Source organism: Phascolarctos cinereus, unplaced genomic scaffold, assembly GCF_003287225.1.
Source record: "Phascolarctos cinereus isolate Bilbo 61053 unplaced genomic scaffold, phaCin_HiC Scaffold_4;HRSCAF=312, whole genome shotgun sequence".
Lineage (NCBI taxonomy): Eukaryota > Metazoa > Chordata > Mammalia > Diprotodontia > Phascolarctidae > Phascolarctos > Phascolarctos cinereus.
In genome coordinates, this window is record NW_027555847.1 from 677,240,739 (window position 1) to 677,368,625 (window position 127,887).

At 48.3% G+C, this 127,887-nt stretch overlaps 4 protein-coding genes across 12 annotated transcripts; 2 read left to right on the plus strand and 2 right to left on the minus strand.

Moving 5' to 3' along the window:
• Positions 1-2,393: 2,393 nt before the first annotated feature.
• LOC110223447 (uncharacterized) lies at positions 2,394-4,429 on the minus strand. 2 transcript variants are annotated; one of them, XM_078154132.1, is made up of 2 exons: positions 3,170-4,120; positions 2,394-2,618 (listed from the first exon to the last, which is right to left on the minus strand). In XM_078154132.1, exons 1-2 carry the CDS (start codon positions 4,118-4,120, stop codon positions 2,490-2,492), a joined length of 1,080 nt encoding a protein of 359 aa, XP_078010258.1. In that variant the 3' UTR covers positions 2,394-2,489. The 2 variants fall into 2 exon arrangements, 1 of the variants encoding a protein (XP_078010258.1); XR_002328702.2 differs by lacking the exon at positions 3,170-4,120 and adding an exon at positions 4,339-4,429 and having other exon boundaries at positions 2,530-2,618.
• MEX3D (mex-3 RNA binding family member D) lies at positions 4,107-25,645 on the plus strand. Its single transcript, XM_021008989.2, has 2 exons — positions 4,107-4,839; positions 24,124-25,645. Exons 1-2 carry the CDS (start codon positions 4,107-4,109, stop codon positions 25,428-25,430), a joined length of 2,040 nt encoding a protein of 679 aa, XP_020864648.2. The 3' UTR covers positions 25,431-25,645.
• Positions 25,646-36,491: 10,846 nt separating this feature from the next.
• Positions 36,492-57,153, minus strand: TMEM221 (transmembrane protein 221). The gene is made up of 3 exons (XM_021009118.2): positions 56,861-57,153; positions 43,547-43,632; positions 36,492-39,179 (listed from the first exon to the last, which is right to left on the minus strand). Exons 1-3 carry the CDS (start codon positions 57,151-57,153, stop codon positions 38,692-38,694), a joined length of 867 nt encoding a protein of 288 aa, XP_020864777.1. The 3' UTR covers positions 36,492-38,691.
• An 18,883-nt stretch (positions 57,154-76,036) lies between these two features.
• Positions 76,037-101,061, plus strand: MEF2B (myocyte enhancer factor 2B). 8 transcript variants are annotated; one of them, XM_078154133.1, is made up of 11 exons: positions 76,040-76,226; positions 93,135-93,338; positions 93,777-93,886; positions 95,899-95,971; positions 97,312-97,515; positions 98,229-98,363; positions 98,664-98,847; positions 98,999-99,147; positions 99,242-99,353; positions 99,744-99,855; positions 100,343-101,061. In XM_078154133.1, the coding sequence occupies exons 4-11, from the start codon at positions 95,918-95,920 to the stop codon at positions 100,581-100,583; spliced, it is 1,191 nt and encodes a 396-aa protein (XP_078010259.1). In that variant the 5' UTR covers positions 76,040-76,226; positions 93,135-93,338; positions 93,777-93,886; positions 95,899-95,917; the 3' UTR covers positions 100,584-101,061. The 8 variants fall into 8 exon arrangements, with proteins under 8 accessions (XP_078010263.1, XP_020864787.1, XP_020864786.1 ...); XM_078154135.1 differs by having other exon boundaries at positions 93,777-93,877; XM_021009123.2 differs by lacking the exons at positions 93,135-93,338; positions 93,777-93,886 and adding an exon at positions 78,149-78,271.
• Positions 101,062-127,887: the final 26,826 nt, after the last annotated feature.

Sequence of the window (127,887 nt, forward strand, 5' to 3'; positions counted from 1 at the left end):
AGTCTCTGAAGAAGAGTGGAAGGACTCCGAGTCCTTCACCTCATCCCTTCCATGCCCTCCAGCATCTTGTTCCTTTTGTAATGTCCCATGTCTCTCTCTAATCTTCAATCTCCCCCTTCCTCTCTTCCCGGAGACATGCCCAGGTACAGCCCCTTAATAAGCCCTCCAGTAACCCTAGCATCCTCTGGAGCCATGATAACCTTTTCTTAGTTCTCTACCTTTGACCTTTCTACAATTTTTGACACAGCTGACAACTCTGGTAACTTCAGCTAGGCTTTCTCTGATTGGCTGACCACAGGTGCTTTATCTTAGCTTAAAAAGCCTTTTAAAAGAACTTCAGGGACGTCAATTTCCATTTACCCAACCCAGAGATGGTCCTTAAATTGATGGTCATTGACTCTCAAAACTGCAAGAGACATAATTTCGGAATGTCATAACTGGAAGGCGCCCTCATGGTCCTCATTTTACACAAGAGGAAACTGAGGAAGCTCCCAGAATGCAGGATGGAGCAATAGAAAGAGTAACAGATTTGGCACCAGAGGACCAAGGATTGAAATCTGCCTCGGACACTTACTTTTTACTGTGATCTTGGGCAAATCAGCTAATCTCCCGGAGCCTTATTTTTAATTGTAAATTAAGGTATTGGGCTAAATGACCTCCGAGTTTCCTTCTACCTTAAGATCTGGGATCCTCAGATCCAAGGAGATAAGAAGCCATTTGCATTATCACGTGCTCAACAGGAGTCTCTAGGTAAACCTAGGTTAAAGTGTGAACTTGGACAAATTACATCTTTGGGGAGCCAGGTCGCATCTTTTATCAAATGAAGAGGCTGGACTAAGTTCAATGATCCTAAAATCCTAAATAAACCTCCCAGGCATCCTAGAAAGAAATTAGAAAGGTGGGGGGGGGGGTGGCAGTGGGAAGTAAGGGCTTTGTGGGCAGGGCCCTACAATGAAGGTTGGGTGAATTTGTATTTTATCTTGAGTCTTTGGTGAGGGGGTGCTTTCTAGCCTCCTGAAGCCTGGGGGTGGGGTGCCAACTGGCACTCTGGGCTAACATTCTTGGTTATCTTCTTAATCAAGGTACTCAACACCAATTCTGCACTGTGAACTGCATTCCCAGGACCTCTGGGGCAGTTGCAGCTATAATCTGTTGGGACAAAGGTCATCTGTGACTTCTCCAGGCTAAAGGAAGGATGGAAAGTTGTGGCTCCAGGAATCCAGTTTGCATTGTCTTGTTCCATCAGTGTTCTTCCTCACTGACCAAGACTCAACTTCCCCCTACCCCACCCCCCAGCACTTTCTCCCCTTTTTCCAGGGTGTAGCTCTGTGGTATATCTATGCTTAATAATGTTTGGTAACAATGGCAGATATATACAAGATGAAGAGATAAAGCAAATCAGCAGATAAAAAAGTAGGGTGTCAGCTAGGAGGGACCTTAGATCATAGAACTTGGAATATCAGATAGGAGAAACCCAAGAATAGGTCAGAACCTGCATGGTTCTCAGAACACAGGAGACAGAATATCAGAGTGGGAGGGAGTTTTCTAGAGCCTTCTGTTACAGATATTGGAGCTCCTCTTATCTCCCCTACCAAGCCGTATACTTTTGTACAACTTCTTGACTCCTACAGTAGGGAACTCAAGACTTATCTTTTGAAAGAGATCTGGGCTCTGAAACCTTTTTGCCATGACTTTGCCCTGTGACACCTGCCTAGTCTTTTCCCCACCCTGGGCCTCAACTCACAGTTATATTAAGCACTCTTACTTAATTAAGGAACACTGCTAGCAGTTGGTGATATAAAGACAAATATGAAAGTCCCTGCCATTTTGGAGCTTACTTTCTACTGGGATGCTTACATGTAGAAGTAAATAGGTGGGGATTTGAGGAGGGACAGAGCAGCACAAACAAATGGGAAGCCTGGGGGACCTAGAAAGGCTTCACTTAGGAAGCGCCAAAGCTGAGGTTTAGAGCTAAGGATTCTAAGGGGTGGAAGTCAGAAAGGACTCTATTCTAGTCCTTGTGAGGCAGACCCAGCAAAGGAAACAGCTAACAGCAGAGCTTGGGGACATAGCCGGAAGGGAGGGGAGTAAGGTGACATAAAACCGGGAAAAGGAGGTAAAAACCAAAATTTGGACGAGCTTTAAATACCTCAAGTTTCCTTATCAGTTAAAAGAAGTAGATTCCTTCAGACTCTAACAGTAAGTCTGTTTTTTAGGTACCATTTATTCTCTAAGTAGAGGGAGACAGACAAAGGAGATCTGAGGAAGACAGTGCTGGATTTAAAGTATACTGAGCCTAGTTTTCCAACAGGATATTAGAACTCCCCTACCTTGGGGAGGCAAGCACGGTACAGTGGAAAAATACCATCTTGCTAGTGAAAAGACACAGGCTCAAAACCCACCTCTGTCGTTTACTACTTCTTTGATCTTGGCAAGTTGTGTAATCTCCCTGGGCTTCAATTTCCTCAAGTGAAAAAAAGAGAGTTGGATCAGACAGCCCCTGAGGTCCGGGCCAGCTCTAGAGGCCCCAGGGTCTTGGTGAGGTGGCAGCGGTGCGGGCACTTTTTCTCCTTTTGGACAACGAATCTGCATGCCCTGAGTATCCACTCCACCATCAACTGCAGCAGAAGGGAGAAAAGGGGACATGAGGGAACTGGCCTAGGATTAACAGTTAAAAATTGAGTGGATGTTGGGCACCGGCTTTTCTCGGAGTACCAGCCAAAGTGTAGGTGTGCACAAGGGCGTTTCTGCGCCTAGGTCGATCCCAATCGGAGGGGGCCCTAGTTTCACCCCTACGCCCACCCCCAGACGAAGGGATAAGGAAGGGGGTGTCTTTAGCTGGGGTGTCTCTAGGGGTGCGGTAGGGAGAGGGGGGGCCCTAGATTTCATTTCCTGTGGGCTTGGTACTAGTGGGATGTCCACATCCCTTTGAGGAGCTCCTGTCTACATCGAGGCCTCTTTGTGCCATAAAGGCGTGTTCGAAGGTCGGTCTCGTCGCGTGAGAGCGCGTGGAAGCCCGGGCGCTGTCCCTGGACGGACGTACCCAAGTCCGGTCCCTAAGGCCAGCCCACCCCGGCCCCACTGCCAGTCCCGAAGGATAGGCGGGCCCCCTCCCGCCCCGCCCCTTCCCGACTCCCATGACTCCCCACTTCCCCCCTCTCCCCCTCACCCCCCACTCCGCCCCGTCCCGGCCCGCCCCGGGCCCCGCCCAGCCGCGCCGGGCCGCCTCTCCGCGGACATGTGGGACGGCGCGGAGCCCGCGCGTGCGCCGTGTCCCCTGACCCATTGTTGGGCTGGGGGGTGACGTCACGGGCTCCCGGGAAAGGCGGGGCGGGGGGGGCAGCCGGAGGAGGAGGAGGTGGAGGAGGAGGGAGCTTCCAGCCGCCGCCGCCGCCGCGCTGCCCACCGCCCTGCCCACCGCCCTGCCCACCGCCGCAGCCCCCGCGACCACCGCCACTTCCCGCCCCCGGCAGCCGCAGCCCCGCGTAGCCGCCGCCGCGACGAGCCCCAGCCCCAGCCCCAGCCCGGAGCGAGCCCGCCAGGCAGCGGCCGCGGCGGCGTCGGCGGCGTCGGCAGCAGCGGCCGCGGTAGCGTCGGCGGCGTCGTCGTCGGCAGCAGCAGCAGCAGCGGCGGCCGCGGCCGCGGGCGCAGCTGAGCCTCCTGCCGCTCCCCCGGCCCCCTTCTTCCCCCCGCTGCTGCTGAATGCAGGCGGCCGGCTGGAGAGGAGACAAAGGAGGAGGAGGAGGAGGCGGGGGGCGGCGGCAGGAGGAGCAGGAGGAGGAGGAGGGGGCGGCGGCGGCAGCGGAGGAGGAGGAGGGGGCGGCGGCGGCGGCGGCGGTGGAGGAGGAGCAGCAGCAGCAGCAGCAGCAGCAGCAGCAGCCCGGGGAGCGGTGGCAGCGGCGGCAGCAGCAGCTGCAGCGGCCGCAGCGGCGGCGAGGATCGGAGCCCCGAGCCCTGCCCGGGCCGCTGGCCGCCTGCCCCCCGAGGGCCCGGCTCCCGCTGCTGCAGCAGCATTGGCAGCAGCAGGAGCGGCAGCGGCAGCGGCAGCAGCAGCAGCTCCGGGGCTAGCGAAGCCCGGGTCCCCGCCGCCCTCCCCGCGCCCGGCCATGCCCAGCTCCATCTACCAGCCCGAGGGAGGGGAGGCTGCGGCGGCGGCGGCGGCGGCGGCCGCTGCGGCGGGACCACCCCACGGCGGCGGCCTGGGGATGCTGAGCCCCGGCCCCGGACAGCAACAGCAGCAGCAGCAGCCCCCCGCGCCCCCGCCGCCGCCCCCGCCCACCCCGCCGCCTCCCCCGCCACCCCCGCTCCCGGACCAGGGCTCGGAAGGGGCAGCCCCACCAGAGCAAGAGGAGGCGGCCGCCGCCGCCCTGAGGTTCGCCCTGGATCAGCTCTCCATCTTGGGGTTGGAAGAAGAGGAGGACGACGAGGAAGAGGAAGGGGAGGAAGAAGGCGGGGTGAACGGCGAGGCCTGCGCCGAGGAGGAAGAGGAGGAGGAGGAGGACGATGAGGAGGAAGAAGACGAGGCAGCCGACGGTGCCCTGGAAGACCTGGACCCCGCTACCGGGCCCGGGCTGGACGCCCCCGGAGGGGTGGCTGTCGGGGCGGGGGCCGTGCTGGGAGCCCTGCAGATGCTGGACACGGATGTGAGCCCCCCGACCTCCAACACCACATCCCCACCAGATGTGTTCAGCAACTTCCACCACCACCCTCACCTGAGCCACCACTCCATCCTGGCAGAGCAGATGAGCGTGATTGGCAGCCGGAAGAAGAGTGTCAACATGACCGAGTGTGTCCCCGTGCCCAGCTCAGAGCACGTCGCTGAGATTGTGGGGAGACAAGGTAAACTCCCTCCCTGGCCTTGGTCGGTGCCCTCTTCCCCTCCCCCCAGCGGCGCCAGGGATCCCTTTATCCAGAAAGTGACACTAGCAAAAGTGGCTTGACCGCCCCTAGCGTGTAAGTTCCTCGTGCTACCACACTGACACTCCCTGTAGAATCGGGGGCATGGGAATGACAGGGGACAGAACGCTTAGGAGGGCCCACGGCAGCCCCTTAGCACTGGAGTTTGGGGTCAGCATGTGGCTCTAGGCCTTAGCGATCTTGACATGACATGAACTCCGATGTAGGACAGAAGATCTGGGCTCTCCGAGAGAGATGTGCATCCCCCCCCCCTTCTGTATCTGGGTCACTCTTGTCCCCTTTGTGCAGTGCCTGGAGAGTTTAACTTGGCAGAAGCCCTACTCTCACCCTGCCAGCCTTGATCCTCCCCCCACCCCATCCCCCATCCTTGGCCCTGGCTGCCCTCCACCTTTTGTCTGCTGCCTGGGCTTGGTGGTCCCAGCTGGGGGACCTTGCCTCTAGCTAAAGTTTGAGATCATGTTAGTGATCTGGAGAATGGGAGAGAATCCCAGGGGATGAGTGGGAGAGGAAAGGCAGGTTTTGTTCGGTTTGGGCCCTGAGGCCTTTTCTTTTTCAACAGATCCCTCTCCCCCCCCTTGTAAACCCGGTTCTGTCAAAAACCTGATTGAAATGGGGGGAGGGGGATGTCACCGCCTGCTTTGCAGAGGATCAGTCACAAAGACCCCATGTATCTCAGCAGCCAGGGATGCTACTGGGATAATGAGGGTGTGTTGGAGGCATAGGGGGCATTGATGTTTTTGAAGAGATCTTTGAACCCTTACATGCCTATTTGATATTCCAGTTGGGGTTGTATGTGGTGCCAGATGTATTGATCTGATAAGCTGGTGGGGATCTGGAGTGCGGTGCCTTCACCTACCCCCCATCCCCAGCCTGCTTTGGATTGTCCCTGCTGAGGTAGAAGAGGGGGGTGGTCTCCATTCTATCCCGGGCTGGAAGGCTGGGGCCGGCTCTATTGTCGGAGGGGCCTGGGTGGCTGGCTGCCCTATTGTTCCCTTTGTTAGAGGACCATGCTGCGATTAGCATGGTGACATCAGGCCCAAGGCTTCCCATTGGTGGCTGGGCTGCCCTGAGCCAGCCCACTTCCCCCCCTCCCCACTCCTTCCTAGCTCCACTGAGCCCTGGCCCAGCCCAGCCCAGCTTGGGTGCTGGTCTCAACTTTCTCTCCCCCCCTTCCCATCCCCCCCTCCCCACTCACACCGTCTCCCCCTGCCCCTTCCCTTGCCTAGCCTAACTCTTTCTTTGTGACTTGTGGGGGGTAGTGGGGGGGGGGAGGCTGTTTTGGAACCAGGGTGGGGCCAAGCTGGCAGCATTGGACTTGGAAAGACTGCCTGAGTCCCTCTCTGCCCTCCATTGTGGCATACCAGGTCTGGGATAGAACTCCTGAGGTCAAGCTGGCCCCAGAGTGACAGTAACCTTGGTTTCTATCTAGTTTGTCAGCTCATTATCTCCATGGTGAGAACAGACTTAATGCTGTGTGGCTGATGAGGAAACTGAGTCCCATATGGGATTATAGGATGGTAGAGCCTTTAATGATCATTCAGTCCAGCTCCCTCATTTGACACGTGGGGAAACTGAGGCCAAGAGAGATGAAATGATGCCTAAAGTAAGTGATGGAGTCCGGATTTGAACTCAGGTTCTCTGCTTTTCCTAGTCTAGAATCTTTTTTTTTTGTCTAGCTGGTATTGGCTCAGTTTGGCTTCTTTTCTCCTTGAACCATTTGCTCCCAATGTGCCAGAGTGGGCTGGACTTGGGGTCAGGTCCCCCCTCAGGAGCTCACTGTGGGCTGGCGGTTGGGCAAGTTGATTATCCTCCTTCTGGCTGAGTTGCCTGTGACATCTGGCTAAGAATAGGACCTACCTCCCCAGGTCGTTGTGAGCCTTATGTGGGATCGTGAATGGAGATGGTTTTGCAGATCCCCCTGGGATCTGGTTCTCTGGATCCCCTCACCACCAGCTGCTAGTGCTACAGCCGGCTGCAGTTAAGGCTAGCTGTTGCTGGTCTGGATTTAGGAAGCCCCGAGCTCAGAGAGATGTCTTGGCCAAGGTCACTGGGCAAGTGTGGCGGCAGGTGGAGGAAGGCACTCCTGTCTGTGGAGTGACTCTCGTAGCTTCCCTGCCCTCGGCTCCTGAGTGGTCGGGGCCCCACCCTGTCGGGCGTAGGGGAGTCACCTGGCATGGAGCTCGTTGGAGGGATCAGGGCTGAGCAGCAGGAGCCTTGGATGGGGGCCACTGGGCCTCCCTCAGGACCCCTGGAAGCTGGGTATCCAGGCCCTTTCCCAGTCAAAGGCTCCCTGATCCCGAGGTGGAAGGGACCCAGAGGCCAAGGTCACCCAGGTCATAGGCATCAGCAAAGGTTGAACCGAGTCAGCAGGTGAACTCAAGCCCAAGACAACTCATAGCCATTCCTAACGACTCTCCAAATGACCTTGGGCAAATCACTTTTCATTGAGGCCTCAGTTTCTCTGTCTATCTTGGGGATTTGTCCAAGGTCACTTGAGTCCTGGTAAATCTGGGAGCACCCTGGAAGGCCTGAGTTCTTTCCATACCTTGGCCTCTAGTCTAAAGGTCTCTGGTGATCGACATCCCTGTAGTAGCTGAAGCCTAGATTTATATTAACTCCGCCCCCCCCCAACCAAACGCGGAGCTTTGTGTTCCTGCCTTCCTCCTTGACTGTCACTTCTCAGGTTAGGCAGACTTGTGGCTCCCACTTGAAGCAAAAGCAAACTTACTCTGTGAAAATCTGGGTTTTACACAAAAGGTCCATCCCCCCATCTGTAGTGCTTTACTTTCTGCATAGCCCTAGGGGATCCAGGGAGGATAATGCAAGGATTATTAACCCTATTTTATGTTGAGAAAACTGGGGCTGCAGCTGCGAAAAGTCAGTAAATGACCTCAGGCCGGATTAGAACACAGGTCTGATGCTGAGTCCAGGGCTCTGTCCTGTTGGCAAGATTGACCTGGAGGATTCCCTAAATAAAAGCATCCTTCTCTGTTGAACGAATCCCCACAGGTGCCCCAGGAATGGCCGGCCCCTCTCAGATGCATCACAAAGCAGGCACGATTTATAATAAATTTGTCAGTCAGGCATTTATTAATCCTCTTTCCAGGCGAGATTTGGAGAAACACTTCTGTTGGGAAAGCAGAATAATGAGCTTAGAAAGTCTGCTCCCCAGGGATCCCAATCCTGAGGAAATTCCTGGGAAGGGTGAAGCCACCTCTCTCCCTGGGAAGCTGGGGTTCACACCTGGGCATTATAGGTAGCGAGAAAGGGTGGTTGGCCAGCGAGGGTCCCAGAATGGATTAGGGTTATAGTCTAGGGTAGAGGTGGGGAATTTAGTCAAAGGGCCACACTTGAGGACCTCGAGGTGGCAGGTTCCCCACCCCTGATCTGAGGGGATGCTCTTCCCACTCAAACCGGGAAGATCTCTTCCAGAAGGAAAGCCATAGGTCTAGGTAAGGTCAGGATGTGGGTAGTGTAAATGGGCTAGGGGTTTGGATTCCCTCTTCCCAAACTCCATTCCCTCCCCCACCAGCCTGACTCCAGACTTGGGCCACACCCCTGGGGGCCAGTCTTGCCCTCAGGGGACAGCATGGCATAGCAGAAGCTCACATTTAGAAAGCGGGGGTGGGGTTCTAGGCCTGTCTATTCTACCAGCTCACTGCATGGTCTTTGGTAAAATCACTTTTCTTCCGGAGCCTTGGTTTCCTTATCTGTAAAGTGCAACTGACTTTAGCCCCAGGCAAAGGGTGTTCATCTGTAAGAGGTGGATAATGGCAGCAGCTGCCCCACAGGGGGCTTGTGGGCATCCTTTGCAAACCTTAAAATCCTGTATAAATGTGAGGTGCAGTCACTGCAAAGGCCCGAGTGCAGGGGGGAGGGGGAGCGGGAGCAGGGGGCTCCCTGGCCTTAGGGGTTGGTGTTCTAGCCTGGGGAAAGCTGCAGGGAGAATGTGCCACCCACAGGAGTAAGAGACTCAACTCAGTCCTTTGTTCTCCTCCACTACTTTGAACTTCCCCAGTCCTCTCCTGGCCTGGAATGCCCTCTGTCATACCCTCCCACCTCTGCCTTTGGAAATCCTTGGGTCCCTTTAAGGCCTAGCTCAGCTCCCTCAGGAGTGACAACCATCTGAAGGATGGTGGGGAGTCAGAGAAGTCTTCCTGGAAGAGGTGGCATTTGGTTTTTGGGGGGGGGTTTGCTAGGCATTGGGGTCAAGTGACTTGCCCAGGGTCACACAGTAAATATCAAGTGTCTGAGGCTGTATTTGAACTCACGTCATCCTGACTCCAGGGCCGGTGCTCTATCCACTGTGCCACCTGCCCGCCCCAAGAGGTGGCAGTTGAGCTGGGCCCTGAAGACTGGAGCTTGTTTTATTTCTGTTTGGAAGAGAACAAACATTTATTAAGCATCTACTGTGTTCCAGGCACTGTACTATAAGCATTTTACAGATGTCTCAGTTGATAATTAGCAGAGAGGTGGAATTTAAGGACTTGGGGAGGCCAGGCCTCTGAGGCTGTGGCAGAAGAAGGGACCTCAGGATTGTAATTCTTTTCTTTTTTTTTTGCAAGGCAGTTGAGATTAAGTCACACAGCTAATGTCAAGAGTCTGAGGCCAGATAGGATTGTAATTATTGAAGACTTTGGAGGAGAAGCCCCAGACAGGCAGCCCAGAGACCCATCCTTAAGGAAATGCCTCCCTTTTCTCAGTCTCAGTTTACCTCTCTGTCAGATGGGGGGAGGAGAAGAACCATTCTGCTCCCCTTCTTACCAAGGCAGTAATGAGGAGAGTGACCTTGAAAGAATTATTATTTTTTTTAAAGGCAATTGGGGTTAAGTGACTTGCCCAGGGTCACACAGCTAGTAAGCCAAGTGTTTGGTCTGAGGCCAGATTCAAACTCAGGTACTCCTGACTTCAGGGCTGGTGCTCTATCCACTGTGCCACCTAGCTGCCCCAAAAGAATTATTGTTGAGAGGTGATTGTGGAGTTCAGGGGAGAGACTGGGGCCCACCCTACTTGTAGAGTGCCCTTTTGTTTGCCTGAACCCCTCCCCACTCCAGCCTCTTCCAGGTTACTCCTCTTAAGGCGATAGTGAGCCCCAAGAAATAGTCAGGGGTAACTTCCACCTGCCCTATCCCTCCCCCCCACCTCATTTTCCTGCTTGTGCTAGGACAGATTCCCACCAGAACGGCCTCTCTCCCCGACCCCCCCCCCCAAGCCTGTGACCCAGCTCCAGTGCCTCTTCACCCCAGGAAGTCCCTGGTGATTTCACCTTCCAGGCTTGCATCCTGGGCACATTGGGAATTCCCTGTAGGTATGCCTCCCTTAATCCGTCTAATTGCCTAGCAGATGTTGTATGCAGCTTTCAGGTTTGAAAAACAGTTTCCTAACTGGTGGCTCCTTTGGGTGTCTGGGCAGCAATTCTCAAAGGAGACATGGTGGATCCCCATTTTATAGAAGAAATTGGGATTCCAAAAGAGGTGCTCAGGCACTTCTGGGTGCCTGTCTAGGCTGGGAGGCCAAGGTTACCTCAGGGAGTCTGATCAGCCTTTTACTCCTGTGCCTTGTGGCTCTGTAATGTGTGATATGATTTCATTTATGTAGTGTTTGTAAAGTACTTCCATGCACGATTTCATTTGAGCTGGCCACCTTTCAAAGGTAGGTGTTGTGAGCCCTCTACTCAGAGATGAGGGGCGTTACCCAGAGATTTAGAGCTGGGAAAAGAGACCTGAGACCATCTAACCCAACCTCCCATGTTTTACAGATGAGGAAACTAAGGCCCAGAGAGAGTCTTAAAGGGAATGCGTGGCAAAGCCTCAATCTGCTCTGTGCTGCTTTCCTCCTGGTGGGCTTTGGACCTTTCTGTCCCCCTTAGCTCCTAGCACAGAGCCCCAGGTTACATGCATGCACCCAGCTGGCCATCTGTGTAGACTGGATACACCTGCAAACATGGGAGACTGAAAGCCCAGGCAGGCCAGTGGGTAGCAGTGCCCTCTTAGGCGTGCTGAGGGCACGTAGTGAGGGAGAGGGAGGAATGAGCTTTACGCCGTGTGTCTGGGGGGTTGGTCTGGGTGGGTCTCCTGGCAGAGCCATGTGAGCTTGTGTCTTAGAGGGCATTGTGACTTTGGTGAGCCTGGGAATAGGAGGGTGTTCTGGCTGAATGGGGAGAATCAGAGAGAAGAGACTTGCAGAATGGGAGAAGCAGCTGGTGTGTGGGGGCGGAGGGGATAAGGAAGGTGCCAGCCAGGAATTGACTGAAGTGGCCCCCTGTGCCTGGGATGCACTCACTCCTTACCTTTCTACCTTTGAGAATCCCAGGCTTCCTTCAGAGGCACCTGGGTGGCCCAGTGGGTAGAGCGCTGGCCCTGGAGTTGGGAAGACCTGAGTTCAAATGCGGCCTCAGACACTAGCTGTGCGACCCTGGGCAGATCACTTCACTTCTTTCTACCTCCGTTTCTTCATCTGTAAAATGGGGATAATAAAAGCAGCTACCTTGACAGGCTTGTTAGGATCAAATGAAATATTTGTAAAGGGCTTAGCACAGTAGGTGCATACTCGTTCAGTGTCTGACTCTTTGGGACCCTGTGGGGTTTTCTTGGCAAAGATCCTGGAGTGGTTTGCCATTTCCTTCTCCAGCTCATTTTACAGGTGCACACAGTAGGTGCTTAATAAAGGCATGTTTCTTTCCTTCTCTGGTTCCCTCAGTGCAACCAGGGCTCTCCTGCCTCATGCACATAATTGTTTAGCTGACCTACGTGGCGGAAGGGAAGCTTCTTGAGGGCAGAGATGTTTCTCCTTTGATTTTCTCATTGTGTCTTCCTTATGGTAGATGCTTAATAAGTAAATGCTAGTCAGATTGAATTGGATTCAGGAGGAGGCAGGAAACCTAAACTCTCAGTCACCTCTAACTGTGACGTTGGCCGAGTAGCAGTCTCTTCTGTCTTTGTGCCTCTGTTCCTTTTCTAAGAAGAGGAACTTACTGCACAATTCAGAGGATTCTGGGTTTTGGACTTAGCGGGCTAAAAGGAGCTAATGCTGATTTTGGAGTGGGGGCCAGTTGTGACAAGAGCCACACTTTGGGATGATTCAGTCAGTAGTTATTAAGTGCTCGCTGTATGCAGAGGCCTAATATTCCCGAGGCTCGAGGTAGAAAATTCTGTGGCATTCACAGTTAAGTAGGAGGGATATTGTACCCAGACACCCATCAGTCAGACACACCCGGAGAGGTAGGGGATGTTAGAGAGAGCAGAAGCAGGGATGCCCGCTGGGGTTTCTGGGAGGGAGTGTCTGGGCCTTGGAGAATAGGGAGAACTTCCAAAGGGGAGGTATCAGACATGGGCAAAGGACCGGAGGTGGGAGAGCTATATCTACACAGGCTGTATACGCACTTGCTTGGCTAGGCTATGGTGTAGGTGATGATCATAGCCACTCAAGGCAGAAGGGCTGGAGTTTGAGAAACCAATGAAGAGGTGGGCCCAGTGGTCTAGGCTGAGCCCGGCTGTATGGGAAGAGAGGAAAGGCTGTCTGGTTTTATGGAGAAGGCTGAGGCTAAGATGGCTTTAAGAGCAAGTCTTTGAGGGAGCTGGGCTGGCAAGTGACAGGCACAGAAAAAATGGGAAGCCCCTGGTCCAGTGTTCATGCCACCAGGAGGCATTTGGGGAAGGGGAAGAAACACTGGAGTTAGAGGTGTCCTAAATCCTAGCTCTACCATGTGTAGGCCTGTGTGGCCTTGAGAAAGTCATTCCTATTCTCTGGACTCGGTTTCCTCATCTCTAAAATGGGAATGTTCATCCTGCCATTGCTTACCTGGAGGCCATGTTTATAATCAAATGTAATAATTCACACAAAGCAGGCCTTCATACCATAGACATGGGAGATATTGGTGCTTCTTTTGTTAAGGGCTCTTCTGTCGATGCCCTCTTGTCCATGGAGTGGCTGCCGCATTGGGGAGTAGTAGGGGGAGAGGTGACTCAGGGCCAGCCTAGTCTATAGTCAGGAGCCTGTCCCCATCATTAATTCCCCCAGAGGGTAACAGGAATTCTATGTTTCTTAGAGAAAGCCCTGGGTTCCATCCAGAGTTCCCCCTGTTAACTTGCTGGGTGACCTTGTGATGCCCTTCTCTGGGCCTCAGTTTCCTTATCTGAAAAATCTCAGGGTTGGACTCGATCTCTAAGGTTCCTGCCAGCCAGCCTTATATCTCATGATTCTGTGGACTTCTCTACCCACAAACCTGAAAAAATTGTTGCAGGACTAGTTATAATACCTGGAGAATGTGGCATGGTCTAAGGTCATGGGGCTAGTCGTCAGAGATTGAGGGTTAGAACTCGCTAGCTGTTGTGTGACCATCCAGGAAGTCTGCTTGAATTCCCACTGCCTCTGTAAAATGAAAATCCCGGCTGAATGGGAAGGGTCGCTCTGAGCTCTGACACTTTATGAGAGCTTTGGAAAAAGGCTAAGTAAGGCTCAGTTCCAGTGGAGGGAATGATTACTTGGAAGAGAGGATAGTAGGAAGCAGGTCGGCCCTGGCCGTCGGGAGGGCACCTGGAGCCCCATTGAAGCCCATGGACTCCCAGCTGTGCTGGGGATCTTGCCCTAGTCCTTTCATTTCTGTCAGAAGAGGAGAATAAAGGTATCCTTTCCCTTCCCCAAGCCTGGGCCTCAATCATCAGAAAAGACCACTTTGGCTTGCTTTTTGGACAGGCTGGCGTGGTGCTGTTTGTCCTGGGCTTGGTGTCTGGAAAATCAGGGTCCAGGTCCCAAACTCTGACTGACTGTGTAACCCCAGACAAATCTCTCAGCCTCAGTTTCTTCATCTATGCAATGAGGATCATAATAGCACCTCACAGACAGCAGTGGTTCTTAACCTGGAGTCTCTGGATAGATTTCAGGGGATTCACTGAAAATGACATCTTGATCGCAAAATAGGTGATTTATAATCCTGTGTGTTTTATTTGATGCAAATAATAATATCCTTCTGAGAAGGGGGCCCCAGGCTTTACCAGACTGACTGCCATAGGGGTCTAGGACATGGAAAAAAAGATTAACCCTTGCCTTACAGGGTCATTGGGAGTATCACATGAGACCATGTCCACAGGGCGCTTGGCAGATCTTAAAAACTATACATGTGAAAACTGATTATCATTGATCTCTTTTCCTGCTGCACTGCCCCGGCCCCCCCTTTCAAAGCCGGAGACAGTTTCCCTTCATCTGATCTTAGAGCACTGCATTCAGGTCCCCTCTCTCTACCACTTAGCTGTGTGACATTGGCCAAATTGCTCACCCTCTCTGGACTTTAGCCTCCTCATCTGTAAAATAAGAGATAATAATTCCTGTACTACTTGGCCTCCCAAGGCTGTCAGCTGTGAGGAGCTTGGAGAAACAAAAGCTGTAATTATTTGCTACTGAGCTGAGGGAGTGTCTGAGGGATAGAGGAGGGCCCCTGGAGGAAGAGGGAAAGGGCCATGGACTTCCAAGTGGCAAGCTTCAGAGGCGGCAGGTACAGTGGAAAGAAACAGTGACTTTGGAGTTGAGTGCTTGGGTTCAAATCCATCTTTCACTACCTGTGTGACCATGGGCAGCTCAGTGAACCTTCCCCTTGTCAAACGAGTGGGTTGGTTGGTGGATGGTATGAGCTCTCAGTCTGGCATCTGGTGGTCTTCATTTCTAGGAGCTGTCCTTAGAAGCCTTTTCTGGGGGCTGCTGCAGGTGGACCCTAAGCTAGGCACTGTGGGGGGAGGGCTGTGAAAACAGATATGCTCTGCTTCTTTGATGTGTCTGGGGAGAGCTTAGCTCTGTTGTATAGTATAAGGGATAGACTCTTAGAATCAGAAGACCAGGATTCAAATCCTCCCTCCAGCACTCATTAGCTGTGTCGTCCTAGGTCAAGTCACTTCTCTGACACTCTTCTGTAAAATGAGGATAGTAATGGATGCACCCCCTCTCTCAGAGAGTGGTCATTAGGGGAGGGAATTAGAGTGCTGTAGGGTGGATTGGTAAGTCTAGAGGGCCATTCTGCTGCAGATTGCTCTGCTGGTGTGGGGGTTATGCGTCTCCAGCTCTGCCTTTGTGTGCAGTCATGTCGGACTCTTTGTAATCCCATGGACCATAGCCCACCAGGGCTGTCTGTCCTCTGCTGTCCCTCGAAATCAGCTTTGCTCTTATTCTGACCCCAAACCTAAGCCTTTTCTGAAGTCCTCCTCAGGCTCAAGCATTTAACATATCAGTTTGCTTCTGAATTTTTGTGACACTTCTCCCCTCAGCTCTGCTTGCAGCAGCCTCCCTGTCTCATCTTGGCCCTAATTGTGGGGTGTCCCTTCAGTCCCTGGTCTGTCCCCCTCGTCTCTTTCCGTTGATTCTCTGGGACCATCTCACCATTTCCCATAGGTTCAGTTGTCATCTGGTCTGTCCATCCAGCCCAGTCCCTCCGGAGCTCTTGTCCCAAATCATCACCTGCCTGTTTTGAGCTACATTTCCTGTTAGGCATCTCCATTTCCTGGTCCTGCACAGCACTGATTATCTTGCCCTCCCAAACCCAGCCCTCTTCTGAATCCTTCTAGTCACAAGTCTGCAGCCTCAGGGTCATTCCTGACTCCTCACTCATCCTCACCACAGATCTAGCAATTGCCACATTTTCTACCCCCCCCCCATCTTTCAGATACGCCCCCTTCCCATTCACACTGCTGTCGCCCTAGTTCAGCCCTTCATTGCCTCTTGCCTGGACTATTTCTATTTTCTTTTTTTATATTTCTTTTTAAAAAAATTTAAAAATGTTTTCCCCAATTACATGTAAAATTTGAACATTTTTAAAAAATTTTGAGTTCCAAATTCCCTCCCTCTCCAGTAAGACAGTAAGCAATTTGATATGTTAAACACATGCAATCATGCAGAACATTTCCATAGTAGTAATGTGTGAAAGAAAACACAGGCCAAGAAAAAATGGGGAAAAAATGAAAGATAATAGTGTTCAGTGTGCATCCAGACTCCATCAGTTCTTTCTGTGGAGGTGGATAGCGTTTTTCATCATGGCTGCTTTGGAATCATCTGACTAAGCTGGTCAAGGTACAGTCTTGCGGTTACCGTGCACAGTGTTCTGGTTCTGCTCACTTCACTTTGCATCAGTTCATGTAGGTCTTTCTGTTGCCTGCACTATTCCAGTAGCCGCCTCACTGGTCTCTGCCTCAAGTCTCCCTGCTCCGATCTGTGCCCTGCACGGCCCCCAAAGGACAGATCTAACCTTGTCATTCTCCTGCTCAGGAAAGTCCAGCGGCTGGCTCCCTGTTTTCTTCAGAATCAAATGTAAACGTGGTTTGGCATTTAAAGCTCAGAGCTGCCTGACCCTTTCCAGCCTTCTTGTACATCTCCCCCTCCTGTGACCCAGCCATATGGCCCCGCATGGGATGCTCCATTTCCTGTCTCTGCCTTTGCACTGGCTCCCACCACACACGGACTTCTCTCCTTCCTCAAAGTCCCTGGCTCTGCTTCCTCCAAGTTTTGTCTTGAGCTAGCTTCCTTCTGTAGAAGCCCCTTCCCGATCCCCACCCTGCACTCTCAGGCCACTTTAAATCGACTCCAGAGATATATCTGTTCTTTGTAAATTGTCCAATGACATACCATTTGTGAAACTCTTAGCGTAGTGCCTGGCACCCAGTAGGTGCTTAATAAATGTGTCCCCTCCTCTTTTCCTTATGTATGTGTCTTGGTACATAGGCTGTCTTCTTGAGGTCAGTGACCCTTCACCTTTTCTTTGTATCTCCAGGGCCTAGTACAGTGCCTGAGGCTAGTAAGCACTTAATTGAATGGATTGATTGCTCCTGTGGGTTAGCTAGCCCTCTGGGAGTGGTCTGGGATCTCTGAGAAGATTTGGGTTGAGGAAGAAGATAAGGATTACTTATCTGTTAAACTAGGGCCTTGGGCTGGGTGACCTCTGAGGTCCTTTCTCCAGGCCCTCTTAAGTCAAGATGGGTAAAGCACCACCAGCTAGTCCCTCCTTGAACCTCAGCCCACTTTTGCACCAGGGCATAAACAGCAAGAGGAGATGGGCCTTTGACTGAGTCATTGATGATTTGATCAGATCATTGAAGGGGAAACTGAGGCAGGGAAGGAAGTGGCCCAGAGAAGGGATGCAGGGGGTGGGTGGGTGGCTGAGTCAAGCTGGAGGTCTTTTCAGGCACCAAGTCCTCAGTCATGTACTACAAGACAAAACAGGATGCTTGGAGCTCGATATGTAAACCAAGGTGTGAAAGACTTCTTGGGGAATGTGGACTTTGAGGACGAGATGGAATCAGGTTTAGAAGGGCAGGGTAGGACTTGTGTTCACGGACCAGAGTTGGGACCAGTCTGGCGGCAGCAGAGGGTGATGAGGAGGCCCTGATGGAGGACTGGGGCCAATCATGGCGTGGAAGGCCTTGAATGACTTGGAAAAGTTGGGTCTCTTCCTGCATAGGTAACCAATCAATCACTAAGTGTTTATCAAAACACGTGGCTATGTCCTGTGTTAAGCCAGGCTCTGTGATCCAGCCGTATCAGCCCTCTTGCTGTTTCTCAACCAAGATGCTCTCATCTCTCCCCTCATCTCTCCCCTCCAAGCCTTTGCCCTGGCTGTATCTCACCTGGGAATGCTCTCCCTTTCTCTCTTTGCCAGCCCCTGGTGCCTTCCCTGTGTGATTACCTCACACCTGTTTTCTCTCTAGTATGACTGTGTTATTTAAATATCATTTCCCACTTTAGACTGAGCGCCTGGAGAGGAGGGACCTTGCTTTGATCTTTCTTTGCATCCCCAGTGCTTAGCAAAGTGCCTGACACATGATAAGCGTTTCATAAATACTATTTGACCAATGGAGGTGTCTGATAAACAAGGATGCTATCATGGAATTTAGAGGTGAAAAGGGACCTCAAAAGTCGTCTAGGATGATTTCCCCCTCCCTCCACCATTTTATCAGTGAGGATAATTAGGTTCCCAGGGTGGAAGTGGCTTGTCCTAGGTCACTCAGATGGTAGTCTTGTGACTCAGCTTACTCCTCCCTATCCTGCTGGGCTTTAGGAAGATAAGAATTCTAAGGAGATAGGATTTTTATTTAACACTTTGTGGTTTCTGAGCCTCCTGATCCCCCCCCCCATCCCCCTAGGGAGAGGTAGGTATCTGAGATAGAATTATCACCCTTTTACAAAGGAAGAAATCATAGCTGATAATAATTTCCAGAATTTCTGTAGCTACTTTAAGTTTGCAGAGCTCTTTCACATCTCTTAATGCTTGTGATCCTCATAATAGCTGTGGGGTGGGAGAGAGCTACTATGATTATCCCCATTTTACAGGTAAGGAAACTGAGGCAGAGAGCAATTAAAAGCGCCTTGCCCCAAGTCACACATATACTTCCTCGGTATTCTGAAACCTAAATCTTTCCGGCTGCTAATTGTAACCCCCATCCACTATGCTGTGGCTCTGCTGGAAAACCCTGAATGGGAAGAGAGGCAAGGGTGGAAGACAAGGAAGGGAGTGCCTGGTCTTCAGGAATGGAGAGCAGGGAGCAGATGGGAGCCATCTTTGTAAGGACAACCTGGATGGCCGACTAGCTTGGGGAGGCAAGGAGGCCTGAGAGGCTGTGAGCCTGCCTTCATTCTCTCAAGGGGGACCTTGTCAGCCTCTCTAGCTTTTGGCTGTGGTCAGGGGAATTGTCCATGGGCCTTGGTGTTCCAGCTGCAGGCCCCAAGTGCCCTGGATTCCATTTGCCAATATGTATTGATTAAGCACCTCTTGTATAGCAGGCCCTTTGATGAAGGAAAGAATGGAACTGCTTGGGAGGAGAGTTGAGTGACCTTGCTTGGGTCCTAAGACATGGGGTTATATCTGTAGGGAGAGTCCTGCCCTCTCACACCACACCACACCCTTCTTCTAGGACTTAAGCCTTGGGACCTGCTTTTCCTCAGGACTACTCTGGAGGTTGGTTCATTAACAAAGACAGTGAAGGAGCCTAGATCTGGAAAGAGACCTAAGGGGATATCTGGTTCAGCCCCTGTGTTATCAAGAGGCCTCCTGCTTACCTCTCTAACATTTACATAGCTCTTTTGAAGGTTTTCAAAGTACTTCATATTCTCTCTCTCTCTCTCTCTCTCTCTCTCTCTCTCTCTCTCTCTCTCTCTCTCTCTCTCCTCTCTCTCTCTCTCTTTTTTCTTCCCTCCTTCCTTCCTTCTTTCCTTCCTTCTTTCCTTCCTTCCTTCCTTCCTTCCTTCCTTCCTTCCTTCCTTCCTTCCTTCCTTCCTTCCTTCCTTCCTTCCTTCCTTCCTTCCTTCCTTCCTTCCTTCCTTCCTTCCTTCCTTCCTTCCTTCCTTCCTTCCTTCCTTCCTTCCTTCCTTCTTTCTTCAGTTCTCACCATAAGCCAGTGAAACAGATGCTGTAATTCTCTCAAGAAAGCCCATTTCCACTTTGAGATGACTTTTAGGAAGCTTTTCCTTGCATTGGCCACCCCAGCCCTTCCACCCACCCACCTAAGCCAGCCCTCCCCAGATGCTCCTGTTTTGTTTTTTTAATTGATTTATTTTGGTTAATCAACAATCACTTCCATATGCTTTGAGTTTAAAATTTTTCTACCCCTTCCTCCCCCCCACCCTCCCTAAGAGGGAGCACAATCTCATATAGGCTATACATTTACATTCCTATTAAACATATTTTCACATTAGTGAAGTTGTAAGTAAAAATTAAAACCAGTAGGAGGAACCATCAGAAAGATGAAACAAAACTCAACAGAAGAGAAAAAGATGCCTCTCCTGTGTTTGCTGCAGGGCAAAACTTAGATAAGATATTTACTGCAAATGACCTTAGAACCATCTGCTCCAGTCCTCCCCCCTTTAAAGATGGAAGAATTGAGGCCCAGAGATATTAAGTAACTCACTCAAGGTCACACAGCTAGTAAGTTGCAAAGCTGGAGTTCCAACTTAGATATTTGGGTTCTCAGTCCATTAGCACGGGGCCGTGGTGCTCCCTGGGTTCCAGCAGAACCCGTGGTAACCTGTGAAGTCAGTGTATGGCTTGTTGATATGAAGCATTTCCAGGATGAGGCTCCTTGATTTAGAAAACAGCCTGAGGACTGGCCTGCTTGTGGGGGGGACCAGGCTGCTGGGTGACTCCTCCTAGCCCCTCCCCACCAGACTTCTGGGTGATATCTGGGGTGGAGCCTTCCCCCTGCCTCAGAACCTGCCGTGTCCCTGGGTAGGAACTAAGAATTCCAGTGTGGACAGAGCTGGAAGGGATCTCAGAATCTAGTCCCACACCTTTATTTTACAGATGAGGAAACTGAGGCCCGCAGTCACAGAGGTAGCGTCAGAGGCGGGATTTGAACCCCGGTCCCCTGACTCTGAAATCAGGGCTCTTTCCATCATACACGATGCCTCTTTCTCTGGGTCCTTTTCACTGCTAGAAGGTGGTGGAGGGGCCAGGGAGGAGCCCCTCTGGCCAGCTGAGACAAGTGTGTCTAAGTGAAGGAAGCCATTGCCTGGCAGACAGAGCCTTCTTCCTAGCTCACCTCCTCCAAGCAGCCCTGACCTGACCAATTCCAGCTGGCTGTTTGGTTTGCCTTATCACTTGGTAAGGTACCCCAGAGGCCACTGAGTCCAGCCCCCTCACTTCATAAGTGGGGAAACTGAGTCCCACAGAAGGGAAGTGACTTACTCTGGGTGAGTCAGTCAGCAAATATTTATTAAGCACCTACTGTGTGCCAAGCACTGGGAATGCAAAGAAAGGTAAAAAGACAGCTCCTGCCCCCAGGGAGCTCCCAGTCTCATGGTGCCTTCTAATGGTGTTTTTGTATGGTTATGTACAAATGAGTAATATACAGGTTAAATTAGAAATACTGCACAGAGGGAAGGCAGTAGTGTGAAGAGGAATTGGGGAATGCTTCCTGTAGAAGGGGATTGTAGCTGGGGCTGGAAGGAAGCCAGGAGGTGGAGGTAAGGAGGGAGGGATGCCAGGCCTGGGGGACACCAGAGCAAATGCCCCAAGTCCGGAGATGGAGGGTCCAGGGGGTCAGAGTACATGGAGGGGGGTTGGTGGAGAAGCCTCGAGGGTATCACAATGGTACGAAAGCATAAAGGACTTCGAATGCCAGAGTGGATTTTATGTTTGATTGTGAAGGTGACAGGAAGCCCCTGGAGTGTATTGAGTGGGGGCCAGCCTTAGCACAGTTAAGAATCTCATGTGACTGTCCCAGACTGTTCCAGGCTTGCCAGGTAAATAATACTGGTGTTCTCACCCCCCCAACCCCCCACCCATCTTATAGATGTGGAAACTGATGGCTGGTCAGTGCTTTCCCTCCTTCAGCCTTGACTGTGTGGCCCACCCCCTTGGCCTTGAGCACACCTGCGTGGAGTGACCTTCTGAGTTCTACTGAACTTAGAGCTGGGTCCCTTGACCTTGTGCCCAAGGCAGACCCAGAACTCCTCACCGGGGCCTAGGACCCTACACTCGTGCTCTCTCTGCCGCTTGAGGAAGGAGTCAGGGTGGCTCAGTGGTAAGAGGGCTGACTCTGGTTTCAGAGGATCTGAGTTCAAATGCCTCCTTGGATGCTTACAGTCTATGTGGCCTTACGCCTTAGTCCCCAGGACAGGCCCTCATCACCTCATGGCTCAGCTAGTGAGATAGCCTTCTGGTTGGTTTTTCTGTCTCACGTCTCTCCCTATTCCCATCCGTTAGAATCATTTCCCTCAGCTGGCACAGTAACTTCCCTAAATCACGTTCATATCACGCCCCTGCCCCAAATCAGTAAACTGTGCTGACTCCCCATTACCTCCCAGGTCCAGTCCTGTCTCCCACTGGAAGCCCTTTGCAGCCTGTCCCCTTCTTACCCTTCCCAGTCTTCTCACACTTGTCTCCTCTCCAGTGATACTGGCCTCCTTGCTGGCCCTCGAACCAAGGGCCTCTATCTCCTGACTCTCTGCCCCATTCCTGGAATGCTTTCCTTTCTCACAGCTCTGCCTCCTGGCGTCCTCCCAAGACCCAGCCTTTTTCCTAGCTCCCCTGCCCTCCACATACGCACTGCTAATGCCTTCCCTCTGTTTGATTACTTATAGTTTATCCTATCAGTCTTATATGTCTATGTTTGTTTGCATGCTGTCTTTCTCAGTAGAATGTCAGCTCCCTGAAAGCAGAAGTTTTTGCCTCTTTGTAACCCCAATATACAGCACAGTGCCTGGAACATAGCAAACACTTAATAGATGCTTACTGACTGCCAGCCAGTAGAATTTGCCTTGGGCCATAGAACACCACACGTCAGAGTGATCAGGAGCTGAAAGGGCCCTCTTAAAAGTGTGGAGTGTCAGAGCTGGAAGGGCCCTTAGAAGCTGGGGAAAGCATCGTTAGGCGGCAGTTCTGAAAAAGATCTGATGGTGTTAGTGGACTTCAAGCTCAGTATGAGTCAGCAGCGGTGTAATGTGGCAGCCAAAACCAAATTCGATGCTGAGGGCAGTGGGGAGGTGACAGTTCCACTCACCGCTCTTCGTCCGTGTCAGACCTCATGTGAAGGATCGAGGTCAGTTCTAGGCACTGTAGTCGAAGGCCACTGATGAGCTGGAGAGTATCCAGAAAAGGGCAGCCAGGCTGGTAAAAGGCCTGGAGTGCATGGTATTTGAGATTAGTTTGAAGGAACAGGGCATCGGCTTGGAGAAGTGAGGACTAGGATAACACGATAGTTGCCTTTATGTGGATGGATTAGACTGTTTGGCCTCAGAGGGCAGAACTGGATGTGGAAGTGACAAAGAGGTAAACTGAAGCTTTACATCAAAAAGAGCTTCCTAAAAATTAGAGATGCCTGACAGTAGAATGGCCAGTTTGAAGAGGTGGTGGGTTCTCCCTCCTTGGTGGTCTTCTGGATACTCCTAGAATGTTGTCTGACATTCCTCTTGTGTGTGGGTTACACTAGGTTGTTCCTGAGGTCCCTTCTAATGGCTCAGATATTTTGTGAACTCACAATGTCAGGGCTGAGAGGGCCCTTAGAACCCAGGATGTCAGGGCTGAGAGGGCCTTTAGAACACGCAATGTCAGGGCTGGGAGGGCCCTGAGAACCCTGGATGTCAGGACTGAGAGGGCTCTTAGAACACAATGTCTGAGCTAGAAAAGGCACAGATGGTTTACCGGACTTAGGGTTGAAAGACCTGGATTTGAATCCTGCCTCTAGCACATGCTAAGTATAGTCTGCTATAAATCATTGAATGTCTCTGAGCCTCAGTTTCCTTATTTGTAAAATGGGACTAATTATATCTGTAGTACTTAGCCTACAGGGTTATCGTGGGGGCTTGGATGAGTTTGTGGGCCTGTGATTTCATTGGTAAAGGAAATTCCCAGGTGAGAAAATTTCATCTCCCAGTCAATACCAGCCAGTACCTTCTCTGCACCCCTCAGACTTAGAGGATTGCCAAGAGCAGAGGCGTCACACTCCCCTTGGGTCTGGGAGGCCTGCAAAACTCTGGACTGCAGCCCAAACCAGATCAAAATGTACTTGGGAAATGCTGAACAAATATAACACACACAACAAATGTAACGTAGACGTTGCTATCTGTGGTTTCACAACCAGTATGTAGCCCAGAGGAATCTCTTTTGGGCTCAGTTTGACAATATTGGCCTAGGGCACTGAAAAAGTGAAGTGACTTGCCCAGAGTGACAGAGCCAGTATGTGTGAGAGGTTAAACTTGAACCCAGATCTTTCTGGCTTTGAGTCCGGCTCTCTCTGAGGCAGACAGTGGTTAAGGGACTTGTCTAGGGTTAAATAGCCAGTAATTGTTAAAGGCAGGCTTTGAACTCAGGTCTTCCTGACTCCAAGGCTGGAGCTCTAGCTGCCCCAGAGCTTAGGATTCTTTTATGAGGAAAAGGGCGTGAGCCCTGGGGTCAGCACTCATGGGTTCAGGCTCAGTGTGGTATGGTAGTTAGTGCTTAATTTGGAGTCAGAGGACCTCTGCTTCTACAAATGACAGCCAGTCAGTCAGTGAGCATTTATTAAGCACCTACTGTGTGTGCTCATTTTTAAAGCACCTACTGACCCGAGGGCCCAGGAAGGGAAAGGACCTGACTCCAGGTCCACCTTGCAGGGCTGTTCTGAGGCCAAACTTCTTTTCAGGGGAAGGGGAGAGGTTGGAGATTTGGGGGGGCATGGGGTGGAATGTGAGTGTGAGGGCTTGGTACGAGATTCCAGAAGTGGAAGTCTGATGGTTGTTTTTCCTCTCCCACTGCAGGATGCAAGATCAAGGCCCTTCGAGCCAAAACTAACACCTACATCAAGACTCCAGTGCGGGGCGAGGAGCCCATCTTCATCGTGACTGGGCGAAAAGAGGACGTGGAGATGGCCAAGCGGGAGATCCTGTCGGCCGCAGAGCATTTCTCCATGATCCGGGCCACGCGCAACAAGGTGAATGGCCTGACGGGGGCTGTGCAAGGGCCCCCGAACCTCCCTGGGCAGACCACCATCCAGGTCCGTGTTCCCTATCGCGTGGTGGGGCTCGTGGTGGGGCCCAAGGGCGCCACCATCAAGCGGATCCAGCAGCAGACCCACACGTACATCGTGACCCCGAGCCGGGACAAGGAGCCTGTGTTTGAGGTGACGGGCATGCCTGAGAATGTAGACCGGGCCCGTGAGGAGATTGAGGCCCACATCACCATGCGCACGGGCTCTTTCATCGATGCTGGTGCTGAGAATGACTTTCACTCCAACGGCACCGACGTCTGCCTCGACCTGCTGGGTGGTCCTGCAGGGCTCTGGGCCAAGGCGCCCAACCCGGCCCGGCGGCCCTCGGCCGGCCTGCGTGCGGACAGCCTGGCCCCCGCGGAGGCCTTCTATGGCAGCCGGGCCCCTGCGGCTGAGGCCAGTCCCACCAGTCCCTATGGTCCTGGCCCCGGGGGCGGAGGCAGCTTCAGCTTTGGGGGGGATAGTCAGTCTGCCGCCCCGCCCGCCCCACCTCTGGGCTCCGAGGACTGTGACTTTGGCTTTGACTTCCTGGCCCTCGACCTGACTGCTCCAGCTACCATCTGGTCTCCCTTTGAACGCACCAACCCCCTGCAGGCCTTCGGCGGCTGTCCTTCGGTCACCGGCTGCCCCCAACGGAGGAACAGCGGGCTCAGCGGCGCCGCCACCCCGCGCCACTCACCTACGCTGCCTGAGCCGGGGGGCATCAGCCTTGAGCACCCGCTGGCCCGGCGCATCCCCAGCGAGCCCGTCAGCACCCTCTCCTGGCTCCCCGGGCCCCAGGGCTCTCTGTCATCCTTCTCCAACAGCACGGGTTACTCCTCATCTTCGTCGTCCTCCCTGCCGGGCAGCGTGTCAGCAGCCTCGGGCTCCCCTACAGACTCCAGCAGCTCTGAGGGTGCCCGCAAGGCCTCCCGGGACTGCATGGTGTGCTATGAGAGTGAAGTCATCGCGGCTCTGGTCCCCTGCGGCCACAACCTCTTCTGCATGGAGTGTGCTGTCCGGATCTGCGGGAAGGCTGAGCCCGAGTGCCCTGCCTGCCATACCCCAGCCACCCAGGCCATTCATATCTTTTCCTAGCCGCTCCCGCCCTTCAGCTGGGGGGGGAAGGGGGAGTAGGGGCCAGCATAGATGAGAGGAGAAAGGGGCACCTCCCTGCCTCCCACTCCTCTTCCTCCTCCTCTCCTCCCCTTCCTTCACCCAAGCACCCCTTTCCACTCCGACCTTTTTATTTAAAAAAATGACTCCCAGGGGGAGGAGGAGGAGGAGGAGGGATGGGGGGAGGGGAGAGGAGCTTTGGGGGAGGGGGGCTGGGGCTGGGGGGGAGGGAGAGCTGGTCAGGGGGAACAGGGGGAGGTATGTGAATCGGGCTTGGGTGGGAGGAAGGGGGGAATAGAAAACCACAGAGAAAAAAACAAACCTCCAATGTTTACAGAATAGCTTTAACTTGGACCCCAGGTGTGGAAGCTGCCGGGAGTAGGCAGACTGGCTGTCCTACAGTTATTTCCAAATAACAGTATTCAGTTGAAAAGTTAAAATAAACAGAGAGAAGAGGTCCAATGGCACTTTTTATTTAGAACACACAAGGGTTGTCTTTTTTATATTTCTAAACCTTTCGGGGGGCGGGTTTTATACGGAGCATTCTTTGCCAGGCTTTCCAGTACACCCCCTTCAAGGGCCACGGGCTCTCTCTGCCTGGTCGCCCACCTGCCTGCAGAGAACATCGTCTTCCTTCTTTCTTTTGTTAAGGGAGGGCTTTCAAATTGGGGTCCCTGGGCAGTGTGGAGGAGGCCAAGCTGGCCCAGGGCAGGGCGGGGAGGGGGGAGGAGGGTTCCGGTGCCACTGGGGGGGGAGGGGGAGTTAGCAAGGATGGAACCACAAGCAATCGGACAGCAGGAACGGGGGAGGCAGTGCAGACCACACCTGGGCGGGAGGGGGGGGCCACTTGGGGTGGGGAGAGGGGACAGAACTGTCATGTCACAAACAGAAGAAACCTACCTTTTTTAAAAAAGAAAAAAAAATTTCTCCTTTTGCTGATTATGTCTTTAAGTTTTTATTATTTTTTTAGTTTTATTTTTTTATTTTTTACCTTGTGTATATGTAGGGAATTTATAGGAAAATATGTACTTTATTGAATAAATTTTAAGAACTAAAATATATTTTATTTTAAAGAAAATAACGGACCTTTAACCTTACACAGCTAAAGTACTGATTATATATTTGCTGAGCTGACTTGACGGTTAAGAAAATTGTATCAAGAGTTTTATTTTTTGACTTCAAAGCCTTCTTAATAAAGTCTTTTTACTCTATATAAACATTCCTGCTTGGCTTCCTATCTAGGGCACAGAGGGAGAGGCATCGGGGCCTGCAGAGGGATTGGAAGGGGAGGGACACAAGTCCCCCGATCTCTTCTCACCCCCTTACACACCATTCCCACACTCTGTATACTGGACAGTTATAGGGTGTCAGACCTTGAACAGACTTTGAAAGATGGAATCTTAGCCTGGGAGGGAGCATAGAACATAGAGCTTTGGTGCTGAGAGTGGCCCTAGAACACAGAATGGCAGAGCTGGGAGGACCCTTAGGATTTAAAATATATGTTAAGTATAGTGTTACATGCTTATAATCCCTACTGGTAGACGTCTTGAGTTCAGGAGTTCTGAGCTGCAGTAGGGCCATGCCAATTGGGTGTCCCCGCCAAGTTCAGCATGAGCATGGGAAGCCCCTGGGATAATGAGACCACAAGGCTTGAAGTGATCCAGATTGGAAATAGAGTAAATCAAAGCTTCTGTGCTGATCAGTGGCGGGATTGGTCTGTACTTCCAGCCTAGGGGTTGGAAAAGGAGACCCAATCTCAAAAAAAGTAAGTTTGAATATGATTGTGAAGTATTGGAGATAGAGACCTTGGAACTCGTAGAATTAGAGTGGGGATGCAGGGGGAACCATAGAAATCAGAATCCATACTAGAGCTGTGAAAGGCCTTAGATTATCCAAGGTCAGATTAGAGCTGGGAGGGATCTTAGATCTTGGAATGTTAGAGTTGGGAGATCCAGTGTCTTTGAACTTGGACTCTGAAGACAGCTAGGTGGCACATTGGATAAAGCACTGGACCCAGAGTCAGGAAGACCTGAATTCAAATCTGGCCTCAGAGACTAGCTGGGTGACCCTGCAAGTCAGCCGCTATTTGCCTCAGTTCCTCATCTTGTAAAATCGGGACACACTGGAGAAGGAAATGGCAAACCACTCCAGTATCTGCCAAGGAAACCCCATGACAAAAGTCCATGGGGTCACATAGCCAGAAATGACTGAACAACATGATGGTACCATAATAACACCTACCTCCCAGGATTATTGTAAGGATAAAATAGTATTGGTAAAGTGCTTTGCAAACTTAGTCAGTACTAGCTAGACAGAATGTGAAGAGTTGGGAGATGTAAGTTCTTAGAACACAGAAAGTCTGAGTAAGAAGGATCTCCACAGATCAAATCTTATGATGTCAGATGGGGAAACAAGTCTATAGGAAGTAGTGTCTTGGCCCAGGTCACAGTAAGTGAGTGAGAAGTTAAAAAAAAAATCCAGATTTTCTGAATGTGGGTCAGTACTATGTTATCATCTCTGGGTTCAACTGTGTTCATACATGTGTGTGTCTGTGTGGTTTATTTCTACCTCAAAGTGAAAATTTCAACTGAAAGTATGGGTGCCCAATAAGGTGGGGAGGTCCAGCATCCCGGTGTTCTTCAATGAGGGCCAGATTGAGTGGTGAAGGTGAGGGGGCCTTGTGGGCTACTTCCTCCATCTTGCTTCAAGCCCCTGGGAGCAGAAGCTGGGGGTGGCCAGAAGGCAGTTGAGATCCCTGACAGAGGTCCTCCTGTTTAGGACGGACTTCTCCAAAGGGAAGAACAACTTAGAATTATAAGGGCTGGAGTGGAGGAGGGCAGGTTGGGGAGGGGAGACCATCAAAGTTAGAATCCACCATGTCATATACAAAAGACCTTAGAAAGCCAATGTCAAATCAAAACTTGGAGGGATCTTAGAACATAGAATTCAGGCTGGGAACAAACGCTCTAGGGGAAAGGGCTTACACATCCATTCATGGCCTCGGAGGATTTAGACCTGGAACAGCCCTCAAAGTCAAGCCCCACCCCTTCCAAGGTCAAGAGAGAGGTCAGTTGACTTGTCCATGATAATGCAGATCAAAGCCTGCCTGAAATCAAACCCAGGTCTACTGACTCCCACTCTAGCCTCCAGCCTTTCCTCCAAATTCCGCCATGAATGGGGCATAGCAGTGTTCTCCCATAACTCCTCCACCCCCCCGAGTTAGTAACTGAACCAGAAGGAACCTCCAGTAAGCTGGGCAGACCCAGCCACGAAGAACCACAGTGAAGGTTTCTGGGAAACTGTGGCCAAGAGCCACACAGTATGAGAAGGTCACGCAGGAGTGGAGAACCTTCAGCCTCAAGGCCACTTATGAACCTGCAGGTCTTCAAGTGCGGCCCTTGAAAAACAAAACCAAAAGGATTTGTTCTGTGAAGGTTGCATTCAGTCAAAGGGCCTCCCTTAAGGACCTAGAAGGCCACAGATTCCCCACCCGTGGTAGAGGAATTTTCTGTTCCATCAGAGTAGAAAGAAATGCAGGTCCTGGATTTATTTGTGCAGCCTGGATTGTGAAGAATATTTTCTGAGATCTTTTCTATTTCCTGGTTCAATTGAAAGGCATGTTTTCAGGTTCATAGAACAGGTCTCCCAAAGTGCAATGTATTTGGGGTCAGAAGGCCAAGTGTTTCTTACTGTCTGTGTGACCTTGGACAAGTCACAACTTCCCTGATTCTAGGTTTCTTTACCTTTAAAATCAGTAAAAATAATTTTTAAGGTCCCTTCCAACTCGAGAGGGGATTCCTGCTCAGGCTCAAGATGGATTTGATTTCCTCTTGAGAGTGGCTTCCAAGTCAGAGAACCTATGATTCTGCCATTGGATTGATTAGGGAAGACGTCCTGGAGGAGGTGAGTGGGTGAGCCAGGTCTAGAAGGAGATGATGAACCTGGATCAGGGGAGGATGTCAGGGAGGAGAAAGGGGTCCAAGAGTGCCCTTAGATGCTCCTGAAAAGGCAGGTTTTCCAACAATTTCACAACTTGATTGGGAGGCCTGGAAAAGCGTTAGGTAGTTAGGTGATAACAGGGGATAAAGTGCAGTGCTTTGGAGTCAGGAAGACCTGAGTTCAAATCCAGCTTCAGACACCTACTAGATGTATGACCCTGGGCAAGTCAGTTGACCTCAGTTTCCTCATCTGTAAAATGGGGATGATAATAATAGCACCTACCTTTCAAGGTTGGTGTAAAGATTGGATGAGGTAGGGGCAGCTAGGTGGTGCAGTAGATAAAGCTCCATCCTTAGAGTCAGGAGGACCTGAGTTCAAATCCGGCCTCAGACACTTGACACTTACTAGCTGTGTGACTCTAGGCAAGTCACTTAACCCCAACTGCCTCACCAAAAGAAAAAGAAAGATTGAATGAGGTAACATTTGTATAGAGTTTAACATCCTATCTAGCACGTAGTAAATGCTATATAAATGTCAGTTACTACTTAAAGGTTTATAAAGAGCTTTATAATAATCTCATCTTATCCTCACAAGAGCCCTGGGAGGTAAGTATAATTTTACAGATGAGGAAACAGAGGCAGACAAGAGTTAAGTGACTTGTCCTGTGTCATACAGCTAGTAAGTCTGGGGTCAGAACTTGAACTCAGGTCTTCCTGACTCTGGGTCCTATTCTCTATCTACCCTCGTCTAGACACATTTTTGGTTCAAGGACAGATGCCTCTGTCCATCCATGCTTTTATCGTAGATTATGGATTTAAACCTGGAAGAGGCTAAAGATTCCCATTCATTTTATAGATGAGGAAACTGAGGCCCAGAGAAATTAAGTGACTTGCCCAGATAGAAAGTTTCTGAGAAGAGGTTTGAACATGTCTTCTTGACTTTAAATCTACTACTCACTTTCCTCCACTGAAGTGCCTGTCTGCTCTGTATTTAGGGCTGTTGGAGGCTCAGAGCTGCCCCTCTGCTCCCTTCCTCTCCCCCATAGAGACAGCATATGTAGTGGATGGAACACTGGACTCAGAGTCAGGAAGACCTGGGTTCAAATCTCATCTTGGGCCACTCACTGGTTGTATGACCGGTTACCTCTCTGGCCTTCCATTTCCTCATTTCTAAAATAAAAGATTGTGTTCATTCACCACCAACATCTTTCCAATTCTAAATGTATGATCCTATGAGGACTGGGGCAGCTATGCCCTTAGGGAGCCTCTCGGACCCTTGGCCCACCCTATGCAGTCCTGGCTCAAGGTAGGCTGCAAGGTAGGAAAGCTTTGGAATCCAGGGTTAGGGGTAGGTGAAGGAAGGCCACCTTCTGAAGACTTCATCCTTTTTTGAGGGTTATGCTAAGTTCAAGTCTAAGGGGCCAGGGGTGTGGTCAGGGGTGTCTGTATCTATGTGCACCAGTGGGCTTATTTCTGTGGGGGCCGGGGTGTGGACGTTAGATGCCCATGTGTATTTACGGGGGTAACTGTCCTCTGTGTGCATGTGTGTAATGAAGTTCTTCCCCACCAGGAGGCGCTGGAGCCCACTCTTTGGGAAGTAGGACGCCACGTTAGACTCCTACCTGGGCCAAGGATGCCATCGACCATGACCTGGTCTTCACAGGAAGGTTTCTTAGGACATCCTGGGGAGGTCTGAGCTTGGGGTCATTCAGATCAAGGTTGGAGAGATGCTGGTCCAGAAGCATCCCTTTACTTCCTAGGTTTGTGCCCCAATCAGAAACCCTCAGAAGACAAGTACCTGTAGGGGATGAGAAGATTTAGAGCCGAGAGCAGCTTTAGAGGTCGCTCATCCAACTGCATTTTACAAATGAGGAAAATGAGACCCCCAGAGGTTCCCAGACCCTTGATCACGTTCAGAGGGCTCTTCAACATCATGTAGCCCAACCCCTTCATTTTATTTTTTTATTTTAATTTTAATTTTTTGCTTTTCAGTGAGATGATTGAGGTTAAGTGACTTGCCCAGGGTCACACAGCTAGTAAGGCCTGTTGGCATTCTTGCTGTCCCTGGCACGTAACCCTCCATCTCTAGTCTCCATCTTGACTGTCCTCCATTTCTGGAATTCTCTTTCTCCTCACCTTCACCTCCTGGATTCCCTGGCTTGCTTCAAGATTTATGTTAAATACCACCTTCTACTCTCCCCACCTAGTAATACCTCTCCTCTCTAAGATTACTTTGAATCTACTCTGCATGTATCTTATATGCACCCGTTTATATACACTTTATCTTCTCCATTAGAATGGGAGCTCCTTGAGGGTAGGCACTGTGTTTGCTTTTCTCAATATCCCCAGCACTTAGTGCAGTGCTTGACACACAGTAAGTACTTAATATATGCTTATTGATTAATGTTCTCAATTATCCCTCAATGCATCTTAGTCATGGGGTCAGCGAGGATCCAAGGCTTCTTGGACTCTGTCATGGAGATGTCATATCATCAACGTTCCAAATGCTATGTCAGTGGGGATGTATGCAGTCAGTCAACCAACATTTATCGAACACCTACTGTGTGCTATACACTGTGCTAAGTACTGGGGATTCAAAGAAAAGCAAAAGACAGTCCCTGTTCTCAAGGACCTCACAGTTTAATGGTGGAGTCTACAAGCAAACAAGATATAGAGAAGAGGGGCAGCTAGGTGGTACAGTGGATAAAGCTTTGGCTTTGGAGTCAGGAGGACCTGAATTCAAATCCGGCCTTAGACATGTGACCTTGGGCAAGTCACTTAACCCTGACTGCCTCACCAGAAAAAAAAAGAAAAAGAAAGAAAGAAAAAGATGTAGACAAGGACAAATTGGGAGTTATCAACAGAAAGATGGCATGGAAATTAAGAAGGATTAGGAAAACTTCTTTCAAGTGAGACTTGAGCAAAGCTTTGAAGAAAGCCAGGGAAACTAGGAGGCAGAGATGAGGAGGGAGTACATTCCAGACATGGTGGACAGCTAGGGAGAATGGCCAGAGTAGGGAGATGGAGTTTTCCGTGGGAGGAACAACTCTGGAGCCCAAAGGATGCGGCGGAAAGTCAAGTGTAAGAAGACTGGAAAGGTAGGAAAGGGTCAGGTCACGGAGGTCTTTAAAAGCCAAACAAGGCCTTGTATTTGATCCCAAAGATAACAGAAGACACTGGAGTTTATTGAGAAAGGGAGTGACGCGGGGCTGTGATTGGACCTGCGTTTTAGAAAGGTCCGATTTGACAGCTGAGGGGAGGATTGATTGGAGTAGAGAGAGACTTGAGGCAGGGATACCAGCCCAAAGATTCTTGCAATCATCCAAGCAGGGGGTGATGAGGGCTACACCAGGGTGGTGGCAGTGTCAGAGGAGAGAAGGAGGAGTATACAGGCGACAGTATGAAAGTAGAAACAACAGGACTGGAGGACTGATTGGATGTGGTGGGTGAGAGTGAAGAGTCAAGGATGACGCCTAGGCTGGGAGCCTGGGTGACTGGGAGGTACCCTCAACAGTAATAGAGAAGTTAGGAAGAGTGGAACGTTTTAGGAGAAAGTTAATGAGTTCGGTTTTTGTCATCGAGTTTAATATGTTGACTAGACATCCAGTTCAAGAAGTCTAAAAGGTAGTTAGAGATTCGAAAGTGAAGGTTGGGAGAGAGGTTAGGGCTGGACAAGAAGATCTGAGAGTCATCCACATAACAGATGATAACTGCAATCATGGGAGCTGATGAGATCAAGGGAAATAGTACAGAAGGACAGATTGGAGATGAGTGAGAGGGGGAATGATAGGGGAGGCAATCTGCTGGGAAGGAAAGACAGGCTGGAATGGGATCCTTCCTGCATGTGGAGGCAGTTGCCTTGGCAAGGAGAAGGACCACCTCCCTCTTCGTGTGAGACAGGGGTGAAAGAAGAATCAGCAGCAGAGGGTATCTGGGAAACGTGAAATGAGGAAGAAGGAAGAAGTGAAAGCCTTGATTTTTTCAGCAAAAGATGAGGCAGGGCAGGGAGGAGGAGCTATGTATGGAAGGTCTGAGGAAGCCACCATAGTGAGTGGGACAGTGAGTCAATTAGGGAGGCACAAAAGCATTGCCTTGAGACAGTGAGGGCTCACTACATAAAGCTGCAGAGACTATCAGTCAGCAGAGTTTCATGATTTTCTCTTTGTTTCGTAGCACACGCACAGGAGCAAAGGCAGGGAGTGCTAGGTGTAATCCTAGACTGAGGTTTGACTGGGCAAGATCTTCAATAGGATAAAGGCAAAAAACACACGAGAGAAGAGGACAATGTAGAGGTAAACTGGCTTACCAAGGGGTCAGGATGGGGAAGCGAAGAGGGTGGAGCCAGTGCAGGGAGGCTAGCTTGGGGAAGAACTGTATACACTGTAGAGAGGGAAAGAGGGGCTATTTTCAACAAAGGTCTCATCCTTCACCGTGTCCACTTTACCCAAGCTCTTCTTGATTTCACCCTCTGCATCTCTAGCCCCAGCGCCAGGATAGTAGACCCAGAATCCCAGGTCTCAGCCTTGAGCTTTTTCTATGAGGTGCACAGGTGAACTCCAGAATCTTTCCTTAAGTTTCTGCCTCCATCCAAGAAGCCAAGTTTTCTCTCCAAACCTGTAAACAGAATTTGATATGTCTGCTGGGCAGGAGCACAGATATTTGTGCCATATCGAGGGCCAGCCGGCCCTGCCCATCCTCCAGGGACCATCACCCAGGATCATTTTCCAAGACCCATCCACGTGGTCTCCCCAAGCAGGCCAGCCTCTCTGTCCCCAGAGTCTACACTAGAGATTGGAGACCTGCCCTGGCTCTCTGGACTCAGCACCAAGACATTCGATGCCATTTTCTCCCATTCTGTTCCAATGTAGGCGGCCCCCAAATGGAGGACACACTCCTAAAACAAGACTTCTGTGAACCAACCAAAGTCTGCATGCAGAATTACCCTGGGAAAGATGTCATTACCAGGAAAGGTGCTTTTTGCATTTCTTTCAACACAAATAAGGAGATTTTCTTTTTTTCATGTTTATGATCTTGAGAAGAGAGCAGTGACGAGAGGCTGCATGTTTGGTTATTTCTTCCATTTGTATTAGAAGCCTTTGACTAGCAGTCAAGACCTGGCTTCAGTCCCAGCACTGACACAGCTGTGTGAGCTTGGGTAAGTTTCAAAACCTCTCTGAGCATTAGTTCCCTTATCAGTAAAATAAGAAAATTCAACGAAGTGACCTTTGAGCTCCTTTTCAACACTGGTCTAAAAGACCTTGCAGCTCTAATATTGTATGCTTTAATGTTCTAGGGACCCTTCCAGTTCTGACATTCTGTGTTCTAAGGGCCCTCCCAGCTCTGACATCCTGGGCTGTAAGGGGCCCTTCCAGTTCTGACATCCTGAGTTCCAAGGGGCCCTTTCAGCTCTGTTCTAAGGGCCCTCCCAATTTTGCATGTGCTATCTCAGACACTCTCACTTTGTCAGATCAGGTTTGCTTAACTGTTTTTCTTTGTTACAAAGGAGGCTTTGATGAGAATGGGGTAAAGAATGACTGGGGTATAAAAAAAAAATCAAAGGAATTGATAAAACTTTTAAAAACCCAACAAATTAAGTCCCTCCCAGCTCTCTGTTTTATGTCCTATTAGTACTTCCACATTCAACATGCTGTGGCTAACATATGGAAAGGCGTTTATCTGTGTAATAGAAGACCAGGGCTGGTCTGGGGTAGTGGAGGGCGGAGGCCCTGAACCAGTTAGGGACCCTCAGCTTCGGGCTCATCCATGAACTGGGCTCAGTCCTGGGGGTTCGGGATCTCTACAGAGATGACTGCGGGTCTTTTCTCACACTCACTCGTCCTCTATGTCCCCACCTTGGAGCCCCAGAGGAAATCTCATGTTTTCTGCATAGATTTGGTTACTATCAGGATCTCCCCAAATGAAGAATTGGAATGATACCAGGGTACAAGGTCAAGCAGGTAGTAGACAACTATTTATTTCCTCCACAGAAAAGAAATGCTTAAAAATCACAAAAGGCTCACAGGTATGCATTGACAAAGACTTGAAACATGAAACAAAAAACTGTAACTCCTAAGGAGTGAATACTTCACACATGAGACACGGAACGGGACTGGCTACACAGCCATTTCCCGTTCCCGCAGCTCTGCAGTGTCTACACAGTTCCCTGGAAGCCCAGGTCTTCAGGCAATCCCGGGCCCATCCATTGGGCTGTGATCATCTCTTCCGAGGAGGGTAAAGTTACAGAAAACACCTTCCTCAGCCACTCAACTCCAGCTGAGGGGCTCCGGACTTTCTGACCTCTCAGCTCATGGAGTGGCTGGAAATATCCATCTCAGGATCATCATTCAGTCACCTCTACTCAGGGAAAGAAATACAAAACAGAAAGACCGACCAGCAGCCTACTGTCCAGGGTCAGGTTTTTATGTAAGCAATACATATGTGAGTAGCTGCTATCATTTCAAAAGGCCAAGGGTTAAAGGGACTCCCTCATCCCTACAAGAGAGAGATCTAGTGCAGCGTTCCCCCCTCCTCAGCCCATGGGAAGAGAGAGAGAGACAGAGAGAGAGAGAGAGAGAGAGGGAGAGTCCCAGATGATGGACTCATACCTTTTAAGGCTGACTGTTCTTCATGGATAATTGGCCTGTCCTTTTCTTTCTTTCTTTCTTTTCTTTTCTTTTTTTTTTTTGGCAGGGGGGGGAAGAGGAGGCAATGGAGTTAAGTGACTTGTCACACAGCTAGTACATGCCAAGTGTCTGAGGCTGGACTTGGACTCAGGTCCTTCTGACTCCAAGGCCAGAGCCCTATCCACTGTGCCACCTAGCTGCCCCTGCCAAGTCCTTTTCAACCCAGTCCCATAATAGGGGGAGAGAGGACACTATGACTTAGGGACCAAGATAGGATTGCTTTGCATTCTCCAAAGCACAAGGCCTTTAGTGCTGAGCACATAGATTCCCTGTAAGTGGGTGATTATTCCACTCAGGCCTATCTCCACCCATCTTCCACTGGGAATGCATTTATGTGCATATGTATATATATATATATATATATATATGTATATATATATATACATATATATATATACACATATATAAATAAAAGTGTGCATGTATATACAATATACATATATGTATGCATATGTGTACATATGCACCTACATATATATACACATATGTATATATGTATGTGTGTGCGTGTTTAAATTTTTTGTGACATTTTAAGTTCCAAACCATCTGCCTCCCACCCTCTACACCCTGAACTAGAGAAGGCCACCATTTGACTCAGACATACACGTAAAACCAGGCTATGCATATTTCTATTCACCAATTCTTTCTCTGGAGTTGGATGGCATGAAGGAGGCTTCCTAGGTCCTTTGTAGTTGATGTGGGTATTTATAATACTCAATAACTTAGTTGTTCATAAGTATTCTTAGAACAATATTGCTGTCTCTGTCAACACATACTCTTGGTTCTGCTCCTTTCACGCCCATTTCTCGTATTTCACTGGACATCTGGACGCTTTCCTCAGCCTGAGGGAGACGTGAGGGTAGCTGGGGGATGGCCGGGGGGGGTGGAGATAGGAAGGGGCCCTAGAATCAGAGGCTCCTGAGGGCACTCCCCCCTCCTCCGGGTCCCCCTGTTTCTCGGGCCCAGATCTTCCCCTTTAGAACAACGGGACAGTTTCCTTGGCTGCGCTTTCACTTTGACCTTGGCAGTCAGGCAAGTCCACACTAATAATGGACTCTCTGATCCCAGGCTCCTAGCTCCTATGCCACCCCTCTCCAGCCTCCTCACATACTTTCACATTTGCCTCAGCCTGAGGAGCGCATAGCCGATGTCCAGTCTGGCATCCTGACTCTTGACCCGGAGCTCCAATTCCCTGACTCGCCCACGCTGGGGCCTTGTCCCCTCTCCCCCTTTCTCCCTCTCCACCTCCAGCTTCTTTTCCTTCCTCTGCTGCCAGTGAATGGACTATGTGACTGGGGGGGGAGCCATCTCACCCCTTTCCCTTTCCACTCCAACACCAAACCCAACACAAAGACATGTTTACTGTAAGGCACGTTCCTTGTGCCAAGGGTCAGTGAAGCTTCTACAAGACTATGCTTGGCATGCACAGGTCAGCACAGGGAAGCCTGGAATTTGCCCTTCTTCCCCCCTTCCCTCTTCCACGTTCCTCACTCAGCCTGCCCTAATCCATGAGGCCAGGCCCGAGCTCTATGTAGTGCACGGGGGATCTCGGGGCATGGCGCCTGCCAGCTGCGACCCTACCCTCTTTCTGCCAGCCATTTTTAAAATGGGCTAATTACCTTTCTCTGGTTTTTAATCCATGAAACAAGAATCTCCTGGTCCTGGTAAAAATGGGGAACCAGGGCCTAGCCTCTAGCCATGAAACCTCATCAACTGTTCCTTTGCCTGTTGAAATAGGATCACAGACTCCCAGGGAAGGAAGGGACTCAGGGCATCTGGTCCAGCCTGGGCCTGAGCTGGGATTGCCCTTCTACAGTGAGTATGCGGGCTCCACCCGATGGGGAATCGCTCCCTCCCAAGGCCGCCCATTACACTCAGAGACAGCTCTAAGTGGGAGGAAAGGATGACCTGGGACCTGCCCAGATCTGATTTTCTGCTACTTTTTCCGCTAGTTTTGCCCTCTGAGGCCAAGCAGAATTCTGAAGACTAGAAGACAGCTCCCACACTTCCCCTAGACCTTCTGTCCACCCAGTCCTTCAAAAGCTCATCATATGCCTTGCTTTCCAGTACTCTCCCCATCCTCATCATCTTCTCTGTCCTTATCAATGTCCTACCCAGAAGTGGATTCCCAGTCCTCCAGATGGGGCTGAGCAGGGCAGAGGACAATGGGACAGTCAAGTCCCTCCTTCTGGACACTGTCTTTTTTTTTTTTAATGCAGCCTAAGATTTATTTTTCTGGCTCTATGCATTCATGTTGACCATGCACTCCACTTAGACCCTCTGACTCTACTGATGGCTTCAGCTTTAGCCCCAGTACACTATAATAGAGTACTCTCTAGAGGGTCTGAAGTCAGAAGATATGGGTATGCATTGAAGCTTCGCTACGCCCTAGCTGTGCGGCCTTAACCTTTCTGGGCCTCAGTTTCCCCAGCTGAAGAAATGAGATTGGACTAGATGGTTCCTCCCAGTTCTAAATCCTATGATTCTATGAGATCTCTTGGACCCCCCAGGTACCAGAATTTAGCTAGACATGGGTGGTGACACATCAGTGCACAACCTTAGTCCCCTGAAGCTCTGGACTGGTTCACACTGAGGGCCCCCCCCGGGGAGGGGGGGGAGTGTTCACACCAGGGTGGAGTCTTTCCCAGAGCTGCCGGCCTTTCGACTCAGCACCCCCCTCATCTCCTGAGCCACCCCATTCCAGGGTCTGGCCCGGGCCCCCAGCAGCCCCAACTCTGCTGACAGCGTCCGGTGCATCCTGGGTGCCCCACGGTCACCCTCCTCAGCGGGCACAGGATTCCCTGGGGGGAGTGAAGATGAGGCCAGGTGAGGTCGAGCCTCCAGGAAAGGAGGGTAGGAGAACTCCCGGTGGATATCAGGTCGAGCCCTGCCGCTTGGGGCCTGCTTGTAGAAGTCCCTGGTGGGGCGGGTTGTGCTGTTCTCATAGAGGGTGTGGGCGGGCTCAGGGAGGTGACGGTGGGAGGCCTTTGATGCCCTGAGCAGTATGTGGGTGAGGGTGATTAACAGTACCACTATACCAGAGGACAGGATGCAGGCACTGACAATCCCCGTTTCCATTTCAAACAGCAGCAGCACGTAGATAGACAGAGCTGGAAGGGAGGAGGAGGAAGGAATGGACATGTTACTTCCAGTAGTGGTAGTAGTAAGTGGTCCAAAAATTAGGGGGACATCAGAGGCCATCTGACCAGCCCTCTCATTTTACAGAGCTATTTAGGTAGCACGGTGTAGAAAATGCTCGGCCTCTGTGGCTCTTGGCAAGTCACTTATTCTGTCTGCCTCAGTTTCCCCAATTGTAAAATGGGGATAATAAAAGCACTTCCCTCCCAGTATTGCTGTGAGGATTGAACGAGATAACATTTGTAAAACATTTTGCAAACATTAAAGCACCACATAAATGCTAGTTATTATTGTTATTTTTATTATTTTTAAAAATTATTGTTGTGTATTATTATCGTTATTTTTAGCAGGATGAGGTGTATGGCGTCCCTGCCGTCACGTCTGCTGTCACTGAGCCCACAGAGGGTGATCCTACATCCCAGTATTTTTACTAGAGCACAAAAAGCAGGTATTTCATTCTCTTCTGCAATGGTCCGCCGAACATTAAAAATCAAGGTGTCTTAGGAGACTAGTGACTTGTCCCAACATCTTCTCGAGGAGAGCAAGACAGTCATTGGTGTACATTCATGACATAGGGATAAGAGCCCTGGAGTCAGGGAGACTGGGTTCGAATTTCAACAATGTGGTGCCTATGACATAGTCAACCTTGGGTAGGTGACTATACTTGTCTGAGCTCAGTTTCCTCATCTGTAAAGTGGGAGGGTTGGATTAGACATTCTCTGAGGCTCCATTCAACTGGGAATCTAGTTGGACAGCTGGCTCCATCCATTGTGATCTGGGTTACTTAGAGGAGACAGACTCTTCTCTGGGGTCTCAGTTCCTGAATTGGAGATTTCCAGGCTCTACCTCTTTTACTTCTTAGTTGTGAGACTGTGGCCTTTTCAGTTTACTTTTTGTAGCTTCACTTTTCTAATCTGCAAAATGGAGCTAATTATACTTGTGCCTCTCTCCCAGGAAGTCCAGTGAGATTGTATATTTTTGAAAATTTTAAAAGACTACAGAAACATCAACTTTTATTCCAACCGTTTGATCTCATACGGAGTTACAGATGGAGAGTGAGAAGGAGCCAACCCTTCATTTCACACATGAGGAAAATGAGGTCCAGAGAGAACAACTTAATTAATGTCCCCCCGATAGCGAGAGCCAGGATCAGAACCCAGACCCTGTGACTCCAAACTCAGAGCCCTTTCTACTGTCCCACACTGTATAAGCCTTATAACACCCCTGTGAGGTAAACAGTCCAAATATTGAATCATCCCCATTTTACAGATGGGGAAATTGGGGCTCAAAGAGGGGACAGAACTTGCCTAAGGTGAGATAACGTAGGTGAAATACTTTGCAAATTGTAAAATACTATAGAAATATTGCCAAGTGTGTGCAAGGAGTCTATCACTTCCAAATGCCATCTCATTGTGCACCTGCTCAGGTGAGAAGACCTTGGACCACAAGCTAATCACGTCTCCCTCTGCCTTCCCTTATAAAACCCTACTCTCTGGACACCACGACACCCAATCCCTTCACCCTCAGTTCTCTCCCAGGCCATCTCTGCATTAGCCCCTCTTTCCTCTTCTCCCCATCTTGACCCCTCGTTCAAACAATTCAGCGCTATACTCTCCCCCTCTCCAGCCTCCCTAGCCCTTTGTCATATTCCTTAACCAGGACCATCCAAGCCTCAGTCTTGGATTTCTCCCATCATGCCTCATTTTGGCTCCTGCACAAAAGTGCTGCTGAATGAAGGTGGAGAAAATGACACAGCCATTCTAATTGGGTCCGCTACTAATTCATGTTCCACAACCTCAATTAGTTCTCTGGGAATTCTCTATGACTGTCTCTCATGCCTGGAACGCTCTCCCTCTGCTCCAGCTACTGACCTCCCTGGCTTCCTGAAGTCCCAACTAAGACCTCACCTTCTACAGGAAGCCTTCCCCAACCCCTCCTCATTCCAGCGCTTTCCCTCTGTTAATTATTTCCTATTTCTCCTGTGTAGAGCTCGCTTTGTATATAGTCATTTACACGTCATCTCCCCCATTAACAATGTGCCCCTTGAGGGCAGGGACTATTTTTGGCCTCTATTTGAATTCCCAATGCTTAGCACAATGCCTGACATATAGTAGGTGCTTAAAAAATATTTACGTCATATTATTATATGTGTCAGAGCCAGAGTTCAAATTTCCATTTTTTTCTCTTCCCCAACACACATTTCATCAGCGACTTGTACTGACACATCTGGGGTCAGCTCTGGCAATGTGGCTAGGTCACATTCTCTCTCTGAGCCTCAGTTTCTCTTTTTAAAAAAACAGAAACGAAGAGAAACGTCTCTTCTGTAAAACGTCAGTCTCCCTCTCAAGACACTTGTGAGAATCCAGTGAAGTAAAAGATGGGAAAGACTGAGAGAAAACTTTAGTTTGTCATGCCTGAAAGGTCAGTGTGTGTGTGTGTGTGTGTGTGTGTGTGTGTGTGTGTGTGTGTGTGTGTAAGACTGAGAGGCTGTACAGAGGGATGAAAATCTAAGTGCTTCTAAAGGCTGAAGGTTTGAGGCTACTCCCTCTTCCCAAGCCTAGAGGCTAAATCTGTGTCTAGGGTCTCAGGGAAGCTTCCTGACTCCAAATGCTGGTTTTCCCACTAGGAGCCACCCTCACCCCCTCCCTCTGTCTGTCTGTCTGTCTGTCTTCCTCTTCCTTCTCTCTCTTCCTTCTTTCATTATTTTCCCCATCCCCAAGCCCTCCCTTCTTGCTGACAGTTCTATTCCAGTTGTGGGCACCATCCCACCAGTCCCCCAGGCTTTTGAAACCTTGGTATCAGCCTGGACTCCTCACTCTCTCTCCCCCCCCCCCCCCATATCCAAGATGTTGCCAAGGCCTGTCGATTTCATCTCTTTAACTTCCTTCTCTCCTCCACCCCTCTGGTGCAGGCCCTCACCACCTGCCGCCTAGATCACTACAATGGGCTGCAGGTGGGTCTGCCACTTCAAGTCTCTCCCCACTGCTGACCACCCTCCACAATGTTGCCAAATTAATTATCCCAAAGTACACATCTGACCATGTCACGCCTCTCTCTATTCCATAAATTCCAGGGGTTCCCTATTACCTCCAAGAACAAATATAAAATCATTTGGCATTAGAAATTCTTCTTAAACTGCCCCCCATGCCTTTCCAGTCTTCTTACACTTTAACCCTGTATCCTGATTCAGTGACCTGGCCTCCATGTTGTTTCTTGAACCAGACACTCCATCTCCCCCACACATGGAACTCGCTCTCTCCTCCACTCTGACTTCTGACCTCCCTGATTTCCTCCAGGTCCCAGCTAAGATCCCACCTTCTACAGGAAGCCTGTCCCAAGCTCCCATAATGCTAGCGCCTTTCCTCTGAGACTACTTCCAGTCTACCCCATACATATCTTGTCTGTACACAGCTGCTTGCGTGTTGTCTGCCTGTCAGATAGAGAGCTCCTTGAGGGCAGGGACTGTCTGTCTGTCTTATCCTCAGCACTTACTATAGTGCCTGGCATTTGGTAGGCATTGAGGAAATGCTTATTGGCTGACTTCCTTCCCCTCAGAACCCAGAATGTCAGGGCTGGGAGGGCCCTTAGAACCCAGAAGATGAGTGCTGGGAGGGCCCTTAGAACACAGGATGTCAGAGCTGAGAGGCCCCTAGAACACAGAATATCAGAGCTGGGAGGGCCCTTAGAACTCCCAAGGTCAGAGTTGGGAAAGCCCTTAGAACCTAGAATATCAGAGCTGGGAAGGCCCTTAGAATCCAGAATGTCAAAGCTGGGAGGGCCCTTAGAAAACAGAACGTCAAAGCTGGGGAGAAGCTATAAAAAGTAATCATTGTAGTACATAGGAAACAGCAATGGACTTGGAGTCAAGAGACACAGGTCCAAATACCAGGTGACCCTTCCTAGCTGTGTCACGCAATCTCTTGGCCTCAGTTTCTTCACCTGTAAAATGGGGGACAAAGAGATTTGTGTTACTTATCTCACAGGGCTGCTGTAGGGAAAGCCCATTGTAAACCTTTAAGCATTCCCAAAGTGTAAGAATGCTGGGCCTTAGATCAGCCAGGGCGGCCTCCTGCTGCGACAGAAGGGACAACTGAATCTCAGATAGATGGGTCCGAGGGTCACACTGCCTAGGAGCAGAGCCTGGATGACTTGCCTCCCAGCCCAGGCCTTTTTCCTCCACCTTACAGAGCAGCCCAGGGCTTGGATAACTCACCATGGGGAGGAGGACGGAGGGTGGAGAGAAGGGGAAGGGGTCACTCACTACTAAGTGCTGGGATAAATGGATAGCTTCTCGCCTGTGCCCATCCATAGTGTGTCGGGGAGAGAGATGGGCCCCTACCTGCTAAGTACACCGAGACCCCACAGCAGAAGAAGCCGACAGCGACATGCTGGAGACAGCGGCTGTCCAACAGGAACCAGTCAGCCCTGTAAAGAAAGAGGTTTTTAAATAAGGAAAGCAGTGCAGCAAAGGGCCAGATGGAGAGATTTGGAGTCCAAAGGCCTGATTAAGGGTCTTCAGTAACAGAGAACTCACTACCACTCAAGGTAGTCTATCTAATGCTACACTGCTGTTGTTAGGAAGTTGTCCATGTGCTCTGGGTTCAAATCTCTCCTCTGATGTAATCGTGAGCAAATAATCTCTCATCCTACTTCCTTATTTGTAAAATGACGGGGTTGGAATAGATGGGCTCTCCAGACTCCTCCATATCTAGACCTAGGATCCTCTAATCCTGTGACATCAGCCTCTCTGCCAACCCTGGTTTTGGCCTTGGTGGCCAACCAGAACACGGCACAGTCACTTTTCAAATAAGATGACTATCATTCCAGGTTGCCAACGTCCTTCCCAGAGGGTAGCACCCAGAACTGGACAGAATACATACTGAGGATTCTCAGACACAGGATTTAGAGCTGGAAAGTACCATCTCATAGGACCCATTCATGAAAGGGATCCCCACTAGGGCAGAGCTGACAGGGGGTCACCCAGCCTCGGCCTGAAGACAGCCAGGGAAGAGGATGCTACCCACTTTGGACGTCTCAAATGGTCATGGCTTTCAGATAGTCCAGTAACTTTTAAATTCTCTCTCCTGGATCTATTTTCCAGGTCAGTTGTTTTTCCAATGAGATATTTCACATTGTTTTCTAATTTTTCATTCTTTTGGATTTGTTTTACAGTGTCTTGATTTCTCATAAAGTCATTAGCTTCCAATTGCTCTATTCTAATTTTTAAGGAAGTACTTTCTTCAGTAAGCTTTTGGACTTCCTTTTCCATTTGGCCAATGTTGCTTTTCAGGGTATTCTCCTCATTGGCTTTTTGGACCTCTTTTGCCATTTGGGTTAGGCTATTTTTTAAGGTGTTACTTCCTTCAGTATTTTTTTGGGTCTCCTTTAGCAAGCTGTTGACTTGTTTTTCATGATTTTCTTGCATCACTCTCATTTCCCTTCCCAGTTTTTCCTCTGCTTCCCTTACTTGCTTCTCAATATCCCTTTTGAGCTCTTCCAAGGCCTGGGACTGATTCATATTTTTCTTGGAGGCTTTTGATGTGGGAGCTTTGACTTTGTTGTCTTCTTCTGGTTGTATATTTTGATCTTCTTTTTCACCAAAGTAAGATAATATAGTCTGACTCTTTTTATGCTGCTTGCTCATGATCCCAGCCAATTACTTGAGTTTTAAACTCTTTGTTAAGGTAAGAGTCTGCTTCCAATGTGGAGAATGTACTGTCCCAAGCTTCAGGGGTTTGTGTAGCTGTTTTCAGAGATACTTGTAGGGACCTGTAAATTTTCAGTTCTTCTGGGGTGGTATGATAAAGGGCGAGGAGTTTACTCCTTTCCTGGCCTGGGCTCTGGTCTGTTAGTGACCACAAGCAGTCCTTTCTGTCCTGGAACTGTGAGGAAGGTTTTCTCTCCACAGCCACTCCAAGCTCCACTGTGCCAGTGCTCCTCCTCACCCCAGCACTGCCGCCCAGAACTGTGACCCAGATCCACACAGGGGCAAAGCAAGAGATTCCTGCTTCAGCACTGGCAAAGAGATCCCTGCGATCCCCCTCTGATCAGCCACTGGATTCCCCCTCAGTCCCTGGGCCGGAAGCTCAGGAGGCAGCTGCCCCCCCAAGGGCTGTGCTCTCAGGGAACTGGATCTGAGACCCCGCGCTCTTCTCTCAGCACCGCAGAAACATACTTTTCACACTGACCTTCTATGTTGTCTTTGGCATTCCTGGGTTGAGAAGTCTGGAAGCCACCACAGCTGCCCACGATTCAGTCCTCTGAGGCCTGCTCCAGGTTTGCTGCGGCCTGTGCGCCCACGCTGTGCTGCGTTGCGCTCCCAGCCTGGCGCGATATACCTTTCTGATCAATCATCCAGGTTGTCTTGGGCTGGAAATTTGCTTCACTCTGTCTTTTTGTGGGTTCTGCTGCTTCAGAATTTGTTTAGAGCCATTTTTTACAGGTATTTGGAGGGGTTTGGGGGAGAGCTCAAGCAAGTCACTGCTTTCACTCTGCCATCTTTGCTCCGCCCTCCCAGAAGCTAGACGTCTCAAATGGTAACAGTGGGAATCACACTGACTCTTGGGCAGACCTGGGTCCCAGCTCTGATGCTCCCTCACCAAGGGCCAGCTAGGTGGGGCAGTGATAGTGTTGGGCTTAGAGTCAAAAAGACTTGAATTCAAACCCTGCCTCAGACTCTGGGCAAGTCTCTTAATCTCTCTGATTCTCATTTTTCTCATCTGTACAATGGACATAAAGACATTACCTACCTCCCAGGGTTGTTGTGAGGATCGAGTGAGAAAATATGTGTAAAGTGTTTGCTATGATGTTTTAATCACTGTGTGACCTGGGGCAACTCACTTTAAGGTGCCATGCCTCAGTTTCCCCCTTTGTAACATGAGGGGGTTGAACCAGAGGGTCTCTGAGGCCCTATCCAGTTGCAGACCTATGGTAATTGTCAGGAAGTTCTCATGGGCCTCACACCTCCATTTACCTCTTTGTAACTTGCCTCTGTTCTGTGCCGTCAGTTCCCTCCTTCTGGACATCAGCTCTATCCGCAGAACAGCAAAGGGCTGAGCTGCAAGAGACCTGAGGCAGCATGCAATCCGACTCCCATTTTATAGGCAGAGAAACTGAGGCCCAGGAGAAGCAACCACAGCACACTGGATATACATGATGACGATGATGGTGGTGGACATCGAGTGGCACGAAGGAAAGAGCTTGGAATCAGGAAGACCTGAGTTCAAGTCTGGCTTCAGATGCTGACTAGCTGTGTGACCCTGGGCAAGTCACTTAACCCCATTTGCCTCCATTTCCTTGTCTATAAAATGGAGACAATAACAGCACCTCCTTCCCAGGGCTGTTGTGAAGATAAAATGAGATTATATTTGTAAAGTGCTTAGCACAGTGCCTGGCACATAGTACACTATTTATAAATGATAGCTATTTATATAGTGCCAGGCCTGGAGTCAGAAGACCTGAGTTTAAATCCAGCCTCAGATACTTATTAGCTGTGTGACCCTGGGCAAGTCACTTCACAGTTTACCTCAGTTTCCACATCTATAAAATGAGCTGGAGAAGGACATGGCAAACCACTCGACTATCTCTGCCAAGAAAACCCCAAATAGGGTCATAAAGAGTCGAACGTGACTTAGCAATATTTATATGGTGCTTTAAGGCTTGAAAATCCCTGTCCTTGTCATTTCACTTGATGCTAACGACAACCCTGTGAAGAAGCTGCGATCAACAGCCCCATTCTACAGATGAAGAAACTGAGACTCAGGGTAGTTGAGTGACTTGCACAGGGTCATGCAGCTAGAAGTATCTGAGGTGGAATTTGAACTCATGTTCTTTACATGAAGTCAAGCACTCATACCCAGTGCACCACCTAGTTGCCTAGAGTTCTAACCTTGGGTCAGAAAGACTAAGATTCAAGCCCTGCCCCTGACACACATTGGCTGTGTGACTTCGGGTAAGTCACTTAGCCCCTCAGTGACCCCAGGCAACTCTTTAAAGGTACTGCAGAGCACGTACTATCAGCATTGGTGGAGGGAGTTTCCTCAACGGGAGTCCCAGGTACCAGTGAAATCACAGATCTGGTCCAAAAAAAGAGGAAGAAAAAGAAGCAAAAGCTCTCAGGTAGTAGGTGGGACTTGCCCAAGGTCATGCAGTCAGGGCTAGAGCAGGACCCAGAATCTGGTTCAGTCAATAAACACCTGTTAAGCTCCTACTGTGTGCTAAGGGCTGGTAATATTCCAAAAGAGGCAAAAGATGGTCCCCACCCTCATGGAGCTTACAATCTAGGGGGGGAGATGACAGTGTAGAAACAAAATCAACAGAAAATCAACAGAGCAATGGCGCTCGCATTAAGGGGGATTGGGAAAGGCTCCCTGTGAAAGGCAGGGTTTTAGCTGGAACTTGAAGGAAGCCGGGGAGGTTCAGTAGGCAGAGCTGATGTGGGACAGCATCCCCAGCATGGAGGAGAAAATGCCCGGAGGTGGGAGATGGAGGGTCTTGTTTGTGGAACAACAAGGAAGTCAGTCTGCTTGGATCTCAGATCACAGCCGTCCCTTCCACATCATGGGGATCAGGGGTGCAGTGCCTGCAATCTGGAAAATCCATATAAAATGCTTTGGCCCCCCCTTTGCACCAGACAAGTCTGAATGACTATGGTGTTAAAAGATAAGATATGTTGATCTTATTCAATACCATAATATATTTTATGCATTTCTGAGTTTCTAAACTTTTTTTGTGTCGTCTGTGGCTTCTGCAAAACTCCCCCAAAATTCCTACTTAATTTCTTATGCCAACCCACGATGGGGGAAGTGGAGATGGGGAAGGGATAACTGTACTTGGAAGGGGCAGAGTTGTGAGTGTGAGAAGACTATAAAGGGGGTGGGGTGGGAGTGGGGTGTAGGGTGGGTTATGAAGGGTCTTGGAAGCCAAACAAAGGTTTTTCTATTTTATTCTGGAGGTAATAGGGAGCCACTGAAGTTTATGTATAGCAGAAGTGATATAGTCAGACCTGTGTTTAGAAGAAGACACTTCTACAGAGTTCCAAGAGACTTGACCAAGCAGCGGCCTATTTCAACGGTCTGGGCATGAGATGGTGAGGCCCTGGACGAGGGTGGGGGCAGTGTCAGAGGAAGGAAGGGGCAAATGGAGACAGAAGGCTGGAGATCAGCAGAGTAGGGTTGAGGAAGTCGATCTGAGAGTCATCAGCATTGAGATGATACCTGAATAACGTGGGAGTTAGCAGGGAGGGATGGAGAAAATGTGAAAGAGAGGGACGTAGGCATGTTTATAGAGAACAGGGAGGTAGCTAGCAGAGAGGAAGAGAGAGAGGGTAAGTGAAAGTGGGGATGATAGTGATCAAAATCTGCTGGAGAAGACAGGATGAACTGGGATCCCTTGTGCAGGTAGAAAGGGTTTCACCTTAGCAAGAAGAAGGGCCATTTTTTTTTCATGTGAGATGGGGTCAAAGGAGGAGATGGCGGGGGAAGGTATCTGAGTGGTGTGAGTTGAAGAGAGGTGGAAGGGGGGCTTTCAATGAATGGCCTCAGTATCTTCAATGAAATATGGAATGAGGTCCTTAGCTGAGAAGGTGGGGTGAAGGGGAACCACAGAAGGTTTGAGGAGGTTTGGAACGTTTGGAAGAGCCACTGTGGAAATAGGATGGTAAGCCAATCAGAGGGATGTAAAAGGATGGTCTTGTGGAAGTAAGGACCCAGTTGAAGTGATGTAACACAAATATATCATGGACCCAATCAGCATGTTTCTGTGATTTTCTCCACCTTCATTCAATAGCATGGAAGTAGGAGTGAAGGCAGGTAATGGTAGGAATAATCCAAGGCTGGGGTTTGGCAGGACAAGAGTAGACATAGAATATGGAAGAGGGGGGAAGCATCTCTAGAGAAGAGGACAGTGTGGAGTGGGCTGGCTCACCAAGATGTCGAGATGGGGAAAAAAGGAGAGGGAAGACTTTGCAAGGACAATGTGCTGGGAAAGAACTGAGAGACTGAATGAGGATGAAGAGCAGGCTTGTAAGGCAGAGTGAGAGGTGGAATAACAACTGATGGTGATAGAATGAGGACATTTCAGAGATCAAGAAGATGGAAGTGGTGCTTTTGTATGTGATGGTGAGATCAAGGGTGTAACTGGGTGTAGCCGGGGTGGTGTGGAGGTTATGGGAAATGGGTGAGTTAGGGAACTAGGAGGTTAAGGTGTTTGAGGGAGTACCAGTATGCATGGTGAAGCTCCCTAGTGTGGGGGCAGGAGGGGAGGAAGAAAGACCAGGAATCAAGTACAGAACTCACTGAGGAAAGAAAGGGAATGCCCTGGGAGTGAGCAGACAGTAGATAACCAGAATTTGGATTGGGTGGTAGATAGGGACTGAGAGACGTTACTGAGTGATGGAGGTGGAGGGAGATCCTGGAAGCAGCAACGGGGAGCAAGGAGCCCTCACACTTCAGGTCCAGAATTCCTTTCTGGTGCTCTGCCCACTGCAGGGATGGGAGGGGAGGAGAAAAACGTCATCACACACCAGGGCAGAGGAAGGAAGGCATTCTGCTGTGTCAGCAGGGACAAAGGCCCAGGCTGTGGAAGGCCCAAATGAGTAATCCAGTGCGACAGGCTAGATGGGGACAAAGCCACCTTCTGTCCCTAGCAGGCCAGGCAAGGGAGGGGCAGGGCAGGGGGACACTCCCTGAGAAGGACAGAGCAGAGTCCAGAGCACTCCAGGCCCCAGTAACCCTTTCCTAAACTTTTTTTAAAAGGCACCTCCATGGGGCTGCTGGCAGAGCTGAAGTTAATGATACAGAGAGCCTCCCAGATCTGGCTTTGACCAAAATGGGGTTGGCTGGGCTCAGAGACCCCCGAATTCTAGTTTTGATTTGGCCACCAATGGACTATTGCTCCCTCGAGGTGGACAGCCAGCTGCAGACCCAGGGAAATAAAAGAAGCCTTATCCTGGGAGATGAGCATGTTATTCACTGGACAGGCAGGTCCCACCAGGTGAAAAGCCAGAAGTTACAGAACACAGAAGATCAAAGCTGGGAGGAGCCTTAGAACACGGAATGTCAGAACCGTGGGAGGGCCCTCTGGATAGAAAACATCAAAGTTGAGGGGGACCCTAGAACACAGAATATCAGAATTGAGAGGGACTTTAGAACACACAATGCCAGAGTTAGGAGGGACCTTAGAAAATAGAAGACTAGAATTGAGAGGGATCTTAAGAATATAGAATGTAAACTTTAAATTGCTATAAACACTAGTATTTGAGGGGAGGTATACCCATTAAAACTCCCAATAAGGAGACTCACTCCTCCAATGTCAATAGCACCTGCTCTATCACTTATATAGAACCAGAGAGTTGCCTGGGGACATGGAGTATTTAAGTGACTTGCCCAAGGTCACACAGCCAGTATCTCTGAGACAAGAATCGAACCTGTCTTCCTTCTTCTGAAGCCAGCTCTCAATCCACTATGCCACTCTGACCGTCTTTATGGTTATTATGAGTTATTATAAGAAGGTCAGACTTGCTCCATCCTGGCACCAATCTTGTTCAATCCATCTGCCAAGTCTCTAATGCCCACATGGTGTAGCAGATAGATTTGGTGCCAGGAAGGCTTGATACTACCTGTGTGACCCTGGGTAAGTCACCTAACCTTTCCCAGCCTCAGTTTCCTTATCTATAAAATGAGGATAATAATAGCATGGGGTGGTTTCAAGTTTCCTCATATATAAAATGAAGGGCTCTGAGCAATGTAATGACCAACCATGGTTCCAGAGGTAGATGATAAAACATGCTACTCACCTCCTAAGAGAGAGGTGAAAGACTCAGGGTGCAGGATGAAATGTATATTTTTTGGATATATCCAATGCAGGAATTTGTTTTGCTTAACTACATATATTTGCATTATGAGAGCTTTCTTTCTTTGTTTCAACTGAGAAGTGAGAAAAATGGATTTTATTAAGTGGAAAAAAATGTTTAATTCAATTTAAAAAATTTTTTTAAATGATGGAGATTGGACTAGAATCAGAGGATGCACTCCCAGTTTTCTTTATCAGTCACCCAAGACCTTGGGATCTTGTCTATGTGGCCAGGTGTGTGTTCCTGCCCCATTCCTGGGAATGAGTTCCAGGCCCCTGCTTCACACTGAGCCAAGAAGGCTGAAGCCTGGCCCCTCCACCCATGTGGCCTTGCTGGCAGCAACACTGCCCTTGCCTTCAGTGGCCTCCTAGCCTGGGGTTAATGATTTCACCAGGCATTAGCTTCATCCACAAGGTGACCCACAGAAATATGAAGTCTTGGTATGTCCACCTTCCCAGACCTCCCACCCCCACCCTGCCTGAAAGCTGAAGGTGCCCATCAGATTCTGTAATGGCGCTCCAAGGAGGAAGTACGATCTGTCTTCAAAAGTCTGCAGGGTGTTTAGAACAACAACCACCTGTTCTACGCGGCCCCAGGTGGGGGCAGAGGAAGATGGAGGCAAACGAAACAGGGCCAGCTCCAGATTGAATGGAAGGAGACATTCTCTCACGATGACAAGAGCTGTCCCAAAGTGGAAGCGCTGCCTGGTCATCCCTGGAAGCCCTCAAGCAGAGGCAGGATGGCTACTTCTCAGGAAGTTAAAGAGGGGATTCCTGTTCACCCCCTTTCAACTAGGCGCCTTCTATCATAGCTTCCTGCTCAGATATTCTGTCCATTTTTTCGAGTCCAAAAGCCCTCTACCCCCAAAGCTTGCCCTAAGTTTAGAGATTTGAACCCAAGCTTTCCAGGCAACAAACCTACCACTCTATCTGCTACACCATGAGGGTGTTAGAAAGATGGCCAATGGATTGAATAGGATTGATTCCAGAGTGGAAGGAGGAGGATTCAGCAGAAAGATGGGACACCAAGAATCTGGGGTCTTTTGGACCAGAAGATCTTCTTTGCTTCCTTCTGTGCCCTTCCTACTCCCCTCTCCTTCCTTTCTGAGCTGATCTCCATAGACAAGGAGGAGAAAGAAGAAACAGAGAGATGCATATCACAGATCACCCGGTAAAGTGAGCTGTGGTATGTATTACAGGCCCTTAGAACAAAGAAGGTGGACTGTCAGAGCTCAAGAGATCTTAGAGGCAGCCTCATTTTACAGATGTGGAAATTGAGGCCCAGAGAATCAAGGTACCCCGTGCTTTATGCACACGCAATTTCAATAGCATACGGAACTTTCAGAGGAGGAAACTCCCTCCTACCAATGCAGGTAGGATAAATAAAAGGATTTGTTCTGTAAAACTTGGACTCAGGCAAAAGGCTGCACCCAAGGACCTAGAAGGTCATATGTAGCCTAGAGCCCACCTCGAGGGAGGTTCCCCAGAGCCCTGAGGGTTAAATGACATGCCTGAGAAGACACTGAAAGTATGCATCAGAGCGAAGACTTGAATTCGGGCCTTCCTGGCTCCAAGGCCAGATCTCTATCCACTATCTCCTTAATTAATATTTGTTGAATTGACTCAGATTGTTGAGACGACTTGTCCAAAGTGTCTTCCCACAGAGGCTACCTCCTGCTTTTCCTGCTTAGATTTTATGTATGCAACATGTTTGTGTTTGTCACTTCCACTAGACAGGGACCCTGTTTTTGCCTCTCTTTGCATTCCCAGTGTTCAGCATGGGGCCTGGCACATAGCAGGTGTTTAATAAATTGCTTGTTGACTGACTGACCGACCCAAGATCATAGTGGCAGAATGAAGACACAGAGAATCTCAGAGCTGAGAGGAGCCTTAGATGGCATGTAGCCCTCCCTTTACCTGGACAGAAGTACCCTTTATGCCATCCACCTCAAATAATCATCCAGCATCAGCTTGAATACTCTTAGTGATGAGAACTCACTACCTCAAGGGGTAACACATTCAGTTTTCAGGGAGCAGCAAACATGAAAACTGTCCTTTCTACAGCTTCCATCCATGGCTGTTGAATCCTCTGGAGTAGCCAGCAAAATGGGATGGGAAGAATGCTAGAAATTAAAGCCAGATGAGCCAAAGTCCAGGCCCTGCCGCTTACTACAAGCTGTGTGACCTTCTACAAGTCACTTCCTCTCTCTGTGCCTATCTGTAAAATTATAGAATCCTAGACTTGGAAGGGCCTTCAAGGGCTACCTAGCAGACCCATAACTGAACAAGAATCTTCTTGACAGTCCCCTCAACAAGTGTTCAGCTATCCTTTGCTTGAAGACCTCTAAGAAGAGGGTAACCGTTATCTCCCATTCTCTTTTTGGGCAACTTAAATTATTGGGAAGTATTTCCTTATATTGAACCTAAATCCTCTCTTTAATGTCCACTTTTTGGTCCTTTGCCCTCTGGGGCAAAGCAGAACAAGATTAATCTGTCTCCAAAAACTTGAAGAGAACTACTATATCTTTTCTTTAGATGAAACATTCCAGTTCCTTTATCTTATGGCCAATCATCTTATGAAATATTTAGCTGGCCCTTCACTATCTTAATCATCCTACTCTAGAACTCCGCCTTATCAATGTCCTTCCTAAAATATGGTACAAAGAATGGAACACAATATTCCAGAAACTGGTCTCAACATAGCACTGTTGACTCACTGAGCTTACAATCCACTAAAAGTCCCAGATCTTTTTCAGATGAACTGCTGTCTAGCCACATTTCCCCTATCCCATATTTGGAATGAAGGTGATTTTTTTTAACAATAAGCTTAAGACTTTAAGATTACATTTTCTCTTATTAAATTTGGCCCAATAATCTACTGTCAAGATCCTTCTGGATCCTGACTCAATCCAACACATTAGTTCTTTCTCCCAGCTATGTGTCATCTGAAAAATGTGATAAGCATTCCATTTTTTACTTCATCCAAGTTATTGATAAAAATGGTCAGCATCACAGGACCAATGAGAAATCCTTGGAGTACTCCACTGGAGACCTTCCAAGCTGACATCAACTCATTAATGACTAGTTTGGGGTCTGGTCATTCAACCAGCTCCAAATACACTTAACTCTCTATAATTTAAGAATGATAATAATAATAGCTAGCATTTACATAGTGCTTAAAGGTTTGCAAAGAGCTTTATGTGTTAATTCATTTGCTCCATTTTAGCCAACATCACACCATCTCGTCCAGAAGGACAGCACTAGTAACGAATGGTCAAATGCTTTTCTGAAATTAAGGCAAACTATACCTAGAGCAGCTGGAGAAGGAAGTAGCAAACCACTCCAGTATCTTTGCCAAGAAAACCCCAAATGGGGTTATGACGGAACAACAACAATAAAATATCTGGCACATTTTCTAAGTCTGGTAACCCTGGCAGAAAAAAAGAAATGAGATAATCTGCTATGACCTGTGCTTGATGAAGTCATGTAGGCTCTCTATGATGACTGCTTCTTTTTCTTGTTGGGTTGTTTTCAGTTGTGTCTGACTCTGTGATTCCATTTGGGGTTTTCTTGGCAAAGATACTGGGATGGTTTGCCATTTCCTTTTCCCACTCATTTTACAGATGAGGAAACTGAGGCAAGCAGGTTTAAGTGACTTGCCCAGGGTTACTCAGATAGTAAGTGTCTGAGGCTAGATTTTTGAGGTGCCTCCTTCCCCACTTACAGTAAATCCTCCTGACTGCTTCAGGCCTGTTGGCTCAGGTCTCCAAGACCTGAATCCAGGCCCAGCACTATCCACTAAGCCACTTACTTCCTTCTCTAGATGTTCACTAACCATTCTTTTACTATTCTATTCTAGGACAGGGCGTGGACTAGATGATTCCTTGAGGTACCTTTTACCTCTAACATTCTGTGATTCTATAACTCCAAGAAGTACAAGTCTTCCTTGTCTTCCAAATAACCTCTTCCTACTTCCACATTCACATCCTCCCCCCCCCCCCGCATTCTTAGTTCCTTCAAGCAATGGCGTGATCTCCAGTCCTCTCCCCACAGCAATCACACACTCTCACTTGTAAGTCTCTCCCATAACTTGGTGCCCAGTACCGAACATAGCTGAGGTCTGGCAAGGGCAGAAGTCAGTGGCATTATCACCTGTCCCTTTTGGACCCTGTGATTTTATTAATCCCCAACTCTACAACTTTACAATGTGCCACAGTGAAAAGAACAATGGCTCAAGGCAAAGGACCTGGACTCAAATTCCACTTCTGATGTTTCTTACCTGTGTAACACTGGTTACCCAGTAAGAAGTGATGAATCATTTAATCTCCCCGAACCTTGGTTTGCTCATATGTAAAAATGAGAGAGATTAGGCTACATGGACTCTGAGGTCTCTCCCAGCTCTGGATCTGGGATCCTAGCATCTTGAACATGTCACTAAACCTCTGTGGGACTTTATTTTCCTCATCAGCAAAATGAAGGGGCTGTTCTACATCATCGGTTCTCAAAGTGTGGTCCAGGGACCCCTGGGAATCCCTAAGACACTTCAGAATCCTCAAGGTTAAAATTATTTTCATAATAATACTGACATTATTTGCCTATTAAAATACTCCTCCCTTTTCCAATTACATATCTGTGTGAGGCCAGGTTTTCTTCATAAACTTCAACCAAAACAACACATGACGACAGATCCAATATGGAAGCAGATAAAAGAATCCAGATGGCTTCTTTTAAGCCAGATATTAAAGAGATTTGAGAAAATATGTAAAACAATGCTACTTTTCTCATTTTTTGCTTTGGAAAAATATGGTTATTTATCCTAAAAATATTATTTATGTTAACATATAATGGGTTTATTATTATTTTAAATGAATTGATGAGTAAATATTTTAAAATTTGATTGGTTTTAATTTTTAATATCGTAAATAGCAATCGATGTAACCTCACGTTAACAAATGATTTTTGGAAGATTCTTAGTAATTTTTGAGTATAATGGGGTCCAGAGACTGAAGAGTCTGAGACTCTATTGCTCTAAATCAAAAGTTCCCAACTTTATTTTTGTTCCCCATCACCTCCTCATACCCTCCTCCACCTCCCCTCCTCCCCACCCCCCAACCCTCATGCCTGGGCTTTCTGGTGACTAAAGACCTGGATGAAGACTGATTTGGGTTAGATAACTGGGGAGAAGTGTTATTATGCTGAAGTGCTGCTCTTCTGAGGACCAAAGATTTAGAGCTGGAAGAGACCTTAGAGTCTGACTCTCCCCACCCCTCGTTTTACATATGGGAAAACTGAAGCCCAGGGAAGTTATGTGACTTAGCCAAAGTCGAAGAGGCAGGCCAGTCAGGGGTGAGGTCTGAAACCAGGTCTTCTGACTCCAGAGTCAGCACTTTTTCCACTAAACTGCACATCCCGCCGTTCAAGCTGTGGAAGCTGATTGGCCTTTGAGGTAGTGAGAAGCAGGGTAGAGTCCTAGATTAAGTCCCTAGGCTGAGGTGCAAGCCCTGGCCTTGCTGTGAACTTGTATGATTTTGGGCAAATCACTTAAGCCCCTGGAGCTTTACTTTCCTTTTCGGTAAAATGAGGGGGTTGGACTAATTCACTGATAAGGTCCTAAAGTTCCTCCTAGCTGACCTTCGGTGTTCTAAGGGCCCTCCCAGCTCGGACATTCTCTGTTCTAATTAGGTCCGTTCCTGTTCGGCTATCCCATGTTCTGAGGGGGTGCTCTGGCCTTGAGGATGCAGGAAGCTGGAGGCCAGCCAGGACCCTCAAAGCCCAGTTGGCTGAGGACACCTGGGTCCCTTACCTGTCTGGGCTGGTCCGTGCCAGCTCGGCGCTGAGATGGCACAGCAGGAGGCAAAAGAAGAGCGCACAGAAGTTAAGCACCAGGCAGAGGGCGCTCAGCGCCGAAGCCAAGGGCAGCAGGACCCCGGAGGCCCCCTCGGCCGCCCCCTCCATGGCCAGGGACCGGCCCCAGAGCTCGGCGCGGCCCGCCTGGAGCTGGAAGAGGAGCTGCGATGACAGGAGCGACATGACGGCCGCCAGGATTCCCAGTAGCACCAAGACGGACAGGGCGGGTCCGCTGGATGCCCAGGGCATGGCCGAAGTGGGGGCGGACCACAGGCCTGAAAAGCAGAATTGGGGGTGAGAGGCTGGGGAAGGAAAGGAGGAAGGAAGAGAAGGCACAGAATGGAACAAGGACCCTGGAGCAGGGGTTAGGTCTGGAAGGTCAAGGGTGCAAGGATAGGGCCTGGGCTGAGGCCAGCGTATTGGGCTAAGGCTGGGGTCAAGATAGGGGGTGGCTTAAGGGTCTGAGCCAGGAGAGCAGAGGGAAAGTGGAGCAGTAGGGGCAGGCTCTGGGCTGGGGGGAGAGTTTAGGGGGTGGGGATGCCTTAGGGTGCCAAGGGTCAGTGGAACCGAAGGTGTAGAGCTACCGATAGAATTCTGGGTGGGGTCTGGGGTCTGAGTAGGGGAGGACGAGAAGGGAGTCAGGGGACAGTGGAGCTGCTGGTGGGGGGAGGGGTGTCGGGAGCGGAGGTCCGGGTTGGAGAGAGGCTTCTGAGGTTGAGGGTGCCGAGGGACAGCGGGGGGTCAGGGACAGGCTCTGGGCTAGGGAGAGGCTCCTGGAGGTTGAGGGGGTGGGAAGGTCAGGATTCGGGGTTGGGGAGAGAGGGGAACGGGGGTCAAGGAGTGGAGAGAGTGCGGCTGGAAAACCCGCAGGGACCCGATCAGGAGAGAAGGGAGGAGCGGGAGAAGGCGGCGGCAACTGGAAAAGCAGAGCCGAGAAAGTGACAAAAAAAACTTTAGTTGAAACTTTGCAATCCTCCCCCGCCTCCCGATCCAAAGTGGAGCGCTCTCTCTGGGCGGCCTCAGGGCGGAGCTGGAGCCACCTGAAGGGGAGGGGGGAGGTAAAAGGGGGGAGGAGGGAGCGGGGGGGGGGGGACTGAGGCGACCAAAGGCTGAGGGCCAGGAGGCGGGGAGGCGGTGGACTGCCGCCACTGAGGCAGAGGTGGGCAGCCACCACCGCCGCCGGCCACCGCCGCCGCACCTGCCTCTGCACCCCGGCTTTTGTCTCAGCCTTGGGTCTGGTTGGGTATGTCTCTCTCTGTGTCTGTGACAGCCTGTCTTCTAAACTATAGGATTTAGAGCTAGAAAGGCTGTTAGAGACCATCTTCTAATCCAACCACTTCATTTTATAAATGGGGAAACAGACGCTCAGAGATGCAAAGGGATTTGTTGGCCAAGGTCACACAATTGGCATGTAGTAGCACTCTCCCTATTTACAGATGAGGAAAATGAGACTGAGAAAGGTAGTGTCTTCCCCTGCTTATCTCTCTGGTCTTTCAGAATCTTTTTTGTCTCTTTTTATGTCTCTCTTCCTCCTCCCTCTCCCCTTTCTCTTTTAGTGTTCTCTGTCATACCCTCTGTCTCTCTCCCTCTGTGTCATTTTCTTTCTTTTTCTCTCTTTGAGTCTCTCCCTGTGTCTCATAGTGTCTTCACCGTCCATCAGTGCCTGTATGGACTGTCCCTTTCCTTTTGTCTCAGGAGGTGTCTCAGCCTGTATGTTACTGCCTCTATCTGTCTCTCAGTCTCTTTGTCTCTTTCACTCTGTCTCTTCTGTGTCTGGAAGAAAAATGCAAGGCCGCTGTTTGCAAAGATTTTTTTTTTCAGTCAAGTACGGGAGCAGGGGTGAGGGAGGGACGAAAAGTAATAAAACAAATTTTTAAAAAAACACAACAACCCTGAGCCAGCCACGTTGGTATTTCACCAGACATCCACTGGATATATTGAAACTCATATGTCATTCCTCAGCATTCTCCAGAGGAAGCCAACAGCAGTTGCAAAGTCAGAATATTCTCCCATGCCTGCATGCCCAATACTCTAGGGGAAAAGGAGCTCAAACTTTTTTTGAAAAAAATTTTACTAAATATAATTGTGATGCTTTCGTCTATTACTATGCTAAAAGAAATAATGGCTATGCTGGCTACAGAGATGCATGGGAAGATTTATATGAGCTGATGCAAATTGAAGTAAACTGAGCCAGGGAAACAATGTACACAATGACTTCAACCATGTGAATGAGAAAAACAACAAGAACAAAAAGAAACTGAAAGCTGTGTACAAGGTTGGCCCCAGAGAAGAGATGAAAAAATGCACCTCTCTCCTGTCCTTGAAGAAGTGAGACTATGGCTGTGGACCATCATACTCAGATCCAGGATGATATGTTGGTTGGTTTTGCCAAAATGGTTTTTTCCTTTCCTTTTTTTTTTTTAATTTTGCTACAACAGAGAGCTTGATGGGTAGGAGGGCAGAGAGGGCTATATTTAGAATGAAGGTGGTGAAAAAACAAAAGATATTAATAAACATTTAAAAAATTAACCAGGCGAGATTTTACTTTACATCATACAGACTAGAAAAGATTAAAACAGCCTTAAAACAGTCAATTCCCAAAGATGGAAACAGTCAATGTGGTGGAACTATGGGCATTGTTGGCGGAGCTAGAAAGTTACGCAGTTGTTCTGGATTGTGGTTCAGAAGTATGTTCATACCCAGCAAACCCATTACTGTGCATATACCTCTGTCTTTTCAGTCAGACAGAAACAGAAGTCCAATATTTGCCAAGAGAGTCTTTGCAGCAACAAAATGAGTCAATCAGTCAACAAGTGTGTATTAATCACATACTACATACCAGGCACCATGGGAAGTGATGGGGATCCAAAGAAAAGCAAGAAGCAGCCCCTGTTCTCAAGGAGCTGCCATTCTAATGGGGGAGACTAGGCCCAAAATTACAATACGCAAAAGGGAAGAGACTAGTATGGGAGGGGATGGGAAAGGTCTCCTGCAAAAATAGGATTTGAGCTGAATGCTAGAGGAAGCCAGGAGGAGAGGAGGGAGAGCACTCCAGGTATGGGGGCAGCCATGGAAAAGGCACAGAGTCAGGCGATGGAGTGCAGTGTGGGAAGAACAAGCCAACAGGCCAATGTCACTGGATAGTAGAGAATGTGGAGGGAAGTAAAGTATGAGAAGCTTGCAAAGGTAGGAGGGGGCCAGGGTGTTGCTGTTTAGTCCTGTTTGATTCTTTATGACCCCATTTGGGGTTTTCTTGACAAAGATACCAGAGTGGTTTGCCATTTCCTTCTCTGACTCATTTTACAGATGAGGAAACTGAGGCCAACAAGGTTAAACGAATTGCCCAGGGTCACTCAGCTAGTGTCTGAGGCCAGAATTGAACTCAGGAAGATGAGTCTTCCCGACGGCAAGCCCAGCGCTCTATCCACCGAGCCACCTCCCTGCCCTAAAGTAAAAGGGCTTTAAAAACAACCAGAAAGTTTTATAATTGATCCTAGAGGTGATTGGGAGCCATAGGAGTTTATTAAGTGAGGAAGTGAACATAATCAGATTTGTACTTTGCAAAGATCATTTGGAGTGGAATGAGCAGAGCCAGGAGAACACTGTACACAGTAACAGCAATAGTATATGATGATCAACCCCGTGAATGGCTTACCTATTCTCAGCAATACAATGAGCCAAGACAGTTCTCAAAGACTTATGATGAAAAATGCTATCCTCCTCCAGAGAAAGAACTGATGGAGTCTGAATGGGGATCAAAGCAGACTTTTTCTTTACTTTGTTTATTTTTCTTGTTTTTTTCTTGTATGTGTTTTCTTTCACAACTTTACCAACATGGAAATATGTTTTGTATGACTGCACATGTATAACTTGAGTAAACTGCTTGCCTTTTAAATGTGGGGGAGGGGAGGGAGGAAGAGAATTTGGCACTTAACGTTTTAAAAAATGAATGTTAAAAATTGTTTTTACAAGTAATTGGGGAAAATAAAATATTCCATTAAAGAAAAACAAGGATCACTTTGATAGCTGAGTAGAGAATGGGACTGGAATGGGGAGACACTTGGGCAGGGAGACTAAGCATTCAGCTATTGTCATAATCCAGGCATGGGTTGATGAGAGTCTGGACCAGTGTTCAAGGAGAGAAGGGGGAGCATTGGAGAGATCTTGTGAAGGTAGAAATGACAGGACCTAACAAGTGACTGCATATGGACACAGTTGGGGGTGGGGAGTGAGAGAGAATGAGGAGTCAAGGATGACCCCTAGATCAAGAGCCTGGGGGCCTGGGACCTTGAGCAATAAGGCAAGTTCAGAAGAGGGGAGGGCTTGGAAGGAAAGAGTATAAGCATCCTTCAATTAGTAAAGGGCTGAAAAAATGGCTTCATGTTTGGCAATAGACCAGTGAGACAGCAGATAAAGGGGTGTTCTCAGAGCCAGCAAGACCTGGGTTCAAATCGCATCTCTGATACATCCTGCCTGTGGGACCCTGTGCAAGCCACTTAATCTCGGTGCTCTCGATAGCTTACTGCCAGGTCTCTAAGTTGCAGGGAAGGTACTGACTTACATTCCAATAAAATCACAGTCCCAGTTCATTCCCATCCTGGGGCAGAGTTTCACAAGTTTAGCCATTTGCTTCCTGACACCCCAATTCCCCAGTGAATATCTTAGGACCCAAGGAGAGGTTGGAAGGCGTTGGTAGGGAAGGGGATAATTAATGGTGGTGATACTGCTGCTGAGGTTGGTGGAATAGAAACTGGGCTGATGCTGAGGTTGGGGGGGGTGTGTGAATATGGCAGTATGTGAATAAGGAGTAATGCTGAGGATGGCAGTGGTAGTGATGTTCATAATGAGAGACATGAAGATGCTGTTAGGAATAGGGATGAGGACAGCAGGATTAGTGGTAGGTACAGGGGTGCAGATGGAAATGACATTGTCCAGGGGCTGTGGTGATGTGAGCTATGGACATTCTCAGACAAGTGGCCATTCAGCCCTTGCCTGGAGCCCTTCAGTGAAAGAAGGATTATCCATCAGCTTCAGAGGTGGTCCACCGTGCAGAGCTCCGCTTGGAAGATTTTCCTTGCAGGAAGCCTACATGTGCTCCCTTGGCAGAACCTATATGATCCTTTCTCAGCTAGTGGCCATCCAGATAATTGAGGAGAGGTATGATCTATGTTTCTCTTAGTCTTCTCTCCCCCAGGCCAAACACCCCTACTTCCTTCAGCCAAGCCTTATGTGACGCGGACGCTAGACTTCTCATCCTCTAGGTCACAGGGGCCTTACCTGAAATTTTTAGTTTCATCAGAGGCAGGCAGTGGTGAGGGTGGGGAGTGGGGAAGGGGATGCTCACATAGTATGCAGCCGCAGGGTGAGGAAGCAAATCCCAGGACACTGATAGTTTTTAACTGCTAAAGCACCGATTCCTGCTTGTCAGAAGGGGTGGGGATAGGGCCGCCTGAAGGGAGAAGGGAGCTCCATGACAGGTGGGAAGGAGCTGGGGGGGGGGGAAAGCAGAGCCCCCAAAGAGTGTCCCCTAAATTTCCAATAATGAGGGAAAGTCTCAATGCCCCGACTCCTCCAGTCACCCTCTTCTGGACATTCTCCTGCACATTATCAGTATTCTTTTAAAAACATATTACCCTTAACTGAATGAAGTTGTTTGGAGGTAGTCTAACCTCCTTATTCTGAGACACTATGCCTCTTTTAATGTAGATGGAGATAAAATAATTTCCCTTGACTGTCACACCACCACTGACCATGTTGAACCTGTAATCCACTAATCCCCCACTTCTTTTTTTTTCAAACAAAACAACCATGCCTCCCACATTTGTACCTGTGAAGTCAAATTTTGCGGGGGTTAGGCAATGGGGTTAAGTGACTTGCCCAGGGTCACACAGCTAATAAGTGTTATGTGTCTAAGGCCAGATTTGAACTCAGGTCCTCCTGACTCCAGGGCCAGTGCTCTATCCACTGTGCCAACCCAGCTGCCCCTTGAAGTCAATTTTTTTTAACTCAAGTGCCAGACCTTACATTCACCTCTATTAAATTTCATTTTAATAGATTCAGCCCAAGGTTCTAGCATATTGAGATCTTTTGGGATCCTAACTGTCGCTCATTGGGTCAACAATCCCTTCCCAACTTTATGTCATCTGCAAATTCAATAAGCATGCCATTTCTATCTTTACCCAAATAATTTGCTTTAAAAATGTTAAAACAGGACCAGGCACAGATCCCCAGGGTCCTTCACTGGAGGGAGGCCTCTTTCCAAGCTGACATCAAACTGTTAGTAAGTATTCTGTGTCTGGTCATTTAACCAGTTCCAAATCCACCTCATCATACTATTGTCTAGCTTACCCCATTCCACCTTTTCCACAAGAATAGCAAGACAGACTTTGTTAAACACTTGCCTAAAATCTAGGTTAAATGCTATCTGCAGCATTCTCCCATAGTCCACTAATTTGATCAAAAAAAAAAGAAAAGAAAAGAAAAGGAAACACAGTTAGTCTGGCATAACTTGCTCTCGATGAAGCCTCCGTAATTACTGCCTCCTTTTCTAGATATTCAGTAACAGTCCCTTCAGAAATGTGGTCTAGAATTTTGCCTGGAATTAAAGTCATGTATAAAGGCCTGTGCTCTAAAAATCTCCACACTTATTTACCAAATATGAGATGCATATCCTCAGCAGCAGCAGAAGAGGATTTCCAGATATCTAAGAATCATTACCCCCCTTTCTGTTTAGAAAAATAGATATGTTGGATTATAAACAATAACAAAACTAAATTCAGGGATGTGTGATTCCCTCAGAAGACTATGACTGAAGTCTTTCTACATCTTGGTAGACAGTCCTAGCCCTGGAGGGTTGCCCTGGGTGCAAAATTAATCACCCTGAGGCCAACCTGGCGTTGAGGCTCTTCTAATCCAGCCAGTGCCCTAGAATCTTTGAAAGAAACCCTGCCTATCTCTTCTGGCTGGGGTCAGCTCTCTGTCTCTCCCTTTCTTGCTTGGCAGCCTGGGCCTTGGCCCTGATCCCAGATGAAGACAGTCTAGTCTTGGACTCTTTGGCTGGCTTCCCCTTCCTCACCTTCCCACCCCATCTGCCTCTCCTCATCTCTCCTCCTTCTTTTTCTGTTTTCTGGGTCAGAATTGGACCTCTGGAGAGTGAGAGAAGAGAGATTATAGATAAGATTTTAGAATCGGGAGGGGCTTTAGAAATCACCTAATCTAATATCATAATTTTTCAAATGGGAAGATTGAGACCCAGAATGAGACAGAGACATGCTGCAGGACATCCAGGTAGCTATTGGATAAGAGAATATTGAATTTAACGTCGGGAAGGCTTTAGTACAAATCCTCCCTCAACACTTACTAGCTGTGTGACCCTGGGCAAGTCACTCAACCGCTAGTTTCTCAGTGTCCGCACGTGTAAAATGAACAGACTGTTTTCACAGACTTCTAAGGACCCTTCCCGTGCTCAATCGTATGATCCAATGGTAGTGAGTGGCAGAGTTGGGAAGGAGGGGGGAGAAGCCAGCTCCGACTCACCGTCTCTCGGCCAGCTCCCCACTGGTGCCCCTGCCTTTGTCTGAACCCTAAGGCAGCCGGCCTTCGCTTTTTCCTCCCACGGTCCCCATGGAGACGTGGCTCCTGTTGAAGGGAGGTCGAGTGGGAGGGCGGGAGGGCGGCGCACAGGAGCAGACAAGGCAGGGGCGGAGATGGGGAGGCTGACCGGCGGAGCTTCCTCGCTAGACGGACACCGGGAGGCGCTGCTCCACCGCAGATCTTAGCAGCTCTGGGCATCCAGGACGAAGCAGGATTTAAAAAACCCCAAAAAACTGCCCGCTGAAACTGATCGAGAAGCCGGGGGCGGGGCTTAATTTGCATGCGGTTTGCATGCCGGGTGCGGCCAGGTTCGCTGGAAAGAGGTCTGGACCTCAGGTTTAGACACCTCACTGTGGCCGAGGGATTTGCCCCACATCACAGCGAGCCGGCATTGGAAGACGGGTCTCGACTCCCATTACACGCCTCTTTCCACGTTCCCACGCGCGGAAGGGACCGATCTCACGCCCCCAGAGTCTGGACCGGCGCTTCTTCCTTCTAAGGCTCAGATTCTCTCGTCTTTGCCCCTTCTTATCCCGAGTCCTCGATCTTTCGGGGGCAGAACGGGATGGGGGAGCATCTCACCTCTCTTTCCCGCTACTCTTCTGCGCCCGTGGCCTCCTCCACCCCACTGCTCCCAGCGTGAGACCCGCTCCCGGTTTCTCATCCCCTTTGCCTCCCCAAAGGACTCCTTCAACTTTCCTTTTGGGTAGTTGAGGGCAGCAGGGCTAGGAAGTGGATGCAGGTTAGAAGGTTGTTTGTCCATTTGGCAGACGGCCTCCAGACAGCACCAGAGGGAACCAGAGGCTCAGCAGAGTTGGCCTGGGAGGCTGGGAGGCTGGGAGGCTGGAAGCTGGGGCACTGACGGGCAGGGAAGCTGGAGAGCTGGGAGGCTGAGGGTTGGAGAGGCCAGGAGGCAGCTTCTCAGCACCCAGACCAATAACACATAGACACAGTCACACAACCGCAGCACAAAGACACAGGGTCACATGGCAGTTACCCTTACAACCACAGACACACAATAGTCTCAGTCCCACTAAGACACTGCCATTCACACGAGACCAAGAGACATCTAGCCACATACAGTCACAGTCAGACAGACACAACCACATATAGATATCAAACGCTTACAAAGCCTATAGAGTCACATACACACAGCATAATTATTCTGACACAGATTTGGACAGCACAGGGACACAGTCACATAGACACACAAGGAATAGACAAGACACAGATACAATCAGACAAACACAACAGAGACTCAGGCAGACATACAGTCAGATACACATACATGAATATTTAGGCATGCACATTACACGAAGACATTAACAAATGCCCAGGCAGATGGCAGGCACATAGGGTATAAGCGGCTGGGGCTCAGTGTCGAGTGCTGGACTTGGCATCAGAAAAATCTGGGTTCAAATTCAGATGCATCATAGTTGTGTGGCCTTGGGTAAATCACTTAACCTCTCAGCCTCAGTTTCCATATTTGTAAAGCAGGGATCATGATAGCACCTACCTTGCAGGGTGGTAGTAAGAATCAAATAAGACAGCATAAAAAGCATTTTGTAAACCTCAGAATGCCGTAGTCACATATTTGAGAGGAAGGTCTGGAAGCATTAAGATATTAAGTAATTTGGCCAAGGTCATACAACCAGGGTATGTCAGATGTGAGACTAGAGGGAACCTGGGTCTTCCAGACCCCGGGTCAGCTTGATGCCCAGCATGCCACCTTCCTCTCTTGAAAGTGTTGTTCAAATGTCAGCTGTTAAATACTTACACAGAGCCGTCATGCACTGGACAATGTTTCATGTAAAACTTAACACTGAACATCTATGCAACCAACTAAAACTGCTTGGTAATAATTTATATCTAAATGAAAAAATTTCAGTACATAAAGTATTTTCAGTCACCTCCTCTAAGACTCCATAAGAATTCTTTCTCTATTTATTCTCCTTAGAGCTGGGTGGCACATTCAATCTGCAGGCAAGATCTTGAATTCAAATGTAGCCTCAGACACTTATTAGCTGTGTGTCCCTGGTCAAGTTGCTTCACCTCTGCCTCAGTTTCCTCATATGTAATATAGGGATAATCTTACCTAATCCCAGCATCTACCTTTCAGGGTTGTTGTGAGGATCAAATAAGATAATATTGGTAAAGTGCTTTGCAAACCTTACAAACTGCTATGTAAATGCTAGTATGAATATTATTATTATTCTGCTTCTATTTCTTCATTTTTCATTATTTCATACAGGTAAATTACTGATCTTATTGCATTATTTAATATTTTCTTATTCCATTGCATTAATATATCATATTTACTTAATCCATTCCTTCATCATTAAGCATTGAGGTGGCTTCTACTTTTTTGTAATTACTTATGTTGCTATGAAAATCTTTGAACAGAACTTAAAATAGCACTTTAAAAAATTCACTTCCAGGGGCAGCTAGTAAGTATTTTGTGTCTGAGGCTGCATTTGAACTCAGGTCCTTCTGCCTCCAAGGCTGGTGCTCTATTCACTGCACTGTCTAGCTGCCCTACCTTAGTCCTTCATTCTTGAAGAGGACCATGACATCATGGAGGTGATGCCCTGAAATGCAAGTGAATTGGATTTAAGTGAGAGAGCTGTGCAAAGTTACCAGCCTCACTTTCTCCCTGCCAGGCAATAAGGAATTCAGTAGGGGCAGGAACTGGGCTCCATCTATTTATGTCTCCCCCGACAGCATAACCCAGGACAATCTCTACACAGAGTTAGCTCTGATAAATGTCTTTCTAGAATATGACTCATGCAGACTCCCCAAGTGCCAGGGTTGGAAGGCATGATGTCCAATCTAAGCAAGGATCCTCTCCACAACCTCCAGAGAAGTGAGGAGCAAGTCCCCAGGAATCCCATTCTACCTCTGGATAGCTTGGAATTGAGCAAGTTTAGTTTCCTTATGTGGTTGCCTCTCTGCCTCTCATCCCTTCCTCCTCATCCTCCCCTCTGGGGCCAAGCAGAAAACCCATGGAGAGCTCTTGGAGCCAGGCATCACGTGCCTCCTCTTCAGGCTGAATCCTCCCTAGTTCAGTCAATCCACCAGCACGGGTTTTCTGAGATCTTTCTATGTGCATTCGAACACGAGGGACAGCACATAAATAAACAGACACATACAAAGTACAGAGTAGACGGAAGGTAACCTTAGAAGGAAAAGCTCTAGCGACTGGGGGAGACATTCAACCCCATCTTTGAATGGCACAATAACCCAGGCCTCCCAAAGGCCCAATGACAAGATGATTTTCCAAGGTCTGTCTCAACTCTAAATAGTTCCACGATTTCATTAAGCATAACTTGGACGTTTCCCTGTACATGAGACCTTTCTAGAGCCCTCAGATGTGTTAGTGCTCTTCTCTCTCTCTCTCTCTCTCTCTCTCTCTCTCTCTCTCTCTCTCTCCTCTCTCTCTCTTTCTCTGTCTGCCTCTCTCCCCCTCTCCTCTTCTCTTTTTCTCCCTCTTTCTCCCCTTCCCTCCCTCCTCCCTCCCTTCCTTTTTCTCTCTGCCTCCCCTTCCTTTCTCCCTCCTTCTCTCTCTCTTTCTCTCCCTTTTCCTCTCCCTCTCCCTCTCCCCTCCTTTGTATTATTCTCTATATATTGTGTGTTTGCTGATCTGTGTTCATGCTGTATTTCACACATACACATACAGACACACACACACACACACACACACGCATACACACACACCATAGACTGTATGCTCCTTGAGGACAGGGATTCTTTTAGGTTTTTGTATCTTTAGAATTTAGCAGAGTAGCTGGCACATAAATTCTCCTCTTACCTGTCTGATCCTTCCTTTTTGGTTTCCTTTGCTGGACATGTCCAGGTTGTGCCTATTAATTTTGGGTGTCCCCTAAAGGTCTTTTTTGGACCCTCTTTGCTTCTCCTAATATATTCTTTCTTTTGGTGATCTCTTCCAAAAATTCAATCATCCCCTCTGAAGATGATTCTCTGATCTCTTCACCATGGAGTCGTATAGAGTCAGACACAACTCAACAATCACATACAACAGCTTTTCTTCTGACCAGATGCGTACTGGGCGTGTCTAAAACAGAACTCAGAGTTCTTGATTTTCCCCCCAAATGCTTTCCTCTTCCAAACTTCCCTGTTTCTTTGACTTTTCACTTACACTCATGCCACATAGCCAAATCTGATGCAAGTCCTATCATTTCTCCTGCTTAACACTTTTTGTGTAGAGCCCCTTCTCTCCTATGACACTGACATCACCCTGATGCAGGCTCTCACCCCTCACACCTGGATGATCGATTTTGTTTTCTGGTTGGTTTCCCAGCCACAAAACTTCCCCAGCTCTAATGTGTCCTCCACTCAGGTGTCAAAGTGGTCTTCCTAAAGCACAGATCACCTCCACCACCCCCTAACCAGCAAACTCCAGTGGCTCCCTGTTATTTTCAGGATCAAATGTAAAATCCTATTTGGCTTTTAAATCCTTTTATAACCTGGTCCCTTCCTGCCTTTCCAGTCTTTTTATAACTCCTTCCCCTCTCAATAGTCTACCATTCAGTGACCCTCTCCTTCTCACTGTTCCTAGGACAAGACACCCTGTCTATCCCCTTATTCTCATTGTCTGCTCACCATCCTTAGAATAGTCCTCTCCTTCCTCATCTCTTCCATCTTGGCTTTCTTTTTAAATCTTTTTTCTTTTAAAAAATTTTTAATTTATTAAAACAATATTTTATCCCTCCCAGTTACATGTAAAGACAATTTTTAACATTCATTAAAATTTTTTTGACCCTTCTGGCTTTCTTCAAGACTCATCTCAAACCCCATTTTCTTTTCTTTTTCTTTTCTTTCTTTAAAATTAATTTATTTTGATTTATCAACAATCATTTCCATGTGCTTTTGAATTTAAAATTTTTCTCCCCCTTCCTCCCCACCACCCTCCCCAAGATGGCGCACAATCTAATATAGGCTATACATATACATTCCTATTAAACATATTTTCACATTAGTGAAGTTGTAAGTAAGAATTAGAACCAGTAGGAGGAACCACCAGAAAGAGGAAACAAAACTCAACAGAAGAAAAAAAAATAGCAAATAGTATGCTTCAATCTGAATTCAAATACCATAGTTCTTTCTTTGGATGTGGATAGCATTTTCCATTATGCGGCCTTTGGAGATGTCTTGTATCCTTTATTTCTGGGAAGGGTTAAGTTTATCAATATTAGTCATTGCACAACGTGGCTGTTATTGTGTACGTTCTCATGGTTCTGCTCACTTCACTCAGCATCAGACCATACAAGTCTTTCCATCAAACCCTATTTTCTGTAAGAAGCCTTTCCTGATCCACCCCCAACTAAAAACAAAACAAAACAAAACAAAACCCACCACCACCAACCACCGCCAAAACCTTCAATGCCAGTGACTTCCTTCTGAGATTATGTCCAATGCATATTTACTGTTGTCTGCACCTTGTCTCCCCCTTCATTCTGAGAGCTTCTTAAGGGTCTGGTTTTGCCTTTCTTTGTATTCTCAGTGCTTAGCACAGTGCCTGGCAAATAGGAAGTTTAGTAAAGAATATAGTATTTAACATGTAATATATGCCTGGCATATAGTAAGCTAAATAAATGCTGACTGACCTAGTAGGTGTTAATATATGCTTGTTGTATGGAACTGAATTGAAATGTCAATAGTAGGGCAGGAACAATAGAAGTAATGTGATCGTCATGCATATTTCCATGAGACTACAATGTATAAAGAAATTCCTTTTTCTGAATGAACATTTATCTTCTATCTATTTTATATATAAATATTATGTAAAATGTATTTCATATGTTTATATTTTATATTTGAATGAAGATCTGCCTTCTTTCCCTCCCATCTCCCCTTCCAGCCCTCACCCCTGCTGAGAGAGCAAGAAAAAGAAGACACTTGTTACAAGCGTGTCTAGTCAAGCTAAACATATTCCTGCATTGACCACGTCTGAAAAAAAAAGTCTCTGAATATTTCTGAAGAACAAGCATATTATTATCCCTAATTCATAGGTGAGAAAATAGAAACCCAGAGGAGGGAAATGACTTGTCCAGAGTCACACAGAGGGTTGCAGGAAAGGCTCAAGTTCATGTAGCCTCTTACCATTCCACTTCCCTGTGTGTCTTTGCACGAGCTTGTCTGTCCTCTGCCTGGAATGCTGTCCCTCTCCACCTCTGCCTCTGCAAATCCTCACTTTCCTTCAGGTCTCAATGCAAATGCCACCTTCCTGATCTCCCCAGCTGCTAGTGTTTCCCTGCTGCCTCTAAAATTTTTTCTTATATTTATTTTATTGATTAAATATGTAACCTATAAAATATATAGCTTTCTATCTATTTTAATAGCTTGAAACTGTATTAAGACTTTTGGGACACCCATATGTGCCTGTCTCCCCAAGCTAGAATGTAAGCTCCTCAAAAGAAGGCAGTGCTTCCCCCAGGATTGTATTGTACCCCCAGTATTTTGTGCTATGGCTGCCACATAGTAGGTGCTTATTAATGCTTATTGATTGACTAATTGACCTTCAGTCCAGGGCTCTTCTCATTTTCTCTAATAACAATAATAAAAAAAGAGCTGGCATTGATTTCTATCAGGTTTTAGATTTATGAGGTCTCAAGCACACTGCACCATTTAATCCTTTCATTAGCTCTGTGAAGTAAGATAGAAACAGATATGATTAGCTCCATTTAACGGATGGGGAAACTGGTCAGAAGGATAAATGGATTCATCCATGATTATATTTCTAGTAAATGTTAGAGGTTGGATTTGAATCCAGATTTCTCTTGACCCCAAGTCCAGGGCTCTTTGCAACTTGCTGCACCACCTCTCCATAATCCTGAGCCAGGGAGGTCACAGGGTGTCTTTTGGTCCTCCCCAACCCTGTTAACCAAAGGGAGCACTCTAGGGTCCTTAAATTCCTCTCCCTCTAACTTTAAAGACAAAGGCAATACCGGGCACCCAAGACCCCCAACTGTCATCTGGGGACATTCCTCCCTGGTTTATTTCATTGGTATGGAATCTCATATCAACGGGGAACCTGGGGGTCCTCCATCTTGAAGTCCATAAGGAAGAAAGGTCATGGAAGAGGGCTGTGCCAGGAAATACTGAGGCAATTCAAAGCAACTCTTTGGCTATGAGCCAAAAGGGGTCACATCCCACTGTGCCTGGTGGGAAAAAGATTCCAGCCTGGGCTCTCTGGGGTTTAGAGGAGAGACCCTGGATCCCACTTCCATTCCCCCCCCCTCCTTCTCCAGGGGGCAATTCAAGAGAAGAGGAGAAGAGAGAGGATTGGGGAGGAGGTTATAAGGAAAGAACAGAGGCAGGGACAACAGGGCAAGAGGGGCTAGGAAGAAGATACAAGGGGGAAAGCTTGAGGAGGAAGATGAGTTTGGCTAAGAAGTGAATGAAAGAGGAGGTTTGAAGGGAAAGGAAAAGAGGAAGAAAGGCTAAACGAAAGGAATATGGTGAGTGAGGTGGGGATGAGGGCAAAGAAGACCAGGCAGAGCCATGGCTAGCAAGGGACAAAAAGCACTTAGTCCCAGGGTGCTGCCTGGGAATTGGCGGGATATGCTTCCTTCCTGGATTTATCCTATCCTGTATTTACTGCTGGCCACCAGGGTTTTTCAGTAGTCTGACCCACATCATACCTCAGGGTTCCATCCTTGAGCCAACCTTCTCCCAGGCTCATCTCCTCCCGCCCCCCAACTCTCTTAGATGTAATAGCCAGCCCACCCTTCTCCTGGCAAAATGCCACATATGGCTAGCCTGTCTTCCAAGTCTTTCCCTTTAACTGTTCTTGTCCCCCAAGTGAAAAAGAAAATTCCAACTATCAGCTATGCCTGGGGGACTAGTAGAGGTGGCATAGAGGAAAGTTATGGAAACAAAGGATGGGAGAATCAGGCTTGAAGATTTAGAGGGAGAAGGGACCATAAAGTCCAACCCCTTCATTTTGCAGATGAGAAAACAGAGAAGTTAAGTGACTTGCCTAGGGTCAATCGTCTCACAAGAGGGGAGGGATACTGAAAGGAGTAGAAAGGGATTAAAGAGGGAGAAAAAGGGAGAGGAGAAGGAAATAGAACTAAGAAGGAGAAGGAATGCTGGTGAAGGGGGAAGAAATGGGATTGGGAGCATCCCCTTTCACTGAAGGCAGAAAAGATTTGGGGTAGTGGGGCAGGGTGGAGGTGAGGGTAACGAAAGTGTGGAGAATCTGTGCTGGGGCCTATTTCTCTACCTAGCCCTTCACAATCAAGTCCCCCAGCTGGTCCCTGGGCCTCTCCATCTGCCGCCCTCATGTAACCAGAGCCTGCGGGTTGCATCAGAGCCCTGTGCTGTGGGAGGTAAACACCGAGGTTCCCTGGGGTCCCCACCGGTTCCCCAGCCCCAACTCCAGCTTCAGCCAGCTTAGCCCAACTCCCTCCTTCTTCCCTCCCACCCTTAGAATCAGGGATTCTCAGAGCCAGAGGTGAATCTCAGAGGTCATCTAGCCACTGCAGGAATCCCTTCTCCAGCCTCCCAGACCAGGGGCCATCAGCCTCTGCTGGAGCACTTGCCTTAAGAGCGACCTCACTCTCCATTACTGGAAGAGGTCCAATCAAAGGCTAGAGGACCTGTTAGCAGGGAACCCAGGAAGGGGATTTCTGCGAGGATGGGGAGGCTGACTGTTGATTTACTTCCAGCTCCGAAGACCTGGGATTCTGAGATGAGAATACAGAGATTAGACACAGGTTAAGAACAGATGGAGTTCTAGGAAGGTTAGTGAAAGCAAGAAGACCAGAAAAGGAAATTAAGGGGCAAAATCATCTCTGTTTGAAGATGATGTCATGGTTTGCTTAAAGAATCCCAGAGATGCATTTTGCCAATGAGGAAACAACCTCAGAGAAGTTAAGTGATTTACCAAGAGTTACATGGCTAATAAATTTTGAACCTAGATTGAGGAGAGAGTGAAGTATTGGACTTGGCCTAGTTTGGTAGTTTTATCTGAGATTGGGATTAGGATAGGATGGAAGGCAGTGTAGGAAAAAAAAAATTAGACTAACAAGAAAACTGGGTTGGAATGTTGATTGTTAAAAACTAGTTTTGTGACCTTCGTTAAGGTCACAAAGTCACTAAGTAATGGTTAAGTAATTTAACCTTTCTGGACCTTAGTTTCCCAACCTGTAAAATACAGAAGTTGGACTAGACTCTTTCAAAGGTCTCATTCTAACCTTGATATTCTGTATTTTAAGGTCACTCTCAGCCCTTAACACAGAATTCAAGACGAGCTAGAAGATCCCTTAGAGCAAAGAGCACAGAAAGTCAGAAACTGAAGAGACCTTAGAAATAGTTAATTCCACCCTCTCATTTTCAGATGGAAAAATCAAGCTCCTTAAAGGAGAAGTGACTTGTCCAAGGTCACAAAATAAAAGGCAAGATGAGGACACTCAGGATTAGCCTTCGATTACATTTGTAGTTCAAATCTTATTTAAGGTTTCAGTTAAAATTAAAGTCAAGACTTTGAGCAGAACCAAGGTTACAGTGAAGGTTAATTTTGACTTGATGTTGAAACACTGAGTTCGACCTCAAAGTTAACCAGGTTAGGGCTAGTTCTTGGGGTGGGGGTGAGGGTGGACTAAGGCTGCTGTGGATTTAGCTAGGGATTAACATTAGGACTTGGTATCAGCCCTGTGTCACTTTTACAATTCATTTTAGGATTTTATTTAAGCATAAAGTAAGAGTTAGGGATTAGGTTTAGGAATAAAATAATCTTTTGGATTAAGATTATTTTATTCATAGAGTTAACAGGATTTGAGTAAGTGCTCAGTGAAGAGTTAGATTTAGCTTTAGGGATAAGGACAGAGCTATGGTAGGCATTAGGGTTAATCCAATGGTTAGTGTCAGGGTGATAAAGAAAGTGAAGGCCAGGATTAAGATGCGGATAAGGGTCACGTTTAGCTCGAGGGATAGGGTTGGAGTTGTTAGTTGTAGATTTAGTGACTAGCTTTAGGGTTAGAGTTATAGGAAAATTAAAGATTAAATTAAAAGTTAAAGATTAGCCTTAACGCTGAGGGTTGTTTTAGGCTGGCCTTAGGGCTAAAGTCAGAGGTGTGTTTAAAATTAGCCTTCAGTCAGAATTAGCAGCAAAGCTAGTGTTTAAAATAGAGGTGAGTTACAGTAAGGTAGGGGGAGGCGTGTGGTAATGAAAGGGAGGAGTCCTAAACAGTTAGCGAAGCCTTGGGGTGGTGAGGAATAGAGGAATGGTGATTGGAAATCCCACTCTAAGGTCTCTTCAGACTCTTTACAAGGGAAAGGAGGAGTAAACCAATGAGGACAGAAGAGTGGGAACCATATTTGGAAAAGAGAGGAGTCCTTGCTCCCCAGCCAAGTAAAATCTGGTTACAATGAACACCCAGGGTGACTTTGAACTGAGGAAATACCCAGGGATGTTTCCCAGATGAGTTAAATTGGGGAGAGCCTTGAATATCAGGCTGCTTGGACTTCATTCTGCAGGCAGCCTGGAACTCTTCTAAGGTATCTGAGTAGGGTAAGGATGTGATCAGTTCTGAGCCCCAGTAAGGTTTGCAGAAGGAATGGAGGAGAGATTGGAGACAGAAAGGCTGGTACAACAGTGCACTCAAGAGGTGAAGAGACCTGCCTCACCCCAAGTGGCCTAGGAGTTGGAGGAAGAGGGGGGAGACAACTGAGTAACTGAATGTGGGGAGAGCTTTTCAAAAGGGGTCACTAAAACCATTGTCAGTAGCAGCCTCAATTTCTTCATCCTTTACACAGTAGATTCATACAAACGGGATCTCTTAAGTTTCCTCTATTTCTTCTAGCTCTGGCATTCATAGGATTTACAACGGAATGGGACTAGGTTCCACACCTTCATATCTGTTTTATAGATGAGGAAACTGAGGCCCAGAGCGGAGAAATGATTCACCTAAGGTCATACAGCTAAGAAGTAGCTCCTCTTGGCTTTGAACTCACAGCCTTTGACTTCGAGGCCAGGGCTTTTTCCAGTACATCCCGTTTGCCTCCTTTCCAGCTAAGACAACCTCAGCATAGGTTGAACCCAGCTCCCCTGCTGGTGATAGACCCTGACTGCTTCCATCCCTTTCTCCTTTTAGTCTAGAGGCTTAGACACAGTCCCACAGTCCCAAGTCCACTTCCTTCCTTATCTCCGAGGCCCTTCCCTAAACCACCTCCCCTTTAACTCCTAGTTCAGACACCCACCATGCTTCACCTTTCCCACCCTCAAGTTTTCCCTAATTCTGAGGCCCTCAGAGGCATAGAGAGGAGTTTTCCAGGCCAGGACTCTGGCCTCCAGCCTTTCCCTAGACCCTGAGGTCCACCCAGGGACAGAGGCCAGGGCCTGGGGCAGCAACTTCGCAAACACCGCCCCTTTAGAGTGAGTGGGTGGTGGGAGGGCCGAACTCCTCCCGAACCATCCAACCGCAGACCGGAGGAGTAGCTCTTTTATGCAAATCAATCCCACAGGTCCGACCCAATCTCCGCCTGGAGGGGGTGTGGCCATGCAAATAGAGGCAGCCTGCTATGAATGCACCTGGCGGCGGCCCGCGTCGGCTCCTGGCATCTGGATCGCCCCAAGAACTTCGCAGCGCTTCCCGGAGCCTTGACGTTGCTTCTGAGCCCTGGCCCCGGACCAGACCTGCGTCCCCCGGAAGCCCCATTCCCGGAGCCTGAAGTCGGGGGTTTCCGGACAGGGCAACCCTGAGCAGGTGTGTGTGTGTGTGTGTCTGTGTGTCTGTGTTTCTGTGTGTGCGGGTGTCCGCGTCTATCTGAGCGTGTCTCGGAGAACATGTGCGCACTGTCGGGTTCGGCGGGGCGCGGGGGGAGGGGGCAGGAAAAGGTCTGGGGGTCTCCCAGCCACTGCCAAGGGGCCTGCCCCTAGAGGGTCAGCGGACTACCGGGATAAGTGTGCTTTGAGGTGCTTTAAAGTGGAAAACCCCACACCAGCAAGCAGCTGGGTGGATCCAAATGTGACACCATACGAAACATACCACCCCACCCCAGCCCCAGTCCAGATGGCGCTAGAAAGAGGCTTTCGGCCAGCCACTGGGAAGGGGGTGACTGATAAAAGGGTTAATCACCTCAGTTGATTCAGGGTCAGGGGGTGCCTATTAGAAGGAGTCCAGGAGAAGATGATAAGGGTCCAGGAGGAGGCAGCCAAGCCAGAACTCAGTCCAGGATGAGTGGTTGAAGAGCCTTGGGGAAGCCTCCAGGCTGGGTCCCGGGTGACTGAGGCTGCAGTTGATTCATAGCCTCTAATGACCTGGGCCAAGTACAAGGTCCAGGTGGGCTAGGGTCAGGGGGTCCAAAGCCAACTAGAGTGGGAGCAGAGGCTTTTCCTTAGCCATTAACCAAAAGGCACAGGAGCTAATGCCGGGTTGTGGGCAGAGTACTGAGGAACTCAGATTGCAGCTGTTGCCTCCTGCCACGAGGGCCAGTCTCATGGTGGGGAGGGGGGGTTGGCAAAAGGAGAGGCCAGGCGTAGGGCATGGAGAGGAATTCTAGATTTGAGAATCTCAGAGTTGGAAGGGGCAATGTAGTCAGACCTACACTCCCCCTGCAACATCAGAACTTGAGGGCATCCAGCCTCTGCATGTGAGCCCGCCATCTTCTGTGGCAACCATTCCACTTTTGGATGCCTCTAGCTGTTGAGAAGCTTTGGCTCATGTTGAACTAGAGTCTACCCCACCATAACTGACTTCCGCTGCTCTTAGTTGCAGCAACTGGGGTCAAGCAGAACACCTCTAATCTCTGTCACACGAAGGCCCTTCAGAGACCCAAAGACAGTGACTGTGGCAGTCCAGACCTCTCCTATTCCCAAATCCTCTACCCCTCAATCACCTGGGAAGGAGGTGAGACCTATCTCCTGGGTCCACCCATAGGGGAGGCCAGGCCAGGGCATGAAATAAGTATCAGTTGGGATGAGGACAGGGGACTTGATCCATGCAGCCCCCCGGCCCAGAGTTCTTTGGTGAAGACTGAAGACAAGTTTGACTCTCTTCTCAGGAAAAAGTATACATTCCTTGGATGTTGACAACTGCTGTTGGGTAATGAGAAGAGTCGGGAGGCCTGGGTTAGCGAAGGCTCTGCTGTGACCATGCAGAAAGTCACTTTCTCACCTTGGCCTCCATCCATAGCACAAAGGTGTTAGATTAGATTCATCAACCATTTATTCAGCGCTTATTGTGTGCACTGTATTTTGCTGGGATCTGGGGATACAAAGACAAAACTGAAACTGCCCCTGTCCTCAAGGAGCTTCCATTCTACTGAAAGGATGCAGTATGCACACAAATAAGGTGGTTTGTAGAGGGAGAGAAAACATCAGTGATTTCAAGGATCAGAGGGAGCTTCATGGAAGAGGTAGCAGCTAAACTGAACCTTGTAGGAAGAAAAGGATTCTGAGAGGTTGAGATGAGGAAGAAGGGCAGCCTAGACATGGGGGCCAGCTTGTACAAATGCCCGGAGGAGGGCGTTTATCAGATGGAATGTCCTGGTCAGGAACAGCTAGTAGTCTACCTTGGTTTGAACATGGAGTAATCAAAGAGAGGCGAAACAAGACAGTTTGAAGGCAGAGTCTAGCGAGCTTTAAATGCCAGGCTAAAGAGCTTGTATTTCAACCTCAAAACAATAGGTGACCAGTAAAGGCTCTGGAGCAGGGGAGAAACATGGCCAGAAGCCGGCCATGGCAGCTGTGCAGAGGATGGTTTGGAAAGGATCCGTGGAGACCGGTTAGGAGGCGAATGCAGTAGCCCAGGTGAGAGGCGAGGAGGGCTTTGCCTAGAGGAGCAGCCAGAAGGATCCAGAAAGGGATGCTCTCAAGAGCTGTTGTATTGGTGGAAGGGGTAAGACCTGGCAATGAGTTGTTATGTTAGGGGGCAGGGGCAAGGTACAGGGAAGAAGCCAAGGTAACTAAGGTTTTGAACCTGACCAACTGGGAGAATAGTGCTGCCCTCAGCAGGAATAAGGGAGTTGGGAGGAGGGACAGATTTAGAGGAAAAGATGATGTCTTCCAATTTAGACACATTAACTTTTAGATGATGTGGGTCTTTGAGGTCCTTTCAACTCTGACACTGTGTTCTAAGACAGTCTGTTCTTAGGGCCCTTCTACATCTGACACCTTATGTTCTAAGGGCCCTCTTAGGTCTGACATCCTGGGTTCTAAGGGCCCTCTTGACTCTGACATCCTGTGTTCTAAGGGCCTCCCAGCCCTGACACTCTCTGTTTTTAGGGCCCTTCTACGTCTGACATCCTATGTTGTAAGGGCCCTCCTGGGTCTGACATTCTGGGTTCTAAGGGCCCTCTTGGCTCTGACATTCTGGGTTCTAAGGGCCCTCCTAGGTCTGACATTCTGGATTCTAAGGGCCCTCCTAGGTCTGACATTCTGGATTCTAAGGGGCCCTCTTGGCTCTGACATTCTGGGTTCTAAGGACCCTTCTAGGTCTGACATTCTGGATTCTAAGGGCCCTCTTGGCTCTGACATTCTGGGTTCTAAGAACCCTCCTAGCTCTGACATCCTATGGTTCTTTGGCTTAGTCCTGGACTAGGATAAGAACAGATTAAGAAAGATGGCACTCCTCATCCATGCCCAAGGTCTCAGTCAGTGGAAAGGGCTATGCTGTGCTTGTGCAGCGGGTTGTGATGGATGGAGTGACCCTCTACTAGAAGGCCACTAGGCCAAGCTTGTGAGGGCCAAGGCTGTGATTATAGTCACAGCCTACAGACTTCTGTCAAGGGAGGTTCTTTCTGCCTCCAGCCAACCCCATTATACAGATGGGATAAAATGATACAGAGGAAAGAGCCCTGGGCATGCAGCAAGAGTGCTGTGGTTCCAGATCCAGTTCAAATACTTACTAGCCAGTGACCAACAGTTAGTTATTTCGCCTCTGTGAACCTCAGTGTCTTCATCTGTAAAATGGTCATAATGATACCTGTACTAAAGATGTCCTAGGGCTCTCAAGAGGAAACTAAGTTGTAAATCATGAAGTCCTATGGCAATGTGGGCTCTGATGGGATATGCGGCTCAGAAAGGCAGAGAATCCAGCCTTTAAGGATGAGAGGCAGGCCCTGCCCTCACAGAGCTCACTGCTTAGGGGGGCAGGAGACAGGAGGCATACTCAGGAATCAATCAAAGAATAATTAAGTACTAAGCACATGGTGGCAACTGGAGGTATTCCAGGAGGCCAGAAGTCTCCAGACCAGGGAACTTAGCTGAAAGGACCCCTCATTTTATAGATGAGGAAATGGAGGAGGGACTACACTGTGAGTTGGAATGATCACAAGGGGCTTGCCGGAGGAAGTGGGGCTTAAGCTGGGGGCTGGAAGATGGACAGAGATTTGGAGAGGAGGGGATGGTACCAGTGTTGCCAGTGATAATGGGATCATAGATTCAGATCCAGAAAGGATTCATCTCATCCAACCCCTTCATTTTACAGATGAGGAAACTGAGGACCAAAGAAGGAAAATGACTTGCCCAGAGTGACTGCCCTAGGGGCAGAGCCAAGATGGGAACCCAGGTCCAAAATCAAATATTCTTTCCACGAGGGTAGTGAGGAGCCTGGTTTATTTGGGAAAGAGCAGGGTTTGGAATGTCATAGAACGTCAGAGCTGGCAGAGGCTTGGGAATCATCCAGTCCAACTTTACAGAATATAGTTGACTCTGCAAAGGCAACTTTACAGAAAAGGAAACTGAGGCCCAGAGAGGAGAAGGGGCTTCCTCCAGGTCAGTGTCAGTTTCTGGATTAGAGGGCTCCTAGTGAAGGGTCTTTTGCACTACCCCAGTGGAACATAAGCTCCCTGAGGTCAGAGACTGCTTTATTTGTGTCTTTGTAAGCCTGGCACCTCATGGCTGGCTCATAGTGGTCACCTTTTGATTGAATGACTATAACTCACCCCTTGTCCTGAGGGAGAAGTCTAGAGAGCAGTAATCAGAAGGGTGGGGAGAAACCAAAAGCAGCGGGAAATGGACCTGATGACTCTTGGGGTCCCTCTCTAGCCCCAAGTTTGGAGTCTGGAGGGAAGGCAATCTTCTGTTGAGGGGAAGACATGAGGGGGCATGAGTGGGGACCCTGTTTCCCTTTAGCTGGGGAGAGGTAGTCAGCAGCTACTCAGCCCTGAGGCTCCACCCAGAGCCCCTCCAGGTCCGTTAATTTCTTAGGGTAGCAAGGTGGAGGAGACAGCCTAGGGATTAATTTCTCTGGCCCCACTGGGCCTCCTCTCCTGCCAACTGCAGGAGCTTTCTCCAGAGCAAAGAGATGGGAGACGCTTGACCCAAACAATTTTCTATAATTGACTCACCTGCCCAAAGCCAAGTCCAGGGACATCAGGTCTGGGGAGCCGCCTGCTGGATGAGTCAGTCATCTGTAGATTCCTTTTCCTTTTAACCTATGGTTTTATCAGCGTGTGGAACTCTGAGTGTGGAAACTCACTCCATGGGTGCAATTAGTACCTCCTCGATAATTCAGAGTTTTAGAGAATTGTTCGAGGGCACTAAGAGTCAGTTAAGTGACTTGCTTTGGTCATACGCCTAATATGTGTCAGAGGCAAGAATTAAACCTGGGTCTTCCTGCCTAAGGTCAGCCCACCATTTGCTGTACAATAATACCTAACCCTCTAGCAGGTTCCCATAAGGATCTCCCCCAAACACACATACACACACACACACACACACGTGCACGCAAGTGTGATGTGTCCTGGGTACCTCATTGCACCCTCGTACACGAGTGCTTTTATAATCTTCTCACCACAGCTTCCTATAAGGGAGAGAATCATAAAAATATTCCCAAACAAGAGAGAGGGAACCACTGGTCATTCTTGGATGTACCAAAGAGTGTATGCGTATTTGGGGAGAGGTTTGTTCATATAGCAAGGAGAAGAGGCTGGTCCAAATGCATGTATATATTACACTTCGTGCCGTCCCTCGGTTGTGAGTCTACACGCATGTGTACCAATCACTGTGAATGTGGCTTTGTCCTTGGGGTAGAGGTAGGTGTGGGGGGTAGAAGTAGGGGCCTCTGGTAGCAGAGGTCTTCTTCAGAAAGGAGAGGATGAGGTGGGCAGGAGGATGCTCACTCAGAGCCCTTGCCCCCAAATGGCAACCCTATGCTGGGAGAGAAAGGAGAGAGAGAGAGGAGAAGGAAATAACCTTTCTGGGCAAGTGGGGTTGGGGCCTCAAGGATTGAGGGACCCCTGAAGATACTGTTAGACAGGGGCTCTTAACCTGGGTTCCATAGATAGATTTCAGTAATCTTTGAACTTTTAAAAATTATTATTATTATTATTATTATTATTATTATTATTATTTTTGGTGAGGCAATTGGGGTTGAGTGACTTGCCTAGGGTCACACAGCTAGGAAGTGTCAAGTGTCTGAGGCTGGATTTGAACTTAGGTCCTCCTGACTCCAGGGCCAATGTTCTATCCACTACACCACCTAGCCTTCCCTTTTTAAAAATTATTTTGAAAACTGTATCTCACTAAAATTAATTTCTTTTGTAATCCTACATCTTTTACTTTATGCATTTAATAACATCATTCTGAGAATGAGTCCATAAACAGACTGCCCAAAGGGACCATGACTCAGAAAGGGTGAAGAAGCCTTACGCCAGAATCACAGAATATCAGTGCTGGGAGAGACCTTAGAACATAAAATACTAGAGCTGGGCAGGACTTTCAATCATGGGATGTGTGCTCCAGCTCATGCTGCCTGCTGGAATCTGATGCTTAATATTTGTGTCACCGACCTTAGGTGAATCATTTCACTTCTATGGGCCTCAGTTTCCTTATCTGTAAAATGAGGAGTTTGGACTGGATGAATTTTTCCAACTCTGAATCTATGGGCCTATGAGATCCTCCCCAGCAGCACCTCAAATTCCGTGTCTAAAGCTGACCTTAGCATCTTCCTTTCTTGGCTCTCTGCTGACCTTGCCTTTCCCATGACTTCTCTGTTTCTGTTAATGGCACGTCCATCCATCTTGGAGATATTTTTGACTTTTCCCTTTCCTTCATTTGCCACATTTGATCAGTCCCATGGCCTTTGCCTTGACAATATCTCTGCATCCAATTTCCTCCTATTCACTCAGGTAAGTGCTCTTAGCTGGGCCTTCATCTCTCTCTTCTGGACTATTGGAACAGCCTCCTCAGCGATGCCCATTTCTCTCATCTTTCTTTTCTGTCACCCATCCTTCACAAACCTACCAGCACAACCCAAACCTACTGCCTCCAGCACAAGATACAATGTCCTTAGCTCGGCACGCAAGGCCAGCCCGGGCTGGTTCTAGGATGCTCCTTCCAGCCTGGTTTCATACTAGGCCCCTTCGCTTATCCTATATTCCACCCACCATTCACATTCCCACCCAGAGAGTCCACCTGGGCCAGTTTGCCATTTGCCTTTCTGCCATCTTACTTCTCCCCATCTAGAACTGCGTCTTTCAGGAATTATTGCCGTGGTTGCCAGCCCCTGCCACCCCTGCTAGCCTGAGCCAAGTGAATTCCCTCAGCTCTGCTGCCCCTGCCCTGGGGCTGAGCTGTCTCTACTGGCGAGAGCTCACCTAGTCCTTTGCCTCTGCCCATCCCCAGATCAGTCATGCTTCATTCATACCCTTCATTTCCAGACATCCACCCAGGGCAACATGGCAAAGGGGATAGGGCAGTGGACTTGGAGTCAGGAAGACAAGGGTTCAAATCCTGTCTCAGACAATTAGCGACCCTCTGCAAGTCTCTCAGCCCCTCTGGGCCTCAGTTTCCTCATCTGTAAAATGAGGGCATTGGACTCAGTGGCCCTTAAGGTCACTTTTATTTCTAAATCTATGATCCTATGATCTTGCCATATGTTATGCCTCTTATTCTCTGTGGGCCTCAGTTTTCTCATCTGTAAAATGAGGGACCAGATAGCCTTCTAAAGTCTCTGCCAGCTCTAATAGTCTACAATTCCAGGTAGAAGGCTGGGTGCGTGTGTGAGCAGGAGAACAGTGGGGAAATTTTGAAAGGAACTTAACACTTATCTGGTGGTCCTTCCCCCACCCCCCCCCTTGCCCGCTTTCCCTCTCCCAATGCTCCTTTTCTGCCTAAGCTTGAGCTCCCCTCAGACCCTCACTGAGAGAGAGCAGAAGCTCCTGGCTGGATCAGTTTACCCATCCCTGCTGGGATTCTGCTGAGTTAGAATCCCAGAACCTGAAGGACTGAATGACCCTGCCCCTGCCCCCTGCAGCTCAGCAGTGCTTGGGAGGCGATGAGGAAGGCATGCATGTGCTCTATGTTCATCCATGTGGTTACTGGGTCCTGATTCCCAGTCCCCACCTGGCTCCTTTCATTAGCTCCCATTAATCATGGAAATGGCGTGCCTCTACTATGTGACTTCTCTGAGGAGGTGAGCAGCCAGAGACCTGCCTGCCCTGAGCTCAAGGATGCTGATTCAGACAGATGGTACAAAGAGGGAGGGGATAAGGACCCTAGGAAGGACAAGCCCACTGTCTCCCCCTCTGATCTGTGCTGCCCAGGCCATCTGAGGTATCACCAAGAGGCACCATGGTTTGGTGGATAGAGCTCCCAACTTAAAGTTAGGAGGAACTGGGTTCAAATCCCCCTCAAACACATATTAGCTATATGACTCCAGGAAAGTGCTTTCATCTCTCTCAGCCTCAATTTCCCATCTGAAAAATGAATTAATTAGACTACGTGATCTCCTGGGTCCCTTCCAGCTCTAAATTTAAGCCTATGATCAGGAATTCCTAATGTCCAGCTTAGATCAATCATTCCCTTGCTTTTAAGGATTTTCAACAGTTTCCCTTTGCCTAGCAAAGTACAAATTCCTTGGCCTCAGATTTGGAGCCTTCCACATGTTAGTGGAATCTACCTACAGGGTAAAGGGAGAGCCATCTCATGCTATCTCCTCCATGTGCTCGACAGTGAAGCTGGCTCTGCTCTTTGGGGTTCCCTGTTTTAACCTGGCTCTTTGTTCACCCCACTCCCACCCCCAGACCGGATCCCCTTCCAAATTCTCTGCCTGTTAAATCCCAGGTACCAGCCTTCTTCAAGAAGCCTTCTCCTCAAATTCCTCATCACCCAAAGCTGCCTTGTACTCCCCTCCCTCTTCCTTTGATCATCCTTATCATCTCTGTCCCATCAGTTTGTAAAGTCCATGAGGGCGGAAGTTTGTATCTTAGGGCATCTTTGTGTCTGCTCATCAAAGGGCATAGGAACTTGTACAGCATAGGGGCTTAATGATGTTTGTGGAATGAAGAATGAGTTAGTGAGTGAATGACTGAATGAACCGTGGGGGAAATACAGAGAGGTATAACCATGGTTGGGCTTTAGGAAATCCCCCAGCCCAAGACCCATTCCACTGGCCAGTTTTGGACGGGAAATGAGGGCAAGGGCTGGGGGAAGTACATGCCACTATGAGGTCAGGTTAGTGTGGGTGGAAAAGAATGGGGGAGTAAGGTGTGATGTGAAGGTAGAGAAGGGAGGACTTGTCAGAGAAAAGCATTATACTCATCTTCCTGAGAACCTCATTTTTCTGAGTCAAGTACCATCAACGTCTCCATGTTACCCTCAGTGGAAAGTCTTAATTCCTAATGCTGGCATTCAATGCCCTCCCTGATCTGGCCCTGACCTCTGTTTCTAGTTTTATCTCCGCTGATCCCGCATCAAAGTCATCCAAACTAGGTGACTCCATGGAGCTGGATTTCCTACTCCTGTTCCCTTGTTCATGCTATCCTCTTGTGTAGAATGTCTTCTTCCTTTCCCATCCACCCTACCCTACCCCATCCTTGGAGGCCCCACTCAGAGGATACCTCCTCCCAAAAGCCTTCCCTGTTCCCTCCCCCTGGCTCTGAGCCTTCCTTCCTTTTATCTCCCACTTTTCAGTGTCTGAACCTCTTTTATAGAAGAGGTACATATGGTATAATGTGAAAGAACATTTGAGTTCGAATTAGGAGATCTGGGTTCAAACTTCAGCTCTACCAGTTACTAGCTGTGTGTCCTTAGTAAAATGATGGAGTCTCTCTGGGCCTCAGTTTTCTGTTATAACATAAGGAGATTAAGTGAGATAATCATTAAAATCCATTCTAACTATAAGTCTATGATGTAGTATTTATTAAGTACCTACTGTATACTGGGTACAATGCTTTGAATCACCAGGGAAGAGAAAAAGTTTAATCAATCAATCAATGAAGGTTTATTAAGCACTTACTATGTGTCAAGCATTGTACTAAATGCTGGACTTAAATGTAGTTTAGATGTACCCTCATGGAGCTTACAATCTGGAAGGTGATAAGACAAACACGGATAGCGGAAATACACAGTATTACATGCTAAATGCATTGGAGAGCAACAAAACAAGTGTGTTGTGTGAGATTCAAAGTGGAGGATCGGTACCTAGTGTGGGACATCAGTGAAGCCTTCTTACAGGAAGTAGCATTTCAGGTGGGTTTTAAAAGGATGGCTAGGAGGACAGCTGTCAGAGAATGGGAGGGAGGGCATTCCAGGCACGGGGTAAGCCTCAGCAAAGCTGAGAAGATGGCAGAGCACAGGGTGTGTTTAGGAGGAAAAGAGTGGCCCATTCGAGAGAACCCCAAATACCAAGCAGAAGTTTGAACTTTGCCCAGGAAGACATGGGGAGTTATCGAGGGTTCTGGAGAAGAGGACTCATGTGCCCAGATTTTTCTTGAGAATGGTGTATCTGGTAGCATGCCAGATTGGGTGAGATTGGAGGGGGAAGAGAATAGCAGAAGGAAGCCTTGTTGGGAGACTGTGGTAAGGTGAGGCAAGGGGAAGGCATGTGGTACAGTGGGAAGTGCTAGCTTTGAAGTCAAAGGACCTGGGTTCGGATCCTGCCTCTATCACTTACTACCTGGGTGATGTTGCACAGGTTATTTCACTTTCCTGAGTCTCAGTTTCCTCATCAGCAAAAATTAATGGGTTGGAGGGGATGCTGTCTCTGAATAGTTCTTAGTGCTTGAGTTCAAGTAGAGATTGAATGCCACCTCCTCCCCCTTCCCTGTACTCAGTAGGAGTAGGAGGATGGGGGAGGAGACAAGAGGAGACAGTGTGAATTCTAGGTAGAATGATAGTGATGGAAAAGGAGTGGAAGGAGAAAAAAAGCAGAAGTGAGAGAGGGTTGACTGAGGCTTCTAGGGGAGTTTGGTAAGGGGAGGGCAAGTTCAGGACTGGCCCCCGGGGGGCCCTGGCTGAGGGTATGGGGGGAAGCAGCCCCTCCCCCGCTGCTACCTCAGCGAATCAGGGTTGCGGGGTTGCCTCATGCAACCCACGCCCCAGTTTCATCAGCCGATCCCTGAGCTGCTCATTAGAGGAGACAGGAAGGGCCACTGGCGGGACCCCCTCCCCTGCCATTCCTGGGCTCCCTGAAGGGGGGGAGGGACCCCAGCTGTTTGAGACTGCCCCTCCTTCAGTGGCTGCTTCTGCCTGGCCCCGTCTTCCAAAGACATCTCCCAGAATGAGATAGAGAAAAGGGCATTTGGGGTGCAGAAGGAGGGGATAGTACAGATGGTTGCTATCACAAATCATGTGATGCTGACCGTAGATAGGATCAGAAGACCTAGAACTGGATGGTTCCTTGGAGATTTTCTCATCTAACCCCCTTCTTTTACAAATGAGCAAACCTGAGATGCTGGCCCAGAGAGGGCAAGCCATTGCCTTAGGTCACACAGATAGTGAGCAACCCCTGGGATTGGAACCTGGGTCTCCTAATTCCAAACCCAATGGTCTTTCCCTGGCTGTTTTACATTTGTGAGAAGCAATGATCTTCTCAAAAATCATACTGTGCCTCTGGCTGGGAGTCCATTTTCAGGTGGCCTGGAACTGCTCTGCCCCAGGACCCTATCTTTAACTATGAGCCTTTAGAGCTATGGTTCAAGGATGTTTGACCAGCTCCACCATATAATGACTGTGGGTCCCTGGACAAGTCACCCCCACCTGGGGTCTCAGTTTCTCCATAGAGGTCTTCACCTCCTATGGGCTGTGAGACTACTTTGAAGCTTGCAAGTTTCCTTTCAGCTCTAAAAAACTCTGATTCAATGATCCTTTCTATATAGCAACCCCTCTATCTCACATCTTCTGGGGCACAGACTTGAGGAAATGACTTGCCTTAGGTCACATAGGAGAAAGTGTCAAGAGACCCAGATTCAAACCTGGACTTTTTCTGTCCAGTTTGTTTTCTACTTCCCTAGACCCTTGGAGGGTTAGGAGAAGAAGAAGGGAGAATCCAAAAGCCGGTGATCAATAATAACTCACCATATCCTCCCTTTGATTCCCTCTCCCTGGGGTCCTTCCCCAGCCCTCCTTCATTCCTACTTCTGGTTCAGCTGCTTGGAACAGCCCAGCCTTCCCTAGGGCAAGGGCCTGCTCTCTGCACCAATTAGGCAACAAAGAGGAAGTTTGCTTTCTCTGTCGGGAGGGAAATGACCCATAAACAGGTTGTGATCTTGTAAAGTGGGGGGGGGAATACCTGATTTAGAGTCAGAGGACCAAGGTTCTAATCCTGGCTCTGCCTTGGAATTTTAGACGAGTCCCTTCCCCTCTATGGACTTAAGGTAAGCTAAAGAGGATGAACTAGGTGACTCCTGAGGTCTAACCTTATGATCCTCTGGACCCCCAAAGGCAGACAGGTAGGCAAGGAGGAACGGGTGGGGCCAGCTCCATCTTAGCAGAAAACCAGCTACCTGAGGCTCTGAGCCAGTCCACCCCACGGTGATGGGTGTTAGTGAGGAGAATGACAAGGGGCATCATTGCTTCTTAGGCGGATTGAGGGCTTCAAGACAGAATCAGGGAGTCCAATATGGTGGAAGAGGGCAACAGGGAGCCAGCTTCAGTGAAAAAACTAATGGGATTGTTAATGCATCATTGGAAGAATGTTTTAGAGGCTCAGATTTTACATGTGAGAAAAGGGAAGCCCAGACAGGGAGAATGATTTGTCTAGTGTCACACCTTTAATAAGTGTCTGAGGTGAGATTTGAACCTAGTTCTTACAGATTCTATGCCCCGTTGCAACAGATCTTTGAGAAAGCCAGGACAGAGTCTGTTGGAGGGAGATGTTGGCTTTGGCTAGTCCAACCCCTTATTTTACATGTGAAGACACTGAGGCCAGGGGAAATTCAAGTACCTGCCCAAGGTCCCACTGAGTAGGAGCCAGGATTTGAATCCAGTTCCTCTGACTCCAAATTTAGCATTCTTTCCTCTATCAGAGGATAAGTTCCTTGGGGCAGATGAGGATGGGATGAGGGGAAAGAAGATTCCTAAGGAGGATAGAAGGTTCACTGGAGTGGGAAGGGAGTCTGTTCCATGGGAAAACAGAGACAAAAATTCAAACTTCCCTTTCGTCTGGCTCTCAATGGTAGAAGCCTGTAGAGTTGCTTTGGGATAGATAGGAATTAGGACCCAGGCCCATCAGCTTCTCCATTTTTCACTAAGACTTGACCTTTCCCCAAACCCCTCAGAGGTAAGGCTGCCTCCTTTTCCTAGGACAGGCTGTAACTGTTGGCCCTGATCTTTGAGGTCAATGGCTTAATAATCATGCCTTTGGCCTTCTATCAAAGATCAGAGCAGATGGTTGTGGCCTGTGTTGGGGAGAGGGAAGAGAAAGGGCAGCCTTAGCTTTGAGGGGCCTGGGCACCTGCTGAATCTCAGTTTCAGGTCCTTCTCCCCTCCCCACCCTCTCCCTGTCCCTTCTGGTACATGTGGGGCCAGAGCAGGCCCAAAGTTGCCCCTGTCTGTGAGCCACCCGCCTGCCAAACCCAGGTGACCCCACGGTTTGCATGAGGCTGGCTTTCAGATTTGCATTTGTATCTATAAAGAAGCATAGGCCTCCTGTGGCCTGTGCTCCACATTCCCCCGCAGTCACACCTGGAGCCTCAAAGGGTTAACTCCATTGATTTGCATATGGAATTATTTCTGGTCAGAGGGGATGATGAGGCTGAAGTGCTTGCAGGAAGCAATGAGCACTCATTCAACAAATTCAGTGGCTCTTATGCAGTATGTTGCAATGCAAAGGGCCCCGGACTGAAAGCCAGGAGACATGGCCTTGATTCCCTTCCAGGACACTGAGCAATCACTTCACTTGTTGCTCTGATTGCATATTTGAAGTCCTGTGGAAGCCATGTGGAGGAGGGTGAAGTCTTTCTGCTTGGTCCCATACCACAGAATGAGGAGCAGAAATCGTAGAGAGACCGATTTAGGGTCAATGCTAGATTTTTCTTGATAATTAGATCATCACAAAGTAGAATGGCCTGTCCTTGAAGACCATGGGCTCCTCCTCACTGACCCGGCCTTCAAGCAAGGGCTTTAGCGATGCCTAGGTCTTCCCTATCCTGAATAAACCTTAACTAGATCCTACCATTCCCTCAAGCCAAAGCCTACACATTTTTTCTCTTTCATGGCCAAATTCTCAGGAAAAGCTGTCCATACTCTTTGCCTCCACTTCCTCTCATCCCTCATCCCCTTGCAATCTGGCTTCCAACCTTGTCGCTCAAACTGTTCTCCTCAAAGTCATCAGTGGTCTCTTAACTGGGAAATCTGATGGCCTTTCTTCATCTTTGTTCTTAATAACTCAAACTTTTGACCCTGTGGACCACTCTGTCCTAGACACTTTCTCCTTTTCAGGTGACAGAGCTCTCTCTTGGTCCTCCTATCTACCTGACCACTTCTCCATTTCCCTGGCTGGCTCATTGTCCATATCATGCCCCCATACTCTGTCCTGGACTCTCTTCTCTTTGTACCCTTCATGTCCTCATCGGGTCCTATGGGTTTAATTATCATTATTAGGTTGTTGACTCATATCTATACATCTAGCTCCAGTCTTCCACTTGAGTATCCACATCACCAACTGCCTACTAGACCTTTTGAATTGGAAGACCTATAGATATCTCAAATTCCCCTTGGTCAAAACGCAATTCATGGTCTTTCCTCCCCAAACTTGTCCTCCTCTGAGCTTCTTTATTTCTGTCAAAGGCCTTGGCATCCTTCTGGTTACCCGGGTCTGTGACTCCTCATTGCCAGATTTTGTCATTTCTACCTCCAATTTCTACTTCTTGGGTGCATCCCCTTCTTTCCACTCATGCAGCCACAAACATACTGGCCCTCATCACCTCCTGCCTGGACTTTTGCAATGGACTTCTATTTGGGCTACCCACCTCAAGTTTCTTCCTACTCCCATCCATAAGCACAGTTCCTCCCATGTCACCCCGCTCCCTACTCAATAGCTTCCAGTAGCTCTCTGTTACTTCTGGGATCAAACATGAAGCCCTTTACATTTAATAAATGGGGACCCCATCCTACTTTTCCAGGCTTATTAGACATTATTTCTCTTCAGGCATACTATGCTCCAAACTGGTACACACACACACACACACACACACACACACACACACACACACACACACACACATACACACACACACACACTCCTTCTTCCTCTCTTCCATCAGCTCTCTCATATCTAAGATGTTCACTTTCCTTGCCTCCGGCCCTTAGAAGCCAGAGTTTCTTTCCACATGAAACTTTTCCTGATCTCCCCAGATGCTAATGCTTCCCCACCCCTCCCCAAATTTTCTTATATTTATTTTGTAGGTATATGTATATGCATAACCATAGCTTACAATGTAGCCAGAGAGATAATATATATTTATATTACATATGTGTGTGTATATATCATATTTATGTATGCATTATGTGTGTATATTGCATATGTATTATGTGTACGTGTGTTTATATATACACATATACATGCACACTTAGAGATATAGATGTTGTCCTTCAGGATAGGCATACTCCCACTTTTTTCTCTGTATTCCCCATGCCTGGCATATAGGATAAGGGAATAAGGAATCCTTATATAAATTCTGGATAAAAGGATTTGTTCTGTGAAGTTTGGATTCAGTTCAAGGGCCACACTTGAGGACTTAGAGGGCCACATGTGGCCTTGAGGCTGTATGTTTCCACTCCTGGATTAGACTGTGGTTTTGCTGGTTTAGGGAACCCACAGGTGAGGAGACTTCTTCTATCGATACAGGTGAACACTTTCTCTGTAGCTGGTAGTCTAGAACCCTGACAATAACTTGTCCAGGGTCACCCTGTTGATATGTATCAGAGCCAGAATTTAAACAGATTTTCTTGGTTTGGCTCCGAGACCAGCTCTCTCTCCATGACTCCATGCTGCCTCTTATCTGGCATACAGTTGGCATTTAATACATGCTTGCTTCTTTCCTTCCTTCATAATAACAATTAACATTTCTATGGACTTGAAGACTTGCAATGCACTTTACAAATATTATCTTACTTGATCCTCAGAAGTATTCTGGGAGATAAGTGCTATTATTACCCCCCTTTTACAGATGAGGAAACAGAAGCAAGACATCGTCTAAGTGACTTGCCCAAGGTTATACAGCTAGTAACTGTCCGAGGCCAAATTGGAACTCAGGTCTCCCTGGCTCTAAAGCCAGTGTTCTATCCAACGTGCCACCTAGGTCCCTATTGATTGATTGGAATGGTGGAAGATTAAAGGATAATACTGAGTTTCAACACCTGAAGCTTCCTTTGAGATCCTAAGGCTGGGGTCTGTGTGTGTGTGTGTGTGTATTTGTGTAAGGGGTGGTGCTGAATTAGTGGGGGAACTGGGGTGCTGTCAGGGCCAATAGGTCCAAACCCAGGGCCCCCTGCCTCACCATCTTTGGCCAGAGTCTTAGGCAGAGACTTCCTTTCTGGATCCCAGTAGAAGGGAAAGATTCCAAGATCAGGTTCCATTCTTGGGCCTCCCCTTGTGAGCCTGAGGTCCTGAAATACAGTGGCTCTTTGACGTTGATTTTATCCCTCACCTGCAGCCAGGGCTTTTGGGTGAAGGAGTCTGGTGCTATTGGAGCCGAAGGAGTAGGAAAGAGAAGGTCCCATTGTCCCCTTTCCCTTTTCCTCTCCCCTGCTTGGAGAACCAGCGTGGTGGTTTAGAAAGAACCCTGAAGTCAGAAGACCAGGACCCAAATCCTAGCCACCCTGGTGTGAGTGAGTTCCCCTCGTATGTGTGCTGTAGCTTCCTCATTGATCTGTAAAGTGAGGGGAATGGAGCAGGTGACCTCCGAAGGCCTTTCCAGCCCTGGATCTCATGGAGCTGGAGGCTGGGGAGGGAACCAAAGACCAGAATGTGGAGCCTGGAGAAGTTAAGACTGGGGGTGGGCTGAGCCTGGGGTGAGGACGTCAATGTAGCCCAAGCCTTTGTACTCAGTTTGGAGCCAGAGATCAGGACAAAGGACAAGGACCATGGGAGGGAATTACAGAAGGTTTCAACTCAAGGAAAAACTTCGGCTAGTCACAGCTCTAAAGCTGGAAGGGACCCTCCAGGCCATTTTACACATGAGGAAACTGAGGTCTATAAGAGGGGAAGCCATTGCCCAAGGGCACGCAGGAAGTAAATATCAGAGCCTGCGTTCAAGCTGTCCTCTGACTCCAGTGTTCTAACCATTGTAACACCCTGCCCTGAAGGGGGATGGTCTACCTGGGGAGGTATGGAGTTGGTCATCCGTAGGCCCGATAACCACTTGTGGACAGTTTCATGGAAGGCATCATAGTTCCGGTTTGAAGATAGCCCTACGACCTCCCTCTCTTCCATTTCTGAGATTAGATGAGCAGCCCTGGAAAAGGCTCAGCAAGCCCGCATAGCAGACATTGAAAAGGCATCGGAAGCCATCACCAGTCGACTTGACTTTTGTCCTGCTACTGGACTTCCGTGACTTTGGAAGAGACAGGGAGGCTGACAACTGTGCAACTCTGCCTCACTGAAATCTAATTCACATGCAAGTCAAGACATCACCCTGTGATGACACTGGTACTCTTCAAAAACAAGGATGAATAGCAACTGTCCTCTGCCTGTGGCCCCACCCCCCTTTCCCTGGATCCCCTCTCCATGACTGGGGGTGATGGGCCCTCCTGGAGGAAGGGGCCCAGCTGGGAAGCAGGGCTGGCACTTTCCCTTGGGAAGACAGGGGGCACAGCTCCCCATGTCACCAGGCGCCCCTGGGGGCCAGGCGGGGGTGGAGGGATGAGGCCCAGGCCGTGGGAACACTGCGGTTTCCGTCCAGAATTAAAATTAGCCCTGATGTTAAATTTAGCACCAGCCCAGAATTGAGACTGGACTCCAGCCTTGTCCCTCCTACGTCCAGGCCCTTGGCTTCCCAGGCATAGTTCGAAGAGTCCTAGGCTTGGGAACAGGAGATCCAGGTTCCAATCACAGCTCTGCTACTTACCTCTTTGTTCATGTTGTCAGCCTTTCTCCTATTAGAGACTTCCAGTGATGGCTGGCTCGCTACCTTGATTCAGGTCATTCCACAAGAAGGTTCCTTCCAACTCTGAGATACCTGTGTGACTGTAAGAAAGGTCTATGAGCTTGTTTTCTCATCTCTAAAATAAGGGGGGCTGGACTAGATGACCCCAAAGGTCCTTTCCAATTCTAGTATTCCATGACTCTGTGACAGGTGAATGGGACATGCTAGGAAGTAAGGAGTCCCTAGGCCTATGTCCCCCAGGAGCCTGTTCCCACCCTTCAAGGCCCCCAGCCTTCTCCTATGCAGAAGGGCCTACAAATCCTACCAGTTTCTGGGGCAACCCTTCTTTCCCAAAATACCCCGAACATACCCTGGCCAACTGGTTCCCAAACTGGCTAAGGCTTGGTGAGGACACGCCCTCTCCTCCCACCCCTACTGCTTCTCTCACGCTACCAAAGGACTCCATTTAGTGACTGTGGTGGCTGGTCCTGGTTCTGTTTCCGGAGACTGCCCATAGATTTAGCTTCCGTGGGTGGGAGTTGAGGGGGAGGGAAGGAAGTACAAAATATAACAGCCCTCCAACCCAAACATCCTAAGGAATTTTTCCCTATGTTATTGGCTACGTCACTCTCAGAGACTCAGAAAACTGAATCTGGACAGTGCCTCAAAATCCAATGCTAGCCTGAGCAGGAATGTCCAGACCCATATCCTCAACAAATAGACATCCAGCCTTTATCTACCAAGGCAGTACATCCTATTTGGGCAGTCCTAATTTTAGGGATATTTTCTCTGACATCAAACAATTGAGCAGAATATTTGCTGTTCAGCCATTTCAGTCATGTCTGATTCATTGTGACCCCATTCAGGTTTTTCTCGGCAAAGATGGCTAGAGTGCTTTGTCATTTCCTTCCCCAACTCATTTTACAGATGAGGAAACAGGCAAACTGAGGGTTCAGTGACTTGTCCAGGGCCACACAGCTACTGAGCCCAAATTTGAACTCAGATCTTCCTGACTCCAGGCCCAAGGTTCTATCTGCTGCACCATCTAGCTCTCCATGAGCACACTATAACTTCTATCTATTGTTTTAAGTTCAGCCTTTTTAGGGCTAAGGCTAACTACCTCTTCAAACTTCTCTCTTCTTGCTAAGCATCCTCAGTTCCTTTGAACAGTCACCCTATAACAAGGTCTCTTTGTCTTTCTGATTGCCACCTTCCCCAACATGCTCCAGTTTGTCAATGCTCTTCCTAAAAAGTGGCCCCCACTGCTGATCACAATACTCCAGAAGAGGTCTGGCCAGAGCAGAGGACAGCAGAAGTCTCACCTCTGTCCTCCTGGGCTCTGGGCCTTTCTAAATGCAGCTTTGCACAGCACACAGGAGACTCACACTGAGCTGGCAGTGTGCCAAAACCCTTGAGCCTTTATCATAAGAACAGGCCAACTACATAGTTAAAATAAAAGGGTTGGATTCTTTGAGTTTGAAAATCTCTCCCATCTCTGACATTCTATGTGCCACGTTCTGAGAGCCCTCTTTGGCGACACTCTTAGTTCCTTTTTTTTTTAAAGGGGTGTGTGTGTGTGTGTGTGTGTGTGTGTGTGTGTGTGTGTGTGCACTCAAGTGAGAAAGAGACAGACAGTTTTGGGACGGCCTTGCTAAGCAGATAACAAGCACCTGTGGAAGAATTTGGGGCAGGAGTGGACCCTGGGTATATCAGTGCTCCTCCTGGAAATACGTTTAGACCAACACCTTACACCATATACCACCCAATAAGTTGCAAATGAACACATAACCTAAATATAAATAGAAGAATTATTTTTAATAGCTTTTTATTGTTAATATTCAGGGGTCCTGAATGTTCTAAATATTTTTAAAATTTTAAATTAAAATATATTAATGTTCATAATATTCAATATTATATTTGATATTAAATTAATATTTTTATATTATAAAATGTATAAATAAATATATTTACTACATGAAAATATATTTAAATATTTAATAAATTAATAGAGGAAAAGAGAAGGCGGTACTTTACAGTTTTGCTCTGGGAACAGACACATTGTGTAGTGGTGAATGGATCGAAAGGCTTTCAGCTCACCCAGTCCTCTCTTTCCCCCCTCTGCAGCCTGTGCCCAGCCCACACTATGGGAAGAAAAAAGATCCAGATCTCCAGAATTCTAGATCAGCGGAACCGTCAGGTGAGAAGGCGGAGGGAGGAATGAAGGTGCCTCTGGCCTCCTCTGAGGTTGCAGTTCTCAACCTCCCCATTACCTAGAACGCTGGCTCCCTGCAAGGGAGCTGGGGGAGGGGGCTAAGCAGGAAAGGGAAGTGATGTTCCCAAGACCACGCTGCAGGTTACCAGAGGCCAGATCTCCTCACTCCTGGGCCATCCTGCCTCCCTGTCACACTCTGGCAATGACAGAGCCTGGACTGCCTTTCAAAGAGACCTCTGTCTCATGGAGACACAAAAACAGCCCTTAGGTGCAGGGGCTTTTTAAGGAGATCTAGGACAACACACTCAGAAGATGAGAAAATTGAAACCTGGAGAAACTGAGTCATTTGTTCATGGTCCTGGAGCAAGTTAGTGGCAGGGCCAAGACTAAAACCCGGGGCACCGTCCTGGGGCTCTGGAGCACAGAGGAAGATGTCAAAGAGTTGGGGGGGGGGCAGTCGGAGACAGATGGCAAATGTCATTTTTCACTTTTTTTAAATTAACACTTTATTTGAAATTTTGTGTCCAAATTCTCCCCACCTTCCTCCCTGGGATGGTAAGCAGATACAAGTTATACATGTGCAGTTATGTAAAACATTCCCATATTAGTCATTTTGTACAAGAAGACTCGAATAAAAGAAAAAAATGAAAGAAAGAAAGTGAAAAATAGCATGCCTCAGTCTGTATTCAATCAATATAAGTTCCTTCTCTGGAGGTAGATAGTATGCTTTATCATTAGACCTTTGAGATTGTCTTGGATCATTGTATTGCTGAGAATACCTAAGTCATTCACAGCTGGTCTTCGAACAATATTGTTGTTACTGGGTACAGTGTTCTCCTGGTTCTGCTCACCTCACTTTGCATCAGTTCATGTAAGTCTTCCCAGGTTTTTCTGAAGTCTGCCTGCTCATCATTTCTTATAGCACAATAATATTCCATTACAATCATATAACACAATACATACAATCAGCTTGTTGTCATTCCCCAGTTGATGGGCATCCCCTAGATTTCCAGTTCTTTGCCACCACAAAGAGCTGCCACAACCTTCTTATCCCATTACGATCCCCTCATAAAGAGAGCTTCTATGACAAGTCCTTCCTCCCAGCCCTGGTAGAGTGAAACCAGTTATAGAAAGTTAGGAGGACTTTGGGACTTTCAGGTAACTTGGCTCCCATTCAAAAGCCCAGAGGCTCTTAGAAGGGGCCCGGGCACCCGACCCAGGGACCCCGCTGAGCAGGTGGAATGAGCCACCCAGGTGTGAGCCTGGGGGCTCGCACCATCCCCCTGCCTCCCTTCCCTCTCCTCATCTGTGTGTCTGGGACCTAGGTGACCTTCACCAAGAGGAAGTTCGGGCTGATGAAGAAGGCCTATGAGCTGAGTGTCCTCTGCGACTGTGAGATTGCCCTCATCATCTTCAACAGTGCCAACCGCCTGTTTCAGTACGCCAGCACCGACATGGACCGAGTTCTGCTCAAGTACACTGAGTACAGTGAGCCCCATGAAAGCCGCACCAACACGGACATCCTCGAGGTGACTCAGGGCCTGCCCCTCAGGACCTTGGAGGCAGGAAGAGAAGGTCTCTAATGACCCCTCAAGCCCTGCTGGTCCATGCTCTAAGATCCTTCTCAGCTCTGACTCTGTGTTCTAAGATTCCTCTCTGCTCTAGAACATTCTTTGTTCTAAGGTCACTCCTAAGCGCTAACATTCTGGGTTATAGGGTCTCATTGCTATGATCCCTCCAAACTGTGACAGTCTGGGTGCTAAGATCCCTCCCCATTCTAATACTCCAGTTTCTAAGGTCTTGCTCTGCTTTGACATTCTCCGTTCTAAAGTCCCTCCTTTGACATTTTAGTTCTGACATCTCTTCCAGCTCTGACATTCTGTGTTCTATGTTTAAAGGTCCCCTCCGAACTCTAGTTCTATGATTTTTTGGACTCATCTGGGCTACTTATTATTCATACCTCCTATCCCCTAGACATGTCCTCAGTGACCACATCTTTCTCCTCATCAGACCAGGGCTCCTCCCTCAGATTAGGGGATATCCTCAGGTAGGAGCTGTGTCTTCCCCCTCAGTCCCAAGGCTCCCAGACCCATTGTCCCAATGAGGGACACTGTCTAGAGGGGGAGATGGGATCTGATGAAACCTTGATCCCAGGAGAACCCCAGATTGGGATGGGATGGGAGGCAGGATCTCTCCTCCCAGTGGGGAGATATCCATAATCCATCGCATCTTCTCTTCTCAGACACTGAAGCGGAAGGGTCTTGGCCTAGAGAGTCAGGAATTGGAGCTGGACGAGGGGCTGGTGGAGCCTGGGGAGAAGCTGCGGCGTCTTGGGGGTGATGGAGCTGATATAGCCCTGGTTCGACCCAGGTTTTATGTGAGTGTCTTCTCCCATAGCTCAGTCTCCTCTCTCTAAACTCTCCTCCCCCTCATTATGTCTGGATTCCCCTTCTTCTCTCTCATTCCCACATCCTGAGTAAGGGGGAAAAGAACACTGGCTTGGAATTTGGAAAATTGTGTTCAAATGTCAGTTTTGCCCCCTTACTAGCTGTGTGACTTTGGGCAAGTCATTTCATGTCTTAGAGCCTCAATTTCTTTATCTGTAAAATAGAAGTAATACTTCTGACCCCAAATCTTAAACTTGACCAGTTATTCCCACCTCCTCTTTGCCCTGCAGTCAGCAACTCCTGCTCTGCCTAGCCCTGACCTGGCATATGGGGCAGTGCCTCCCCCAGGGTCTGGGCCTGAACCCTGCGGACTAGGTGAGGCCTCCCCTGGCCAGGGCCGTCCATCCCCCTTCCGTCCTGCTGCATCCAAGGCTGGTCCCCCATCAGGCCGTTCCCCAGGGCCGCTGCCCCCAGGTGAGAGTAGAAGGTGGGTGGGCAGAAAATGAGGTGATGGGGCTCCTGTGGGGACAGGCCTGGGGTTCCCAGGTTTTTCAGGGTGGGAGAATGGGAGGGTAGAGAGTACTCCCTCTTGTATACTCCCTCCTCTGTTCCTCTCTCCTCTCAGCAGGTCTAGGGCCCCCACTCTTCTCCCCAGGCAACCTTCCTCGGGTGCTGGCCAACAAGACCCCTCCCCCTCTATATGCGGCAGCTGATGGACGGAGGCCAGACCTGCCTAGTAACTTGACAGGGCCCAGGGCGGGGTTGAGTGCCACGGTGAGTGAGGAGTGGGAGCTATGGCAGAATCTGGGGAGGGTGGGAGTGGTGGGAGAAACATGGGTATGTGACCATACCACCACCCTTCCTGCAGAGAACTCTCTATGGAAGCCTCCAGAGCCCCAGCCCCATCTCAGCCCCTGGCAATGGTGGTCTCTCCAGTCACAGCCTGGGGGCTTTTCCCTTCCTTTCCTCTAGCCAGGCAGGTAAGATTCTCCCTAAATATGTGGGAGTTTCCTGAGCCCCATTCAGAGGAGGCAGCTCTAAGCTGTGCTCCAGCCCTGGGGATAGAATCATCCACACTTACTGATCTTTGATGTATTTACCCAACTACAAGTCAAAAAAAGGTTTCACCAAGGGTCCGAGGCTAAAGGGCTGGGGTGGGGAGGGGGAGGGAAAAGTCTAGATGACTCTAAGTAAGGGGGAGAGGGGGATGAATCCGTGCATGACCTTGGACTCCCAGTGACAAGATTAGAGCTTGGATTGGAATCCAGTTTGTCCTAGGCTTACCTTCCTCCTCCTGTCTTCCTTCCATCAGTCCAGAGTCTCCCCCTAGAACACACAGTTCCAGCTGACTTTATCCCCACTCCCTACAGAGTATGGTCATGGAGACCCCTCCTCTCACCCGGGCCTCCTTCAGCCCATGGCCCTGGTCCCTTGGCAGCCCCCAAAGGGGGACAAATCCCCCAGCTCCCAGTCACACCTTAGGTGAGTATTCCAGCCTCCAGTGACTCACCATCACCCACCTCATTTTCCTACTCTTCCCATACCTCATCTTCAGCCCCAGCCTAACCTGATCTTCAAGACCTCTTCACCGTAACCCTAGCCTTACCTGTATCCAACCGATTCCCCAGACTTCACTCTGCAGGACGCCTGCTGCCCCCTACCGGGTAGTGCCCTCTGCCCCACGCCCTGCGTGGGGGTGAAAAAGGCTACTTCCCCAATGTCGGGTCTGGCGCCCTCAGCCCTGCCTAGCTCCCCAGGCTGGGAGAGGGAGAGGAGGATGCATGGACTCCAGGTGCTGAAGCCTGCTACTGCATGACCCTGGGCAAACTGGACTGGATGAAGCCTAGGGTCCCTTCCAGCCCTAAGTGTCTGGAGAGTCCCCGGGGGCTGGGAGGAGATGCCTACAGCTCGGGTCTCCCCGGGGGCCTCGGCCAAGGCTCACTCACTTTTTTTTCTCTCGGCTCCGCAGTGTCCTCCCCGGCTCCGCCCCGGGTCCCGGGGAGGAGGCTCCAGCGGCCCTGGGAGGCTCTCCGCCAGCCCCAGCGCTCAGCATCAAGTCGGAGCGCGTGTCTCCGGGGGCCGCGCCCCCATCGGAGCGCCCACCATCCCGGGACGACTTCACCAAGAGTTACCAATACCCCACAGTAGGGCTGGCCCGGCCCTGCCAGCCGCTCCGGCGGCTCCACGTGGCAGACAGCTGGCCCAGATAGGGAATGGGCCGGCCCCTCCTCCCTAGGGCGACCCCCTGGCCACCTCTCCACCCTCGGGACTCCTGCCTCTCTGTGCGTCGGTCTCTACCCGGAGGAGAGAGGAGAAAACTTTCAGGAACAGCCACCCTCCACCCCACGTGGAAGGGCTTAGCTGGTGCCTTGGCCCGTTCCAGCACAGTCCGAGGCAGAGGGAAGGCAGAGGGGAAGAATGGGTAGGGCAGGCGGTGAAGGTCGGTTGGGCGACCACTTTGGCGTTTCGCTGATCCCCCCAGTCAACGTTTAGGGCTGATTGGAAACAGGGGGTCCAAACTGGAGCTTCCCCTTGGTGGCATTCTTGTCTCTCCCCCAACTGTCCCCTCCATCCTCACTTTGGACTGGGCCTCTGTTGGTCTCCCACTTGCCCTGCCCCATCCCCTGTTCCTTCCTGGGGCTGACGAAGCCCCTCTCTTGTAACCAATAAAAAAAACATGCTTGGGAATAGAGATTGTCTGGTCCTCTGCTCCCAGGCCCCGGTCTCCTCTGGGAGAGCAGATCTCTTGGAGGTGGTCAATTATGGAAGAGTAAAAAGCCCCCAGGGAACAGGGATTTCTGGGAGCTGCTCTCTGTGGAGGGCTCATTAAACCCCAAACCTCTCTCTCTGGAGTGGAATCCTGACTCCTACCCATTAACCAAGACCTTGGTGAAGCAACTTCTCTGTAGGCCCCAATTTTGTCCTCTATAAATTGGTGTTGGGGCTCCTAAGTGCTCTGATGTTCTAGGCCTCTCAAACCCCCAGGCCCACACCTCTCACTCCCCACCCCATCCAATATCCTCACTCATCCCAGCCCCATCAAAATCTCATCTCGAGCCCCAGACCTGCTCCCACAATGATGACCCTCACCCCCAAGTCCAAGTCAATCCAAGAAACCTTTAAATGTCACCTGCGTGCAGGGCTCAGTGCTGGGAGAGAAATTTAGGGAGGCTCCAAGTTTACACAAGATGGGTTCCCTGGCCTCCTGGAGCTCACAGGCTAGTAAGGGGTAATTGTATATAATCCATGAGCCTTCGTGAGAAGTGCAGTGGAGAGGTACAGAACATAGTGCTATGTGAGGTGTGAGGAATAAAGTCTTTACGGATAGAGAGGAATCACAGAAGGCTTCCAGGAGGAGGTGGCATTGGAACTAGGACAGGTGGGAAGGAACCAGCAGATGAACAGCATATGCAAAGATACAGAGGCAGGGCAAGCTGGGCATATTTGGAAGACAGAGGGTCATCCGGTTTGATGCACACAAGGAGTTTAAAAATGAGGGTAATGTGAAAGAAGACTGGAAATAAAGAGTGATCCCAGTTTGGAGAGAGCCTGGAATGCCAAACTGAATAGGCTGAACTTTTTTGCTCACGAGGCAATAGAGCCCCAGAAAAAAAAAAAAAAAGCTTTTTGAACAGAGTGGTAGCATGGGTAGATCTTTGCATAAAGGAGAGCATTTTGGCAACAAAATAAAGGATAGATTGGGAGGGGGACTGCCCATAGAGGCAAGAAAATAGAAAATACAAGAATAGTCTAGCTGGGTGTTAAGGAAGGCTTGCTTGAATTAGAACAATGGTTCTCAAATGTTTTGTTCTCAGGACTGCTTTACATTCTTTTTTTGGGGGTGGGCTGGGGTTAAGCAATGGGGTTAAGTGACTTGCCCAGGGTCACAGAGCTAGTAAGTGTTAAGTGTCTGAGGCTGGATTTGAACTCAGGTCCTCCTGATTCCAGGGTCGGTACTCTATCTACTTCATCACCTAGCTGCCCCACTGCTTTACATTCTTAAGCATTATTGAGGACCCTGCCCCCTCAAAGAGTTTTTGTTTTTGTGAGTTATAGCAATCATATTTACTGTATTAGAAATGAAGCAATCTCAGTGTTATTATGAACATAGTTTGGACTTTGTGGACCCCTTGAAAGGGTCTCAGGGTCCTGTAGATGTTCCCAGGTCACACTTGGAGAACCCCTGTATTAGAATGGTGGAAGTAGGAATAGAGACCAGGGGAAAGATACAAGAGAAACTGTGAGCAGAGCTGGAATGAGGGTGGGATCACTAGAGCCTTGTCCAGGACACTGATTTTTACAGGGGGCAAATTTATCACCCACAGAATTATTTATCCAAGGAAAAAGAAGGGGAGAGGAGACAGATTCCAGGTACCCAGTGGGTTCAACTTAAGATAAAGAGCAGACAGGGACATTGAGATTCAGTGATCCTTCCTACCAGCTCCTCCCTTGGCAGAAAAAAAGTCCCATTCCCAGAAAACCTGGGGGTGGTCAGTGGAGTGGGAAGCAGTTTCCTCCCATGAACCATCAGTAAAGAGCAAGTCCATCAGAACCAAGGGCTGAGCTGTTGCTGGGAGAGAGCTAAGCTCTCCTAACCATCCTTTTCCAGTAGAGGATATGCTCTTCAGAGGCTCTGCAGCGCCCTCTACTGGGAGGCACTTCAGGGCCAGAGCCCTCCAAAGAGCAAGAATCAAACTGGACTTTGGTGCCAACTTCCTCACTGGCATGTCCAGGGTCTCCCCTCCATCCTCCTCTAGAGAAAGACGTCTTAACCTTTTTTGTATCGAAGACCCCTCTGGCATTCTGCTGAAGCCTATGGATTCCTTCTCAGAATAATATTCTTAAATGCAAAAACTTAAGTACACAGGATTACAAAGAAAACCAATTTAATTTAAATAGTTTATATATACACATATATATGTATATGTGTGTGTGTGTGTGCATGTATATATGTATGTATGTATATGAAATCTCAAGTTCATGGACCTCAAGTAGAAATCCCTGTTCTGGAGTCACCTTCCTAAAGCCCAATCCTGATGGATTCCCTTCCCCTACTTTCCTTGGCTCCCCATTATCCACAGAAACAAGAACAGCCTTCCCAACTTGGCAACAGAAGCTTTCCTCAGTCCGACCCTAGCCTCTCTCTCCCAATTCATCCCACAATGCTCTCTTCATGGACCCTATGATGAATGACTTTTTCCACTGGACAGGCCCTTCACATTACTGATAGGAAAAATGAGGATCAGAAATAGTGATTGTCCAAAGTCACATGACAAGTTGTTGTCAGAACCAGGCCTCGAACTTGGGTCACCTGCCTGTCAGGGTGGAAACCGGATCAGAAACAGAAGTCAAAGAGAAATGTCCAAGGTCTTGGACTTCAGAGAGAAACTAGGAGAACCAACTAATCTTATCTCCCGGTAGGTAGCATAGTGGATGGAGCGATGGACGTGGAGTTGGGATGACCTGAGTTCAAATCTGGTCTCAGACACTTAGCAGCTGTGTGACCCTGGGCAAGTCACTGAAATCTCTCTAAGCCTCAAATTCCTCATCTGTAAAATGAGAAAGTTGGTTGCTGTTCAGTCATGCCCAATTCTTTATGACTCCGCATGGGGTTTTCTTGCCAAAAATACTGGAGTAGTTTGCCATTTCCTTCTACAACTCATTTTACAGATGAAGAAACTGAGGCAAACAGGGTTAAATGATTTGCCTGGGTTCACACAGTAATTGTCTGAGGTCAGATTTGAACTTAGGGCTGAGTCTTCCTGACTCCAGGCCCAGCACTCTATCCACTGTGCTACCTATGGGAGATCAGTGCCACCTAGTTGCCCTAAAAAGTGAAATCCATGCTTGTAGCAGAGGATGGTTGGACTCTAGTTCTCTCTCTCTCTTTTTTTTTTTTGTGTGAGGCATTCGGGGTTAAGTGACTTACTCACACAGCTAGCAAGTGTCATGTGTCTGAAGCTGGATTTGAACTCAGGTCCTCCTGACTCCAGGGCCAGTGCTCTATCCACCTAGCTGCTCCTGGACTCTAGTTCTAAGTTCCCTTCCTGCTCTGACTCTGAGCCTATCATCCACCTTACCTCCAATGGGAAGAGGGATAGAGGAAAGAGTCCTGGGAAATGGGACATACAGAGGTTGGAACGTAGATCCAGTCTAAGGTTCATGAAATGTAGGTTAAATTCCATTGTGAGGCTGAATGGGTCCTGTGGCTGGTACCCAAGAGGCTTGGACACAGTGTAGACCTCAAAGTTCAAGAGAGCAATTTCGACTCTCACAGACCACTGTGGACAACAAATTTCCCTTAGACTTCTTCTCTTCCTCCTTTCGTCTCTTTGTGCCCCCAGAAGCCTGGCTTCCCCACCAGCAGAAGACATTGCATCCCTCTCCAGAATTAAATAGACCTTATCTCATGCTCCAAGACACGCTGGGTCAAGAGGAGAAGCAGTCGCTCACTGCCACTTCCAAACACTCTTTTAGATTCCATCACTCAGCAAGCTTCCCTCCACTGACGTTATCACTATCCTGATATGTTACTCTGTCCTGATGCTGGTGTCAGTTGCCTGCTGTCCAATAGGTTCTTTTCTGTCTGTTCTCCCTTCTGACTCAGTCTTCCTCTTTATCCTCACCCCTGCCCTTATACTTGGAGGCTTAAATACACAGAGTTGATGGCCTCACCAGCACCCTGGCTTCTCAGCTCATCTACCTCTGACGCTCCCTGGATCCAAACCTTGACTCCATTCTAGTCACACCCAATCCCACTTTAATCTCTCCATCACCCATAGATGTACGCTTCAATGGTCAAGAACTCTAATTCCCCCAATCTGGCCATAATTCATCTTTCCATCTTTTCCTGTGCCTTAATCCTAAACCTCTTCTTCATCTTCACTGTACCCTACAATTCTTCCAACCCTCAGTATTCCCCCAGGCCATCACCATTGCTCTTTGTTCATTTTCTTCCCTTCCCCAGCATGACTCTAGACCAAGAGTTCTTAATCTTTTTCATGTGTCCTGGACTCCTTTGGTAGTCAGTCTGGTGAAGCCTGTGGACCCCTTCTCATAATAATGAATAAATACATAGGACTATAAGGAAAATATTGAAAACCAGTTATAAAAATATTTTTAAAAGTTCACAGACACCCAGGTTAAGAACTCTATAATTAACAAGTTCAGCTCTACACTGCCATTAGCTCTTGAATCCCCAACTTTTTTGTCTCTTCCCTGTTTATGCCTTGCTAACCCCCAAAACTTTACTGTCCACTATCTCTTCTGCTCAAGTGCTATTTTAATGTGACTGAAAAAAGTCATATTACTGAACCACAAATTATTTTATCTAATCTCAATGGAGTCCTCAGTGCTGCACACATCACTCCCTCCCTAATTGATTCCTATCTCCACTACCCAGAGCAATCAGTCCAAACCTCTTCTTTCCTCAAGCCTCCCACAATGTTTCCTGGTCCCCAACCTCTCAGGAGCGGTGATCGTCCCATACTTTCCTGGGAAGATCAAAGCCATTCTCTTTTCTCCCTTACTCTATATCTAAAAACCCCATTCACATCACCCCCTATTTTCTCCTCCTCTGCTCTGATGAAGTGGCCCTTTCCCTCACAAGGCCTTCCATCCCATCCCTTCCATTTTCTTCCAGCCATTTGCCCCCTTCGATTACTCCTCTGTCTCTCTCATCTTTAATCTCTCCCTTTCTCTATCTCATTCCCTGCTATCTAGAAACTTGTCCAGGTCTCCCTAATCCTTAAAAATCTCTCCCCAGATCCCAGCTGCCCCCCAAGCTATCATCTTCCCTTTCACAGCCAGAGTCTGAGGGACAAAAAAAGCATAAACATGTGTTGCTTCTACTTCCTCATCTTCTTTTCAGCCTTTTGTGGTCTGTCCTCCTGTCTTGTCCCTCAAACAAAACCATTCTCTCCGTGATTACCAAACTGCTAACCCTGAGACCTTTTTCTCATTTCTCATTATTTTTAGTTCCCGGCAGCATTTGACACTATTGACAACCCTCTCCCCTTGCTGGGGTCTTGAGACATGTTCTTTTGGTCCTCCTCTATTTGCCAGACCATTCCATCCCAGTCTTCTTTTTCTGCATCATCATCCATATCCCTCCTTCTAGGTGTGGAGGGCCCTCAAAGTTCTGACCTGGGACTTTTTTCCCTCTCTACATGCTTTCTTGGTGATCTCATCAACCTCCTCCTGGATTCAATTATCATTTTTCTATGTGGATGACTCCAACATATCTATATCCAACCCTGAGTCTCTTCTAAATTCCATCAGCAATTGACTATTGGACATTTCCTTCTGGGTGCCCTGTAGGTATCTCCAATTTGGCATGTCCAAAACAGAACTGAAAAATCCTTATTATCTTCTGTCCTAAGCCCACCCATTCTCCGACTTCTCTATTTCTGCTGAAGGTGCCACCATCCTTCTAGTCACCCAAGCTGGAAAACAGAGTCATTCTTGACTCCTCCTTTGCCACATTCCATACCCTCATACCCAACCAGATGTCAAGTTTTGCCAATTCTACTTGCATAACATTTCTTTTTTTTTTTGAGGCAATCGGGTTAAGTGACTTGCCCAGGGTCACACAGCTAGTAAGTGTCTGAGGCAGGATTTGAACTCAAGTCCTCTTTGACTCCAGGGCTGGTGCATAATATTTCTCCCACAGCTCCTTACTACCTTAGTTCAGGTCCTCACCATCTCCTACCAAGAATATTGTAAAAGCTGTCTAACTAGTCTCCCTGCCTCAAGTTTCTCCCTTCTGCAACCCATCCTCTACACAGCCGCCAAATTAATATTCCTAAAACTCAAGTCCCTCCCCTGCTCAAGAAATTTTCATGGCTCCCTATTGCCCCTAGGTTAAAATACAAACTCTTCTGCTTGACATTTAAAGTGTTTTGCCATTCTGGAGCTCTTTCTTGTAACAATAAGTATAATAAGACAAAACAAAGTAACATTAGCCATGTCTGAAAATGTATGTCTAATCCATCACCCTTAGTACATCACCTCTCTGCCGAGATCAGACTTCTGAATTCTTTCACTGTTGTTTTGCTTAAAATTATTGTGGGTTCATGTAAGTTGTATAAGTAAGCTCTCTATTCATTTGTACAAATGTTCCCGTTTCTTACATTGCACTGATATTTCATTAGACTCATAAGTCGCTCATCAGCCACTCCCCAATAGACACCCACTTTCCTTCCAATTCTTTGCTAATACAAAAAGCGTTGCTGTGATCAATTTTGTTTCTGCAAGTCCTTCCCCTCTGTCTTCAACCTCCGTGAGTTGTATGATTAGTGTTGGTAGCGCTGGCTCAAAAGTTCAGTAACTTTGAGTATAGTTCCAGATTGTTTTCCAGAACAGTTGTAGCAATTTACAATTCCACCAACAATGTATTAGTATGCCTATTTTCCCATAGTTCTTTCATTATTTACTATTTTCATCCTTTGTCATCTTCGCCAAACTAATAGTCACGAGATAAAACCTTAGAGTTAGTTTAACTCGCATATCCTTTATTATTAGTAATTTGGAGCGTTCTTTTACGTGGTTGTGAATTGCTTGCATTTCTTCTTTTGGGGAATGTCCAGACTGCCTTTCCGGGATTCGTGCCTCTTACTTGCCTCCCCTCACTGCACATTCCAGCCAAACTGGTCTTCTTGATATTCCCTGTTCTGTCCCCGGTGTTACCTCTGAGAATCTCCAGCTGACCTCAGTGCTCAGCTCATGTGCCGCCTCCCGTGGGGAGGCATTCCAGTATGGTACAGAAAGAGAACTGGACCTGGAGTCAGACCACCTGTTTTCAAATTTCCTTTCTGTTGCTCCCTGTGGAATCTCAGGCAAGCCACTTAATCTCCCCAAGCTTCAGTTTACTCATCTGTAAAATGAGGACCACTGAATTAGATGTCCTCTGCAGTCCCTTTCTGTGCTACAGTAAATCTCTGAACCTCCCTGGTATTCCTCTCCATTCAGATCACCCATCATCTCCAAGTTCTCCCCTGTAGAACCTTGTAGCAACCTGGGCTCAGATGGTGAGGATCCAGGCCTCTGTCATTCTGTACCCTTCACTTTCCAGTCCTGCTTTATGTGTTGGCTTTCCCATTAGAATGGGAGTTCCTTGAGAGCAGAGACTGTCTCCCCACACTTAGTGCAATGTGTGGCACATAGTAAACGCTTTGTAAGTGCTTTATCTACCTATCACCAATTAATGTTGTCTCGATTCTCAGATGGTCTTATTATATACTTCTCTTTTATATTTTGTATCTCTACCAATGTAAATCCCTGAAGGACCGGGTTTTTTTGTTTGTTTAGCTAAAAAGCTTGCTTGCTTTTTAAAAGTAGGTACTGATAATGAATGTATGTCAGATTGGATTGGATTGGATTTGGATGTGGTTATAGGAACTTGGGTATTTGGAATCAGAGAACCTGGGTTCGAATCCCTGCTAGGATACATTTTAACCGAGTGACCTTGGGTAGGTGACTTCACCCCTTGGGGTGTTTCCTCTTGTTGCACAACTTTAAGTGCTGTGGTTGATTTTTCCCTGATCCCCCGAAGAGAGTTGAAGAGAGCACCGAGCTCTCAGATCTGGCCGCTAGGTGTCAGTCTCCATTGCTTTTCTTCAGCCTTTGGTGTTTGTGCGTTCCCCTAAGAGCTGTAGCCCCTTGCACTTATAGCGTTCTGCGGCCCTCTGCCCCTTCCTCTCCCCCTTGCTCTTAATCGTTCCTTCAGTTTTTATGACTCTGATGCCTTAGGATTGCGTGTGTGTGTGTGTGTGTGTGTGTGTGTGTGTGTGTGTGTGTGTTTGGGGGGGTGAGGCAATTGGGGTTAAGTGACTTTCCCAGGGTCACACTGCTAGTGTTATGTGTCTGAGGTCACATTTGAACTCAGGTCCTCCTGACTCCAGGGCCAGTGCTCTATCCACTGTGCCGCCTAGCTGCCCCTTGCCTTAAGATTTACAAAATGTTTTCCTTACAATAGTTCAGTTTGCAAGAGAGTGGGGGGTTAAGGATCCCATCCTACAGAGATGTAGCAGAATGCAGTGGATAAGCACAGGGAATTGGACCTGGAGTCAGAAGACCTGAATTCAAATCCTGCCTCTGACATTTACCAACTGTGTGACTTTGAGCAAATCACTTAACCTTTCTGAACCTCAGTTTCCCCATCTGTAAATTAGGGCAATTATACCTGGCATCCCTCACTTTACCTGTTATTGTGAGGCTCAAATGAAAATACATGTAATTGCAAGTTATTATCACAGATGAGAAAAAGGTTCAGAGACAACCACTTAATTTTTATCAAAAAATTATATTCATCTCATTGCTACCTTTTATTTTTATGACACATTTGTTTCAGAATGTGTACGTCTCCGTACCCTGCAAAACTTCCTTTGTAGGAAAAAAAAAGAAACCACTTTGGCAGAACTAATGACAGTGCATGCAGTGTTCTACACCCATGGTCACCCACCTCTGCAATGAAGGGAGAAAAGTGCATGGAGAATTTCACTTCACACACATCCATGAATTCTGTCCTACATTCCAGGCACTGAGCTAGGTGCTAAAATCACTTATCAAAATGAAAACAAAACAGTCCCCACCCTCACCACATCATAAAATTTTGGAGCTAAAAGGGACCTCATTGGCAATCTAGTCCTACTCATTTCCAGAAAGGAATCCCTACTACAGTATTCCAAATCTCTAAATAAAGACCTCAGGTGATGGGGAACTCACTACCTCCTCCTACTTCCCTTCCATACCATTTGCAAACAGCTCCAGCAGCCTCATTCTGTCTCATTGCCACTGCCTGGGTTGCCTCCCCCTAGTGCTAAGGTTCTGCCAAATAGAACCCATCTGATCTCTCTTGCCCCTGACAGGCCTTCAAATACCTGAAGCCACCTCTCATGCCCTCCCCACCACTCAGTCTTCACTTCAGATGAAGCATCCCCAGTTCCTTCACCCAGTCCTTACATAATTTGAACTCAGAGCCCATTGCTGTCCCTCAAGAGTTACTGAACTAGAACTGAATGTGCATACAAAAAGAGCCATTGGCCCCTGCCTTGGTCTTTCCCTTTCTTTCAATGGGGGGGCTCTGGGGACTTGGAGCTGGGGCAGGGAAGGGCAGCTGCTTGATATGTCTCAGAACACATGGCACCCCTTATGTTTCTTCTGCTTATTCTTTTCTGATCTTAGGTGAATATATTCTTGAGATGAGAGTGCCCAGGTAACCATGGCAGTTTGGGAGATCCTTAAGTCCCAGCAGAGGCAACTGGAGTTGGAGCAAAGTCTATTGGACAGCCCCTCAGCTGGTCTGGGTCAAGCAGGTCACTGTGACCACCACCTTTGGTCTCTCCACAGCTTGCAGAGTCCCCAAGGCATGGACTGGGAACAGCCCTGTTTATCTCCTGGCTTGCCAGTCCTGGTGTACTCTTCGGGGTCCTGGGAAGCCCAGGGAGGCAGCCTTTGCAGAGAGCCGCACAGGCAATAGAAGTAGCTCCGTGAGTCAGGAAAAGTCCACGGTACCAGGCCCTCAGCCTCATATGGCTGCAAATGGGCTTCTGAAGTTGGATCGGAACCAGGCAGCTGATGGTTAAGTATGCTCTGCATAAGTCACCGGCAAGGGTGGTTTATACACTCTCAGGAAAGAATACACATGTGGGACATTGCCTAGGAGGCAAGACTGACTGTAGAGAGAAGTGTGTTTGAGCCCATACACACACACACACACACACACACACACACACAACACACACACACACACCCCTCCACCTCCCCAAATCTCCCTTGTTCTGGGGGCTTGAGCTGGAAGCTTCCCTAAGTGGGCTCATGACACAGCCCCAGCCCCACCCCTACCCTGCCCCACCCTGTCTGGGTTTCACCCACTGTCAGCACCAAGAGGGAGGGATGGGAGGCTCTGGAAACCTGTGTGAAGGGAAGGATGAGGGAGGGGGTGGAAGAGAAGAAAAGAGTGTCAGCCCTCCCCCACACCAATTCTTGACTAGCTGGCATGGAATAGTTAGCACTTAATCAGCAACAGTAATTAGTGAAAATAAGACCGTTCCCCACATCTCTTCTTCCTTTCACAGCCAAACTCCACACTTGCTGCCACTTCTTTTCTGCCCACTCACTCCTCAATCTCTTCCCATCCGGCTTCCTAACCCACAGCTCCACTGAAACCACTCTCTCCACCTTTACCGGGATCTCTTAACTGTTAACTTTAATGGCCTTTTTTCAAGTGTTATCCTTCATAACCGCTCTGCAGCTTTGGACTGGGGACCACTCTCTCCTTCTGGTATCTCCCTCCCCTTTCCTGACACTGTTCCCTCATGGTGCTCTTCCAGTCCTTAATGCTTATTCTTTCCCTCTGAGATGATCTCCAATTTATCGTGTCAATACCTTATTTGCACCTTGTCTTCCCTCCTTAGAATGTGAACTCCTTGAAAGCAGACTGTTTTTGCCCTTCTTTGAATTCCCAAAGTTCAGGCTGGTGCCTGCACATAGTAGGTGCATTAATAAATGCTTGCTGACTTGATTAACCTGCTCTTTTGCTGTATTATTATTCATGTTCTGCTCTCAGCCTGGCCATCCCCCAAATTCTGCTCTGAGTCTTCTCCTATTCCCCTTTTATGCTCTCTCTCAATAATTTCAACAGCTCCCATGGATTCGATTGTCTCTATGCAGATGAGTCTCAGATCTATATATCCAGCCACAGTCTCTCTCCTGAGCCATAACCATACATCTCCAGCTGCTAATCGACCATTTCTAACTGGATATGTTTTGGCCATTTTAAACTCAACAGGTCCAAAATGGAACTCATATTTTTATTCTAAATCTAGCTATCTCTCAAACTTCCATATTTCTGTCAAGGGCACCACTATTCTTCCAAACTTCACCTCAGTTCACAACACTAGTGTCACCCTGGGTAATTTCCTCCTTCTCACTCACCATCTCAAATCAGCTGCTTATAGTTGTACTTTTTTTTTTTAACCTCCAGAACATCTCTCAATCCTGTTCCCTTCTCTTCACCCACATTATAACCACTCTAGTTCGGACCTTCCTCACCTCTCAACTGGACTGTTGCCTGGCTTCTAGTTTCTCTCCTCTCCAATCCATTCTCCACAAAGCTGCCAAATTAATTTCCTAAAATGTGTGACTTTGTCACTCAAGGACCTTCAGTGTTCCCTATTGTCTCTAGGCTCAAATACAAAATCTTCAGCTTGCCACTTAAAACTCTTTTGAGATTTATCCTCAACTCATCATTCTAGGCTTATTTCACATTATACCTTTTCATGTATCCTATATTCTAGCCATGCTGGCCTTCTCACCATTCCCTGAACCTTAGTTCCAACTCTTGACTCTGTGCTCCCCCTGCCGACTATCCCTCATGCCTGGAATGCACTCCCTCCTTACCCCCTACCTGTTAGAATCCCTAACTTTCTTTATGGCTTAACTCAAGTAAAGAGCTTTTCCTGATTGCCCTGGTTGTTAGTGTTTCTCTCCCTTCTATTAAATATGTAGCTAGTTATCTGCTACTATTAAATTGCAAGCTCCTTGAGGGTAGGAACTAGGAGTTTATTTTGTCTTTGTAGTCCCAGAATCTATCGCAGAGCTTTGCACGCAGTGGGCATTTAAATGCACTTTGGATTATACTAGATTGGATTGGATGGGAAACTATGAAATGATCTGTTGAGGTGAACTTCTCCCTTCTCCTTTGAACCAGTGTCCCTAGGTCTCCCTAGGTCTTTCCCTCTTCTTCAACTTAGTGACTTTGCAGTCTCTCAAACCAGAGCAAAAACTCCAAGTTAGGGGTCTGCTAAAGTCCATTGCATAAGAGAATCACTTGAAGGAACTGGGAATCCTTGAGAAGAGAAGGCTGAGGGGAGTGGTCAGCCCCCAAATGACAGCTGTCATCAAGAACTCTGAAAGCTGTCACATGGAAGGAGGATCATATTAATTTTATTTGGATCTAGAGGACAGAATTTTGCAGCACTGTGCAGTGGACAGAACACTGGGCTTGGAATCAGAAAGAACTGAGTTCAAATCTGGCCTCAGGCTATTACTAGCTGTGTGACCCTTAGCAAGTCTCTTAATCTTTCTAGTCTCAAGTTTCTTCCTCTGTAAAATGAGGGAGTTAGACTTGACCTCTATTGTGCCTTTTTCTTGGATATTTTGTATTCAAAGCTAAGGTAGCACCAGGTAATAGTGCCTAGAGTCAGATTTAAGGGGAAAATGTTGGCATTCATGCGACTTTCTGAGTGTGTGTGTGTGTGTGTGTGTGTGTGTGTGTCCCTTATAGCTGTGTTCATGGATATGGGGAAGAGGTGATACAAACTACTTGGGCTTAATTGTTTTGTGAGTCAATAGCCTTCATCCTTGACCATTATCCTCACCTTCTCACGGGAACCTTGAACTCTGCTCTTAGAACCTTTCTGGGTTCCGAAAGACGAGGGTTTACTTTTGTTTCCCAGAATCAAGCCGCAGCTGTACTTTCCATCTATCTTCCCGCCATCTCCCTCCTCGTTCTTTCCCCCCCAGAAGCCCCGCCCCCGCCGTTTTCCAGCTTCTCCATAGTGGTGTTCTTCGGCACTCAAATGTAAGCCCCCTGAGAGCAGGGACTGTTTTACTCGATTGTTTTTGCATCCCCAGCATTTAGCACAGCGCCTGTTGCACAGTAAGCACTTTCTCTAAATAAAAACTTTATTTGCCTAATAGTGTTTTGTGGCAGCTAAGAAACCAAATGTGATCTTAGGCTGCTTTGAGAAAGATGGAGTGCTCAGGAATAGGGAAGGGATAAGCCCTGTCCTCTGCTTTGGTCACACCAAATCTGGAATATTGGGTTCCGTTTTGAGTACTGCATTGAGGAGGGACGTTGACAAGCTGAAGAATGTTCAGGGAAGAATGACCAGGATCATGAAAGACCTCAAGCTCTTGATGTATTATAATCATCATATAGAGCTTTAAGGTTTGTAAAGTGCTTTACACAATTATCTCACTTTATTCTTACAACAACTTGGGGAGGGGGTAAGTGCTATTATTATTCCCATTTTACAGATGGGGAAACTGAGGCTGGGAGAGGTTAAGTGCATTCGTGTCAGTCAGTCAACAAATATATTTTTAAATACGTACTATGTGCCAGGTACTATACTAAACACTGGTGATACAATAAGAGGCAAAAGACAGTGTATGTACTGCTACCATGGTATATGCAGACCTATGGAAGGCTTCTTGCCTTTTCATCCCCTCCTCTCCTTTCCCTAGCTCAGGCCCTCGTCACCTCTCCCCTGCACTGTTGCAGTAGCCTCCTAACTGGTCTCCCTGCCTCCAGTCACTCCCCTCTCAATCCGTCAGCTACCAAATCATGATTTCTACATTCGACCCTGCTATTCCCCTACATGAGAAGTTGCACTGGCTTCCTATTGATGCTAGGATAAAATACAAACTCCTTTGCTTGGCATTTCATGCTCTCATAATTTGGCTTCAACAAATCTTTCTAGACTGCTTTCATATTTCTTCTCCTCTTCCTCCTCTTCTCATAAATTCTGTTCCAGCAAAACTGACCCGCTCGATATTCCATCATTACCTACACCTGTGCCTCCCTGCATGCTGTCTCCCATCCTCCCATGGAATGCTCTTTCTCCTCACTTCTGCCTCTCAAGAATCCCTTGCTCCCGTCTACGCTCAGCTCAAGTGCCATCTCCTATCTAAAGCCTTTCCTGATCCTCGCCCCAACAATATCCGCAAATTGCTTTCTTTTTACTTTGTGTGTATTTTGTATTTGCTTCTCTGCAAAAAAAAAAAAAAGCCTTCCCCCTTAGCAGAATGCAAACCCTTTCAGGGCGGAGAGGGATCATTTCTTTTTTGTCTTTGGATCTCTATCACCCAGCACAGCACTGGGCACATAGTAGGGGTTTAGTTGGCTTGAACTGAGTGTGTAGTTTTCTTGACTGCTGGGTCCTGTCTTCTGCCTTTGCTAGGACCTTCCTGTCAACTGTCATATCCCTGTCACTCCCTCCAAAGGCAGCCAGCACTGTCTATGTCTCAGCCTTGAGGAGCCAGACACTGAGCAATTGTTCCCAAAGATTAGAAAAGCAGCTCAGATATTGGTTTAGATGCTGACTGGGACTCCCAATATTGAACTTGAACTTGAAATGGCTCCTTATGACCCCAGGGGAGAGGGATGGCTTAGCTGGAAGTACTTCCTCTCTTAAAAAGAAGGATGAAAGTGAGTAGAAGGACAGAGACAATTAGACAAATGCACACATACAAACAGAAAAAGGCAGAGATGGAAACAGAAATAAATGTGGGAAAAGAAAGAAAGAAAAGAAAAGAAATAGAGGACAGCAAGAACAGAAGGAAAGGAGAGAGGGGGAAGGAAACAGAAAATGTGCCGTGCACTCTTGCAGTGTCTCAGACTAAGTTTCCTCATCTGCGAGGTGTGGAGGTTAGACAAGATGAGGCCCTTTCCACGTCTCAGCCCTATGAAATAAGACAGAGGACCCAGGCAGGACCCTTACAAAGGGAATAAAGGAATCTAGCTGCTGCCTGTGGTATTGACTATGCTCAGGGCACACGTTCCGTGGAAGTGTCAGTGAAAAGGCAGTTGGGATTGTGGGTTGGGCTGCTTCAAGTGGTGTAGAAAAGACAAGAGTTTTTAGGAGCTCTGATCATGGTGCTGAACGGGTGGGCGGCCCTAGCTGGTGGTCACAGACCACAGCCCTCAACAAGTTAATGGAGTTATAGTGGAGATCTTCTAGCCATGGTGCTGCTCAGGTGGATGGAGCACTGAAGTCCAAGGCAATGAAAGTTTGGAGGGGAGTATTATATGGACACTGGCTATGCTGCTGAGTATATAGGATTGCGGATTCTGGTTTGGGACACGCTGCTGAAGAAATAGGCAGGACTAGGCAGCTAGTTAAAGAACACCGAAGTTTTAATAGTGTCTCAGACGCTTACTAAATTTCTCTGTCTCAGTTTCCTTATCTGTAAAATGGGGATAATAATTACATCTTTCTGTTTACAGGGCAGTTATAAGTATGAGGTATTCAGAGGGGACTAGTACCTCTGGTGTGAGGGTTGCTGAGCCTTTTTCAGGGCTGTTCATCCACCTTTGGTGTCACCCAACTCTCACCTGTGATTCTACGAAGCTACAGCAGCTTCATGGTAAAACCCTGATGGAGGGGCTAAACCTGGTTGGGGATAACTGACAGGCCTTAAACCAGTGAGTTTGGGGGGTGTCTACCCCAAGCATGTGAAGGCTTTCCCTGGTGGAATGGCCAAATGAGAACAACTTGTTCCAACTGCCATGAAGACAGCTGAAGCAGGCCCTGTGGTCAGACATCAAAGACATCAAGGTCATCCACTGCATCCTGGGCCATTACAGCCATCCTGACTTCGGTTCTACCACCAGACTTCAATGACTTTGGAAGACAGAGCAAGGCTGATGACTTTGTGCCACTCTGCCTCACTTAAATCCAATTAGCTCAAAATTCAAGACATCACCTCATAATGTCATTGGTTCTCTTCAAAGTGAAGGAATAAATACTAACAACATCTTTGTGACGCTAAAAAAAATGACTGCCCTCTATTCCCCCATCTGTAAAATGGGAATAATAGGCTTCGTGTTTCCAACATAACAGAAATGGTGTGAAGATCAATGAGAGAATGTATTAAAGCAATAGAAATGAGAGGGACTATTCAATGAATCTACAGACTTTTATTAAGTGCCAACTTGATACCAGACTCATCCTCCTGAGTTCAAATCTGGCCCCAGAGACCTACTAGTTGTGTGACTCTGGGAAAGTCACTTTACCCTCTTTGCCTCAGTTTCCTCATCTGTAAAATGAGCTGGAGAAGAAAATGGCAAACCGCTTGAGTACCTTTGCCAAGAAAACCCCAAATGTGGTCACAAAGAGTTGGAAACAATGACTTAACAACAAAAAATGGCAGATACTGTTCCAGGAGCTAAAGATACAAAGAAAAAATAAACATAGTTCTTGTCCTCAAAGAGCTTACATTCTATCTACAACCAGGTTCCCATTCCAAGTGGAAGGGTGGTCTAGTGCTGCATATGGAGAGAGCTGGGTCTGCTGTTCACTAGAAAGGATAACGAACTCTATACTTTGTGCCTGCATAAAGAATTTACCGAGCTGGTTCTAGAGCATCTTGGGGAAAATGCATATTGACAAAGGATGCTCCCGGAAAGAGAGAATGACTTCGGAATAGCATGGGAAACCAGTCCCCTCATGTCTCTGAACTCACTTGAAATTCTAGAGATGCTAAAATGGACAACTTCTGAGTGGGAACACTCATTCTCTTTCCTGATCTGAGCTGAGATTTCTTTTCAATCCTAGCTGAAGAGCGTATTTACATTTGTGTATCCTTTAGTATAATCTAATCTGTATAACTTCTCCAATTTCTGTTTGCTTGGATGAACAGGTTTCTTTGCTGTCTTCTATTTGTGGTGATCTTTTGTGTAATCAGTGTCTGGGGGAAAGGAGCTAAACTAGTGAAAGTAAGCTAAGGACTACATTCCCCCTTAAGAGTGACTAGGGATACTGTCTTTTTGGTCTTGAACTTCATACCCCTAGACTAGTGAAATATTTGAGGTGTGGTAGATAGTAACAACAACAATAATAGCTAGTGTGTATATGTGCTGAACATTGTACTAAGTGCTTTACAAATAGTATCTCTTTTGACCCTCACAACACCCCTGGGAGGTAGGTGCTATTATTATCCTCATTTTACAGATGAGGAAACTGAGGCAAAGAGAGGTTAAGTAACTTGCCCAGGGTCATGGAGCTAATAAATGTCAGAAATCAGATTTGAACTTATGTCTCTCTGACTCCGGGGCTAGCATGCTATCCACTACACCACCTTGCTGCCCCTGATAGATACAATTAGATAGCTGTAACTCTAACTCAATATTCCTTTTTGGAGTCTGGGGTACTAGCTCTAGTGGGGGAGCTCTTGGGACCTACCTGACCCTTATTCCCCAGCTAGCTTGCTGGTGGTTCAAGTTTGGTTCTCCTCCTTTCTTCTGAGGCAAGTCAGCTCTCAAATCACATCTATTCATGAAATACATCAGGCTCATCTATACGTTTAGACATTGCATATCAATGTATCTCATCTATATATAATGTTATATAACATAATATTATATATAATTGTGTGTTATATATAAAATTATATATAATTGTGTTATATATATATATATATATATAATTGTGTGTGTTATATATAAAAATAATATTTGGTCCTCACAGAGGCTCTGCAATGAAGGCAGAACAGGGATTGTAGTCTTTTTTAAAGATGAGAAAACTGAGGCCCACAGAAAGGAAATAACTGCCCAAGTTTCTGCAATCAGTCAGTCAGTCAACATAAGAGCCAATGGTAGAACCTCAGTCTCTCAAGGGTTTTTTTTTTCTCCCTCCAGACTGATCCTGATAGCTCTGGGAGGTCAGACTAGGAACCAGTTATGGGAAAAGTGACCCTATGATAACCTGACAAGGTTAGGGTCCCCAGGAGCTGCATGTTTCCTAGGGCGCTGGAAGCTCCCAAGTGATTCCCTCAAGGAACCTGGAGAAGATTCCAGGAAAGTGGGGGTGCCCAGAATGTATACATTTTCCTTGTGTGACAGCCACCAGGCCAGGAAGGTGGAGGCATGGGGAACCAGGAATGTCTGAAGGAAGGCTCTGAGCACCGAGTGAACCTCTGGGGGGGGGGCTGGGAGACAGCGGTGGCTTTGTGTATGTTCTGAGACTCACTCAAGTCCCTGTCTGGAGCTGAGGATCCCTGAGGGTGCTCCCGGGGAGAAGAAGCGCCAGCACCGGACCGTGAAGGGCTTCCTGAGCAGGGAAGTGACACGGTCAGACCTGTGCTATAGGAATGCGACTGAGCATCCAAGTGGATGATGCTTGGGAGAGAAGAGAGGCTGCAGGAAAGATGAGCAAGTTGTGAGGAAAGAGAATCCTGCGGACACAGGAAGGAACGGCTAGCAGCGTCCCCCAGCTGAGGTCTTTACTGTCTAGCTCTGTGTGTGTATGCTCGTTTACCTACCTACATGTGCAGAGAGTTGCTCCCTGTATATGTGTCTACATCTGGGCATCTGTGTCTGCGTGTGCGCAAGGAGCCAGTGCGCATAAACAGGGAGGGAGGGAGCTCAAGAGTCAGGGACAAGAGCACACAGAGACTGGGGCAGTGTCTGTGTGCGGCCCGGTCGCAAAGGGGCTCTCCTGCGCGGGGGGGGGGGGGGGCTGGGAGAATCCGGGAGAAATTGTGCTTCTGTCCGGGCAGCCCAAGGCACGGAGACTGAGGGGCTGAAACCACCCGCGCGCCACGGGGCAGAAGAGATGGTTTTAGGTGTGAACACGCAGTGAATGCGAGATACACACCATGGTACGTGCGTCTATGTGTCTATGTCGAATATGTCCTCTAGAAATGTATGTGTGTGTGTGTCGCGTGAGTCTTGTGGAAGTGCTTTGTCAACAAAGCTCCACAGAAGTGTGAACCGTTTGCTGTGTGAATGTCTTGGGCTCCGAGTCAAGTGATTGAGGGTTTCCTCTCGGTTATATCCATTTATGTTGCGTACGGAGGGGAAGAGGAGTAGTTTAGTGGGGAGGAGGTGTGTGCCTGTGTGTGCTGTAACTTTCCCTGGGGCCCTCCCTCCTAGTCCGCCCTCCTCTTTTCCCAGGCTGTGAGAAATCTTCGCGCCCTCCAAGCCCGCTTCCAAACCTCTTTGAAAAACCTGTGGAAGCTACTGGGAACCGTCCAAGTTCAAGTTCATCCCCACGCTCCCCGGGCTTGGCCACTGGAGCCCAAAGGAAGGAAATTTCCAAATTCCCAAAGAAGGAAATTATTCGGATATTTCTAATAAGTCCCAAATTAGAACGCGCATGGCATACATGATAGAGTTTGAGGTTTTGTTTGTTTGTTTTTTGTTTTTGCTTTGGTAACAGTGTGGAAGTAGAGCCTGGGAGCCAGTGATGCATTTGGACCTTCAACTTGGATGGAATACACCAAGTATTTGCTCACCTCCTCGCTGTATCAGTGTAGACGCTGAACAAGGTGGCAGTTCGGAGGCCTGGAAGACACGGACCACGGAGGAGGGAACAAGGGGAGCCCTGGTTCAGCGGGTGCGTGCAGGAGGCACTCCACTCATGTCCCCGTCCCGCTCCCTGCTGGGCGTCTGTCTTTTCAGCCTAGACTGGCCTGAGCAAAGCTAGGTTCTCCCTGTTTCTCTCTCTCTCTCTCTCTCTCTCTCTGTCTCTTCTCTGTCTCTGTATTGTTAATTGTGTAACTCTGGTGTATGGATGCCAACAGTTGAAGCTAGTCAGACTGATCACAGAAGATTTACCACCACTATCACTACCCCACCCCCCTTCCTGGACACACACATGGCAGACAGTGGGGTGGGGTGTGGAAGATACTGAAGAGATGGGTGCTGAATGAGTTTCTGCAGGACACTACTCTCTGCCCTCTCTACAGGTATAAGGTGTCAATGGACTTGGGGAGGTGAGGAGGAGGGGTGAAGCTGTGGTTTTAAGTCTAAGAATGTCACAGTGGTGAGGAACCCTACAGACATCTAGCCTAGCCCCCTTGTTTATAGGAGAGGTGAGGAAAAAAGTCCAGAAAGGGTTGTGATGTGCTTAAAGTCACAAAGTGAGTCATGTTTCTAGAGCCCTGTAAGAGATCTGGGTACTACAGCCATGGTCTAGAAGCTACCTAGTGATTACTCACTCTTTAAAGGAAATTACAGAAACCTGATGGCTCTCACTGGTGTAGTTTCAAGTTCACAATGAATCCCTATCCCCACTCCCAGGTAAGATAAAGGGTCCTTGTGACGTTTTGGACTACAGAGTAACCAGTGTTGAAATCTCTCTGCCATGCTTTATGTGTAGGATTGTTATGTGTAGGTCGATTCTTCAGTTCGACCATTAGCTTTGTGTATATGACTGTAACTCGGTGAGTTGTGTGACTATGTATGCGTCTGTGAGAGTTGTGTAGAGTGTAATTGTGACTGTGTAAGTCCAATGAATGCATGGATGTGAATTGTGTCCAATGTGATTGTGACTGAGGGTGCTGTGTCTGTCCCTGGGATCTGTGTGCGCATAGGATGTGGGCGATAGTGTGGCTATGTATAATAGCTGTATGCAAGTTGTGTACACATACAACTGTGTAATCTGGTGATGGTTATGGGTAGTGTGATGGTGACTGTGTGTATTGTGTGCACACGGGATTTTGTGAATTATATGTACAGTGATGATACCTGCATGTAACTTGTATTTGACTATAGTTTGTGTGGACCTGTGACTCTGACTGTGCAAGGTTGTTGAGCAGAGGCTCTAGCCTCTGTGTATGTATTCTCGTGGGTCCCTAACTGCATTCCCTTCCCTCTGGATAGACAATGGCTGAAGCCAAGACCCGGGATCTGCACCAGAACCTCCACGTGTGCCCCGACACACCTCAGCCACCCATCCTTTCCTCATCTGACCCCACTGATAGCTGAGCCAGTCCTAGGGAAGAAGCGGCTGCTGCCAACTGTCCAGACACCAATGAAGGATCTGCTCTGCCTATTCGGCCCACGTAGGTGGCCGAGGAGGGAGCGCTGGGCTGGAAGAACCTGGGGAGGTGGGTGGAGAGTGACTGGCAGGCTTTCTCCCATCCAACCCTTGAGACAGACCCTTCTCCATCCCACTAACCCAGCAGTCAGCCTGATGGGAGGAAGGAGAAGGAACTGTGGGCTGTGGGTGGTGTGGGGATTGGGGAGGGAAGGCAGGAAGTGGTGTCAAGGCCATGAAGGGGGCCGGCTGCTCTGAGCTGGTTTTGATCTTTGGTTTCCTAGCTGTGTGAGTGTCTCTGAATCATAAAGCTGGAGAACCGAATGTGGAAACCAGCTGCTCCTGCACAGCCTGGCTAGCTCTGAGCATCAAACTCTCTGCATGTGCCCCTGCCCCTGTACATCTTTGTATCTGTGTGTGTCTCTCTATGTATGATTAGGTATTGGGGCCGGGCATTGGGAGGAGACACATTTAAATGGGTTTGGTTTTTTGAGTAAGCCCAAGCCTTGTGTTTTTCTGTGTGTAACAGTATCTCTAAGAGGATGTCCGGATGTGTGTAGGTTTGTGTCTAGGCTTAGGACGTCCTAAGCTTGGAGTCCTAGCTCCCTCCAGAGATTCTGGAGGACGGAGAGGCTGGTCATGGCATAAACACAGGATGCCCGTGGAAATGCACATGTATAATGTAATAGCTCACCTTTCTGGGTAGCCCTGTGCTGTTCAGTCGCTTTTCAGTTGTGTCTGACTCTTCATGACCCCATCTGGGGTTTTCTTGGCAAAGACTGGAGCGGTTTGTTATTTCCTTCTCCAGATCATTTTACAGATGAGGAAACGGAGGCAAACAGGGTGAAGTGATTTGCTGAGGGTCACATGGCTAGTAAATGTCTGAGGATGGATTTGTACTCAAGTCTTCCAGACTCCAGGTCCAGTGCTCTGTCTACTGTGCCACCCTAACTGCCCTATTTTTATCCCCATTTTGTGAAAACTAAGGCACGGAGAACTGACTTGTTCAAGGTCTTATAGCTCCAGAAGTGGCAGAGCCAAAACTAAAACCTATGTCTTCTAACTTTTAGTTCAGAGCTTTTTTTTTTTTTTGGTGAGGCAATTGGGGTTAAGTGACTTTGCCCAGAGTCACACAGCTACTGAGTGTTATGTGTCTGAGGTCACATTTGAATGCAGGTCCTCCTGACTTTAGAGCCAGTGGTCTAACCACTGTACCACCTAGCTTTTCCTCGGAGCTCTTTTCTACACATTTTGACCAAATGGATTCTAAGGGCCCTCTCAGCTCTGACATCCTGTGTTCTAAGGGCCCTCCCAGCTCTGACATTCCCTATTCTAAGGGCTCTCCCGGCTCTGACGTTCTGGGTTCCAAGGTTCCTCCCTGTTCTGTGATCCTGTGTTCTAAGGACTTTCCCAAGTGACAGTTTTCACTTTGTGTTCCAAGTAGCCTTCTAGCTCCAACATTATGATGAGGACTCCTCCAACTCTTTAGGAGGCCTCTGGGTGTGGGAGGATGGTTGGATGGTGAGAATTGCCATGGCTTCAGAGAAATGGCCCTGGGGGGGAGGGTGTGGAGATAAAGCATGACTGTCAGCTTCCATCTGACCTCCACCTTCTGGGTCTTCCCCCAGCAGAAGATTCCCCTGGGGAGCAGCCCCTTTCTTCCTCATAGTGAGGGCCCAGAGAGGAGAAATGGGGCCTAGAAACTGAGAGTGAAGGCCCCATGGGCAGGGTACCTGAGTGAACCCTTGTCCTAACCCCCTTTCTCACACCAACTCGGAGCTAGCTCCCCACCCCAGGGTCAGTTCAGAATTGAAGAGCTGAGCTGCAGAAGCCAGTTTAGACTCTATGCCAGGAGAAGCATCCTACCAAGCAGAACCATCCCAAAGGAGTATGGGCTGCCTTCCAGGTGGTGAGATCCTCCTTGGAGGTCTTCATGCAGAGATAAGATGATGACCACTTAGGACGTAAGTTATAGGAAGGAATCCTTTCTGCAAGGCAGTGTAATACAGCGGCAAGGTCATTGACTTTGGAGTCAGGAGGCCCTAAGTTCAAATCCTCCCTCAGATATTTACTGAGTGACTTTGGACAAGTCACTTAATTTATCAAAACCTCACTTTCCTCATCTGTAAAATGAAAATAATAATGGCACCGATCTCTCTGGTAGCTGGGTGGCTCAGTGGAGATTTGGAGTCAGGCAGATCTGTTTAAATTATTTCCTAGAAATTTTTGTTAACTGTATAATCCTGGACAAGTCACTTAACTTCTGTCAGGCACAGTTTGCTCATCTGCAGAATGAAGGTAAAAATAATGCCTACCTCAGAGAGTTGTGAATTGCAAACCTTAAAATGCTACATAGCCACTAACTAATATTGTTATTATTCCATGAGATAATGAAGTTAAATGTGTATAAACCCTAAGGCATTAGATTAATGTTAGCACTAGGTGTTCACCAGGGTTCCTTTCAGGTGCAGGAGTCTGTGCCAGGGAACCCAGATAGATAGGTAGAATGCTCTGTCTTTGCTCCCCTAGCACTTAGCACTGACACACAGTAGGCCCTTTATGGAACCCCAGAATTTCCGAGTTGGAGGGGACCTCAACGGTTATCTAGTCCAACCTATGCCCCCAAGGGAAATCCTACTATAATATATCTAATAAGATCTTGATACACAACATTGAATGTCAGGGACAAAAGGAAGCTGAGGACACAGAGCCCAGGATGTCACAGGGAAAAAGAACCTTAGAATATAGAATCTCAGAAGTAGAACGGACCTTAGAACATAGAACATTTAGTGCAGAATATAGAATATTAGGGCTGGAAAGGACCCCACCTTTGTTTTACAGATGGGGAAACTGAGGCCCAGAGGAAGGACTTAGTAATAGACCTGCATTTGTTCTCACTTCCCCCTCCCTTCTTTTTGGGAGGGAACTATGGGTGGGGTGCCAGGGAGGTGAGAGACAGGGACAGAAAGACCTGATAGCCCATCAGCCTGGCCATTGCCCCAAGTAGCAAAACTCACTGGAGATGTGTCCCCCAGTACATCTTTCTTAGGCTGGGCACTGCCTCCTACCCATTCCCCCAACAACATGTGCTGTGTGCTTCTGAATACTTGGCACATCTCATGCAGCCATGGAGCAGCTGGTCGCCCGCTCTGTATTTCACTCACTCTACCTCTTTTTCCCAGGGCCAATGCCAGTTGTGTTTTGGGCATCCCTTGAGGGTTCTCTCTGAATGTATTTGTCTGAGAGCCTTTGCCTAAGGAAGCAAGCCCATTAGGGGGAGGGAAGACAAGGGTACCTCGCTATGAAATCCTCCCAGGGCCCCAGTTGGGGGATGTGCCCTCAGCAGTTCCCAGGAGCCTGGCACAGGTGCCTAGATGGGAGAGCTCTGGGCAGGGCAGATGGCAAGTGGAGAGTCACTGTGGTTTCTCCAGCCCCCCCAGCCTGGCACACAGCAGGGGTGACCCACCTCCTCAGGGCCTTCCAGATGTCAAAGAGCCAGTGCCCCCTGGCAGAACAGTCAGAGCTCTCCCCAGCAGGCAAGAGGCATGCCCAGACTAGGAAAGAACAAAACAAATGCTTACATACAAATACTGAGACTAGGCAAGCAATTAACAAGTATCCTAAGTACTAGGTGCCAGGCGGTGTTAAATGGTCAGAAGACACCTGGACTGGGAATGGAAGACCCGGGCTCCATTTCTGTCTCTGCTATTTAATAGCTATGTGACCTTGAACAACTCTACTTCTCTGAGGCCTCGGGCATTCTGCGTTCTAGAATATGCCTGGCATCCACAGAGCTGAATAACAGCAACGTGCTTGAGAAAAAAGCATCCCCTCTGACCCCCCTTCGGTTCCATGTCCTAGAGGAGAGAAGATGGGAATTTCCCTAGGACCTCAGCATTTCTGGGTGGGGTTGACTGCGGGGACGCTCCTTCCTATCTCCCGGCTTTAAAGTAGTGTGCCCCAGCACACTGGGGCGGGGAGCAAAACACCCCCCCCCCACCCCGGCTCTGACTTCGGAAAGGGTGACAGTGCGGACCGGCTAGGCGGAGGCCAGGAGGGAAGGGCCCCCTTCTCCTCCCCCCAGGACCGGGCCGGTTTTCCCCCCAGCAGCTGAGCCTCAGCCTCCCGCACAGGCTGCCCCAGACAGCCCCAGGGGGCTTGGCAGGGGAGCGGGCCACCCACATTTGCATAAGTCTAGCAGGTGGGGCTTCCGCTAGCGAGTCTGGCGGCATAATAAGGGCGGAGGGGCGGAGCCTGGAAGACTAGGGACCCCTTCTGCAACCCAGGGAGCTGGGGCTGGAAACCTTCGCCAACTTGGGTGGGTGGGGGTGAAGTGGATGGCCGGTGGAGTGTGGAAAGAGGCTTGGACTGGAAGGCAGGAAGGAGTCCTGACCTCTAGTCCTGACTTTGCCATTGACTGCCTATGTGACCATGACTCCCCTTATCTCTCTGAGCCTCAGTTTCCCAATCCGTGAAAAAGTGTGGAGGGGTGTCATAGCAGACGATCTCCAACAAAAGTTTGTTTTTTTGTAACTCTAACACTCTGTTCTAAGGCCCCTCCCTTCGTGACTCAGACATTCTACGTTCTAAGTTCCTCCCAGTCCAAATATTCCAAGTCAGAAAAGCGGCTTGCTCAATGTCAGCTCTGTAGTAATTCAGAACTGTCATTTGATTCAGGTCCCCTGAGTCCAAATTCTGAGTTCCTTCCACTGCACCTCACAGGTAGCACTTTAGGAGACATGGATAACTGTCTTTACACATACTCTGGATACAGGGAGAAATTGCTTGGATGATACAAAGTGATTTTAATGGGCTTGTTTTAAAGGTGGCTTCTGCATAACTTAAGATATGACACAGAAAATTCTTCCCAAGAAATCTTGTAACCTCAGGCACCCAGAAGGAGCTCCAGACCACAATGAGCCAAGTCTTGACCCCAGTGGTCACTGCCCTGCTCAACCCAAACCTTTTCTATTTCTTGGTATATCTCTCAGTGTAGACATCTCACCCCAACTCCCCCAGCCATGACAGCCTCCCAAACCCTGGCCCTCAGCTGCCCCATCACCCTCAAGCTGCTTCTCAGGTCTGAGTCCTTCCACACCCACAGAAAGAAGCCACTATTTTTATGTCATTCTGGTATCTTTAAAAATCTACTGGTCTATAAAATACTTTGCCATCCCTAGGGGGAAAGGGGAGGGATGACCATGAACAGGAGTGATCAGACCTTAGATATCTCCCACCTACCCCCCAATCCTTAATAAATGCACCCAAAGTCCTCAGAATGAATGTCTAGGTACAGCTCCCAATAGGATAACTGCCTTCAGATATTGCAAGAGCTGTGACCTGGAAGAGGGTTTAGGTAGATTCTGACAACCCAAGAGAAATGAGGAAGTTGCAAAGCTTGACCTGAGCTGGAACTTCCCAACCCTGAGATCAGTCCAAAAGTGGAATGAGTGGCCTCAGAAGACCATGGTCCCCCCTCCCTGGAAGGTCACTCATCAAGGGTGTCCTGGAAGAAATGCGCAGGCATGGGTCAGACTACATAGCCTCTGAGGTCAGCTCTGGGGGTACTGGTGGTCTCTGAAGTCCTTGCCAGAGCTCAGTCTGGAGAGGAAGTAGCAGGTAGTGGGTAGCAATCTGAACTTGGAATCAAGAAACCTGAACTCACAGTCTACTGGGGACACTTATTAACTGTGCAGCACTAGGCTCAATCACTCAGCCTCCCTCAGCCTCAGTTAAATAGAGATGGTCACAGCCCCCACCTTACATAACTGTTGTGAGGAGCCAGTGAGAAAATGGAGATAAAATGGTGCAAATCTTACAGCACTAAGCATGCGAGTGAACAGGGCGCTACAGTAAGCAGAATGAAAGCTGGATTTGAAATCAGGGGATGAAGGTTTGAATCCTGACTCTGCCAGTTACTACCCATGTGACCTTGGCAAGTCAGATAACCTCTCTGGGCCTCAGTTTC

Bases quoted from the DNA above. Each gene is read 5' to 3' on its own strand.
- MEX3D (XM_021008989.2), top strand. From the start codon at position 4,107: ATGCCCAGCTCCATCTACCAGCCCGAGGGAGGGGAGGCTGCGGCGGCG. The intron at 4,840-24,123 runs GTAAACTCCCTC...CTCCCACTGCAG, and splicing joins TGAGATTGTGGGGAGACAAG to GATGCAAGATCAAGGCCCTT.
- LOC110223447 (XM_078154132.1), bottom strand. From the start codon at position 4,120: ATGGAGCTGGGCATGGCCGGGCGCGGGGAGGGCGGCGGGGACCCGGGC. The intron at 2,619-3,169 runs GTGAGGGGGAGA...CTTCTGCTGCAG, and splicing joins GGGACGGGGCGGAGTGGGGG to TTGATGGTGGAGTGGATACT.
- TMEM221 (XM_021009118.2), bottom strand. From the start codon at position 57,153: ATGCCCTGGGCATCCAGCGGACCCGCCCTGTCCGTCTTGGTGCTACTG. The intron at 43,633-56,860 runs GTAAGGGACCCA...CTTTCTTTACAG, and splicing joins GCACGGACCAGCCCAGACAG to GGCTGACTGGTTCCTGTTGG. The intron at 39,180-43,546 runs GTAGGGGCCCAT...CCTCCCTTCCAG, and splicing joins GGTCTCGGTGTACTTAGCAG to CTCTGTCTATCTACGTGCTG.
- MEF2B (XM_021009123.2), top strand. From the start codon at position 95,918: ATGGGAAGAAAAAAGATCCAGATCTCCAGAATTCTAGATCAGCGGAAC. The intron at 99,354-99,743 runs GTAAGATTCTCC...CACTCCCTACAG, and splicing joins CCTTTCCTCTAGCCAGGCAG to AGTATGGTCATGGAGACCCC. The intron at 99,856-100,342 runs GTGAGTATTCCA...TCGGCTCCGCAG, and splicing joins AGCTCCCAGTCACACCTTAG to TGTCCTCCCCGGCTCCGCCC.